General features: G+C 50.4%; 2 protein-coding genes across 2 annotated transcripts; one reads left to right on the top strand and one right to left on the bottom strand.

The window, feature by feature from the left end:
- Window positions 1–537: 537 nt before the first annotated feature.
- LOC127667339 (maestro heat-like repeat family member 5) lies at window positions 538–62470 on the bottom strand. Its single transcript, XM_052160346.1, has 30 exons — window positions 62463–62470; window positions 62222–62397; window positions 61279–61424; window positions 60327–60455; window positions 42276–42435; window positions 41145–41197; window positions 35270–35377; window positions 34870–34986; window positions 33790–33909; window positions 32920–33066; window positions 32186–32308; window positions 31419–31498; window positions 30283–30449; window positions 28400–28560; window positions 27304–27408; window positions 26578–26713; window positions 26139–26311; window positions 23776–23925; window positions 22701–22855; window positions 13708–13867; window positions 12608–12789; window positions 5583–5744; window positions 5067–5181; window positions 4176–4319; window positions 2604–2780; window positions 1961–2116; window positions 1390–1512; window positions 1184–1286; window positions 982–1056; window positions 538–736 (listed from the first exon to the last, which is right to left on the bottom strand). The coding sequence occupies exons 1-30, from the start codon at window positions 62468–62470 to the stop codon at window positions 636–638; spliced, it is 3912 nt and encodes a 1303-aa protein (XP_052016306.1). The 3' UTR covers window positions 538–635.
- Window positions 62471–81443: 18973 nt separating this feature from the next.
- Window positions 81444–82317, top strand: C17H8orf90 (chromosome 17 C8orf90 homolog). The gene has a single exon (XM_052160797.1). The coding sequence runs from the start codon at window positions 81623–81625 to the stop codon at window positions 82244–82246; it is 624 nt and encodes a 207-aa protein (XP_052016757.1). The 5' UTR covers window positions 81444–81622; the 3' UTR covers window positions 82247–82317.
- The last annotated feature ends 60860 nt before the right edge of the window (window positions 82318–143177 follow it).

A 143177-nucleotide genomic window follows, 5' to 3' on the forward strand; every position in this document is an offset into this window, starting at 1 on the left:
GGTCTCTAAGCTCTGGGCCCATAGGGTCTGTCTGCCATTTCTCAAATAGGGACTGAGGCTGAGGAGGAGGGTCTGTCTGAGAAGGGATGGGGGGGGGACTCTCAGGGAGTTAGGTACCCTTTTTTGGACTCTTACAAATTTAAGAGGCCTACCACTGGGCTTTGTCTGGGCCCTGTGGAGGAAGCCGCTGCCCTGGGTAGAGAGGCCTGCTGTGATGGCGTTCATTTCCACAGGCTCACAGCCCCATGTAGCCGGCTCTCACCTCCGGACTCTGGAGACCTTCCTTTCAGACCCGGCTCCCACTGGATGGCCTGCTCAGCCGTGGGTACGACGGCCTGGGCTCTGGTCATCAGCAGAGTCTACCACAGAGCTTCCAGGTTGTCTCTGCCCAGCCTCTCCTCGTCTGTCACTGACTGTGTCCTGGAGTCATGATGTCAGTATCTTCTAAGGGCTTGGCTTGGCCACAGCAGAGGGCTCGCGGGTGCTAGGCAGGAAGCTGGCAGTGATTACAGTTTTGTTTTGTTTAATTTTGAATCTAGATTTTTCTTTCAAGTGAAAAAATGGTATACAACCAAGCTCTCTCAGGGTAGGGGCAGGGCTGTTCTGGGGGCGGAGGCAGGGAGAATGGCTCAAAGTCACTTCTTGGGTTTGGCTGACACCATCCGAAAGAACGAGAGTTGTCTGGTGGCAAATTCCCGGATGCCGGGTTCTGGGTCCCTTTTGAGGTCCTTAAAGGCTTCAGGAGAGAAAGGACAAGTCAGAGGTGACCCTGGCTTGGGAGTAACCCTCCACCCCCCAACTGCAGTTCCATCTGGGTAGGAGGCTAAGAGGGCTCTTTCCACCCATTGACCAGCATGGGGTGCCTTGGTGGGGTGTGGTCTGTTCAGGAGGTCCGGGTCCCTGTCTGTGCCACCATCTGAGACGGCCATGCGGCAGGAAGCTGGGAGCTATGGAGACAGGTCCAAGGTGTGGGCCACTTACTGGAGAATAACAGCCTGATGTCCTTGTCATTTAGCATCTGTGACACAGCCTGGGGTTGGTTGCAAGTGGTGTACCCTGTGCAAGATGGAGGGAGAGACCTGGCTGTTGTATGGTGGCTGCTCAGTCCCACACCCTCCTTCCCACCCCTGTGGGGGGTGGGCTGGGCGAACCGAGAACTTCAGGCCTGGCCCATGCTGCCCACCTATAAAAAGAGCTGCCCAGGTCTTGATGTGGCGGTGACAGCTGTGCAGGTAGTTGATGGCCTGTGACAGGTGGATGCTGAACTCCTCCTGGCTGTGGGTCATCTGGCCAGAGGAGAGCTCGCCTGTCACTTCCCTGGGACAGGGAGTCCGTGGGGGTGCAGCTATCTCAGGCCCCCACTACTGACCCTGCACCCTGGCCCCTCACCAGGCAGGTCCAGAGGAAGTGGCGGGCACTGAGGCCGGTCTCCCAGGCTAGCGTGCAGAACAGGGTGTACCGTGGTTGCCAACGGAGCAGCACAGCACAGCGGTAGAATGCGAACTTGGCCTGCTGCGGAGACAGCCATAGGAGGGGTCACCCACTACCCATGTGTGACTGAGCTCCGGGGTTTCCCGCTCCTGAGACCGCAGCCGCAATAAGCAGGTCAGCAGCCTGCTGTGCTGGTGTCTGGGAAGCTGCTCCCACCCTAGGGTCACAGTGCCCTGTGGAAGACCCGGCTCCATCTGAGCTTGCCAGGGAGCTGGCTGCTGATGTCCCCTCCCTGATGTCAGGGACTCCAGAGAGTGGCGCATGGTAGGGCGGGCTGTATCCATGCATCAGCAGGTACACTCTTTGCCCAGATCCCACCACACTCTGCTGTTGCTGGCAGACCCACAGATCTGGCGGGCTGAATATGGCAGTGTGTGGAGGGGTCGGTGATCCGGGGAGCCCTGAGGGTGGTCTGACCTGGCTGCCCTGTCCCTTTGCCAAGGCGAAAGGCTTGCAGGTTGGCACTGACCGTGACGACAGCTGGACACTGGTCTTTCAGGTGCAGGAGCAAAGGCACCATGCTCTGGCATACTTGAGTCCTCAGGTTGCTCTGCTCCCTGTCTGCCACCGTTGCCACCAGATCCCCAAATAGTGCCATAGCTGCTGCTCGAACTTTGTCCTGTTCCTAGGACGCGGGAACTTAGATAGGTTCTACTGCTTTCTAGGTCGAGAGTCCTTATTTCTTCGGACTCTGTCAGGCTCAGGGACCCAGGGTAAGGTCGGTTCTCCTCCCCTGGACTCAGGCTTTCTTTCAGACAAAGCCTCAGGCCATCCTCACACGGAATTACCTTGTCCTTTGGTGCCCACTGTCACCCTGACCATGAAGGTGACTTATTCCCCATATCCTAGTTGGAGGAGGCAGTCATTTTGGACCTGTCTGAGTGGTCTGTAGTAGGCCAGGACCCAGAGCAGTTGTACAAGTGTGACGGGCACTCTCTCAGCTCTGAAGAGCACTACCTGGTGGACACCTGGCTAGTGGGCTCACAGCTTGGCAGCTGCCTTGGGTTCAGTGTCCAGATGCAGTGAGAAGGCAGAAGGGGTCCTGGGGCCCAAGGGAGGTGTGGGAAGGGTCCAGGAAAATACACCCCAGCCATGCCTGGCTCTATTCTCACGTCATCAAAGAAGTGGCGGGCGTTGATGGCGATGCTGAGACTCTGTGCCCCTGCGCCCTGTGTGCCCAGGCGGTGCAGCACATCCGAGACCATGCCCATGATGCCAACCACCACTGCCTCGTTCTTTTGGAAGAAGCCATTGAGGAAGGCTGGCAGCTGACCCTGGAGCAGGCTTTCCTATGGGAAAGGTAGCGGGTGCTGGGTGGAAGGCTCAGGTCTGCCCCCTTCACCTGGCCTCATCTGGGGAACCTGACCTGAGCCTCTGCCCCTGTCTTGCCCTTGAGTCTGGGGTCTAGTCTGGTTGGATGGGGTTAGTGAAGAGATGGACTAGTGGAAGGATAGAGGGTTGGGTAAGTCTGTCAAGAGATGGACTAGTGGAAGGATGGAGGGTTGGGTAAGTCTATGGGCAGATGGATGACTCCATACATGTATGTATGTATGTATGTATGTATGTATGTATGTATGTATGTATGAATGAGCAGGTGGATAGGTGGGTGGGTTAACAGTTGAGGAGAGAGTGCCACATTGCCTTTACCCACCCCATTATTAAGCACCCTCTGTGCTACATGTAGTACAAAGGGCTTTGCTGACCATGGTCACTCTAATGGTTGGACTTGCCTTAACCATGTGCAGACCTCTAAGTCTAATTGGCATTGGAGTGAAACAGGCTGATAGTCCAGGATATTTTGGAGCCTCATTAGAATTTTATTTCTGTGGCATCTCCGCAATCACATTTTTCTCTGTGTGCCTGTCACTCCCTAGGGTAGATGAGTGGACACTTCTCTACTAGGAAGAACACATCCACCTTTCTCAGTCTCTCTATCAGATGGAGTTCACTGGCTAGCTCAGAGGGGCCTGGCCTTGAGAGGGTGCTGCTACTGTTTGTGATGGCTGACGGCAGTGGCTTGAAGGCTGACCGTGCCCAGCATAATGACCGTGACCACCACTGGTCTTATCAGCCCTGCCTGTCACACAAAGCAGGTTCAATTTCCATCCCATTTCACAGATGAGAATGCTGAGTACTAAACAGGCCTTGTCACTAGAGTCTGGCAAGGGGTTTATCCAGGGCCTCAGGTCTTGCTCATTACAGAGTTCTCTGTAGTGAGGGAGGTGTCAGGAATCCTAGGCTCTGAACAGGTGTGGGGGGGGTGCAGAATGAGGGAAGGGCAGGTCCCCCAAAGGCATCATCGCAGTCTTTCTTGCCCCAAGCTGTCCATGTGGAGTATGGTTTGCTATGGTGAGAATGTAGGGCTCTTAGTCGGGAATAGAAAATTGAAGGGTAAGGACACATGACTCTCAAGGGGAACTGTCTCTGTGCAGGGTGAAAGGTACTTTTTCCATTGGGCCTCTGGAGTTGTGAAGGAGAGTTTGTCCCTTCCCATGGTAAGGAGACTTGTTTCTGGAAGACAGGAGAGTCCTCTCCTAAATGTCCGCTTCTGAAGAGTAGGAAGCTGAGACTCCGAGAGGGAAGGTCAGTGTCCCAAGTGACAGCTAGTGACAGAGCTAGGGTCCCGACCCACTGGGCCTTGCCCACCCTTGATGCGTGGGGCTACACGTCCCTCTGGCTCTCACCTTCTCCGGGTGGAAGAGTATGTTCCCAAGGCCCTGCAGGCTGGCCACGCGGATCTCAGAGCTGGGGTCCTGGAGGCTTTGAGCCAGTACAGTCAGGGCAGCCTGTTTAGAAAGCACCTCCAACAGGGCAGGGCTATAGAGGAACTGGGGGCCCCGGAGAGCAAGGTGGCCTCAGGCTCGGCCTTCTCTTGGTTAGCCTACATCTTTGTTGGGGGCTCTGAGCCCGTGCAGGGCTTGGGGGGAGGATGGTTGGCTAGTATCCTCAAGGTAACGGGGTTGAGAAGCATCTGAACCTTTTCAATGGTCAAACCCTTCTAGGTATGGCTGGCAGAGCTGAGGCCCAAAGAGGTTGTTGAGCTAGTCTGAAGCCAGCTTACACTCTCAGTAGGCTCACGAAACATATGAAAACAGGGCCCCAGGAAGAACAGCTCACAAATCCTTCTGGTGGAGGGGGAGGGGGAGGGGGCACAAGACCCTTTGTTTGGCTTAGTCCCTTCAAAGCTCTGCCTTTGCCAGAGCCTTTGGTGGTGAAGTGGCCACATCCAAGCTCTTGTTGAACTATAATCCTTGCAGCTCAAGGCTCTGTCAAGGGTGGGGGTAGGTGGGGCCTGAGTTAGATGTGAGCAGGACAATGCCACACCTGAATATGATCTGACGAGTCCTTACCCAGGGCACGTTACCTCTGCTTGGGTCACTGTGGGCAGGGAAGGGTGGAGAGAGAGGCCCTCAGCTATAGGCTGAGAGGCTTCAGAAGTCTCTGCAGACCTGGAAGGGGTGAGTCTGGGCAGCTGTCCCCACAGGGTGTGTCAGGTGGGCCATCTTGTCTGGGGTTGGGGTGGGTGGAGGCGGGGACACAGGCTACATGGGACCCTTGCCCCGTCCCTGCCCTACCTCAACGAGGAGCAGGATGGCTGTCTTCCTTTCTCGCTCCTGCGGGCTCTGCAGGTTGGGTAGCAAGTAGCCAAGGACTGCCTTGATCTGTGTGCAGTGGTTCTGCACCATGGCCCTGGGGGCAGGGCCTGGTTTGTGGTTACCGCCCACGAGTATATACCTTCTACCACCTCCCAGGCTGGCCAGGCTGGCCAGGCAGGTCCATCCCAATATGATGGAGTAGGCATGAGTCTGTGGTCTCCTCTCCCAGGTGCCAGGCCTGGGCTACGCATGGGGAAGGCAGAGGAGGAACAGCTAGCCCTTGTTCCTGAGGTCCCAGGACAGGGTGGATCTCGGGGAAGAGTCAGCACCAGGTGTGTGGTGTGTGCCTCTTGTGTTCTAGAGTGTTATAAGCACACACGGACGTCCAAGGGACTTTAGGCTGCCCTCAGTGGCCTCAAATGATCCAGAAGGCTCAATGGTATGGCTCGCTGTGGTCCATATGTCCAGCCTCCCCTTCCCTCGCCCCACTAGTACCTGGCAAGGAGTCCCACGGCCTGTGGATAGGTGTGGACGGAGGTGAAGTATTCCCACGCACTCTGCAGTTCCAGGTGAGCGAAGTCGTGCCAGTGTCCTGTGGTGGACAGCAGGCTCTTCAGGGCCTCCAGTGATATGCTGCAGCCAAGCAGAGAGGCCAGGCTCTACCCAGAGCTGCAAAGGCCACCTGAGCCGTCTCCTGCTCTTGGGATGGGATGGGTGTGTGTGTGTGTGTGTGTGGTGTTGGACTCTCTCAGCTCTGGAGAGAGGGTGGGCCAGGGTGAGGAGGGCTGTGCTGAGATTATGAAACCTCAAAACCCACCCCGGGTGACACACCTCCTCCAACAAGGCCACTCCTCCTAAATGTTCCCAAACAATTCTACCAAATGTCTGACTGCTATGGAGGCCATTTTCAGGCAACCCATCACAGTGGGAAGCCAATCATTGCTTCTGGAGCAGGTAGAGTCCGAGGCTCCTCCAGTGTCTACTGAACACAGGCAGAAAGCTGGGGAATGCAGGTCCGTCCACGAAGCCCAGGGTGGCCTGGCTCCTTGACTGTCATTCCCTCTCCTCTCCCTTAATGGCACGATCTCCCGTGACCACAATCAGCAGACCCAGAGAGAGACACGAGGGGAGAACTGGGAGCTGTTCATTTATTTGGGGGAGGGGCATGTAAACAAAGACTTTTGAAGCCTTTGGAGGGTGAGTAGGGGCTGTTGGGGTGGAGGGAGGTACAGCATTGGGCGGGGTCAGGGTGCCGAGGATGCATCATTTGCATAAGGAGGAATTAGCGCTTGCTGGGTCTGACCTTAAAAGAAGAGGGGAAGTTTAACCAGGATGCAACCATGTGACTTCCTAGGTGTGGGAAATGTGTGTGTGTGTGTGGGCTCATTCCACTTCCTATCACTCTCGAGACAAGACTGCAACGAGACACAACTTGACCCCACTCCTGCTCCAGACCGGCTCCTCCTGGTTCCTCCCGGTTCCATGGTACCACGGCCTCACACTTGACCGTCCCCACGTCCCCACCGTGTCCTGGTTGCTGGGAATGCAGGAGCCTGATGCAGGGGTGCTGTGCCTCAGGGCTGTCTACTAGATCAGCACCATTTCAGGGCAGCTTTGCAAACCCCAGTGTCAGAGGCTAGAATTCCATTCGGAAAGACCTGATGGTGCCAACTTACAGGCCCCCTGGCCGAACTCTTATCTCCAGCTGGCATTAAAACGCAATATCTTCTATATCACTGGTCACACCTACAGAGGGATGGCGAATTTCAGAAGAGGGTGGGAGGGTATCAGATTCATTTTGTGACCCTCTCGAATCTTCTAGTCTTGGGGCATCTCGGGTCCATATGACAGTTTATTCTTTTTGGGTGATTTGTCCTCGTGGCCACAGCATGGCTTCAGAAAGATGACCATCAAACACTGTTGGGAATCCCAGCCTGATTCCAGGAGAAAATGACCGATCTCCAGAGATCTACAGCTCTTTCTCCCCTGTCCACAACTCCCCAATGGCCATCTCAAGTTTTTGCGTCCTTGAAAGCAGTGGAGAAGAGTCGTCGAGAAGATACCTGCACCATAGGGCAGTCAGTCCCCTGACCATCCAGGCCACATTATCTCTTCTTCAGACTTTCCACATTCCAACATCCCAGTGATGGCCAGACATAGTGAGACTCTATTCACCTGCTGTGGTCCTTAAGGGACAGAGGCTTCTCTGAAAGAAGAAGGCCTGTGTGCCTCCAGAGGGCTGGCCAGACACCAGCATACACAGCCAATGCCCTGAATGCCTCTTTTTTCTTTTTGATAAATAGATGATGTATATGGTGTGTGCGCATGAGCACGTGTGTATGTGCGTCCATGCATGTGCCTGTGTTTGCATCTGTGTGAACGTAGTTATGATCATGCTACACTATATATGTGGTCAGAGACAACCACAGGGTGCCAGTCCTTATCTTCCACCTCGAGACAGGTTCACTGCTGTGTATGTCAGGCTAGCTGGCTCACAGGAATTCTCCTGTTTCCGTCTCTCTTCTCATTGTAGGATTTACAGATCTGTGCTTGTGTGTCCAGTAGCAGGATTCAAACTGAGGTCCTTAGGTTTGTTAAGCCAGTGCTTTACCCAGTGAGCCATTTTTCCTAGCCCCTTATTTCTTAATTGAGGTAAAGTGCAGTTCCAGTTGCAGTTTGCCATTATAGTTAATTTTAATTAAGTATGAGTCAGTGGCGGTAAGCTGTACTGCAACCGTAGCATAGCCGTAATAACCTTTACTATCTCCCAACTTCTCAGATGCAAACTTTCCCATTAAACCTTGACTCCTGCCCCAACCTTAGCCCTAGCCCCAGCCCCGCCCCAACTCTAGCCTCAGCCTCAGCCCCGCCCCAATCCTAGCCCCAGCCCCGCCCCAACCCTAGCCTCAGCCCCACCCAAATTCTAGCCCTAGCCCCGCCCCAACCCTAGCCCAGCCCCAACTTTAGCCCCAGCCCCGCCCCAACTCTAGCCTCAGCCCCACCCAAATTCTAGCCCTAGCCCCACTCCATCTCTAGCCCCAGCCCCGCCCCACCTCTAGCCCCAGCCCCACCCCATCTCTAGCCCCAGCCCCGCTCCATTTCTAGCCCCAGGCCCAACCCTGCCCCAACTCTAGTCCCAGCCCCGCCCCATCTCTAGCCCCAACCCCGCTACAATCCCAGGCCTGCCCCAACCCTAGACCCAACCCCGCCCCAACCCTGGCCCCAGCCCCTTTATGCCTTTGACTCCACAGTGGTAGAATCCTTTAATTCTTGTTAGGATCTCACGCATCCCAGGTTCGCTTTGAGTTTGCTCTGTAGCTGCTGGGATCACAGCGCTGTACCACCTCGTTCAGCTGTTTTCTGTGTGATGACTGGCTCGTGTCACTCAGGGGAATGTCCTCCAGGCTCATCCACGATTTTCCATGTGTCAGAATTTCCCTTTAATTTGGAGTATTGTCTCTGATGGGCCGTCTTGGTTGGATTTATAAGCATCTTAGAAAATTAGCACATGCCTCTAGGTGCTGTGGTTCCTTCTGGCATACCACCCCTCTCTGCTTCTTGTCTTGGGGCTGAGGCCCATTAACTAAACCCTGCAAAGCCATGGGCCAAAGAGAATTCCTTCTTTAAGTTGCTTTCTGGGTATTCGAACAAAGCAGTGAGAAAGTAACTAATATAATATCTCATTGTCTGGATGGGTCACATTCTGTCCATCTGTCAGTCTGTCTGTCCCCGACTTGGCACATTTCCAGTTCGGGCCACTGTGAATAGTGTCTGTCAGTAAGTTTCTCTGTATGCCCCAGGCTGGCCTGGTACCCACGAGCCTTCTGACATGACAAGCAGATGCCATCACACCTCATGTTACAGTTGGCTTCTCTGAGGTCCATACAGCTGCTCCATCTCGCTATGTTCCTTCACACTGCTACCAAGCACCCTGGGATTTCTTCCTCCTCCATTTTCCTTTTTTCCCCTTCCATTTAAAGATAAGATCTTGCTATGTAGCTCAGGCTAGCCTCAAGCTCTTTCTATGAGGCTAGCCTCGAACTCAGGACCTTCCTGGTTCAGGTGTGGAGCTGAGTGCTGAGTTACGTGTGCCCGCACACTCGCTTCTGTATCACTAATCTTTGTCTCTTGGTTCAGCAGGGCGAAGGCCAACAGCAAGGCCAGGATGAGAGAGAGTTGGAAATAGAGAAACGACATGTGTCATGAGTAGGGGAGTAAGTAAGCAAGAAGTCCTCTGAGAGGCAGGGAATGGGCATAGCTGAAAAACAGCCTGGGTGGGGGAAGTTTCCAGAGCATGAGTATTTGTGAGTCAGAGTAGTCCCACACCTGGTAAAGGCATGCTCTGCCCAAAGCCACTCCTGAGTATGGGGCCCAGCTGAGCTGAACAGAACATCAGGAGCCTCCCATGTCAAGGCTCGCCTGCCCTGCCACCCAGTGTTCTGGGCCATCCATCCCAAGGACAAGCCACAGCCACTCATACACTCACCAGTGCGGTGGTTCACACATCTTCAGCACCCCCTTTTGCTCTCCACAGTACCAGTCAACCTGGCACAAGGTGTCAGGTTCTAGACTGTGCTATACCTCACCGATGCCACCTACCCTTTGAGACTGAAAGAATGCCAACCAGCTTCCCCGAATTCCCACTGTCACCCTGTTCATGTGGCTGCTGGGTAGCCTGCCTATGACTGGGCCCCTTTGGTTGGTCCCAGTCAGGCTGCTTTCCTCTGGGGTGAGAGGCCCAAGTCTCGTTCAGCTTGCGGTAGATATGGGAACCATACCCTAGTCAGTCAGGGTCTTAAATGTTTCCATAGGTTCAGGGATGGATATGTGTAAATCTGGACAAATCAGAGCTCATGGACTCTACCCAGGGTATGTTTCAGGGCCTTTGGGGGCTTGGACTACCCCTAGGTCCTACGTGCAGAGTGGCCAGTGAAAACAGGGAGCTGAGGTAGAGAAGGATGCACCTTGGGCTTTCCACACACAGGGAAAGTCACCCATGAGCCGAGGTGGGACCTTCCTGGGGTGTGGAAACGGACATTCCTGCCTTCTAGAACCTTCCATCCACAGGGCAGAGACAACAAGCCAGCAAAGGAGCAGAGATATCTGTTGGTAGATGTTGAGGGCAGGGTCATGTGGGGTAGGGGCTGAGGCAGGCGCTGCTGTTCATAGGGGTGACTGTGGAGGCCTTGACAGGACTGCCTCTTGCCTAGAGGGGCGTCAGGGCCTCTGCTGGTCTGTGTGTATGCTGAGGGGAGGGATTGCATGTCCTGGACCCATCGCAAGCAGCACATGGATCAAGAACAGGCTGAGGAGTGGGCCACTACTGTCCATGACATTACACAGAGATAAACCATAGACCCTGATAGGTGACTCTCAGGTGAGCAGAGTTCTGAAGGCCGCAGGTGTTGGGGAAAGAGAAGGAGGGAGAAACAGAAGGGAGGAAGCCGCCATCTTTGCAATTCTCCCCAGCTCGCTCGGGGAGGAGAATGTTTTCTTAGCTTATTAGGGAAGATTCATGTATTTTGCATGGTTGATGTGAATAAAAAAGAGATTTTGTGCATATTGGAATTCAGAGGCAATGTAAAAAGTGACATTTTTTTTCCTTCCATGACATGCCTCAGGGAGAGCTGTTAAAACTGACAAATTGCACGAAGCACATCGTCACAGAGACAAATGAAAAGAGTGAGCCCCAGTGGGTTTTAAAGACTTGCATATTGGATTTTGGGTAATAGGACCAGGCACCAAGGGAAGCCCAGGGGAAGTCTACTGTGGCAGGATGGAATGTCCTTGAAATCCTGCTCAGGTGGGTTGAGGAGTGGGCCATTACTGTCCATGACATTACACAGAGACAAACCACAATCCACTCAGGTAGCCACAGCATTAACTAGGTGAGTGAGGGATGGATGCTCATCTGTGCTCCAGATCACTGCCTCTTGGCTAGAGAGGTGTCAGGGCCACCCTGAGCCTCTGCTGGTCCATGTGTATCTGTGGGGAGGGAGGGCTATGTCCTGGACCCATTGCAAGGAACACACGGATCAAGAACAGGTGCCCTGATGGGCAGTGGTGGTGCACATTTTAAATCCCAGCACTCAGGAGGCAGAGGCAGGTGGATCTCTGAGTTCAAGGCCAGCTTGGTCTATAGAGCAAGCTCTAGAATAGTCAGAGTTACACAGAGAAACCCTGTTTTGAAAAAAAAAAAGCAAAAAAGAAAGAAAAAAGGAAAAGAATGTTCTCTGTGTCATAACTGAGTAGCTGTGTCCAGGGACCCTTGTTTGATACGTGTCTATGTGGTCTGGTACCCTCCTAGGGGGGCAAAGAAAGCAGATGCAACACCTGTCTTTGGGACAGTTTGTGCTGGCTGCTATCCTGGCCCTGGAGGGAATTTGGGATCCTGACTATTATGAGATAATTGTCTGTACTGGCTGGTTTTGTGTGTCAACAGGCCAGGGAGTCATCAGAGAGAAAGGAGCCTTCCTTGAGGAAATGCCTCCATGAGATCCAGCTGTAAGGCATTTTATCAATTAGTGATCAATGGGGGAGGGACCCTTGTGGGTGGTGCCATCCCTGGGCTGGTGGTCCTAGGTTCTATAAGAGAGCAAGCTGAGCAAGTTAGGGGAACAAGCCAGCAGGCAGCACCTTGCATGGCCTCTGCATCAGCTCCGGGCTCTAGGTTTCAGCCCTGCTTGAGTTCTGGTCTTGACTTCCTCCAGTCATGGACCATGGGTCTGAAAGTGTAAGCCAAATTAACCCTGTCTTTCCCAACTTGCTTTTTGGTCAGTGTTTTTGTCGTAGCAATAGAGACTCTAAGACATTTCCCTTTTAAAACAGATGTGCTAGAGATACTTCCTCTGCCCCCAACCATACGGTGGAGATTAAGTTATTAATGTGGCCTGAACTCAGTGATTGGTGTCCTTATAAGAAGTGGACATTAGCCTAGAAGTGGTGGCACATGCCTTTAATTCCAGCACTCAGGAGGCAGAGGCAGAGGCAGAGGCAGAGGCAGAGGCAGAGGCAGAGGCAGAGGCAGAGGCAGAGGCAGAGGCAGAGGCAGAGGCAGAGGCAGAGGCAGAGGCAGAGGCAGAGGCAGAGGCAGAGGCAGAGGCAGAGGCAGAGGCAGAGGCAGAGACAGGTGGATCTCTATGAGTTTGAGACCAGACTGATCTAAAGATTGAGTTCCAGGACAGCCAGGGCTATACAGAAAAATCTTGTCTTGAAAAAAAAATAGGCATTTAGACATAGGCAGAGGACAGTTTATGGGATGGTGGAAACAGATTCAAGCTACAGTCTACCGACACATCCAGGGGACAGCACAGCTAATCAAGCAACGAAGAGCAAACCTGCAGGCCCTCTGGTTTTTGACTTCTGACTCCTGAACTGAATCGTGATATTCTGCTATCTCAGTGCCTCTGTGTGTGGGTGCACACACTTGTTTCTTGGGCAGAAAGATAACTTTGTCCTGAGCATTCTTGCTGGTGTGTGTAAGGCCGGGCAGTCAGTTGCCTATGCAGCCTTGGGCTTACCTTTGTGGGCTTGGCATGGCTGCCTCCTGGGCTTTCTGCCCCGGCTCAGGCTCTGTAGGTTGGTTCAGCTCCAGAATGTAGTGCATTTGGGCCAGATGGGCCAGGAACAGCTGGGGAAAGACATCCCTTACGGCTTTCTTGAACTCTCGTGCAAACTGTAGCTCGTGGATCGTATTCATGGCCTGTGGGAGGTGGGCGAGTACAGATCTGAAGTGCTGGGATTCAGGCCCAGGATGCTTAGTCAAAACCCACACTCTATCACATCCCTCCCCTCCCCTTCCGATGGCTCAAGGACCGCATCTAAGTGTTCAGGCAGCCTGCTTATGCCACCTGTGCAGTTTCCACTAGCGGCTCTGGACCTGCTGCTCTGGTGCTCCCCAAATGGTGCTCCCTGGCCCGTGCTCTTTAGCTGATGTTCTGTAGCCAGATGTGCTTCTTTCAACCCATGATTTTCCAACCTGTATATCAGCCTAAGTATCACCCGCATTCTCAGTCTGTGGGTCGATGTCTGTCTAGGGGGAATTTGGGTGTGGGGAGACAGCTGTGTGCTCTGAGCTACCACTTTGGACTCTGAGAAAATTCTACATGGAGTTCGGCTATTGTGTGGCAAGCGTCTAGCCAAAGAAGACAGGTGTAGATATGACCACCTTAGCAGGTGTCCTGTCTAGGGTGGGAAATAAGGTGTGGGCCAATGGAGAAAACTGGAGAGAGGCTCCTGCAGTGTTGCTGTCAACAGCATGGCTCCTCCAGAGTCTCTGACGCCAATATGGGGCATGGCTTTGAGCCCCAAACTCCAGGCTTCTGTTTGTGCATTGTCAAAGGCCCCTCCCCTCCAAGGCTATCTCATTCAGTCTCCTTAGCAGTCCTATGGGAAGACCCTCCCGACTTCCTTGCTGAGGGCTCAGAGTCCCGAGCCAGGTCATTGGGAACTGAACCTGGAGACAAGGACTGTGAGTGAGGTCAATCTATGAGCTGGGTTGCCCCATGCCCTTCTCCTCCAGATCGGGAGTAGACTGGGTATCAGTCTGCTTCCCTGAAGCCTGGCACACTGATCTGTGTGCTCACACAGTTGTCTGCCAGGGATGGGGTCAGAAACTCACAGCCAGTGAACGCAAGTAGGGCTTCTCGTCGGGACAGGAGCTGCTGTCCTCGACACTCGGGGGAGGAGGCCTCTTCTGCAGCCAAGCCAGCAGCACAGTCAGAATCAGGTAGCTTGCAGGCTGTTCAGCGCCCAGGGCCCTCCACAGGCGAAAGGCGTTGCTGTGGATAGAGGGACACAGTAAGTGCCATGCTGTAGTCCGAGTCTGCTTGACTGGGTCAGTAGGCTCTTTGCCTAGGGCCCCAGTGGAAGGCAGAGTGACCCCATGTTTTCTTTGCAGGGAGGAGGGTACTGAAGTTTACAGAGAAAGGCTTGCTCAGATCATGGCCCTGTCAGTATGCAGGCGCTGATCCTGTAGCCACCTGAGGCTCAGGGCAGGGAGGGCAGATAAGGGCTGTCCCGAGAGGGAACTAGGACGTTTTCTGCCTTGCCCTGATATTCTTTGGGCTAGAATGCTGGTTGGGCTTTATGGGGCAAGACCAGGAAGATGAGTGGTCTCATAAACGTCAAGGCAGACCCAAGGTGGCCACCCTTAAGGTCCTGCGAAAACCACTCCAGTCCCAGATGACACTTGCTAGGTATGCCCAGAGATTCCAGGAGTCTTCTACAGCGTGGCCACAGGATGGCGGCATCAAGAGGCCAGAGTGAGTGAGTTTTCCCTGAGACCCTGGAGGGCTCACCGGGGCTTCTGTCTCCTCCTGCCCCTGACACCTTTATGTTAGGCAGCAGCCTTTGAAGGCAACATCTTTCAGGGGAGCAAGACATGTAGAACTACCAAAAATTCTTGATGTCTTAGAAGTGACAAGCCTGGTAGGTAACAGGCATATGTCGGATGCTAGGTGCGGAGGGCAAGGATGAAGTGGAGGTGGAGAAACCTAGGAGCTGATGGGGACAAGCACAGGCGGAGAGCCTGAAGGCCGATGGAAATCCAAGATGGGGGTAGTCCCAGCATGTGACATCGTTGCTATGAACAGTTTTACCTCAGCTTCAGTGGGAGAGCTACGTGAGGGCGGGCTTGGGAGCGATGGGACCAGAAAGTAAAGGAGACAGCCAGAGGCCACAAACCGACAGACTCGACAGACACTTCTCAAATGGGAGCAGTGCATGACCATGGAAGAAGACCATAGAAGATGTGGACTCTAGCAGGACGTAGTACCTGCTACCCACTGGGACAGCGTGGTCCAAGGCGTGGGCAGCATAAGCCTTGAGAAGGATGTGTAGAAACTGGGATCCACATGCCACTTTTGATGGAGTGGAAAGAGACAGAACTGCTTTGGGAAGTTGAGGTTGTTCCTGGCAGGGTTAGGTGTGATGTCATGGGAAGTCTTGGCTATTCTTCCAGGGGTTAGGTGGGGTGTGGCCACGTGGTCTTGCATTTTCACTAAGTGCACCCCCCCACACCTCCCCCAAACCAGAGAATCAAACATATGTAGTCGCCCCATGGTATCAGCAAGGGGTTGGTTTCAGAATTACCCTTGGATAAGAAAACCTGTGGGTGCCCTATCTGGGCCTGGTGACTTATGTCTGTCATTCCAGAACTTGGGAGACTGTTACAAGAGGATTGCAAGGGTTTGAGTATAGCCTGGGATACTGTAAGTTCTAGACCAGTCTAGGCTACAGTGAGACCTTGTCTCAAAAATCCAATCGAGGGCTGGTGAGATGGCTCAGCGGGTAAGAGAACTGTCTGCTCTCCCGAAGGTCCTGACTTCAAATCCCAGCAACCACATGGTGGCTCACAACCATCTGTAATGAGATCTGATGCCCTCTTCTGGTGTGTCTAAAGACAGCTACAGTGAACTTACATATAACAATAATAAATACATCATTAGGCCGGAGCAAGCAGGGACTGAGCGAGCAAGGTTAACTGGAGTGAGCAGGGCTGACCAGAGTGAGCAGAGGTCTTAAATTCAATCCCCAGCAACCACATGAAGGCTCACAATCATCTGTACAGCTACAGTGTACACCTATACATAAAATCAATCAATCCATCCATCAATCAATCAAACCAAAACCAACCCTGCCCAAACCCCTTGTGCAATGTGGTGCACTCTTTGCATATGCCCTACCCACACCCATTTCCAGGTGTCCTTTAATCCCATCCTCATGACATGGACTCCCTAATAGAAGGCAGATCCCATGCAAGCAGTCATTGAGCTGCATCACCAAGCTGCTTGGCTTAGGCAGTAATGATAATCCTGGGCAGGCTCAGCATGCACATGGTGGTTCTGGACGACTATTCCAACTCCATGGGTGTGGAAGCTATGGATGGTAGAGCTACGGTGGTAGAATTCATATATGCCAATGCTGACATCAGATTATGCATCCAGAGAAAAGGTGTACAGCATCTAGATATCTGTCAGCAGGTAAGCTGATGTGAAGAATGTGGCACAGACACAATGAGACACACACATACACACACACACACACACACACACACACACACACACCCCAACCCCCAGAGTACACGCAGCAGAACACTGCCCAACCAGAACAAAGTTATGACACATGTTTTAGTACAGAGGAACTTGGAAGGTGCAGTACTGAGGGGAGAGTCTAGGAATTAACACGGCCATGTCAGTTCACACGAGGAGGACTTTGAAGTTTCTTTTCTTGTCGGGAGTTAAGATAGTAAAGTCAATCCCGAACACGTTAATAGTTACAGTACATGCAAATAGAACATGTACTCCAACCAAAGACAATGATTGGCTATAACAAGCTTGATACAACTCTGTCTACACTACACAGGTCTGGGTCCACGGTTAGAAGCCCTTGCTTTCTCAGAGAACCTGGGTTGTGTTCCTAGCACCTACATGGGGCTGTTCACAACCACCCAGTAACTCCAGTTTCAGTGATGAAATGCTCTCTGCTGGACTCTCAGGCAACAGGCACACACACACACACACACACACACACACACACACACACAAATTAATAAGTAAATACATATAACATTTAAACAAAGACGTGGAAACACTAAAAGTTAAAGCTGCAATACCAACAAAGGGAACTGGCCTGTCTAGATTAGGGCTAGAACAGTCTCAATACCGGGCAGTGTGGACTCAAGTTCTGCACCCGTGGGCACATGTGTGAGCGTACGTATCTGTGTCTGTGTGCGTGCATGCCATTGAATGTCCAAGGAGGACCACAGGAAGGTGTCAGCTCTCTTGGAGTTGGGGGTTTTAGGTGGTTGTGAGCCACCCAGTACTGGTACTAGGAGTCAACTGGTCCTCCAGAAGAACAGTAAGTGCCCAGCACTGAGGCATCCCTGGGGCCGCTCAAGCAGTGCTTCAGAGAGCTCAAGTAAAAGTGGCAGAAGAGGGGAAAGGCAGCATGTGCACTTCAGTCGAAGTGTTTTATGATAATGCAAAAGGCCTAGAGTAGAGAAGACATTGTTGGAAAGCCAGAGGGGAGGCTTCTCTGTATAGGCGAGGTCAACTGCTACCGAGCAGCCAGGACGGAGACATAGAAGTACTATGTCTAAGGGAAGTACTTCGTTTGTGAGAAAGCTGAGCATGGAGAGGGGTGAGTTAGGGATTCTGGGACCCTACTGCATCATATAGGAATCATTCCAGATGTGCTGGAGAGAGCAGCTTTGACAGCCAACAAGAGATCCTTGGAAGACAGTGCACGGAGTGTGAATTGGTGTCTGCTCACAAAGCGATGTGGCAGGTACAGGAAAGTAGCTGTTTTGGGCTAGAGAGATGGCTCAGCGGTTAAGAGCAATGACTGCTCTTCTGAAGTTCAAATCCCATCAGCCACATAGTGGCTCACAGCCATCAGTAACAAGATCTGACTCCCTTTTCTGGAGTGTCTGAAGACAACTACAGTGTACTTATATATAATAAATAAATCTTTTAAAAAAAAGAAAGTATCTGTTTCAAGGGAGAAAATATTCCTAACATTGTAGGGACAGCCAACGGAAAGGCAGGTAAGGTATTTGGATAGTCTCACTGGCAAATGGAAAGGGCAGGTGGCTCAGTGGTTAAGAACTTGTCGGGCAAGTATGAGGACCAGAATTTTGATCCCCAGAAACCACAGAGATGACAGTGGGTGTGGCGATCCATCCATAATTCCAACCCTGAGGTGGAGCATCCCCAGCATAAGTTGCTAATGAGATTAGCTGTGTCAGTGAGTGCCTGGCTTGACTGAGAGACTCTGTGTCAATGAATAAGGTGGAAGATCAATTGAAGGTGATCCCTGACGTCAACCTCGGTGCTAGAATTTATACACACACACACACACACACACACACACACACACACACGCACACCAGCCCATGCACACACAAACATGCGTACACACATCTGCACACACATACACATGGAAAAATGAGGGGGATGGGACAATATTAACTCAAGCTCAGCCACGGACTTAACAGTAAACATTGTACGATGACCAGCGCCCACCAAATCAGCTAAAACTTGGATGACTGACTACATCTTGGGTTCTGAGCATCAGCCAGGCTGCGGAGCAGGAGGGGTGCTGGGAGGACAGCATTCTATTCTTGGAGTGTGACTTGGCAAGGGCATGCTGGGAAATGCCCTGCACCCTCCATGGAGGTGGGACCCAGGACAACTTTCTCTTCCAGGCACACTGTCTTCACACTCATACACACACACACACACACACAGAGAGAGAGAGAGAGAGAGAGAGAGAGAGAGAGAGAGAGAAGAAATCCAGTTCTCTCAAATCCAGTTCAAATCGAGTATGTTAGGATACCAACAAGCAAGTTCACAGATGCACTGTTCGTCAAGGTCTCTAGCTGAAATAATTAAACGTTCACCAACAGTGGAGAGGACCCTTGGCATTCACATCAGTGCCACAGAACAACAAACACGAGGGGGCTGCGGCGAGACACCACAAACTTGGAGCATGAAGCCGAGGGAAGCAAAGCCAGGCAAGAAGACAGACACTGAAGAGCCCAGATTGCACGGCTCTGTTTACACTTTCAGCACAGACTGCATTGTTGGGATGTGCGTGCTTTTTGAGACCAGGCCTTTCCTGTCTCCCTGGCTGTCATTGGACGTGAAAGAGGAAACTCCCGTCTTTCCCCTGGGATCCCCAACCTCAGGCAAGGTGGCAATTTGTTTTTGTTTGTTTCTGAGAATTTCTGTGCATAGAGTCTCCTTAAAGTTACAATCTGCCTATCTCAGCCTCTTGAGTGTTGGGAGTCTAGGTGTCTGTCAGCATAGCTAGCTAGAATGTGCAGGTTTTGTTGCTTTTTGTTTTTGTTTTCTATGGGAAGATTGTCCATGATAGGCATCTAATAGGTGATCTCTCCATAGGGTTATGTGCATAGTTTAGGGAAGAGAAAGCTGAAGCAATAAGTAAACAAATCTCTGCCCTTTAAAAATTAGAGTAAGGGTCCCCTTCTGCTTCATTCTCCTAGTTGGGAGGAGGGTGCGGTTCTGGGAATCTGAACCATAAAGCCTATTTTGATGTCCAAATTTCCACCACCAGTGCAGCCCCCAAAGTGCCCAGCAGTTCCGACAGCAACTTTTATGTGCAAAACCATCACAAATGACTATGCCCAAGTGACTGGAAGGAGCTGATATAAATATAGATAAATTTAGTTATGAGACTCCGTTGGTGCGCGACACACAGACTCTGTGTTATCATGGGGACAATGCCTGGAACTGAGGAAGAAAAACATGAATTTCAGCAGTGACTGGAACCATAAATTGCTAGGCATTGGGAAAGAGGCTGCTTGCCGAGATTAGCCCTTTCCTAGATTCCTTGAAAGACAGCACAGAGCCTGGTGGGAAGAGTGCAACTGTAGCCTCTTCACTGGGAGTACAGAGAAAAAACCCCACCAGCCCTAGTGGGTGTAAGCTCCACTCCCCTACCTCAAGGCTCTGCGACAGACAGAGGCAGCTAAGAGAAACTTCTGGAGAGTGAACAAAGGGCAAGCGAAAGCTCTGTCTGGATCAAAGCTACCTTCAGCAAGATGAATCCACCCGAAATCTTAAAATACAGCAGAGGAGAGAGAACTCTGGGAGGTCAGCGCACTGGCCACTGGGAAGGGAGTTAAACAGTACAGCTATCTTCAAATAGCATTGGGAATAAAAAGGGAAAAGGAGAAGACATTGGAGGAGGAAGAAAGATGGAAGATAAAGAAAGAAAAAGGAGGAAGGATGAAAGGGAGGAGGAGGAAGAGGGGATGAGACTTAGTGGAGAAAGGGAAGAAAGAAAGGAGACACTCCTATTAAAACAGAGAAAAGACGCCAAAAGAGTTAGAGCACATATGGTGCTGGTGCCTACCACAAGCCCAGTCTTGCAGATGGCTTGGCCTTTCCCATATCGACAGAAGGTGGAGCAATTTAACTCGAAATCCCATGAAACACTCCAACAGCGCCAGCAATAGGAACAAACTGAACAGGGCGGTGGTTTGCAAAAGAATGGCCTTCATAGGCTCATAGATTTGAATGCTTAGTCATCAGGGAGTGGAACTACTTGAGAAGGATTGGGAGGCGTGGCCTTGTTGGAGGAGGCGTGTCACTGGGGGTGGGCTTTGAGCAAGCCGGGCCCAGCATCAATCTCTCTTGACCTATGGATGTAGCTTTCATTCTAGCACCGCAGTTGCGTGTCACTGTGCTCCCTTTCATGATGACAACCAACTAACTCCCTGTAACTGTAGGTAAGCACCCACTTAAGTGCCTTCTTTTATAAGAATTGCCTTCGTCGTTGTGGTGCCTCTTCACAGTGAACAGAACAGTAACTAAGACAGACAGCTCTAGAGTTATTGTAAAAACTAGAAGAGAGGAGCCAAGGAAGTGAAGATGTCCCAAGGGTGCCAGTACCACAGAAGAATCCTGGACTCACCCACGCCACAGTGAGCAAGTGCTTAGAGACTTGACTACTTGAATATGCTCAAGAAAGGATAGATTGTCAGTATGATCTGTAAAGAACTGACTGAACTCGGGAAGAAATGGCAGGAATAAAACATTGAGTTCAAAGTTAACCTAGCAAGGCCTGTCTCAAGACAGACAGACAGACAGATCTTCAAGCTTGGGAAATGGATCAGTAGTTTAAAGAGCCTATTTTGCAACTGTATAGACCAGAGTTCAGATACTCAGAACCTACAGGAATGCCAGGTGGTTATGGCAGCCCACCAGTGATTCCAGCACTTGGAAGGCAGGGTTGGGATACCCAGAGCCAGCTAGCCAGACTAATCATGTATTATCAGTGAGCCCTGGTTTCAACTGTGAGACTCTGCTTCTGTGTAAGGTGGAGAGAGACTAAGGAAGACTGTGTGTCAACTTCTGGCTTCCACGTGTACACGTACGTCCTAAACATGTGTGTGAGTTACACACATAAAGAGGCTGGAAATGGGAACACAATTAAAGGGTGTCCAAGTGAGGTAAGCTTCAAATGGACATTTAATAAGGGGGATGAGGGTGAGGCAGGAGAGTGAGGGGAAGGGGACAGTGGGTCTGGGGAAAAGCCAGGAGCACCAGAGGGTGTGCAACAGAAGCAGAGATGACCATGAAGGGAGAAAAACAGCATGCAAACCGAGACTATGATCTGGGCCAAACAGTAAACATAGCAGAGCAAACATCTCAGAAATAAGAACGAAAAGACAAGAACATAATTCAAGATGCACCCGGTCCTTGGGAAAATTACCTCACCTAGCAAAGGACCTAGATTTCAAAAGACAGAGAGAAAACAATGTCATCCAGGCAGCAAGAGCAAGTAACTTACAAAGTTACAACCTGGGCCACCTATATGGCTCAGCAGGTAAAGGTGCTTGCCCACAAGAGTGAGTTCTTGCTGAGTGAGTTCTTGGTCCAGGACTCATAGGTAAAGGAGAGAAAGTTGTCCTCTGTCCAAGTGGTCCTTTTTGTCCAAAAATTAAAATGTAAGCTTTTTTTTTTTTTTAAAAAAAATGAGGTGAACTTGATGGATATATTAAACTCCACATTGAGATGATAGAATGTACTTTTTTTCTTGAAGACCCAGGCCTCATTCACATAAGCCAGCATAAAGGATCAGGGAAACCCAGAGACCAGAGAACCACATTTGAATCTGAACACCATGGAAGTACAACTTGTTAATGGACACCTCCCTGCTGAGGTGAGATTTCTTCCTGGAGAAGAGTCTAGCTAGGCTCTGGGAGAGCTCGCTCATGGGTTCCCAGAGCATTATGGAGTGAAGTTAGCATCCAGGGCAAGGACCTGTGTATGTAAGCTGTGACTGATTGGTAGAACCTGACCCGGGAAAGAGGAACTGGGTAAGGACAACGAGGAGGAGAAGGTAGGCAGGACAGTAGCATGCTGGTCCCACCAGGTAGAATCTTTCTGGATCCTGGAGGGAGTAAGAGATCCAAGGAGAAGTTTGGGTGAGGGACAGAGGGGGAATTCTAGTCTAGAAAGGGAGAAAGCACTCTTATCTTTAAGCAGGTGCTATGCTATCAAGAAGCGAGGAGTGATAGCGTAACACCTGCTCAAAGATAAGTAGTGATAGGAGTAGTTGGAGTAGTGATAGGAGGTGTTGTGGATGAATCCTGGGTGGCATGGACTGAGGATGTGGGATTCAGAGGTGGGATATTAGGGAGGAGGGGGATCAGGAGGAGTAAGGAGAACCCTGGTCTATCTCCACGGGTCCAGTGGCATGGGAGAAAAGCCAGGCTCCCTTGAGAGGGCTGAAGTGGCTGCAGAAGGCTTGTAGAAGAGTAGAAAGAAGAGAATGAAGAACAGGGCAAGGCAGAGAGGGCCACACTGATGGATGCTGAGGCTCTGTGGTTATTGGGGTCCTGCAAGGAGCACCCTGGAATTAGGGAGCACTTAGGTTGGGTTGTGGAGGCTGGGGCAGATGGTTCATGTGGAATGCTGACAGGGGGTATGCCTAAGTGAACAGAGGTGCTGACTCCCTCCCACAAGCATTCTGGGCTTCCCATGGGCTGTGATGGACAGCCAGGAGGCAGAAGCTGTGGCCCTGGCCTGGGGAGGATGGAGGGTAAGTAATGGGGTCAGAGAGGAGGATACAGCTAGGTACCTGTCCAGGGGCGAGGAAAAGTCTAGGAAGGCAGCCACCAGCTCTGGGATGTGGTTCCGGGCCAGGAGGGTGATGACACGCAGGGCACTGTCCTTGGCTTGGGGCATTTGGATGGTACAGAGATGGTGGTGGATGGCCTGGCCCATTTTACCAACCTGCTCAGGGGTAGGGAGTAGTGGGAGGTGTCTGATGGGGATCCCACCTACTCTGCACACCTGCCTGAAGCAGACTGAGGCATCTGGAAAAGTTGGCACCACTTGTCTCCCGCTGTGGTACCCTTCTCATCCCAAAGGGCTCATGACTCTCTCTCTCTACACCTATTGCACCATTCACCTCTGTATCCTGTTACCCCATCAGACCACAAGCTCTAGAAGCTCTGGTCTGTTGTTCCCTGGCACCTCATTTCTCTATGGTCCAAAGCTGCACTGAACTAGTATACAGTTACCCCATGCTCCTGCTAATGTCATCAGGGCCACCAAAGCTCTATGAGTTACCCCTGTATCTACTTGTCTATCCACTTATCCATCCACCTATCCATCCACCCATCTATCCATTCATCCATTCATCCATCATCCATCCATCCATCCATCCATCTATCCACCCATCCATCCATCTATCCATCCATCCATCAATCCACCCACCCACCCACTCACCCATCCATCTATCCACCCACCCACCCACTCACCCACCCATCCATCAATCAACCACCCACCCACCTATCCATCCAACCATCCATCCATCAGTCCACCCACCCACCTATCCATCCAACCATCCATCCATCCATCTACCCACACACCTATCCACCCATCCATCCATTCATCCACCCACCTATCCATCCATCCATCCATCCATCCATCCATCCACCAACCCACCAACCCACCTATCTATCCATCCATTCGCCCACCTACCTACCCACCCATCCATCCATCTATGCACCAATGGGATTGTCTGCTGCCTGCAATGGGATCCCAGTCTTCATTATGGTCCAGAGAAAAGTCCCTAGATGCTGCCTACTGCCTAGTTCCCAACTCCACCCCTCTCCTCCCTGGCCCTGGGTGGGGCCCCAACCCCTCACAGTCGCCAGGCTGTCTCCATGCTCCTGGATGACAAAGAGAAGTAAATCAGCAGACGCCTGCACCCAGGAATTGCTGGAAGAGCCCAAGCCATCAATGGCTGTCCAGATGACATCAGTCAGCTCTGCCATTTCCAGATGATTTGTGATCACCTGTGAGAGCAGGGAGCCTGTCACCTTATTACTTCAAATCCATGTGCCTGCCCCCACTTCCTTTACCCCTTTCCTTTGCCAGATTCCCTAAATCTCTGCGCATCCACTCCTCTAAACTCTCTATGTGGGCCTAGTACACAATCTCTTCCACCCTCCCTGCTCCAGCAAATGCCTAGGGACAGGAAGAGAGATTATGAAGGCCAGCACTGGACAGGCACAGGACTCTTTCCCCAGTAAGCGCTGGCTTGTTCTTGGATGCTTTGTTTCATCCCTTCCTCTTCTCATCTTGGCCCCAGTCATCCACAGGTTATCCTGACTTCAGAGGAGTGCTGCCCATGGCAAGGCCCCACTCTTCCTTACTAGGGTTTTAATCAGTGAGAATTGAACTTCAGAGCTGCGAAGGATCCTCCTCGTCACCCCGTTTGACTTCTAGCCTTAGGGTGGGGCCATGGAATCGGGTGGGAATATGCAGGCCAGGGTGTGTGGAACTCAGGACTACTGTCCCATGTAGGGCCTTTGAGCCTCCAGCTTGGCTTGGCAGTCACGTTCTCCAGGGTCAGTCTAATGGTGAGTCTCATGTCTGAATGTAGCCCACGAGCCACTCAGGAAGATGGGAAGGACACTTGAGGACATAAATGCAAGGTGGTTGATAGGGTCAAGTCCTCCTCCCTAGTGCCCTGGAGAATAGAAGTGGGCTGGATCGATACACAGACCGAACCTTCTAGAAAGAATTAGACTATGGCCGTTCAATATACTAGTCTTGCCACTCACAGAGGTTTAGACCTATGACAGACTTCAATCTATTAACATTTATGTTGTTCTTTGGGAGCTCCAGATCCAGTTCAGGAGCTCAGGAGCTCCCCGAGGCCAGTGGCTTCTCTTATGAGTACAGATGCAGACCACATTCCACAGGAAGTTCAAGTTGGAACGGTGGTGAGATATGCAGAATTTAGTCAGGGCCATGTGTGACTGTGAGCTGGTGTGGTGGTGACTGCGGTGATGGCAAAGGTGATGTTTAAGGGCGATTGTGATTATGACAGTTGGGGTGGTGATGGGGGAAGGCAATGGTAATACAGTGGTAGGGGTGATGGTGATGATGATTGACAGCTGGGATACTGATGACGGTGATGGTTGAGGTGATGTGAATGGCAGTGGAAGTGATGGCGACCATAGCGGTATTAGTGGTAACAATGGTAGTGGTGATAGTGAATGTCAGTGGTTATGGTGGAGGTACTGGTGATGATGGTGATGGTAATGATGGTGGTAGTGTTGGTGGTCACAGTAAGGATAGAGATGATAATGTTAGCCATGTTGGTAATAGAGGTATTAGTGATGCCAGTGGTGGTCATGATGTTGTTGATGATGACAGTGGTAGCAAAGATGATGATGATGATGATGATGATGATGATAATGATGGTGATGACGACCATGACTTCATCGTGTGACTAGCAGATCCTCTCATTCATGCCGCACTGCCTGCTCTCATGCACTCTATCTCTGTCTTTCTCCCAGGGATAGACAGGGCAGGCTGCCCTTTTCCAGTCCCTGACCACTATGCTTCCTAGTCAGTGCCTCATCTTCCCTCTGCCACTTGCTGGACTGGCAGCCAGTGGAACCCGTCTCCCCTTGCCTTGCCTCTGCCTCCAGCCCAGGTTCTCTGGTGTAAACTTTGATTAAGTGTGATTTTCTTTATGACAGGCAGACCCACTGAGGTGCTGTCCTTGGAGGCTCAGAGTTTCTGTGCTAAACTTTTAAGGAGCCCCAGGACTCGGACAGTACGTTGCAGCTGCTGAGTTCCAGAGTTCACAGGATCAGATCAAGTCTTGCCTGGGAACCTCACAGGCTTCCTGAACTCACAAGTCTTATGCCGCTTTAGCATGGGTCATCCAGCCATGGTCAGTATCTAGATCATAGCCTGAGGTTGTGGCTTCTGAGGAGAACACAATTCAAACTCTGGTGTGAAAGAGGTGGGAAAACTGTAAACGAGAAAGTACTCTAGAGAAGAAGGCTGGGAAAACTTGAGAAAGGGATTCGAGGAAACCCACCAAGGGATACACTACAAGGTATACGCTGTCCAGTGTGTGCTGGTGTCCCTACCACTTGCCTGGCTTACCCTCAACAGCTTAGAAAATGATGTTTATCACCGCCCACAGATGTGGCACTCTGCTCTGGCTATGGGCCCACCCAGCTGAAAAGACGTTAAAGGCTTTGACCTTGAGGGCTTGGTTGCTGCTCATGTGGAAGATGCTGTCATCACTGAATGCCATCCCCTGGGGGATTGGAGGAGACCCCTTCTGGTCTCCACTGCTCCATAAGGTAGCTTCATCTGCATCAGGCCTGAACAGTTCCCGAGGGCTTTCCCTCTCCTCTTCTGGAGTTTCTTGGGCTGGTCAGGGCAGGCAGGGATGTGAACAGGAAAGAGTGGGCTGGAGTTATGGGACAGGTTAGGAGTCCATCTGGGTCGCTTACTATCTGGCATCTGGCCTGGGTATTTTTGGATTTGGGGGTTGTGTTGGGCGAAGGTAATGGCTGGGGTCAAGGCTGGGCTGAGGTTGGACTTGGGGAAAGCTGGAGTTTGGGGGTGCTGGTATGGGTTCACCCTGGCTGAGGTGGGGATGGGGTCAGGTGTGCTGTGCTGCTGAGAATGCTCACCTTTCTGGTGCATCAGAAGCTGATAGAGATGGCCCAAAGCTTCCAGACTGAAGCACTGGATGGTTCTGTCAGAATCCTGGCACAGGATGCCCAGCGTGGCTACCAGCTGCCCAATCCTTACGAAGTTCTCCTTGGTCTATGTAGAGAGCATGGCATTGACGTGGGCTTACCTCCAGCATCCCGCTGGCTACCCACACATCCCAGAATGGCCTCCACCAGAGGGTCTCTTGCATTGCATGGTAGGGGTTGGGATTATGCAAAACACAAGGACTTGAGTCCAAAACTTAGTAATCAAAAGAAAAGAATGGGGCAGTGTAATATAAAACAAAAACAAAACCTTGGACCAAATGCAGAAAACTTCCAGATGAACGAATGGAATGGACTTAGGGCCCAAGTGTCTTAGGACAATGAACTTGTAGGAAACTATCTAAATTGTCATTCAATTGTCATTCTGATCTCAGCTTTGGACCTAATAAAACTTTCCAGCACTCGGGAGGCAGGGGCAGGCAGATCTCTTGAGTTTGAGTCTGATCTACAGAGTGAGATGAGGCCAGGAGGCAAGGAGCTGGAGAGGGGTGGAGCTGGAAAGGGGTGGAGCTAGAGAGAGGTGGAGGTGGGGAGGGGTGAGCAGGGGAGGGGTGTGGCTGGGGAAGGGTGGAACTAGAGAGGGGTGGAGCTGGGGAGGGGTGAGCAGGGGAGGGGTGGAGCTGGAGAGGTGGTGCTTACACTTAGGCAGCGTTTCTGGTTCAGGAATTTGAAGAGTGTTGTGCATCTGTGCACTGCCCGTTGGCGCTCATGAGTCTTCTCTGACGTCAGCCAGACATACAGGTGCTGCAGGGTGGATGTGGTCAAGTGCTTTTCCAGACCCCCAGAAATGGCCATCCCTGGCCACCCCTCAGAGCAAGGCCCTTTGGTTTTTACCACGTCCAGATTCAGCTTCTCCTGCTCCCTGGTCAGTCTCTGTCCCTTAGAACCACCCTTTAGGACTACCTTCTTCCTGTGCAGCAGGAAGCGCTGAGCCTGCTGGGTGCCAAGCCCTTTCTAGAACCTTCTGCCCTGCACATAAACAGGGACGCACTTGCCTCTGGTAGAGGGTGGGCATTGATTTAGACAACTGCATGTTGAGAGGCTGGGCGGCCAGCTGATCTAGACACAGAGTATTCGGAGATAGAGTGGCCCAGGAATGGGTGCAGAAACCATTGTGACTTGCACTGGTAAAAGCCATCGCCTCCTGGGCACATTCCTAAAGTGGCACACTACCTTGTCGCTTTAGAGTGCCCTTGCCTGGGTTCCCTTCCCTGACTTCCGCCTGTGCACACCAGGACTGGGAGCTCCTGCTTCTCTGGGGTTCTTGATGAGGCTCTGCCCCTGCTGTGCTGAGCCACACCATCATCCCTTACTCTCCAGGCACCGAGGGCCCAGTTACCTCTCCTCTGACCTGCTGAGTTCACTCTCGCCTCTCCCTGCCTGGGGCTACTCTGTGGGTCCTCTTCTCAGGGACGGCTATGGCCTTCATTCAGGGCTCTTTAGTGAGCTTGCATTGGTCCTGACAGAGCTGGCCCGTCTTCTGGGCCTCCTCCTCCTCCTAGGCTTCTACTATCTGCTGAGTGATCTCCCTCCCATGGACACCTCAACGGGCAGATGGGATGGTTTGTGGAATCGATTTCCTCACCAGATCTCTTTCTGGCCAGGCTGACTGACACTTCCCTGTCCCCTCCAGACCTACTGGCCAGGTCTTGATTCCTGTGGAATGTCCTTTTTGGGACTCTCGGGCCAGAACTGTGTACCCCTGTCCTGTCCCCCAGCTCCCTGAAGCCCTCACCAACAGCAGGAAGTGTAGCTCGTTGGCCGTGGGGTTCTGCACCATGAAGCACTGTAGCATGTGGTCCAGTGCCTCCATGGTCTGTCTGTACAGTCCCTGCAGAAGAGAGGAGGTCAGCCAGGTCCTGTGGGGATGAGTCCCCAAAGCTGCCACAGCACCCCCTTTCTGCATGTGTTCAGACTGGGCTCTCATAACTGACAGAGCCCCTTACTGTGTTTGCAAAGGAGGCTTGCCACACAGGTATGGATACTGCTAGAAAGGCCTTGGGAACCCACCCATGGCTGCAGGACAATTCAGTCCCAACAGGGTTGGCTTCTTAGACATGTAGACATGTGACCAGGGCTGTCTTACCCCAGGATCCCAGGGTAAAAGGTATGTTATTATTGACAGTAATTTTTCATCCTGGGACTTCTCAGCAAACTTTAATTTCATTATTTATTTAGCAAGTGTGCAAGCATGTGTGTGCATACATGCATGCAGCAGCATGTGTGTGGAAACCAGAGGGCAACGTTCAGCAGTTTGTCCTTTCTTACTATGGATTCTGGGATCAATCTCAGGTCCTGGGGCTTGAGAGGCAAGTACTTCTACATAGTAGCCATCCCCCTGGTCCTCTTAAAAGTTTTTTTTAAAAAGGACCTGGATAAACACCTTTCCATGGTCCTCAAAAGATACAACTGATGTGATTTCTGGGGTTTGTGTAAGGACCTTCAACAGTGTTTACTACTGGCATGTTTACGGAAGGGCGGGGGCGGTCACAGAAATGCCCAGACTCATGAGGCCATTAGGAACTCTGGCCGTTTGCTATCTGGTGACCTGGAGAGATGGTGCCATTTCTTAGGCCAATGTTCCTCCACAGGGGTGACAGGCAGCCAGTCCCAAGTGATGGGACAGGGGCATGATGAGTGGTACCAAACAAACAGGAGACTGGATCAATGCTACCAGTTCCCAGTGTTGACACCCAGTCCTTGGTTGTGTTTTCTGCAGAGTCAAGGAGCCTTCCAGGCACCAGTTGCTTTGTAAGATGTAGAGACAGAAACGGCTCCCTCTATCCCCACCTGTCCCCAAAGGGCCCACCTGTCCAGACACAGTCTGGACACAGCTTCATGAATATATAATACAAGTAAGGCCCTTGGGTAAGGTTCAGATCTCGACATCCTCACTATTGATTTTTTTCTTCTGAGCTGTGTACCTCTTGCCCCCAAGTCACTGTGGGAAGGCAGGAAGGGTACACAGACAGCCTGGTGCCTTTGCTCCACAAAGAGGAACTCACATCACAAAACTGTCACAAAGCTGTCTTGCCCTTTGCTACTGACACACTGGGCTGGGACTATGCCTGGCAAGCTCTCATGCGCCCTCTGGTGGTAGCCATGAGACATGGCAGGTATCTTTTCTGCAAGGCCTGCAGAAAAGAGGATGGACCAGGTTGAGATCTGAAAAATAGTGACCCAGGCAGGTAGGTAGAGTCCATCTTCAGGAAAGGTGACTCCCTAAGCCACCTTAGTGTGGCAGGACGAGTTTCTGCAGCATTAGGGAATGATTCCCTTTAAGAAAGCCATCTTCCCTCTTCTGTGAATTCCTTGGGTTAGCATGTGGCTTGGAGAGAGGGAAACACAGTGGTGACTTCGCCTATTCTACATGGATCTTGGGTCAGCAAGGAGACTGTGCATACCATTACATACAGAGCTCCTGAGCAGGCACACACCAGGTAAGCCACCTGCCTCTGTAATCATGGCCCAAATAATGATCACAGACCATGTACCAGGTAGGCAAATGGAGACCTGGAGCCTTTAGGCAACTCCCCAGGGCTTCTGCCCTGCCTGTGGAGTGGCCAACCCTGGCTCTCCATCCATCCACACACAGCAGACTGAGCCTGATGCCCTGACAGGGTCCCCTGGGCTTAAGTACAGGCTGCACCTGGATGTTGGGTGGTTCCTGGAGGAGGCAGGTCTGCTTCTCCAGGGCATCCAGCTGCGGCAGGGCAAAGATGCTGCGGAAGCAGATGGAGAGGAGGCGGGATTTCCTGTCCACATCCATGGGTGGCCTCAGTGCACTGTTGGGAGGGTAAAGGATCCTGAGGGCCTGGGACTGTGAAGGCAGAGGTCAGGGTTCAGGAGTCCCCTATCATCTGTTTCCGACAATGCAGCCTTTTGCTCCTTCTACTTCTGCTTTATAAAATTATCTATTTTTGTTTTATATGTCCATGGGTGTGTTGACTGCATGTATATACATGTGAGGGTGTCAGATCCCCAGAACAGGAGATACAGACAATTGTGAGCAGTCATGTGGGTGCTGGAGATAGAACCTGGGTCCTCTGGGAGAGCAGCACATGCTCTTAACTGCTGAGTCATCTCTCCAGCCCCAGTCTTTTGCTTCTTACAGGGATTTGTGCACACAGCACACATTGGTCTCCTGAGTCTCCTACTATCAACTCAACGATCTATTGACTCAAGCACATGCTAGCTAAGGGCCCACCGAGGTGCTGTCCCTGTAGCTATGTGCCTGCGGGGCTCATTGACTCATCTGTGCAGGACTTTGCTTAACAGTGCCATCAGTCAGCCTCAGGCCATGCCCTGGACTCTAGCAGAGCACCAAGCTTATAGTCTACGAAGCAATACTCTACCAACTATCAGCCAGCTTCCTTGACCCAGTGCTGGAGCTCCCTACCATGAAGATGTTACATTCTCCCTCCTCCCTGATCTGTGGATGGAGAGATAAACTGGGTCCTGCATCCCTGGCTCTCTATACCCAGCTTCACCCCTTTCCTGGGACTTGGCTGGATCTAGATGCTTGGCTTCCTTGACTCTTTCCTATATGAGTATCTGGGAGAAGGAGTCAACTCTTTGTGGAGTGGCTGTGCTCAGATTAAATGTTCCAGACCCCTCAGTGCCCGCCTCCCTGTGACCTGCATCGATCGGCTTAGCTGCTCTGCCTTGCAGGGCCTTGATGTCTGGCTTCCTCCCATCTTGTCCTGCTAGCAGCCTGGGCAGAGAGTTGGCAGTCATCACAGACTGTAACCTACCAGAGGCTGGAGACAATGTGGATGGCCTGCTGGCGGATGCTGGTGGACAGGGTATCTTGTGGCTCTTTCTCCAGCAGTGTCTGTAAGTTCACGGGAGAAGGTGCAGAGGCTAGCGGACCACGCCTTTGACACCAAGTCTTATTCCCACCCCATGCAACCTGGGCAATGCTGCTGCTTGTCTTTAATCTACTTTGTTGGGAGATCTGGTCTACCCTTATAGAGTCAGCATGGTCTCTGGCGTGAGACAGGCCAGATCTGAGTCCTGTATACTGAGTCCTAGCTGCTCGCCCCTGGACTAGCACCAGGCTGCTCTGCCTCTTGCTTCCTTAGAAATCATCCCACTTTTCTCTTGGGTCTCAGGCAGGGGACAGGAGCCACCCTGTTTTGATCAATGGCCCTTTGCTCCCCGCACTACTGCCCAGCTTCCTGTGCATTTCTCACTATTCTAAAGAATCTATCTGGGAACCCAAAATCCGAAGTGATTGGTCTGGGATCCAAGCCAAGAAATTATGCAGAATAGAGTGTGTTGGCCTTTCTGGGTCTCAGTGGCATCGCCTCTACTGTGGACGTACCTGGTATACTCGGGGTCCCAGCAAGACCCAACTAACTCAGGGTATATGGAGTATTTCCAGATGGGGCTGGGACTATGTTTGCTCTTTCCCAGGTCTGAGGGAGGAGGCTTCCCGTACCTAGGAGAGCTGCTGGTCTGAGAGAGGAAGCTCTGCCTAGGAGGGCTGCTCTGAAGGGAAGGCTTCCTGTGCACATACCATCAGACACTCGAGGAGCTCACTAGTCTGGGAGAACTCGTAGCTGTGAGCACCTTCGCTCCGGCTGATGGCCCCCACCAGCATCGTGACAGCCGTAAGGAAGCTTTGTTTCAGGGTCTCATCCTGTGTAGGTCAGGCCCCAGGGCACAGGTCAGGCTGAGAGCCCAGGAGCTTGTGGGAGAGAGCAAGAAGCGAGGCCAAGGCCACCATCCGCAGGCACACTTGAGTCAGGGTGAGAGGGGTTATAGTGGGGACCACTGGGCTGGGAGCAGGTGGGTAGGGTTTTCTTTAGGAAGGCGCACATGCTCTTGGTTTAAACGTGTGAATTCTGTGAGCCTGGTCAAAACACGGGAGGGGCCTGCGAGGGTTTCTGGGGTGTGGTGACCATAGCCTTGATGGATAGACTTATTGCTGGCCATTATGACAACCCAGGCTATGGTGCTCCTTAGAGAAAGCATCACTCTGGCCACTTAGCATCCAGCCCTCCCCCAAGTGAAAGCCCAGTATTTGCTTTGTAAGAAGTGGGGGGATGAGGTCCTCATCAGACCAGAGAAGTTTTCAGGGATAATAAAGGCACCAGGGCAATGCATAGCACAGGAGGTTTGGTGGGAGAGCAGGGGCCTTGGGCACAGGCCAAAGACGGCCCTGGGCTTCTCTGACTCTGCAATGGGGGCAGGGCAGAGCTGGAGTCTTGGTTCTGTCCTGGGGAAGATGATGAGTAAGGTAACCTGTACCCAGGAGCTAAAGCGGAAGTAGAAGATCATCCTGGATAAGATGTTGTCCACCCACGGTAGGATGTGGTTCTTGGCCCAGGCTGCCATCTGGCCGTAGGAGAGGAGGAGGGTGCTGCTGGCCCACTTCCACCGAAGGTCCTCGAGGTTCTGGCCATGGGGCTGGGTAGGAGTGGATTTGTTGTCGGGCCTTGCCCACAGTCTACTTGGGGAGGAGTGGTGAGAGGGGGGTACCCTAATTCCAGCAAGGTGGGGGAGGGGAGTGGCTGGAGGGTCTTCGTTCACAAAGCAAGAACCACAGAAGTGGAATTAAATTTTCAGGGAGTGGGCTGATTATGCCGGGATATCAAAGGCGATGTACTAGGCTCCATTGGAACCGGAAGAGTTGGGACCTCTCCTGTGATAGCCTTTCCCTACAGTCCAGCATCCTGATAGGCACACCATTCACTTGTGGGCTGCCAGGGCCTGGAAAGATGCTTCTATCCAGACAGACAATAATGGGCAAAGTGGAATTTCCTGCTTGGGTGTGGCCCAGAGTCATCTCTCCTCTCAGATGTCACCACAGTACTAGCATGGTGACATTGCGTAACAGTGACAGGCACCCATGGAGAGTGTGAGGCATGCACTTCAATCCTGCCACTTGCCAGCAGTGAAGACCCCGAAGAACCTTCTCTAGGTTGCAGGGTTAACCACGAACCATGAGAGAGCATGGAGAGCCTCCCCAACCCAGGAATCTCCATGGGGAGGCTCCCAGGCACTGTCTTCCAGGGGGAGTCACACAGGGTGCAGTAGGGTGGCACAGGATGGAGCCCCCTCCAATGTTTACCCCCCAGCCCCACCCTGTAACCCCAGGAGCCCTCTGTTGATAGATACCTTCAGGGAAAAGTTCTGTAGGCTCCACTTGAAGGGTGTGCTCCGGCCAAACTGTTCTAGGATGGCCCAGGTATCAGCCAAGTGGCGTACTGCAACCAGCCCCACCGTGAGAGCAATGCCCTGTGGGCAGAGTCCCCTGAGTCTGTGACCCGGAGCCACGAATTCCCCAGTCCACCAGCAGGGGGCAGGAACTCACACACAATTTAGGACCTGCAGCTCAGAGCCCAGACACCCAGGAGGTGTCTCTTGTGAAGTCTGGTGGGTGGAGTCGGGGAGGGAAAGAGGCAGAGGAGGAGCTTTCCGGTTAGCTGTCTCTCTTGCCAGCTCAGCTCTGGGCAGACGTGCTCAGGAGTAGCAGTGAAGATAGGTGTGAGATGCAGGAGATGTGATTAGGGCTTAGTTTGTGACTGAGTCAGAGTTCAGGTGTGGTCAGCCTTCAGGACATGACCAGGATCAGGGCTTAGTGTAAGGCAAGGATCAGGCCTCAGTGTGTATACATGGTCAGGTCTCAGATTGTGAGCAACGCAATCCACTCAGTGGGTGACCAGGATGAGAGCTCAGATTCTGACTGGGGAACCACTGTGTGAGAGTTATAAGGACTCAGTATGTGAACAGACTCAGGAGGCCTCAGTGTCAGGAGCAAGGTTCAGTGTGTGATGAGGATAGGGACTCAGCGTGTGACCTTTAGGGCTCACTATGGGAGCTGGATTAACAGTCGGGTGTGTGTGTGTGTGTGTGTGTGTGTGTGTGTGTGGTGATCAGGGTTCATTGGAAAACCAGGCAGGGGGCTCATTCCGTGACTAGGGGCGAGGCTGAGTATGAACAGGGTTAGGGCTCTGTGCGAGAGTGGACCACAGTTTGGCCTGTGATGAGGATCAGAGTTCTGTGTGATGGAAACCCGGGATCGGGACGTGACCAGCACAACTCAGTTTATGACCAGGGTCAGTGTGTGACCATGACCGAAGCTGTGGTTTGGGTTAGAGGATCAGGAGACTGGGCTCTTACCTCCCCAACCCCCTTGCTTTGGTCCTTACTTCCCCCTGCCTGGGGCCTCACTTCCCCATGTTTGGGGGGTCTCACCTCCCTTTGCTTGGCCCACTGGTGAGATGTTTCCAAGAGGGTTTTGAGATGTGTCCTCACGGTGGTGCTGTTCTCCTCAGCTTGAAGGATTAGCCCGTAGTAGGTGAACAGGAAGGCCTGGTGGGATTCAACATCCTGTCCTGAGTAGGCCCCACTTGACCTGAGCTCCTATGACCAACTTCCCTGGGTTCCTTTACCCTGAGGCCACCCTTCCCATCTCGCCCCAGGAAGGTCTAAACCCTAGCCTGTGGTGAGGAAGGGAGGCATTTCTAGTCCAGCTGCCCAAGCCTAGTGCCTTCTCCCTTTAGACCCACCGATTTTGTTCAAGGGCCCTGTTTGTCCTGTGACAAAGCCCTTGAGCCTGTGTGGTGAACAGGTCAGGGCCCATGGGAGGTCTTACCTTGTCTGGGGCATGCTCTTGCTGTGTCCTGCCAGCCTTGGTGATGGCCCACAGCAACTCCTTGGACCACACATCTGTGTTCAGGAATGGCACCGACTTTCTGGCCATCTGTGAGCAGGTGAGGCGGGCAGGGCTGGAGGCACTTTCCCAGAGCCCGAAAGCCCTGGCTTCATTAGCCCCCGCTCCTCCCTCCGCTAAGTTTTTAGCACTTTTGTTTGCTGGATGGATCTCAGAGATGGGGAACACATTTCTCAAGGTACTTCCAGCTGTGTCCAGGATATCTGAAAGCCAGGAGGCTACAGCCGTGGTATTCAGCCACGTTCCCAGTGTGAGCTAAGGGGTTGTCTTCGTCATTGTTGTCATCAGTGAAAGTAGCCCCCAGGAGACAGGGTGGGCCCCGTAGGCAGGGTTCAGTGTGTTTCTCAGTGTGTTTCCAGTGCTTGGTATGGTGCCAGCCTGTGGTAGATGCTCGACTGTTTCTTAGTGAAATGAGAGATCAATGCAACGACCCTTCTAAATGCAGGATTCTGGAAAATTCCATCTTAGCTCAGTAGGATGGCTATAATGATGTCTAATAGACCTTCATTTCCAACGTTCCCAGATGCTGTAAGTCAAAAAACTTGAGCTTTTTGTTCCCAATATTCTTCTGGTGTTAGGAACACCCCTTAACACCCAACTCAGGAAATATTGATAAATGGTCAAAGAAGTTTGTATAAAACATATAAGCTAAGTTGAAAGCTCCAGTTGAGAGTGTGATGTCCCCGGCCTCTCCTTTTGGAATGGTAATGCAGATTCGGTGGCACCACATGGTTAGAAGGATGTCATTTTCTTTTTGATTTTACAAGTTATAATTATGGGATTACCTTGAGTCCCAAAAGAGACCGCACTTTGGACTTTTCAACTGTGTTGAGATTGTAGAAAGCTGTGAAGACTTCTAGAGTTGGATTAAATGCATTTTGTTCTGATATGGCCACATGCCCATGGGCACCAGGAATGGAATGTGGTGGCTTGAAGGACAGTGGCCCCCACAGGCTGATATATTTGAATGCTTGGTCCCTAGTTGGTGGAACTCTTTAGGAAGGGTTAGGAGGTGTTGGAGGAGGTGTGTCTCCAGGGATGGGCTTTGATGTTTCGGAAACCTACAACACTTCCGGTTCACTCTTCCTCTGTTCTCCTGCTTCTGGACTAAACGGGCGCTCCCACCCACTGCTCCGGCACCAGGCCTGCCTGTCTGCTACCATGTTCCTCACCGTGATAGTCGTGGACATTCCGATGCTGTGAATCAGCCCCTAATTTCATGCTTTTTTTTTTTTAAATAAGTTGCCTTGGTCATAGTGTCTTTTCAGAGCAATAGAAGAGTAACTATGACAATCCATTTGAAAATTATGAAAGGGAACCTATTGATGAAGGAGGTATAAGCTCAATCCAACTGATCCTGAAGAATTGGAAATTAGAGCCTGAGGAAGCGGCTCAGTGGCTAAGGGAGCTTACAGGGCAAGCCTGAGGAGCTGAGTCTGAATCCTCAGGACCCGTCTTACCCCTGTCACCCAACCCAACTCAACCCAACAACAACAAACAAATCAAGCACTGTTGCATGTGTCTGTGATCCTAGCAACATGGTTATCCTATAATGAATATTTCAAAAAGAAATGGAAATTAATACTTAACTTGGGCTAAGACTACGTAAAGACTAGATTCATAATATTATTTCCATCATCTGAGGATCACAGGCAATGTTCCATTAAGTTGAAATGGAGCTGGGAGACTTCTATTGCTACTGTCATAGGGTCTTTGCTCCTGTGTTTTTTTTGTGGCAATGTGGTGATGCTGGTGGGAACGGGCGTATGTGCCACCCGTCTTGTCAAACCTGACACACACAATTATGGTGTGGTGTGTACTCCTTGATCATGATAAATGGCTCTGTGGCTGGTTTATGCATTCACTCCTTTGATCATTACTTGAGTGTACTTTCTACACACACACACACACACACACACACACACACACACAAAACCCTCACTCTGCAACAGTGTCGGCAGGCAGCAGCCCCATACAGCTTGTGTTACAGTCTCTTACTTTCATCAAGGCCCTGTTTGCACAGCCCTGAAAATGCCCAACAGATCTGTAACAGAAAAAAAGTGCTCTTTGGTAGCAGGGTGATTGAACTGACAGCTTTTCTTATGTGTATGTGTGAGCATTCTGGCAGCACCAATTAAAAAAACAATATTGACACAAATTAAAACCCAAAATACATTGGTTTAAGCAACTGAACTTTTAGGGATTTATCCTAAAGTCCTAAATGAGAGAAACCTTGAACCCAAGGGGGAGTGTCCTGCAAGGCAGATGGACATCTTAGAGCGCCCCCTATAGGTACGATTGCTTATGTCATCCTCTAGTTTTATGTTTCCATCAAAGCTTGCTTGCCCTTGCTGGGCCCTGCTCTTGGTCTGTTCCCTGCTTTCTAGGATACAGAACAGATGCCATGCTGATCCCAAAGTACTGTGACTCCTGGGAAGCCTCCAGGTTATTCAGAAGCAGCAGGCTGTGTATGTGTGTGTGTGTGTGTGTGTGTGTGTGTGTGTGTGTGGTGGTCCCGTCTTCTCACCCAGTACCTTCTGTCTGCTCACTGTGATGAGTAAGTACCTGAGCCTCTTGTCTGCAATGCAGATGTCAAAACTCTGAAAATTAAACATTTTCCTCCTGATAGCTCTGCAATCTCCTCTGTGTGTGGCCCAGTCTGACCCAAGCGGATGTGGCATGGATTGCAGGACTTGTGCATACCTGCCTCTGCAGCATGGGCAGTGTCAGTGTTTCTGTCCATGCATGTTCTCTACACTGTTCAGAGCATCTGGGGACTATATAGTCCCACCATTTCACTTAGAAAAATCAGAATATTTGAAACTTTGAAGCCTATCTATTCCAAATTGATATATAAATTGTGTTATGTATGTTATATGTGTTATATAACACATACATGTATTTAACTCCTCTCTGTGTATGTAACACATATATGTAACATATATGTACATAACATATATACAACACACACACACACACACACACACACACACACACACACGCCACAGAAATGGCTTAGTGGTTAAGAGCACTGGCTACCCTTCTAGAGGAACTGAGTTTAGTTCCCAGCACCCACATAGTGGTTTACAACCACATATACCTCCAGTTCCAGGAGATCCGTTGCCCTTTTCTGTAGGTACTGCACACACATGATGCACACACATACATGGAGGCAGAACAGCCATCCTCAGCTTGAGGGAGTCAGTTCTTTCCTTCATGTGGGTCCTGGAGACTGAGCTCTGGTCATCAGGGCTGGTGTAAGCCCCTTTTCTTGTGGAGATTTGTCGCTGTTTAAAACATTCTATTCGTACCCGTGAAGTTCACAGCACAGAGTGCAAGAGACTTGAACACACAGTAGAAGTGCGAGCTTCATGTTCCTTCTAGCTTTGAGCACAGAGCACCCGCGACTCACCACCAGCATGGCCCTTTCCGATTATAAATTAGTGTCCACCTGGAGTTGCTTATATTTAGAGTCCTTCAGTGTGTGCTTTGTCTCACTAAGTGACTATTTCCGAGATCCATCCAACCTGCTGCCTGCATCAAACTTCACTTTATTTTTTTGGATTTGGAATTTGGTTGTTTTTAATTGGCTTGTGTTCAGGTGGCTTCCCCTTGTCTGGCTTCCTAAGGCGGATATCGGGTCGGGTTGTGGGTTCAGATCTCTAACTCTGACTCTAGTTTGAGGCTAGAGCCAAGGATGGTTGCTGTAGGATGTACTTTCTGTAGGTGTGTGCAGAGTCCACAGAACCTCAGGGTCACAGAACTCCATCGGATTCCTCCAGGTAGAACTCAGGTAGAACTGGGCATTTTCTTTGCTGGAAGCAAATCTCAGGAAAACCCCAAGTTTAAGATTTACTTATTTATTTATTTTTAACTAAGGACAACCTTGAACTTTTTTAAATTAATTAATATTGTATGTAAGTACTTATTATACTTATTACACTTTATATGTAACTTACACCTATGTAAGTATTTATTATACTTGTTATATGTAAGTATTTATTATATGTAGGATTTATTTATTATATGTAAGTACACTGTAAGTGGCTGTCTTCAGACACTCCAGGGAGTCAGGTCTTGTTACGAATGGTTGTGAGCCACCATGTGGTTGCTGGGATTTGAACTCAGGACCTTCACAGTCAGTGCTCTTAACCACTGAACCATCTCTCCAGCCCTGCTGCCCAGGCCAGACCTCCTCTCCTCTTAGTCACTGTCAGCTGACTGGCGACACCTATTGGCCTTAAGATGAAGTGCGATCCAGTCGCCTCTCCCCAGGTTTGGAGGTGGATTTCAGACCTGCTTTCTTGTGTCCATTTACTAGGCCGCTAATGGATAAACCCTTTACTCTTGCAAGGGAGTCGTTCAGTGACCGGGCTGTTTGCTGCGCAGCTGGCAAAACGGGCTTGGCTTGGAACGGGAAGCCATCTTCAAGGACTACTGAGACTTTCTACTGTTTCTTGTTTCAGTGCCGAAAGTCTGCGTTTTTGCAGGGAATCCTTTAATACCGAGAGTGTCTGTGCGATTGTTAGTTACTCTGAGCTGAAAGAGACATTTTCCCCTCTTAAGCAGTGTGGTGATCCTTTGTGACGAACTTGCTTTCCTTTCTTTGTATTTGCTGTGTAGACCAGGCTAGCCTCATACTTAGGGCAATTCTCCTGCCTCTGCACTGAGCGCATTTTTCCTTCTTTCTATTTATTTTGCTCTCTCTCGGTAGCTTCTGACAATTAAGTTTTACGTCCTTACTAATATAAAAAAAAAAGATTTTTGTATCTCAGGATGTCCAAACATGTTTTCATGAACACTCACTTAAAATATTTTTCCAACTTTTCTTCAGATGTTTTTATTCCCTACATTTTACTGAGAAGTGAGTTGTTTAATCTCCAAGCACTTGGAATGTTTTCAGATATATTTTTAACACTGACCTCTAGTTTAACTTTTGATCATAGCAGCCTTCTGTTTGGTTTTAGTCCTTCTAAGTTGATTGGATGTTGACACACAGCCAACGTGGAGCAGAGAGAGAGGCCAGTCCTATTCATCGTAGCGAGGACCGCCAATCAGAGGAATGTGGCTGGTGCTGCGTCTGGTCCTCCAGTCCTCAGTGACATAGTTCTTTCCATTCTGTTTCATCTCTCCACCCCACTCCTGCTTCTCTGCCTCCTCCTGCCACAGTGCTTACACCCAGCAGTGATCAGGGCCCCTTGGGTTCCACACTGGACAAGACCTTCACAACCACCTCTAACCCATTTCACAGATGAGCAAAGTAAGCAACAGAGAGGCAAAGAAAGATAGCCCAGGCCACAGTTATATGTAGTTAACCTTGGACTGCAAACCAGCACAACCTCTCACTTGGGAGAGGGTCTGAGATGGGCTTGCCATGAGACTGCTTCTGGGGTTGTCACCCAACCTGTCCACCCAAGCCTGTCTCCCTTCTTCCCAAGTCTTAACTCTGGCCCCTGTGTCATTTCTAGTCCCCCATGGTGAGTGGGTACATTTCCTGTCTGTGTTGAGCATCTACTCTATGCCAAGTGTCTAGAGACAAAGATCAAATCCTGGCTCCCCCTGGTGACCTTGGTCAAGCCACCTCCTGCCCTTAAGCTGTGTGCTTATCTGTAAGTGCAGACTCTCTGTCTACCTTCCTGTCATCCATATTCCCCCTCTTCCCTCCAGTCCTTCCTTCTCTCTACCTTTCCTGTTTCCCTTTTCCTGAAAGGCCACCACAGGGGCTCCGGTGTAAGCTTGCTGTCTCTCGCTTGCTGAGATCCCTCAGAAATTTTGGTGTGACAGGCTCCCTCTGTACCTGGGAAAGCAGACCTTTCCAGTTCTCTCTGTCTTCTTTCTTGAGAAGCTCCTCTGTGGGAAAAGAGGGTAGGCTACAGGTCAGGCCTTGCACATCCCCCAGACACCATCTGCTCCTGCCCGGTGGGATCCACAGGGATATGGCAGGGTAGCCTCCAGTAGGAAGAACATGAGCTGGAATGGGGGGCAGGGTCTAGAGAGCTGGGCTGGAATCCTGGGGGGTCCTTGGAAGCCTGGCCTTTGGGGGTATGCTGCGGTCCCTCCAGGTATGGAAAAGTCAGGCTGGGAAGGGACACTTGGTGGGCCCGAAGGCCTTTTAGGAAGATTAGGAATTCTACCATGTAGGGAGGGCTTGCTTTGGGGATCCCTCTGATTGGAAGGGCCCCCCCCATCCAGCCTGTCAAATTGGAAAGAGCAGGGGGAGGATGAGCTAAGCCAGGTCCTGCCTGATCTCAGGCTTGAGCATGAACTTTCCAGAATACCTTTGGAGCTCCCCTTCTTCTTCTTCCTGCCTGACCTTGTTGGCTGCTGACCAAGGCCTGACTAGATGTGGCTCATACTGCCTGTCTCCTATTGGAAGCCCTTTATAGTGGCCTTTTGGGCAGCTGACCCTGTCACAGCTAGCGCCTTCTCGATTGGGCATTTTGAAAGGATAGCACATGCGTGTGGAAAGAATGAATGAATGAAGTGAATGAATGAAGCAGGCAGAAAGCTCAGGGTCTGAGTTAAGGCAACCTCCGTGACTCTGGCCATCAAAGCTACTTCTTTGAGTTGGGATTCTCATCTGCCTTGAAAGCCAGTACAGGGAGGTGGGTGTCAGGGCAGAGTGACACTCTCATCTCACAGGTCTGTGTCAACTCCCGGACCAACAACAGTGTGACTCTATCAGACAGTAGCACACAGGTCCTCTCCACTTCCATGGGAAGGACCGTAGAATGGCCAGAGCTACTGAGGGCTTGTGGGCATGGAGCTCAGAGCTGCTGAGAGGCCTGGTTGGACTGTGGGGGCTTAGAGCTTCCGCGTGCATGACCCGTGTGTAACTACTATAGCCATGGGTAGAAGGTGGTCACAGAGGCCCTTCGCGGCCATCTTCTCTTGCCTGTCTCTTGATCCCTCCTATGACAGTGCGTACCTTGAGAGAACAGGATGCCCATCACATACAACAGGCTGCGGTGTGGGAAGACGCCTGTCAGGAACTCCGTCTCCAAGTGCTTGGCCACTGCCGGCCATGAATGCTGACAGAGAGCCAGTAACACATTGCTGGCTGCATCTTGATATAGATCATCCAGTTCCTGGGCAGGGGAGGAAGGGTGGTGGTCAAGGCAGGGGGTGGGGACAGAGGGAACAGGGCGAGAGTGATATGTACCAAACTGGGCAACTCCACATGTACTGCTCTTACCAAGCCATCTTTTGGATAGAATCCAGGCTAAGGGACCCTGAGATGGGCTGCCTCCTGATGCTGGGCTTTCTAGAGCCCAGAACACAAGTGCTGTCTTTGCTTCCCCAGCCTTAGCTACCGCTCTGTCCCTCCCGTGCCAATCCCTCTTGTTCCGGTCAAATCCATGTAAGCCCCCTCCCAAGCCTGCCTTCAGGACACCCATTCATAGGGCCTTCTGGCTAATGTCACCTTTCCCATGGAGCCCAGGCAGCTCAGGACATCAATCGCCACTACCTGCCCCTACCCCCAATTCTTTGTCACCGTGAGTTTTGAACAGAGGCCATATTTCCACCTTAAGATCTCAGCCTGGACAGCCAATGTGTGTAAAGCACCACTGCAGAGTCCAGCCAAGCAGCTCCCTGTCTGCCTGCCGGAGGGTCCTTCCCAGACAGCTAGGAGCCCAGTGCCTGCAGTTCAGCTGGGTGCCACACAATGAGCTTCCCAGCAAGTGGGCTATGTTTTGCCAAATCTGCTCCCGCCCACTCAGGGTGCCGTTCGGTGGGGTTGGAGAGAGGTGGATCCAGCAGGGTACAGCTGCCTGCTTGAATCTGATGGTTTGGCAGCATCAGTAGGGATAGATGTCTGAGCTCCTCCCCCTCCTACTCTCCCCCTGTGTTGCAGGAAATTATCCTATGAAATTCATATACCACTTATAGCCTATTATAGGCACGGTTTGTTAGGGCCTCTCGTTAACACACTGGATTGAATCTGATTTTGCAATTAAAAACAAACAAACAAAAGTCCCCCAAACCCCCCTAAAACATTACAGAAGTCCTTCGCCTAAAACTATATTTAGGAGATTAAAAAGAGGGAGTGACAGTAGTCATGTTCTGAAAGCCAGGAATTGAAGGACAAGGGAACTGAAAACCTAGGGCTGTGCCAGCAGCAGGGAACACTGAGATCTGCCCCCTCACTCAGCACCATCCCTGCATCTGGAGGATGCACCATCTAGGTTCCCTAACCTTTGGAACTACTGTGGCAGTGAGGGGTGGGAGGACAAGCCACACAGGGCATGACGGTGACGAAAGCACACAGCCTACTACCCAGTACAAGCCAGAAACAACTGACTGGAGAAGGCTAGAGGCTGAACACAGACCAGCACATCAGGTAAAATCTCTTTAAGGGCAAAGGGGTCCGCTCAGTTGATACAGTACTCACTGTGCACGGACCCGAGTTCAACTCACAGGACCCATATAAAAAGCAGGGCACAGCGATGTATGCTTGCAAGCCTCGTGCTGGGGAGACAGGGAAGGGTGGGTCTCCAGGACTGGCTGGCCTGTCAAAATCAGTGATCTCCATGTCCCTGTGAGGGACAATGTCTCCAGAGACACTATCCTCCTGAGGAATGTCACAAGAGGGACTTGTGGCCCTCGTGTGCATGGGAGCATGTGTGCACACACACGTGGCCACCATGACCCTGTACTCACGCTAAAAAGTGAAAGCTGACTGATGTCACCGTAACGAGAAGAGGAGGTGACCTCCCTGGATGCAACAAGCCACGCATGCTACGGCAACATACACCCTTTGTTTTTACCCATGGTTCCTCACTCACAGGCCCCTCTTCACACATGGCAGAGCACAAGACCTAGAATTATCTCACGCATCCTAGCCGGCTTTCTGTTGCTATGATAAATGCTGTGACCAAAGCACTTGGGGAGGGAAAGGTTTATTTTACCTTGTAGGTTACAACACATCACGTAGGAAAGCCAAAGCAGGAACTCAAGACCGGAGCTTGAAGCAGAAACTGGAAGAATACTGCTTATTGGCTCTCTCCTAGGTTCGCAGTCCGCTACCTTATTTATCTAGCCCAGGTCCAGCTGCCTAGGGGTGGTACTGCCCCAAGTGGGCTAGGCCCTCCTCCAAAAATTTAGCAGTCCTGAAAACGCCCCACAGACAAGCACAAAGCCCAGACTGATAGAAGCAGCTCCTCAGTTGAGGTTCCCTGTTCCCAGGTGTGCCAGATTAACAGCAGGGATGAACCAACCACATTCCCCAAGGCAGGCAGGCTGCAGACACCCCTGTCTTTCTCTGCTTGTTTGTCTTGGAGCAGGTCAGAGACCTTTAGACCTGCCCTGGTCCCATGGTGGGTCATATGACCTCCTTATTCCAGGGAGTTCCTGCCCTAGGCCCTGTAGGGAAGAATGTTACTCACAGCAGCAGGAAGTGCCTGAGCAGAAAGTCCTTGATGGCTCTCCCGGCCAGGCCACTTACAGGAATTAAGAGTCTGCACAGGAACCAGAAAGGTCAGGGTTCACAGATTCCTTGATAGCTCAACCCAGAGAAGGTTCTGGAGATTGGGAATACCTGAAGAGGGCAGGTATTCGCCACACATCTTCCAAGCACATTTTCCTCTGTATGCTTTGCAGTTTCTCTTGCAACACATGAATATGCTGAGAGAGTCTTCCCCTGAGTTCCCTTAGCTGCGTGAGATAATTAAGTGAAGACGGGGTGGTGGTTGTGGGCGTCCTGGTCTGTGGTTGCCGGTCAGCGGAAAGGGGATGACAGCTGTCGAGGTGACAGTGTCTAAAGGTGGGCAGGCAGCCTGGGGACTGAGTCCAGCCTGCAGAGATGGAGGCCACCAAGAGGTAGAGTGTGTCAGAGCCTCCTTGGTTTGGGGGATGCCTTGCTGGTGCCTACAGCCTCAGAGCTGCTGGGCGTTGGAGCCACCTACACACCTCCAAGGTCGCAGGCTCCTGCAGCACCTGAGGTGGGAAGGTGAGGACCAGAGGCTGGTTTCCCCTAACACCCAGACAGGGAATGAAGGAGGGAGACTTTGTGAACAGAATCGAGATCTCTTGAAAATTAGACTTCTGAAAAGGTGACGTGTAGCGTGTGACTGTGAATGAGAAGTGTCACAGTAATGGAGAGAGGGGGCGGATTTTTATTCCTAAGAGGAAGAGCGAGGAGCAGCAGGACTCTCGGAAGAGGTGACAGAGAAAGACAAGCTGTACAGGGAACAGAAATAAACTAAGCCCCAGCCTGGCTCCTCCCCGTCCCCCCTCCCCCCGCCACCCACACCCCTAGATTGGGGTGGGATGAGGTGAGGGCAAAGTCTCGTTTGTGTGTGTTATAAAATTAGAGAAATAAAGATCAGGAGGGGTCCTGGAGGCTGGGGAGATGGCTCAACAGTTAAGACACATACTGTTGAACCCAAGTTCGGTTCCCAGCATTCATGATGGGCAGCTCACAGCCATCTATAACTCTAGTAGGGAGCCAAGCCTCTTTAGGCGCTTGGACACACACACACACACACACACATGCACACACTTGCAAGCGCGCATGCATGTACACACTCGCGCACTCGAGCACATGCACATGCGCGCGCACACACACATGGGCGCACATATACATGCATGCATACACACAATTAAAAAATGAAAACAAATCTTTTAAAAAAAAATCTTAGTTTGTATATGTGTACAGTGTGTGGGCACGCGTGCCACAGGTATGCATGTGGGGGTCAGAGGACAGTTTTGGGGAGCTGACTTTCTGTTTCAGCTCTATGTGGGTTCCAAGAATACAACTCAGATCTCTAGATTGGCATCAAGCCAGCTCACCAGTCCAGGTTTGGTTATTCTATTTTACTTGTAAAAAAAGCGTTAGTATTTCACACCCCTCTTTGTTTACTATTATTTACAAATTGTTCTTTCCGGTTTAGATTTTCATCTTTTGCCCCCTCCCTCTTTCTCACCTTCTTCAGTCTCCCCTTTCCTGTCCTCTTATTTCATTTTATGTATGTGAGTACACTGTTGCTGTTTTCAGACACACCAGAAGAGGGCATCAGATCCCCCTACAGATGGTTGTGAGCCACCATGTGGTTGATTGCTGGGAGTTGAACTCAGGGCCTCTGGAAGAGCAATCAGAGCTTTGACTGCAGAGCCTTTTCTCCAGCCCAATTTCATTTATTATTATTATTATTGACATATTATTGCTTACCTTGACTAGTGTACCTTGACAGCTTACTCTACCTATATCATTTTTTGCCATTTTCTTTTCTAAAGTTATTGGTGGCATAGTAGTTAGCTTTAATTGATTTCAATTATGTTTCTTTATCTGCTTTGGTTTGGTGTTGTTGCTGTTATAGTAATTTGTTTTCTCTTCTCCTAGTGGTGCTTGGGAATTAACCCTCAAAGAGAAAGGCTAGGAAGACTCCAGAATAAAGTCGGAAGGAGCGAATGCCCCAATAGATGAGCAAACCGCACAGCACAGGAACACAAGAATCATGGGAAAGCAAGGCAGTGTCACTCTTGCAAAAGACCATGACTCTTCAGCTACTAAATCAAAGATGTGGAGAGGGTTCACGTGCAATGTATTAATAAAAAGATATGAAGCAGCAGTCAAGTGGTCTGAAATGAACAGATAAAGAAGTTGAAAGACACTGCAGAACCCGGGCAGGAGAGTCAGGAACACCGAGGAGATCAGTAAGAAAACAATGTTTGAAAACAACCAGCAGAACAAGAGTTGAACAGAAATGCTGGAAACGAAACAGAGAACCCTGGAAACGAAGAATCACCAATACAGGAGGCCAAGCCAGGAAAAAAAAAAGGAATTTAACACAAGGTTGAAGAGATATGTTTTCTTTTGAGACAGGGTTTCTCTGTGTAAAAGAGATCTGGCTGTCCTGGAATGAACTCTATAGACCAGGTTGGCCTTGAACTCACAAAGATCTGGCAGCCTCTGCCTCCAAGTGCTGGAATTAAAGGTGTGTGCCCGCCGAAGCAATCTTATATTCAGAGACCAATAAAAGAACAAATAAGCATTGTCTTAAGTTGTGGGAATTCTGAGGGATAACTACAAAACCAAATATGAGAACCAATGGGTAGAACCAATTGTAGAACCAATGAGAACCAAAAGGGGCTAGAATACAAATGGAAGAAGGCCCAGGAAAACCTATTTAGTGAGTAGTATAGTGGAAAACCCCCAAAGGAAAGGAAAGAGAGGGCATCCTAGAGCAAGAGTAATTTAGAACCCCAAACAGACATGCCTAAGGAAGAATCACCCAGTGATTAAAAAAGCCAGGACTACGGAAGAAAAAAAGACACAGGTCTGGATATTCAAGAAGAAAATGCCATCTCAAAGCCCAGCTGATCAGACCTCACCAGACTTCTCAGGGCCTCTTTGGCTTCTTGAAAGCCTCTTTGAGCACCAGGAGGAAAGAGTTGACAACCCAGATACCACACTCACCAGCCTTCCCTCAAAAATTAACGGATAAATAAAGACAACAGAGAAATGGAGAAAGAGCACTACAGAGTTTTCTCCAAAACAAATTCCACTGAGAGTTTATAGGACAAGTCAGTATGTACATGAAAACCTGAAATAAATGCATAGCACCTTATCAGATCATAATAGAACAAAACGAGAAAAGAAATCTCAAGAGACACTACAGAAACCATACAAACATATGTTAGCTAAATGGTACACTCTAGATGTGAGTTGCTGAATTTTTTTCCCTCTGAGTCAGGGTTTCTCTGAGTACCCCTGGCTGTCCTAGGACTCATTCTGTAGACCAGGCTGGCCTTGAACTCAGAAATCTGCTTGCCTTTGCCTCCCAAGTGTTGGAAACAGATTAAAGGTGTGTGCCACCATCGCCTGGCTGCTGAAGAAATTTTTAAAAATTCATAAAAATCAAATGAAAATGAAAACATAGCTTCCCAGGAATACAGCAAAGGTGTTTCTAAAATGTAAGTTCATGGGCAAGTGCTTACATTAAAAAACAACCACCACCACCACTACCACCTCCACCCCATCACCACCACCACCACCACCACCACCACCACCACTAGAACGAGAAAAAACTCAAATAAAAAGCTCAACAATGTATCTCAAGCTCTTAGAGAACAAGAGTAAGCTACTAGAAGGGATGGGACTGAGAAGTAAAGATGGGGAGGAAGTAAGTAACACAGGGACTCTAGACACCAGAAAGACCCCGTGATTCGGAATGAGCTGGTTTTCTGACAAGATACAGTGTTGCAAACTCTTATGTGGGGGCACTTGGAATAATGTTAAACACTCAGTGATGTTTCAAGAGAAAGCATGGAAACGGTCAGCCCAGCAGTCCCGGGTAGATATGCTTTCTAGCCTGGTGACCTTAGCACAGTCTGTGAGGCAGCAGGCTTTCTGCCACCAGACCCTCCTCTAGACCCATTCCATTGCCTTGCATTTGTTAGTTAATCTATAGACCCTATCTTTACGAGGATGCCAAGGTACTTTAACAGAGTTTCAATGCAGCCAGAGCTGATTTGGATTTAATCAACTTTGTTCCTCTCAAAGAGATTTTAGGTAAGTTGTGTTGTTCATGTGGAATTTAGCTGGTCATCACAAAAAACAATCTGTTTTTTTTTAAAAAAAAAACAGATCATGCTGTGCTTTAATAACCCTAAAACAAACCACTTGGGGGGTCAGACCCCTGAAGTTTGAAAGAAGGCAGCTACTGAGTCCTGTTGAGCTGAACTGTCTTCTTGGCCTCCCCCACCACGCATCCCCCGCCCCCAGTTCATGACTCTGCTGCTATGAAGGCTGCAGAGACACCTGCAACTCTTAGCAAAACTAACCAAAAGAAGGAGAGAAGAAACAATGGAAAAGGTAGAGATGAGGTGGGGGCAGGGAGACATTATAACCGACGCCAGTGAAATTCAGAGGATCATCAGGGACGACTTGAGAAGATATGGATAAATTCCCAGAAACGCATGGACCTGACAAAATTAAATCAAGTTGCCAGAAACAACCCGAACAGATGTAGAATAAGCAGTAGAGAAGAGACAGTAGGGAGGAGCCTCCTGACCAGGGAATCCCAGATCTGGCCACCCACCTGTGGGCCTTTAAAGAATTAACATCAGGACTCCTCAGATGGTCCCATTCCACGGAGAGGGGGGATACCAAGCTCATTCTACAAAGCCACCTGATGTCCGAGATAGTTACTTTTTACATCGCTGTAACACAGTATCTACAAAGAGAACTCAGTGGAAGATTAGCTCAGGTTCAGTTTGAGAGGGTTGGTCCTCATGGTGGGGAAAACATGATGCAACTTGGGGGTGGATTCTGTACGTCTTGGTGTGTTAGAAAGCAGAGAGAACATGAGACAGTGTAGGTCAAGCCTATAATTTCAAGGCCTGCTTTCTGGTGGCCCCCTTTCTATAACAAAGCCCCGCATGGTTAAGGTCTTACAACTTCTAAAACAGAACCACCATCAAGGGGCCAAATGTTCAAAGACATGAACCAGTGAGGGACACATCACACTTAAGCCTAATCACCTAATCAATTGTTTTAATCAAACCTTAAAACAATACCTAAAATCATATAAAGGTATGACCACACACACACACACACACACACACACACACACACACACACACACACAGAAAGAGAAACAGAGTCAGAGAGACAATGTTCCCAAATGAACATAGAAAAACTTTCAATAAAATACTATCAGACCAAATTCAAGAACACATTAATATTGTGGCGGTTTGAATGAGAACGGCTTCCATATTTTTATATATTTAAATGCTTGGTTCCAAGTTAGTACACTGTTGGTGTACTCGCTGGTTTTGTGTGCCAACTTGACACATGGAGTTATCGCAGAGAAAGGAGCCTCAGTTGAGGAAATGCCTCCATGAGATCCAGCATTTTCTCAATGAGTGATCAAGGGGGAAGGCCCATTGTGGGTGGTGCCACACCACACCGGGGCTGGTGGTCTTGGGTTCTATAAGAAAGCAAGCTGAACAAGCTGTGAGAAACAAGCCAGTAAGCAGCACCCCTCCACAGCCTCTGTATCAGCTCCTGCATCCAAGTTCGTGCCCTGTGTGATGTCTTGTCCTGACTTCCTTTGGTGATGAATAGCAATGTTGAAGTGTAAACTGAATAAACTCTTTCTTCTCCAACTTGCTTCTTGGTCATGATGTTTGTGCAGGAATAGAAACCCTGACTAAGACAGATGGGAAGGATTAGAAGTGTGCCTTTGTTGGAGGAGGTGTGTCCTTGTTGGAAGAGGTGTTTTGTCAGAGATGAGTTTTGACGTTTCAAAAGTTAACAGCAGATTTCTCCCTCCCTCCCTCCCTCCCTCCCTCTCTCCCCCCCTCTTTCTCTCTCTGCCTGATGAAGAGGTGTAGGGAATTTGCCTCTGCACTTTCCCACCACTTGTGGGTACGCAGTTAGAGCTCCCCTCCCCCTCTTTGCCAGCATAGATGTCTCCAGCCTTTTGGAGAAGGCAAACAGAGAGGGCCCAGCCTGGCACCATAATATTGCAATTCTCCTTTTCATGGTGGCACTCCCTTCCCCCTAACGACCCCCCAGAGGGGGGCAGATGCCAGCCTTGGGAACAGACAAAAAGCAACATACCCTAGCCTCTGTGTCACCGAGGCTGACACTCTCCTTGATAGATAACCAACATTTCTCCAGTGCAGATGGCTCCTGCCCTTGAAGGGACCAAGGACCAAGCATCCTTAAACTGATAAGAGGCCCACTCTTAGACCAAAAGGGAAGGACAATTAAGTGTTCCCAGACAGCTGTGACCAGTTTGTAAAATACACTAAGCTCCCGATAGCACCATAAAGTTACTTCCCAGGCCAGAAAGGTCCCCCTCCCAGCTGCATGGTTCCGCCTCGCTGTCTGACTGTTATCAGTTTTGAAGAATGGCTTTCCCTTATCACCTCCCTAGTCATGTAGCCCTAAAGTTTGAGGATCCCTGCCTATGCATATGTGTGTATATATGCTCTGAGCCCCTGGACACAGACATCACATCCCTAACCTGAGCAGTGGGATAGGCTTGTGATCCCGGTCTGACTCAAGAAATAAAAGCTCTTTGTTTTTACATCGGATTCGCAATTCCTGGCGTTCTTCTAAGGGTCCCGAGAACTGGGCATAACACAGCTACCTGTGGATCAGGATATGGAATTCTCAGCTACGTCTCCAGCACTATGTCTGTCTTCCTACCACAATGCTCCCCTCCATGATGACAATGAACTAACCCTCCAAAACTGTAAGCAAGCCTCTCAATTAAAAGCTTTCTTTTGTAAAGATTTTCTTGGCCATGGTGTTTCTTCATAGCAACAGTGACTAAGGCGAGAAGTTGGGACCAGGGAGTAGAGTATTACTGACAGTCCTGACCATGCTGTTGTCTGGAGGAATAGGGAAGATTTGGGGACTTTGAACTGGAAAAGTGGATGACCGTGTTAATGCACGTACAGAACTATAGTAGGAATATGGAAGACAGTGGTGCTGAGGGTGATGTGCAGTACTGGGGCCCAAGCCCAGGAGGTTTTAGAGAAGAATATTACAGACCATTCATTCTTGTGATATTTTGGCAAAGAATGTGGCTGAATTTTGCCCTTGTCCTCAAAATCTTCCAGAGGCTAAATTGAAGAGTTTTGGGTTAATGCTACTAGTAGAGGAGATGTCAAGACTTTAGTATTGACTGTATCCTGTGCACCCTGTGGTTATTAGTGCCCACTGGTAAGCAGATCTACAATGAAAAAGAGCAAACAGGGTAATGAGAAATAGAGAAAGCACAGTTTGAGGAGAAAAGGGGCAAAAGGAAATGCAGTGAGGTCCTGGGCTGAAGGAGATAAAAAGTCTGATGCTAAATGGAATAAAAAGAGTGCTAACCTCAGGGCAAGATCCCAGCTAGCTAAACTTTCAGTTTGTGAGAAGGAATTAAAGGACTGCTAAAGTAGCAAATGAAACCACGGACACAGGAAAGCTGATACAAGTGTAACCCAGGGTTCCAGCCCCAGCAATCAGGAGAACTCCTAAACTTTGGCCACGTAGCTCTGGTTTTTGAGTAAAGCTTATGGGAAAGGGATGTGGAATTTTCCTCTCCAGTTAAGGAAAGCTGCTACAGGCAAGCGTGGGTCAGGGAAGTCCTTGTGTGGACACCTGGAGAGGCCATCGTGTGAAGCTTTGAAGATGAAGCCAGGGTTGTGTTGGAGACCTCAAGATGTCGGAGATGGGATACCTGCCAAGGAGAGCTGCTGACTGGGCCTGGAATGGCGCCAAGAGGGAGAACTGTGTTGCAGTCAACAAAGCTGGAGCTGTTGGAGTTCCAAAGAACCTTTTGACGTTGGGCAGGAGATGCGGAGTGTGTCATTTGCCAGCTGGGCTTTGGATTTGCTTTGACCCAGGATCTCCTCACCGTGCTCCCTTCCCTCCCTTTTTGGAATTTAATGTATATACTGTGACATTGTATGTTTGAAGTGTGCGATCTGCTTTACACAGAGTTCCAGTTAAGAGATTCCTCTGAGTCTCAGAGGAGACTTTGGACTTTAAACAGTGCTGAGACTGTAGACAATGGGGACTTCTGAAGCTGGTCTGAATGCATTTTGCATTATGATAAGGCTACAAGCCTGTGGGGGCCAGGGAACGGAGTGTGGTGGCTTGAACGAGATTAGCTCCCATAGGTTCATATATTTGCACGCTTGGTTCCCAGTTGGTGGACTGCTGGGAAGGATTAGGAGGTGTGTCCTTGGTGGAAGAGGCGTGTTGCAGGGAGTGACCTCTGCAGGTTCAAAAGCCCATCCCAGGGTCTCCTCTCCTCTCCTCTCCTCTCCTTTCCTGTCTCCCTCCTCCTCCTTCTTCTTCTTCTTCTTCTTCTTCTTCTTCTTCTCTCTCTCTCTCTCTCTCTCTCTCTCTCTCTCTCTCTCTCTCTCTTTCTCTCTCTCTCTGGCAGGATGCAAAGCACTCAGCTACTTCTCCAGAAACATGCCATCCTGTTCTGTCACAATATTAACAAACTAACCCTCTGATCCTGTAAGTAGTCCCCCGCCCCCAATTAAATGCTTTTTTTTTTTTTTTTAAATAAGTTACCTTGGTCATGATATCTCTTCACAGCAATAGATACAAACAGTAACCATGAAAAATCATACACCATCACCAAGTTGGTTTCACTTCAGGGATAGTCTAATATATGGAAATCAATAAAGTGTCTACAGGATGTAAATAAAATCAGGGATGGAAATCACGCGATCAAAGATGCAGAAAAGGCAACTGATAACATTCACATCCCTCCATAATAAAAGCTCTGAAGAAGGTAGGACTCAACATAATAGAGGCCGGACACTCAAATCTACAGTGAACATTCTAATAAATGAAACCGGCTCAGGGCATTTCCCCTAACATCAAGAACAAGATAAACACATCTGCTGTTTACACTTGTATCGAGCATAGAGCTTGAATCACTTGTGAGGGTACAAAGTTATGATGTAGAAACAAGTGACATGAGGAAGAGATTAAGAACTCAAATGGCAGCCGGGTGGTGGTGGCGCACGCCTGTAATCCTAGCACTTGGGAGGCAGAGGCAGGCGGATTTCTGAGTTAGAGGCCAGCCTGGTCTGCAGAGTGAGCTCTAGGACAGCCAGGGTGACACAGAGAAACCCTGTCTCGAAAAAACCAAATCAAAAAAAGAACTCAAAATTGACAAATGGGACCTCATAAAATTACAAAGTTTCTGTAAGGCAAAGGATACCATCAAGAGGACAAATCGGCAACCAACAAATTGGGAAAAGATCTTCACCAATCCTACATCAGATAGAGGGCTAATATCCAATATATATAAAGAACTCAAGAAGTTAGACTCCAGAAAACCGAACAACCCTATTAAAAAATGGGGTACAGAGTTAAACAAAGAATTCTCACCTGAAGAACTTCGGATGGCGGAGAAGCATCTTAAAAAATGCTCAACTTTATTAGTCATTAGGGAAATGCAAATCAAAACAACCCTAAGATTTCATCTTACACCAGTCAGAATGGCTAAGATTAAAAATTCAGGAGACAGCAGGTGTTGGAGAGGGTGTGGAGAAAGAGGAACACTCCTCCACTGCTGGTGGGGTTGCAAATTGGTACAACCACTCTGGAAATCAGTCTGGCGGTTCCTCCGAAAACTGGGCACCTCACTTCCAGAAGATCCTGCTATACCACTCCTGGGCATATACCCAGAGGATTCCCCACCATGTAATAAGGATACATGCTCTACTATGTTCATAGCAGCCCTATTTATAATTGCCAGATGCTGGAAAGAACCCAGGTATCCCTCAACAGAAGAGTGGATGCAAAAAATGTGGTATATCTACACAATGGAGTACTATTCAGCCATTAGAAACAATTAATTCATGAAATTCTTAGGTAAATGGATGGAGCTAGAGAATATCATACTAAGTGAGGTAACCCAGACTCAAAAGGTGAATCATGGTATGCACTCACTAATAAGTGGTTATTAACCTAGAAAACTGGAATACCCAAAACATAATCCACACATCAAATGAGGTACAAGAAGAAAGGAGGAGTGGCCCCTGGTTCTGGAAAGACTCAGTGAAACAGTATTCAGCAAAACCAGAACGGAGAAGTGGGAAGGGGTGGGTGGGAGGACAGGGGATGAGAAGGGGGCTTACGGGACTTTCGGGGAGTGGGGGGGCTAGAAGAGGGGAAATCATTTGAAATGTAAATAAATTATATCGAATAAAAAAAATTAAAAAAAAAAGAACTCAAATGGCCTTCATCTTATTTGCAGATGACACGATTCTCTACACCAGGGGTTCTCAACCCTCCTGATGCTGCGACCCTTTAATACAGTTCCTCAAGCTGCGGTGACCTCCAACCATAAAATTGTTTCACTGCTGCTTCATAACTGTAATTTTGCTACTGTTAGGAATTGTAATGTAAATATCTGATATGGGACCTCTGTGAGAAACTGTTGTTTGACCCCCAACAGGGCTGTGACTCACAGGTGGAGAACCACTGCTCTACGCTAAAAACCCTAAAGATACCAGTAGAAAACTCTTCAATCTGGCAAATACTTAGCAAAGTAGCAGATATAAAAATCAACATATAAAAATCAGCGGTTTTCATTATCTCAATAATGTCCTTATACTGATGATGCATGCACATGCTAAGAAAAAAAGCAAGAAAACAAATCTTATTTAAATAGCCTCAAAAACAGTAATGAAAACCAAGCATAAACCTAACAAAGGAAGAGAGAGACTTATAGCATCAAAACTTTGAAATACTGCCTAAGGAATTTCAAGAAGGCACCAAAAAGACAGACCTTTCACCGTTAATGGATGGATGGGATTAATAATATGAAAATGGCTACCTTACCAAAAGCAGCCCACAGATTCAGTACAGCCCCATCAAAGATTAATGATGTTCACCACTGAAAGAGAAAACATCCTTAAATATGGAATCACAGAATATGCTGAATGCCAAAAGAACCCTAAGCAGCGACGGCAATGGCAGAGGTATTCAAATTATACCACAGGGCCACAGAAACAGAACCAGCATGGTCCTGATACAAAACCAGACAAATCAACCAATGGAATAGAGTAGAGACTCCCAAAATAAACCCACTACAGCCACTTGGTTTATAACAAATATGCCAAAAATATATGTGGAGAAGAGAACAGCTTTCAACCAATGATGTTGGAAAATACTGGCTATCTCCACGAGGAAGTCTTAAACTAGATCATCTCTCAACCTGAATAAAATTCAATTTATGATCAAAAGCCTTCACAGAAGACCTGACCATTTGAAATTGCTAGAAAAAGAAAAAATAGGGGAAATACTTCAAGACAGAGGCGTTGACACACAAACACAGCCCTCATCTCAAAGGGGATAAAGGGTAGTTTATTTTGGAGTCGAGTATGAGTGACCAGAGTTCCAGAACACAGATTTAGCCTTCTTGAAATTTCCATGTCTTAGGCAGGTCGCATTTCTTACGAACTTTTTATAGTGACAAAACAAAAGAATAGCAATAGGGGGGCTATTTTCCAAATAGGGTGGTGGGTAGGGCAGGAAGAATGGGCTACAGCAGGATGGAACTCTGCTGTAGGCCTTAGCTGCTGCTGCTAACATCTCATTTCTTGGTTGGTGGAAGTCTAGGGTTTTGATAAATTAATACATTCTAAAGGGTTTTCTTTCTTTCTTTCTTTTTTTTTAATCTGCTAGACTATTAGGTCTGGCTTTATCTCTTAGTGATGAGGTATTTGTTCTAATGCAGAAGGAGGGCAAGAAATAGCTGTTTAGCAGGCTAAAGATAGCCCACAATAAACTGCAACCAGGCTCTGGGTTTGCACCACTCGGTCCCCTCCACAAGGCTGTAGTCAGTTAATCAGTCTCTGCAGACACAGCTTCTTTCCAGGAACTCCTGTTCACATAAGCACAGGCAAGGGCTTTTTGAAAGGGACTCTAAGAGCTCGGGGAAACAACTGTAAGAATTGACAAATGGGATTGCATGAAATTAAAAAGCTTTGGCACAGCAAAAGAAACAATTACCAGGGTGAAAGGTCTGCGTGCAGGATGGGGGGGAAATCACTGGTAGCTATTCATCTGACTGGGGATTAATATTGGGAGCATTTAAGGAGCTAAGAAAATTAAACACCAAAAGACAAATCATCCAATAATGAATTGAGCAGGCAGTTTTCAAAAGAAGTAGTTACAAATGGTCGATAAGCGTCTGAAAGAAAAAAGTTCAACATCCTTAGCCCTCTGGGAAATCCAAGTCAGAACCACACTGAGATTCCCTATCATCCTACAGAGAATGGTTGTGGTATAGTTTGCTTATATGCTGCTGTGATGAAGCACTCATCGACTGAAATCAACTTAGAGTAGAAATGGGTTTCTTTGGCTTGTGGGGGAAGTCAGGGCAGGAACTCAAGCAGGAAGTGAAGGCAAAACCATGCAGGGACACTGCTTGCTGTCCCAGTCACTTGGCTTTTGCTTAGCTATCTTTTCTGCCTAGGGATGGTACTGCACACAGTGGGCTGGAGCTTCCTCCATCCTAGCAGTCCAGCCAATGCCCCAAAGAAACATACTCAGGCCAATTGGAAGGAATTTTCTTTTCCCAGTTGATTCTAGCCTCTGCCAAGTTGACAATAAAACCTATATAACACAGGGCACCATCAAGATCAACAAGTCCTGGTGAGGATGCTGGTAGGGGTGGGGCTTATGCAGTTAGTTGGTGAAATTATACTTGAGCAGCATCTGTGGACATAAGTATGGCCGTTCTTTGAAGAACTAAAAGGAGATGTGCCACGTGATCCAACTTTATCACTCCTGGGCCAACCTACCACAGAGGCATGTGACATGTTTACATGGTACTGTTTGCAACGGCCAAGGTATGAACTTGTTGGCTTTGTTCTCCATCGGAAGATGAATGGATAAAGGAAACGCACCCTTAACACACAGTGGGCTTTTATTCAGACACACAAAGGATGTCTGCCTGATTCCATTTCTGCAGGAAAATAGATGTAACAGGAGATCACGTGAAATAAGCCAGAAAGGGAGAAATGAATGTCACTTGTCTTGCCTTGTACCTGGAATCTAGATTAAACAATACATTAAAAACAACAACAACAACAACAACAACAACATGAAAATGGACAGGAAACTGCTTTCGAGAGGAAGATGATTAGTGGTAGCTGTGCAAGAAGGAAGAACGAGGCTAGATAAAAGCAGCCTGCACGAGGCACGTGTTTCTATGTGTCACAGCTAAACCTGGTTTTTAAATTTTTTTATTTTTTATTTTTTGTACAGAGTCAATCCTAAGAAATAGAACTGTTTGCTCCCAAAAGTTCTAGAGGCAGCACCACAGTGATTGGTGGGAGATTTGGAATGTTGCGAACTTTCAGCCCAGAGAGATGGGATGGGGGGGAGAGGAGGCAAGAAGCGTGGAGAGGGAGTTCTGTGTATCAGCATTGACACAGAGCAGAGGGACGCTGTCACCAGTACAGGACGCTCAGCAGTTTTCTGGAATCAGATACTGCTGCCAGACTGAGGACACATGGCCGTGGCCATGGCTCTGTGGTTAGACTCAGTGTAGAAGTCTGGAGCATGCAAGGCAAAGCCATGCTGGGTTTTTGGAGAGAAAACAGGACATATGAATGACCTGGGCTCAGCCGGCTCGGAATTTTAAGAGCCACACGGAGGGCACAAAGACCAGAGGGACAGTGAGCTTATTTCAGTCCATGCTACAAGAGAATGGAAAGAGTCCTAGAAACTGAGCACTCAAAATTGGACCTTTCAAATGTTCCTGCTGAAGAAACTGCCAGAGAATGTGTGCGTCCTGGGCTTCGGACTGGCTGAAGACTATCTCTGCTTGGACAGTATGAGCCACTGCGGCAAGCCCTGTGGTGCAGAGGTGGGGGGGCACATCTCGATATGTTCAGAGGCAGAAAATGTTGAGTGGCCCTGGCCCCCTCACCAAGCCCACACTCAGCTTGCCAACCCCCAGCTCTGTGTCAGAAAGCCTCAGGAGCGTCCTTGTCTACTCCAGGGAGAAGATGTCCCAGGCTGACCTGTAGCCCTCACCTCTGGCTGCGGTTCCTGCTCTAGGGCGTTACTGCAGAAAGCCTGCAGCTGCACCTGTGTGTGTAACGGTTTTGTTGGCTTGTTTGTTTTCTTTCAGTTTCTCGAGACAGGGCCTTACTCTGCAGCTCAGGCTGGCCTGGAGCAGTGTGGTCCAGGTTGGCCTCAGATTCATGGTGATCCTCCTGCCTCAGCTTCTCATGTGCTGGTATCACAGACACTCACTGTTAAGAGTTGGCTTCTGTTGTGCAGTTCCTCGATGAATCCAATATACTTCACAATGATGAAAAAAAAAACTTGAATAAAGGAATTAAGTGGACACAGTCTTTGCTCTTTTTCCTCTGCAGTCCACACCAAGGCTGTTCAACCAGGCAGCTCATCAAGTAGTTCTCTACAACCTAGACTGACAATTCCCCCCAACTCTGTGAGCCCCCATCATTCTTTCTGTTAAATTGCACATAAGAACCTCTTGGTAGGCTGGACACACCTCTTTCTGTAATAATAACCACCTAGTAAGCTGGCTGATCTCTGGGCTGTGCGAAACACCCAGCGAGCCAAGGTTCTTTCCATCCTGATGGGTGTGTTAGCATTGTATAGCCATTAGATTATAACTCTGCATCCATGGGCCCTGTCCAACCTGTGCCTTATTACCGGTAACCTGGGGGCAATTTCTATCTAGTTACTTACCATACTCCGATTCTCTCAGAACCTCTCTTTGTCTGCCTCCTGCCTCCTGCCCTTGTGTTAGGATGGCTTCCACTGGATGACATTGTGCCAGGCCACAGTTTGGATGTTGCAGCAAGTATGTTATTACAAACCTTCTCCTTATGACGTGAACCTTCTGAGCTATTCAGTGTGATATGGACAGAGAAATAAGCCTGGGCTCCCTTGTAGAAGGTTGTAGCTTGGAGTGTGGTACACCTTGGTGACAGTCACTGTTCCCTGAACACCATTTGTGCTGTGTGTATAAAGTAGCTCACCATGGACTCCCCAGGGTCAGCGGATCTGGAGAAATCCACCTGTCTCAGGCCCCTGGAAGCCATTAAGGCCTTTAGAACAGTACGAGGCCATTGATATTTCTGGTTCACACCTGGTTTGGTGGGCTGGGGCAGCTGAATCCCAAGCTTGTATGTTTCCATCAAGCAGAGGCACCCAAGAGGCAGGAGCTCAAGGGGTGGGTGAAGCTGGCGATAGTTCTTCCAGATGCTGGGGTATGGGCATTGGGGAAGGAAGAGACATTCTGAGAGGGATGGTTGGTTTTTGTGTATGGGTCTAGCAGGGTCCTGCATGAGACGGTTCTGCTGAAGAGGCCATTTTAAGGACAAGAATAAACAGAAAACACGTGGACGGGAGAGCTTGGAACCATGCAGCTACATGCTTTGGACCCCAGGCACCTGACTAAAGGGCTTTTGGAAGCCCTTGGGGAACCAGCGTGTGTGCCATGAGTGGGCGGCCTACCGTGGACTTGGCCATGTGCTCCAGGGCCAGCTGCATGAAGCACTTTTGCCAGGTCTCCTCCAAGACCTCGAGGGCTCCAATGACTGCCACCAGGACCTGGAACAGCCGGAATCTGTGTCGGCAGGACATCTGTGGAGGACAGAGGCTAGATTGAGGCCATGGCGTCTGACAGTGACAGCGGATGCCAAGGAGAACACTGTTTGAGAGGATATGAAAGGAGGCTGGAGGGAGGGAGCACACGTGGACACAGCCATTTGGCAATTCTTAGGAGACACCTGTCATGTGCTAACCTTGAGCCTGGCCTACAGACTTGAGGAAGAAGAAGAGCTCGCCTGTCCTCAGGGAACTGCTGTGGATTTAAAAACTCCACCTTCAAAGTGAGGTCATCTCTTCATCAACGTGTAGGCAGATTTTCCTCATCCATGCATTAAATGCATTTATGCATTCAGGCATTCATAAATGAATGCTTCCATCTCCATGTTTACTCTCTACCTATACTTCCCTTCTTCCCTCCCTATATCAACCCACCTCTCCATCAGTCACTATAGCTATCTACCCACCAATCTAGCTACCCAACCCTATATCCATTATATCCAGCCATCCGCCCATCAATCCATCATCCGTGCATTTGCCCACCTCCCATCCACCCACATATTCTCCCACCAGTTTCTACCATTTACTGGTTCTGTGACCTTAGGCAAATCCTCCTCTTCCCAAAGTCATAGTTCTTCATCTGCGGCAGTCATGATCTCTGCCTCCTGAGTCTGCTCTGAGGTAAAGGGAAGTGGGTACCTTTCCCTCCCTCCCTCCTTAGCCTACTGGCATGCAAGGAGATTGAGATTTTGCCAGAAGGATGTAACTTTCCCACTTAAATTCAGGGGCTGAGTCTCGCTTGGGATCCAGTACTCCCCCATGGTCCCCGTGCTTGCCCCAGGGGCCTAAGCAACACCACCTCTGGGTTGTCTTTGAAGAAGTCGTAGATGGTTTCCATCACCAGGTTGGGGGACCTCTGAGCCATCTTCTTTATCTTCTTGGTGATGTACTTGATTTGGAGAAGGTCTGCGGTGCCTATGTCTCGGAGCATCTTGAAGCAGATGGCTAAAGATGACAAGAAGCATAGGGTTGGGTGGCTAAGGAGGGACAAGCATGCAATGAAAGTTAGAGCCCGACACATTGGGAAGTCACCTGAGAGTCTTGCCTCCATGTGGTCCTTCATGGGGTTTAAGGTGGGACAGAGCAGGAATACATTCTCATCTGCATATTCTCATTCTCTCATTCATATTTCCCTCTATTCACTCATCCAGCTATCTACCCACCAATACTCATCAATTCATCCTGATTTCTATATATCCAGTGATCTAGCTCTTCATCCCATGTCTGTTCATTTCATATTTGTTTAACCAGCCATCTACTTGGGTATTCTGAAATCCACCCATTCCTACACCTAGCTAACTACTATCTATTAATACATATTTGATCCATTTAGCAATACATCCACCCATATAATCACAAATCCACTCAAAAAGTAATCTCTTTATCCTTCCATACAAAAATTCTTTGTTTTTTTTTCCAACTGTCTATTTGGTCACTTGATACCCTTTGGCACTGGAACGAAGAGAAAAACATTCCAGAAAGAGAAGTTCATGTCTAAACTGAACTTCTGAGGTATAAATGGTGTGGGTGGAGAGGAGGTGTGGCTCAGAGGAGGAAAGGGCATTTTATTTATTTTGTTGGTGTTTCAGGAGGCAAGAACAAGTGAGGGGCACACAGAGAGCTGGGCATGTCCACAGCCTTTGTGATACCCAAAGTCTTAGAGAGGAGCTCCATCTACCCCTCATCCTCAGGGCCACTTCTGGGAGGGCCTGGGTGCGGCCTGTTGTCTGGGCTACCCTCACCTGAGTTGTAGGCCTCCTCCATAAATAACTGGTGCTCCAGGGAAGTCTGGCTGCCCTTGGATCTGCACAAGAGGATGGTGGTAGCGTGGGGATCTCTGTCCCTGGAGGTATAGTCTGGTGATTCCCTGGTGCATGTTGATGACTCCTTCGTAGAAACAGAAACGTGGGAGGGGATTCTGAAATGGAGCAAGTTCCATGTATAAGCATCATGTGCATTTATGTGTGGTTACGTGCTGGGCACATTGGCATGCTTTACACTGGATAAGGCTCTGCAGTGTCCTTCCAGGTGTCTGTCCTTCTGTTTAGTGGTCTGGTGAGCCTGAAGAGTGTGTGTGTGTGTGTGTGTGTGTGTGTGTGTGTGTGTGTGTATGTGTATGTGTGTGTTTACCTTGAGGCTCTAGGACACTGTTGAATAAGCCAAATCTTCTTAGACTAGGGTCTGACCCCACGGTGGGGTATCATATAACTGCATGTTGGAGCCTCAAAAATTTGATGACAGTGAAAGATTTCTGAACATGCAACACCAAAAACAAATTCAAACCCAAACATACTGTCAATTGGAGATATTTCTGAAAGTGTTTGCCTGCGCTGCACTGTGTGAACAGGTCCTGAACACAACGCCGCCCATGCATTCTGCACTACACACAGTGTCATGGAAAACTAACTTTAAATAGTTCCCTGCCAGCATTGCTCAGCATGTAAGTATCAAATTAGTGCAACTTTGGATTGTATTGTGTTAGACACGCACACCCCCTCATTAGTAAGTACTTTGCTTTCATCTTTAATAAATGGTAAGATCCTACATACCAAATAATTGATTAAGAGAAATTGCTTTGTGGTTTTATGATCAGCCCGTGTTTGACTTGCATGCCTGTTGTTTATACCTGACTTTGGGGATGTTTGGCTTGTATGCCTATTGTATACATCTGTATCCCTGGGGTCTTGTAAAAGTTTCTTATGAATGGAGAAATTTAAGGTCTGGAGTAGATGGCTTGGCCCAGCAGGAAGACAGACAGACACATTAAGAGTCCAGAAGGCCTCAGAGTGGCTCATGCCTCCTGATCTCTCTCTCTCTCCTCTCTCTCTCTCTCTCTCTCTCTCTCTCTCTCTCTCTCTCTCTCTCTCTCTCCCCTCTCTCTCTTTCTCCTCTCTCCTCTCTCTCTCTCTCTCTCTCTCTCTCTCTCTCTCTCTCTCTCTCTCATGTTGACTGGGATACATGTTGACTGGGATTCAGAGCAGCAGATGTAATATCCTGCCTACTCAGATATCCCTTGAGGGATCTCCACGTATGTGGGCAGCTCTGCAGAAGCAGTAGCAGCAACACAGATGATGCAGGTCTTTATGCTTTGTAAAAGGGTACAAAGTATCCTGAAGAAAAGGCCCTCTGACTTTGGATGTTGCCCAAGTCTAGTTCCTCCCTGCTTCCATATTGGCTTCTGTTCCCTGCTTCACAAATGCCATCTGCTAGTTCATATGTAATTCTCAGTTTCACATATTTCCTACGGGGAAGGCCTCTTCTAGAATAGGTGATGGGGATAACCATGCCTGCAGACTGAACAAGATCACGAGGCATATTATTAAGCAGCTATCATGAGTGTATAAGCCATCATGAGACAGCCATCATGGTTATACCAGAAGGTAGCAGTCTCTAAATGTTTTATTTGTTCATTGTTTCACATGTGACACCTGCCACCTGTGCATCCATGATGGAGCCACCAGGACCTTATGAAACCAGAAACTGGCAGAAGATATAGAAGATCGTGGTCACCAGTAGACACCACCAGTATAGGACAATGATCCCCGAGAAATGGAAGTCTACAGAGTGAGCTTCAGGCTATGAAAACTGGTTGCTGAGACACAACCTAGTTCCCAGTGGAGACCAGGAAAACCTGTGACATTTGTGAGCTGCTGACCTGGAGGTGGCAGTGTAGGGAGACCTCAGAGGTCAGTGTTTGAGGGTGGGAGGCCCACAGGGAACTCGGAAGGTCTCCAGAGTCTTTTCCAACCCCCTCTTCATCTGACCTTGTTGCGTGAAGAGGTAGGAGCAGGGGAAAGAAACCCTGGAGCTGATGCAGGGCTAGAAAGCATTCCTTTCCCTTCTGTACAATGATGCCTTTAAGGAGTCACATCAATTACAGGGAATAAAATCTACCCAAGCAAGGGTGCTCTTGCTCTCCTTGTCAAAGCTCTAAAAAGCAAGGCTCGAAGAGACCAGCTGTTTCCACAGGCCATATTCCAGACAGAACTGAAGAAGCTTTATGTGTGCAGGAACAGCATCATACTAAACACAGTCTAGTTCATGGTTACTGACAGTCACTTGAAATCTACCAGAAATGCAACATAGCAAGAAACGATCCACAAAGAGAAGAAAATGAACAGACCATAATCAATATGGAAGGTCAAGTATGAGGTACACCCAACGTTAGGGAGGCTGAGTGAGGTAGGAGGACATCTCTGCAAGACTGGTCTATATAGCAAGTTCTGGACTAGCCAGGGCTACAGTGTGAAATCCTATGACAAACAAGCAGATGCAGATCAATGCAGTAGACACGGTCACTGAAACGGCTGTATTCAACTTGCTAGGACGAGACTTAAGGATGCTAAGGAAAGAAAGGGGAGAAATAAAAAGGATGAGAATCATGTTTCAGAGGAAGACTCCAGTGGGCGACTCCAACGGCAGACTGTACACCTAGGAAGGAGAAACTGGCAAACAGCAAAGATCTGAAAATGAAAACACAAGCAGACTAGACAAGATGAAGCAGAGTTCTCGAGCTGTGGGGCCAACTTAGAATCTCTTATTACTTTCTGGGTTTGATAAAGACTTCAGATCCACTCATCTAGGACTTTGCCACGAGCAAAGAGACACAAAGGACACACCAAATGACATTGGGAAAATGCCACCTGAATCCAGAGGCAAGGAAAAGAAAACAGGGTTTCCTTCTGTGCCCAGAGCTGATCCTGTGCCACAGCGTTCCATACCCAAATACCTCTGGGAGGGAGCTGGTCTCCCATGAGTGTGGACAAGCCTGTGAACACAGGTAAGACCACCACTTCTGCTCAAATTCCTGGCCCAATAGGGACCTGCCCAGAGTCATCAGGACACAGGAACTAAGGAACAGCCGTGGACAGGATCCTTCTGGTTTCTATCTGCACCCCAGAGCTGACCCTGTGCCACAGCTCTCCATACTCAAATTCATCCCAGAGAGAACTGGTCTCTCAGGAATACTGACACACAGGCTTGTAGGAGGGACAAGCCACAGTCAGAGACAGCAAGACCGGCTAACACCAGACACAACCAGATGGCGAGAGGCAAGGGCAAGAACATAAGCAACAGAAACTAAGGCTACTTGGCATCATTAGAACCCAGTTCTCACACCACAGAGAGACCTAGATATCCCCACACACCATAAAAGCAAGACTCTGATTTAAAATCACATCTCTATGATGATGATGGAGGAATTTAAGAAGCATGTAAATAACCCTCTTAAAGAAACACAGGAGAACACAGGTAAAAAGGTAGAAACCCTCATAGAGGAAACACAAAAATCCCTTAAAGAATTACAGGAGCTGGGCAGTGGTGGTGCACACCTGTAATCCCAGCACTCTGGGAGGCAGAGGCAGGCGGATTTCTGAGTTTGAAGTCAGCCTGGTCTACAGAGTGAGTTCCAGGACAGGGCTATACAGAGAAACCCTGTCTTGAAAAAACCAAATCCAAAAGTCCAAAAAACAAAACAACAACAAAAAGAATGACAGGAAAACACAACCAAGCAGGTGAAGGAATTGAACAAAACCATCCAGGATCTAAAAATGAAAACAGAAACAATAAAGAAGTCACAAAGGGAGCCTGGAGATAGAAAACCTAATAAAGAGATCAGGAGTCATCGATGCAAGCATCACCAACAGAATACAAGAGATAGAAGAGAGAATCTCAGGTGCAGAAGATACCATAGAAAACATTGACACAACAGTCAAAGAAAATGTAAAATGCAAAAAGCTCCTAACCCAAACCATCCAGGAAATCCAGGACACAATAAGAAGTCCAAACCTAAGGATTATAGGTATAGAAGAGAGTGAAGACTCCCAACTTAAAGGGCCAGTAATATCTTCAATAAAATTATAGAAGAAAACTTCCCTAACCTAAAGAAAGAGATGCCCATAAACATACAAGAGGCCTACAGAACTCCAAATAGACTGGACCAGAAAAGAAATTCCTCCCATTACATAATAGTCAAAACACCAAATGCACAAAACAAAGAAAGAATATTAAAAGCAGTAAGGGGAAAAGGTCAAGTAACATATAAAGGCAGACCTGTCAGAATTACTCCAGACTTCTCACCAGAGGCTATGAAAGCTAGAAGATCCTGGGCAGATGTCATACAGACCCTAACTACTATACCCAGCAAAACTCACAATTACCATAGATGGAGAAACAAAGATATTCTATGACAAAACCAAATTTACACAGTATCTTTCCACAGATCCAACCCTACAAAGGATAATAGATGGAAAATGCCAACACAAGGAGGATAACTGCACCCTAGAAAAAGCAAGAAAGTAATCTTTCAACAAACCCAAAAGAAGATATCCACACAAACATAAAAATAACATAAAAAATAACAGGAAGCAACAATCACTATTCCTTAATATCTCTTAACATCAATGGATTTAATTCCCCAATAAAAAGACATAGACTAACAGACTAGATCCGTAAACAGGACCCAGCATTTTGCTGCATACAGGAAACACACTTCAGTGTCAAAGACAGACACCACCTCAGAATAAAGGGCTGGAAAACAAATTTCCAAGCAAATGGTCCCAAGAAACAAGCTGAAGTAGCCATTCTAATATCGAAAAATCTACCAAGAAGAACTCTAAATTCTGAACATCTGTGCTCCAAATGCAAGGGCGCCCACATTCATAAAAGAAACTTTACTAAAACTCAAAGAACAGTAACTAATACAGCTTTTGTCTATTTCTAAGGCTGTTTCCCACTAGTGACAGATAAGTGTTTAAAAAATATGGTTAGATGAAAACACATTATGTTCAATATATATTAAATTTCATGTAAAAAGCTGGACTACTGGAGTGAAAGACATGTGTAAAGAACCTAGAACATGTTATGAAACTTCAGAGTTTAAATTTATTGTTTAATGTTAATGTATTCTAGTGATTTCTAGAACACAGAATTTTAACAATGGATGAAAAACCATGAACTCTTATCAAGATAATATGCACGTTCATTTATATTACTGTTAATTTCATTCCTATGTCTAAAACAAATTACTAAATATTCAAAGACAGTATATAGAGGCTGGTGAGATGGCTCAGTGGGTAAGAGCTCTGACTGCTCTCCTGAAGGTCCTGAGTTCAAATACCAGCAACCACATGGTAGCTCACAACCATCTGCAATGAGATCTGACACCCTCTCCTGGTGTGTCTGAAGACAGTGACAGTGTACTTACATGTAATAGTAACTACATCTTTGGGCTGGAGCAAACAGAGAATGAGCTAGCAGGGTTAACCAGAGCGAGCAGAGGTCCTAAGTTCAATCCCCAGCAACCACATGAAGGCTCACAACCATTTCACAGCTACAGTGTACTCATATACATAAAATAAATAAATAAAATCTTAAAACACCCCCCAAAAACCCAAAGACAATATGTTAAAATACATGAAGTTTATTCTGTTTAATAAAGTAAAACATCAAGTTAATAAGATAAAAGTTGAGAGATTAAAATAAAAAACAATAAAAGAAAACCAAAACAAAACCAAAAACTCCACGAAGGGCAACAAGGATATATGAAAGGAAACAAGAGTAGCAGTGTCCCTGTTAGACCCACGCAAAACAGAAGAGCAGGAAGAGTGCTGGGGGGTGGGGGTGGGGGACCTCAGCTGTCTAGACGACTGTATCCAAGAAAATACCTTTGAAACTTCCAGGTGAGATGTGGCACCTTTCATACATGTGTACACGTGCCCCTCCCCCATGAATTCATCCTCAGAGACCCAGATCACAGACAGTGTTAGGGGAGCTCCCCTCCCCCAGGCGGGAGACTGACAGATCCATCTGTGGAAATAGCAGAATAAAGGCTGGAGAGGCTTACATATGCAGAAGAAAAGGTCTCTGCCCGTTTAAAATATTTACTGTGAAATAATGCATCGTGGGCTTGTTAACCCAAGTAGAATTAAAATACATAACATCAGTGTACGATCAGGGGAGAGCTGTAATGATGTGTTGACAGCTCTAGCACGGTAAGTGATGTGACACGACTCAAAAGGCTATACCGCGTACTATAAATACCTAAGCGATGACAAAGAAGGACATCAACCCAAAGTCAGAACTGCAAAAAGACAATGAAGGACACAGGTCAAGAATACCGAGTCACATCGGCGGTCACGTGGAGCGCAGGTGATGTGAACACTGCCATTTAGCAGCAAAGACTGTCAAGACGAAGGAAGAAAGATCAGGTCTGCGGCTCCTGCATGAACTGTACTCCGCTGAGAGTGGCAGGGCTCAGCTGTAATCTACACTCATGTGGCTGAGGCAGGGGGATGATGAGTTCCTGGTTAGCCTGGGCTACATAGTGAGATCCTGTCTTAAAACTAAAAAACAACAAAAGACATCAAGAGCACAGTGCACAAACAAAACACTCATACACATAAAAATAAATGAATCTCCAGGGACTAGGATTCAATCTGTAAAAATAAAACAGAACATATTGAACCTAAGGAAAGAAACAGCAAGAACTAGAGGGCTGGTGAGGTGTCTTAGCGGTGAGGACATTTTAATCAGGGCAGGTGACCTGAGATCAATCCCCAAGACCCACAGGATGGAAGCAGAGGACTGGCCACAATAAGTAATCAGAAACAAAGAAATAGTAACAAACCAAGGTGGGGAGGATCTGGAAGGAGTTAGGGGAGGGGGAAATATTATCAAAATATGCTGTATGAACAAAATTTTCAAAATAAAAATGAACCCCTTCTTCCCAAACAGAGAGAAAACCACCAAAGCCTGATACTGTTTCTTTGAAAAGCCAAGTCATTGACAAACCCCTTGTGGGTTTATTGGAGAAAAAAAAATAAAAGAAGCAAAAAGGAGAAGATACACATGATTAATTTAAAATAGAGTGATGCCTAACTATGCATCTTATAGGTGTTTGTAGGGTGATAAAGGAATAGAATGCACAACTTTACTCAAGCTAGGATGACAACATAAACAGATTGGACAGACACTTAAGGTCATAAAATGCTAACACTCATTCTAGAGGCAAATACCAAAGTTCATATGTGATAAAAATTATTTTATATTGAAATGTTCTATGGTGAACACTTCAGGTCTACCAGCCCCTTTCTTTATACAGAACATTTGGGGGAGAAATAATACTGACATTTATCTAGAAAACAGAAGATATAACAGTCCAACTCATCCTGTAAGACACTCAAGCCCACTCTTCCCATCTCTTCTTCCTGACAGGGTCTCACTGTGCAGGCCTGGGACATGAACTCACAAAATCCACCTGCCTCTGCTTCCTTGAGTGCTGGGATTAAAGTGCGTCATCACCCCTGACCATCAGTGAACTTGCAAAAAAGGAAAAGCACAGGCTCATACACTTCCTCTAAGGACACAGCTTTCTTAAAAATATAGGGAACTCCTCACCTGCCGTCTCCAGGTGGGGCTCCTCTTGAGAATACAAGGAAATCAATGTAACTGCCCATATCAACAGACTTAAGAATGAAGCCTCAATCAACAGAGGCAGAGAACGTGTTTGAAAAATGCAACAACGAAATCACAATAGAAACAGGAATTAGAGGAACCCTCTCAAATGAACCTCAAGAACATAACCTCGCCCCCAGCTTCTAACCCCACCCCTAACTCCTATCACATTTAACCATGAAAGACAGACTTTTCCTTCCCAATTAAGAATGAGGCAAGGGCATCTTCATGACATCCACTAAACATTGTGCTGTGGGGATGGTACCCGCCCCCCCCCCACAGTCGGCAGGGTCGATTAACAAGATAATTTCTCAACAAAGACAGGAGCCTATAATTCTTTGGAGGCTGGAATTATAGGCAGGCTGCCCTGACCATCCAGCATACCGGGGTTCTGAAGATCCAAATTCTATTTCTCATACTTGCTAGACAAGTGCTCCAACCACTGAGCAACTTCCCCAGATTAGGACAACTGATTTTTGACAAATATGCAAAAGCAATTCCAACAGGAAAGGCAGGCCAGATTTGCCAGCATTTCACAATGAAACACTCAGACATACACTCACAAAGCAACCCCTATCTATATTTTAAACACATGCATAAAAATAACCCATGACACCATGAAGTTAAAAGAAAGATTGAATTCTTGAAAGTTCTAGAAAAAAAACAGGAAAAATTGCTTCCGTGAACTTGAGTGATAAAGACTTCTTAAATGTGACAAAAGCATTACCCAACCACCAAAGAAAAATATAGATACTTGATTTAGTGAAGGGTATCCAGAAGGAAAGGGGGAGGAGCCGCAGGGCCTGGGAACAATCCTTGCAGATTACACCGGTAACAGGGTGGGTCCCAGATAGATCAAGAACTCCGAGTCAAACCCACACATGGACAACTGAACAAAACGTAGGCAAAACAGTCGATGGAACAGCCACCTATGGAGAGCAGCGGATGGCAGAGCAGTGGATGGAAGGAGCCATACTGTCCGTCTGAAGGACAGAAAAAAAATACACCCCAAAACCAAAGCCATGGCAGGAGAAGCTCTGTGTATCCCTAAGATAATAACACCAGGAAAAAACAAATATATTAAAAGCTGTGGGCGTGTGGCGGCAGGAACTCTGGGTGGGGATGTTACAATCTCAATACGTTGGGTGAAGTTGAACATACAGTGGGCATGTGACTTAGGCACCCCAGCTGTGTGTGTTTGCGCGTGTGTTAGAGTCACACACAAATCCCTGCATGAATGTTTAACAGTGCCTGACTTACAACAGCTAAAACTGCCAAGCACGCAAATGTGTTTTCCAAAAAAACCGCAGCGCCCCTCCCCCCAATCCGGTTAAAACAGATCACTAACGATGCGGGACATCAGAAACACAGTGTGACACCTGAAAGAAGCCAGACCCCAAAGGCTACATTCCGTGTTATTTTTCTGACATCATGGAAAAGGTAACATTGGTCGGCGGTTCCTAGGCTGAGTGTGGCTGGGAGCTCTTTCACTACCAGGCTGTGTGGAAAAAAATGTTTGGAGACTGAGCTGTTCCTTGTTTTATTTGTGGTCTAGGTGAATTCTATCATATATAAGTCTAACTCTGTACAGGAAATGGAGAAAAACAAAACCCAGAGAGCAGAAGGGAGCCCACCCTGCTGGATCTCAATGCATCCTGCTTCCTACTCATTCCAGTGAGCTCTGGCTGTTTCTAAACCACAAGGACACCTGCACTAGCTGCTCCTTTCTATCTGCAGGTCACCCTACTCTCTATCACGGCTCTTCTGGTCCCTTGTTTTTTAATTTAAATGACCACACACACACACACACACACACACCTACACACACACACCTACACACACACACCTACACCTACACACACACACACACACACACACACACACACACACACACACACACACACACACACAATGTACCTGCGGACGCCAGAAAAAGGCATCAGATTCCCAGGAAACTAGAGTTACAGAACATACGAGTCCCTTGATGTGGGTGCTTGAGAGCCAGACTTTGCAAGAGCAGTGTACTCTTAAATGCTGAACCATCTCTCTAGCTCCTAGCTGTGCACTTCTTTCAAGGCTTACTTAGGTGTCATCTTGACAAACTTGGCTGAGACTTCAGTCTGACCCTCACTCTACATAATCTTCTACCACTTCTCAGCTTGTAAGGTGTAACTGACAGTATCCTACCAATTCTCATCTCCAAGGCAACCTCAGCCCCTCTGAATCTTTGGATGGAGCCCTGTGATGTAATATAGCCTTCAGAATACTAACCCAGCTAGCATGCACGATGTGAGCACTCCAGCAGATGCCTCCCGCCTCCCCCTCTGGATCTAGTAGGATGCCCTCGGATGGGGGGCTGTTTCCCTGGTTCTGGGGACAAACTTGGAGAGAAACTGTTCGAAAGTTGGGCAGAGAGTGGGCAGCAGGCACCTGGCTGTGGAGTGGACTGCTGCCCGGCTATGTACAGACTTCTCTCCTTGCTCCAAGGCTCAGGTGAAAGCCTCACTACACCACGTACCCTTGGAGGTTGGAGCTTCCAAATGACTGGGGTTAAGATGGGTCCTGAGGATGGCCCAAGTACAGGAGGATGCGCCACGTGAATGTTAAGCAGGAGGGTGGCTGCCAGTGAGCTAATCTCAGAAGCCATCACATTTGAAAAGTCTGCTCTGAAACTGCAGGGGACAAGCATGGTGAAGCCCAGTCCTTGGTGCTCTGTCACTGTACAGAGTGCACTGTGCCCTCATAAAGCTGCCACATGCCCTATGCCCTGGGCCCTGTGCACAAAGCAAAGTTTGTCACAGCTATTACTCTCAACTTCCCTTCATGGGGATCACCTTGCAGTGAGGTGGGACACAGTAGGAAGTGACCACACAAGGGAGCTGCGGACATTGCAGGCAGGAGCAAGATATGGAGGACCATGGGACAGAGGAGGAAGTTAACCTAAACAGCAGACCTGGCAGTCTAGGCTGAGGCTGTGACCTGTGGGCAAAGCTGCCCTGTGGGTACCTCATTGGTGTGCATATGCATATGTACTTATGTGTGTATACATGTACATGTGTGTATGTGTATACACCCATGTACGTACATATACACGTGTCCTTGCACATCTGTGCATACATACATGTGTATGTATACATGTGTATATGTGTATGTATATATGAATGTACACATATTTATATGTATATATGTGGGTATGCATGTATGTGTGTGTATATGTGCAAGATGAGTGAACAGCAGTATCTCCTCTTCTTGGGGTCAAATCTGTAAAAACACAAGCTATTGTGTCCTTCCCAGTCTGCCCTGAACAAGCTGACAGAGAAGTAGGCAGCAGCCCATCTGTCTGTCCAGCTGTCCATTTGCTGGCTCACTCCGTGTTGTGACCCTTGCCCACCATCATCTCTGGTCCTCATAAGCAGTTTCTGCCCTCTCCTCTCCTCTCCTCTCCTCTCCTCTCCTCTCCTCTCCTCTCCTCTCCTCTCCTCTCCTCTCCTCTCCTGGTAAGGGTAGAGTTTGTAGTCCAGCTCTACCCTCCTCCTATCACACTGAGGGTGGCGCCAGCCCAGGACCCACCCTACACCCCACGTCCCTCTTAGCCTGCCTTAGGGGAGATGATACCCCCAGACACTGTGCCAGCATGGCCATCCCAGGATGGTACCCTCCGATGGTGTGTTGCTGCCCTGGAAGGTGAGAAAGCCAGGTGCCTGTGGGCTGGGGTGGCCTCTGGCTTGTCCATGTCTTCCGGGGCTGAACTGACCTGGGGTTGTGGGACATGGCTGTTGAGGGCCTATCCACTGAGCTGCGGCTGTGTGACCTGTTGGAATGCTGCCCATCCATGATGCGATTCAGAGCAGGACACCCACAGGTCCCAGTTGCCAGTTCTATCCTCACCAGCCGGCTAGTGCTGTCCTGGGTACTGTCCCTTCTCTGGTGCCCAGACTAGCCCTGACCTCACCTTGAGGTCATAATGGCTCCAGTGTCCACAGCACCCTTCTAGAGACAGTGTTGTGGTGCAAGCACTGTCTGAGGAGTGTAGGCTTGTGTCTACACATGCATTGAGGACATGTGTCCCAGTAAGGCTGCTTCATGTCTGTCTCTTGGTTCCTCAAACCTCCGTCATTCTCTGTGACTTGTGGATGAGTGGGCCATCTGTAATAGGAGTCCAGGACCTAGGAGGGCCTAGGCTGGAGCTGTGACTGCTCTTGAGGGCTCTAGCTGAACATATGAAATGCTATGTTTTCCTGTCTGGGTGCTGTGGCACAGACATGCCTAGAAAACATCCTCTCACAGACACAGCTCCTGGATTGAGGCCAGCTGAGGTTCTAAGCAGAGGGTGGGGCAAGGTGCCCCACACCAAATTCAGCCTTCCCACTTACTGATCTCATGGCTCAGTGTCAATCAACCTCTCTGTGCCTCAGTCTCCCCTCCTATGAAATGGGAGCACATCTACCAAGCTCCTGAGCTGCTCTGATAACTTGATGAGAGGAGAGAGTACTCCAATACAGTGTCTGGGCAGGCTAGGGGCATCTTGGTTCTGGTGCCAAATGGTGGCCACCACCCTAGTCTAATAATCTGTGATAGATGGTGACAATGCCAGTCCCGGCTGATGAGGCGGAGTGTCATAGTGCTTAGTCTTGGGCATTCCTAGGACTCCACCTCACCCACAAAATGTGGGAGGCAAAGCAGGAAGCTAGGCCTCAAGGCGGGGCAGTATAGCTGTCCTGTAAGCTGGGGATGTTAGGCTGAGGACCTGGGAAATACTGAGGGACAGTGTGTATAGACACCATGAGGGTTTGAGGTCTGCTCTTGTGGAACTGTGAAGAGAAGTCTTCGGGCTGGGGCACCTGAGGAAGATGGAGGGACAAGCCAGACGTGACCCATCATGTGTCTGGGTCACCGCAGGGCTGAATCCAACCCTGACATATGAGACTGTGTGGACGACATCTGCAAAGGCCACTAGTCTGGGGGAAAGCTGGAGGCTGTGGGTCTGGCTCTTCACAGCTGAGGCCCTGGAGAGTGAGGCCTGATCACCTCGGCTCCAGAGTCTGCTATAAGCAGCGGTGACCTTGATTTGCAGTACCCTTCCCCCACGCTGCTCTAGCTCAGTTTCCCTGCCTAGGAGGAAAGGCAGGAACTGATAACTAAGCGAATGAAACCCAAGGGCCCTTACCATGTAAGGACACTCTAAGAAGGTACTGTCTGCAGCCAGAAAGAGTCCCTTAGCTGACTTAAAGAGCTGGTTCACACCTTAATCTTGTCAGTCCAGACTTCCTGATACCCATGAACACTCAGGCCTTGTGTTCTGAGGGGCAGAAAAACCCTAGGTTCATTTAGGGAGACCAGCACCTCCTTACCTATTCATTCATGAGGCAGGTCAGAGTATAGCTGGTTCTGTCGTTTCTGTGAGTGTATGGTGGCTCCTAGGGCCCTGGTAACCATTTTTGCCTAGAGCCCTTGACCAAGGGTGTGTGGGAGCCAGCCCAGCAGGCTCTGAGTGAATCCTGAATTTTTAGGAATTCTGTGTGTCGGTTGCTAACTACAGCCACAGAAACTTAAACAGACTGTCTCGAGTCTCCATACATATCCCTTCCTGGGTTTGTAGCTATGTCGTTCCTTATGCTAAGACCATGTCTTTGCTGTACACTATACCCGCGTGGGCGGGAAATTGTAATGGTGACTTTGTATGAGTCACAAGCACCCGTGGTATTCATGAGAACCTGAATTCAGCAGTGAGCCTGGCTATGCTGTGCTTGTGTGTTGGTCTGCCTGTGAGCACCACCAAACCTCTGCCAGACATAGGTGCCCTGTCAAGTGGGGGACCACTCCTTCCAGATGTCAGCTGTGCCCACTGTCCTGGTCTGGGATGAAATCCAGAGGGGGCCATATACTGGCAGAAGCAGGATGCAAACTCAGGCTGCTAAACAAGTCCAGTGTGGGGACGAGGCCTCCTGGCCATCTGGGACCCTCTTTCCAGGGCACTAGACTCTCAATCTTGCCTCAATGTCACCTGCCTGGCTCCCCCATGCAGCCAGTAGGTGGCGCTGTGGTCACAGACAGGATGTGATCAGAGGGCTGCGGTGGGGAGAATGAGGCAGGGCTGTGAAGGCTGGACTCCAGGGAGCCTGTCACCCTGTCCTGAGGCCTCTGTAGTGAGCTGCTCCCCTCTAGCACCTTCCCCCATCCTAGAACCAGCAGTGGGGTGGTGCACACAGTGCACCTTCTTAGCATTTCCTGGCCTCTGGGAAGCCAGGCTTGGTTTTTGAACTCTAGGGCTATGGATCCTTGAACTGCGCTGGGCCCGGTGGGTGACGGATGGAGGAGCTGCACTGCTGACGGAGTGGCCAGGCATGGGTCTGCTCCCCTCTTCTCAGCATCACAGTGCAGTCCCTTTGACCAACTCCCACCCTCTGGAGACCACAACCTCAGCCCGGGAATTAACTGCAAGACCTTTATAAGAAAACCTAAGGGACAAGGAGCCTTGACATTGGTCTCCCTGCCTATGAAACCAAAAGCCCAGGGAAAGAAGACAGAGACAGATGGAGAAGACAGTGTCTAAGCAAAAAACTTCAGCAAAGCACAGGAAACAGTAAATAAAACGAAAGGCAGTCCCTGCTTCCCCCCCCCCCCCCCGCCCCTGTGCACACCCCAGCCAGGGGAGGAAGATACTGGCATCATCTCTCTAATGTATGCATAAGATCTTTCAGCCAAATAATAAAAGAAAACGCTCAAATCATCAACAGAGAAACCCCAATGAAAGCAGGGCAGGAGCAGGGTGACATTCTGCAGAGTGGACAGACACCTGACCAACAGGTTCACGGACAGGCGACTCCATCACTAGAAACCCGTCAGAGCCACCCATGGGCAAGCTGTCAGTTCTTACCTGTCAGGACTGACTACTGAAAGGCAAGACTGAGGGACGTGGGGGAGGGGAATGGTCCTGCCCAGTAGATGAAGTGAGACAGGGTGCAGCCAGTAAAGAAAAAAACAGTATGGAGGTTCCTCAGAAAATTAAAAATAGCACACTGCCATATGATGGAGTAATCGCCCTTCTGGGCACACATCCAAAACCATCAAGATTAGGATCTCAGGATGTGTCTGTCACTCCTTATTTGCGGCCGCCACCACAAGGCCAGGGTGTGGGAGCAGCCTGTGTCCATCTACGATTGAATGGATGGAAGCACGTGACGAGGCACCCAGGGGATACCATCCAGCCTTTAACAAGAAGGAAAGCCAATGTCTTGCTCATGTGTGGCTCCCCCCCCCCCCCCCAAGACACTGTCTTAAGTGAAAAGAGCTACGGCAGCAGGTAATATAGCTGAACTCATTCCCACCACACCGTTGACTCCCAGCCATGGGGAGCAGTAGCGGCAGGGCTGGGGAAGGATGAGGGCTACTGGTCCAAGACTTGGGAGATGGTCAGGGTGTTACACTGATATAGCATTGAGGGTGTAAGCTGATGCGCATGGAACACAGAACCAAAGCTCCGTGGGGGTGGAGAGTCATGGATAGCCAGGAACCAGCATTCCCTAAGAGTAGGGGAAGTCAGGGGACCCACTGCTTGGCTGTGGCTGTTTGGGGACTGGGAGGGACTAGGACTGAATGGAATTGGAAGGGAGTGGTCTTAGTATGGGTTGCTTAGAGCAAGACACACGCCTTACCAGGATGCATGAAACCACAGAAGTCAAGGGAGGGACTGATTCAGACAGATGGCTTCCCTTGAAGGCTCTGTGGGCTCAGAGGTATGGAGAGGACCCTTTAAGGAAGGGCTCCTTAAAAGGAGACAGAGAGTGGCACCTGAAGGACAAGCTGGTGCTTGCACTGCAGAGGATACCAAGGCAGGAGATAGCGGGAGATGTGAAATGCAGATGTGTGTGGGGTGGAGATGATGGATAGGCTATTCTTCCATGAAGCTGCCCCCATTCTCCCACTGCAGCCCTGCTGTATTAGTCAGTGTGGCTGAGTAACAAATAGCCCCTGACAGTGAGCTTGCTCACTTAATGGCTGGAAGGTGGGCCTTCTCTCTTCCAGACTCCAGACCCAACTACAAGCATGGACATTCATTCTGAGGTTGTCTTGGTTCCCAGGCCTCCTTACAGCCTGCGGGCATGTATGGAGAGGAGTGATACCTCCCAGCCTCTCTCAAGGATTAAGGCTAGTTCCTGGACCAGGGGGGCACCACAGGGATGCTATGCTACAGTGGTCAGTGCTGCTGACTTGAAGGAGCCCTGCTACCCGCAGCAATTCCTGCTGGAGAGTCTTACCTTGTCAGCCCTACATCCTTGATCCCGCTATGGGTGCTGTGTCCACAGCAGGTAGGGAAGGGCACAAGTCCACAGAGCCATCCTGAAGCAGGAGCCTTAGTCTGGCTCAAATCTGGACTCTACTAGAGTTGCTGAAGCGAGGAGCTAATGATGGGGCTTCCGGGCTCTGGAAACATTCCTGCAGTGCCCATAGCAGGGTAGTGTGGCTGAGGGGGTGGTGGTGGTCAAGTTCTCAGCAGCCCTGTGGGCACAGGCTGGCATGTGAATACCAGATTGATCTGAGATAAGACAGGATACAGAAGGTCCCTTCTGACTCTCACGAACCCTGCCCATCCCCCTTCCAGATGGTGGGGGGAATGCCCCTTTAAACGCAAGGTTCTGTCTTCCAGAAGGACCCTCCCAGTTTCCTGGGCAGCCAAGTAAACAGAAGTGGGACCCTAGCTTCTGACATGGCTTCCCCTTGTTCTGGGGACCTCAGCCCCACTGGTCTGGCCCCGCCCCCTGTCGCCACTCCAGGTGAGACACGTGGGGAAGATGACTGATGAGAAGTAGAGGGGGTGTGTGGGAGGGGGGAAGGGCGGTTCTGAGAATGTGGGAATAGGAAGCAGCACTCCAGTTATCTTCCAGAAAGTGGGGGTGGGGCCCAGGCAGTGGAGGACACCGGTCTTTTCCTCTGAGTTCCTTCCTGCCCTCCCTTCTTCTTTGTCCTCCTGGGGGAGAGCAGACAGGGCCTTCTTGGTTCTGGCCACACCTCCTTAAGATGCTCTAGGACCCCGCCCTCCACCCCAGTGGGGCACCTCCCTCTCTGTTCACTGTTTCTCTATCACCCTGCTGACTTCTTCTCTTCCTGTGGCTCAGGCCTCTGGATTCATCTAGTTCAAGCCTGGTCGCGGCCTGGTCAGCATGGTGACTAAGGCTACATCCATCTTCGGATTCTTCTCTGGTCTGTGCCCTTGAGGACGCTCCTGTCCTTCTTGGGGGAAACACGCCCTCTGCTTCTAGCCACCTCCCCCCAGTCCCACCCGGCTAGCCTTCTCTTTCTCTTGTCCTTGATTAGCACCCGTCCCCCCAACGGTACAACCCCCATTGTGTCCTGTCTGCTGGAAGAACCAGGTCTTCACCCCCTTTTCTTAACAGCTTCCTGAAGGGTGCCTCCACCAGGCCAGGCCCCTGACTATTTTCTTGGTTGCCTGGTCTCTCTCCTAGCAACAGCTGGGTGCCTTCTCTCTGGGCCCCTGCTGCCTATGAAGCTCTCTCCCCATGACACGAAGCCATCGGAGGACTCAGTACTTGCCCCCACGCACTGATGTCTGACTCTGCCCACCTTATCCACTCCCAGCCAAGGCCAGCTGCCCCACACCCTTCTCTCTGATGCAGCCCCACCCAAGCCACCCTCTGCTTCAGGCAGGAGCAATCGCTTCCCTCAGCCATTACCACAGAGGTAGGAGGCTCTCTGTTCTCCCTCTCAACCTCACTTCCCCGGTAGCCACTGCCCGGTTGGTTCTTCTGCTCCTCATTTGTAACAAATCCTCTCCGCCTCCAAAGCTCTCTCTCCCATTTGCCCTTGAACCTGCTCTAATCGGGCTTAATTTCCGCACTTCTCTGAAGCAACTCAGGTCAAGGTCACTGATGTCCTCCAGGACCCTAAGTCTGAGGCCAGCTCTCAGGCCTCATTTGATGTGACCCGCTGACTCAGACCCATCTGCTTCCAGAATCTCCCACACTGCTCCTACATCACTGTCTTCTCTTTGGTCTCCTTACTGGCTTCTCTCTCTGTCCTGGCAAGGACAGATAGCCCCAAGCTTGGCTCTGAATCTCCTCTCCTCTCCTCTTCCCTCCCCTCCCTTCTCTTCTTCCCTCCCCTCCCCTCTCCTCTTTCCTCCCCTCTCCTCTGCTGTCTTCTCCCTCCTTCCCTTCTTCCTTCCCTTCCTCCCCTCCTCCCTCCCTTCCCCTCCCCCCCAGCCCCCACAGGTGATTTCATCCACTCTGTTGGCTCTAAACACCATTGCCCAGGTCTGTCTCCAGCCGGCTGTGCTGTGCTCTCCACGGGCCCATCTGAAGGCTTCAACCCAACCTGTCCCAAATCAAACTCTCCATCCTCTGGCCTCAGTTGCTTCTCTTTCAGCTTTGCCCCTCTCTCCAGCACGTGGTAGGCCGCGTTTTCCCTCCTCCTCCACGGTGCTCCCACTCCATGTCTCCACTCTAACAAGCTTTAAGACATCTTCAGAAGCAGGGCTCTTCTCACCGCTGTCCTGGTCCCAGCAGCTGCGCCTGGACCAGAGGCAGCTGCCACCGCCCTCCCCACCGTACCTCTATAACTATACTCACCTGGAAAAACCAGCAGGCTGATAAAGCCACCCCGTCCATGCCCTGGGCTGTGATGGAGTCACTGTCTTCTCTCCCAAGACCCACTGCAGCCCTCTCTTCTCCAAAGCTTGTCTCTACCAGCACCTCAGAGGAATTCCCACGGCCCCTTTTGTGGCCGCACCCCGTCCTGGTACTGAGTAGTAAGACAGGGAATTCTAAGGCAGCCGGGGAGACAGGATAGGCTGCAGGAATAGGGGCAGGGACTTCATTGGTCCTCTGAGTTGTAGACTAAGGGTGTGGCCCTGCAGATCCTGCCTGCGCATTTCAAACCATCTGCAGGCCTGGCTCTCCTCACTGGGCTAGGTGGGTCACCTCCAGTTCATCTCTCTTCCTGGCATAACACCCCTTGTCCTGCCCAAGGTTCTGACTCAAGAAGGCATTTGTTTATCTACGAAGGTGGAAGAACGGGGCTTTGCTGTCTGGCTCATGGCTACAGACAGTACCTAGCCCAGAGCCTGACTGCACGCAGCAGGTGCTCAGTAAGTGCACTATGTAAGAAAAATAACAAGAGGCCCCAAGGCATGGGTGTGGCACTGTGGGGGTTTATTGCAGCCCCACGGCACGATTTTCTTCTCCTTAGACCTTTGCCGGTATCAAAAATGGAATGTTGACCCCATTGTATTGTGGGAGCCCACATATTTTCCAGCCCGAAACTGGGACTGGTCCCCATCGTGGGGACCAGCATCTGCTGTCATGCCAGGTTCCTGCACCCCTGAGAGCTTCACGCCCCTTACCCTTATTTCCTCCTCGTGGGAACCAAGCTGAAGACCCCAGGCCAGGCCCAGAGTCTGCTGTATTCACAGCAGTCAGCGCGTTTTGGTTGCTTGACTCAGATCCCTCCTGCCCCAAGTGCTGCTTGCCGCCACCTGCTGGGTGAATCCCACAATCCCAAGCTTCCTGGCTAACTAGCCTCCTCCCCATCTTGAACTTCCTGCCCAGCGATCAGACTTGTTCATACTCTCAGGATCTCGCAGGCCTCCACAGTCTGCTGATGCTGTCTCTCAGGAAAGTGGACAACTTCCCCTTTGGAGGGAGAGGTGACAGGAGGCAGGAGAGAGGTCAGGGATGGAGGCAGGTCCCCCTTCGGTGTTGAGAGGGGGCCCAGTTCTCACTCCCCAGTGGCCCTCACCTGTTTCTTCCGGCCCAGTGGCCTCTCCTTTCATGTCCCCCAGCCTCCCCGCGCCGGGAACAAGCGTGGGGTCCCCCCCGCTGACTGTCGCGCCCGCCGCAGGTCCGGCTGCGCCCCCCGCGCCGCGCTTCCCGGACATCTACGGCGGCGACGCGCAGCTCTGGGAGGCGCATTTCCGCGGCATCGGGCGCGCCTACCGCGCTTTGGGCAAAGAGGACGACTTCGCTATCCGCGTGCTCACCGAGGACTTCACGCTGCCTTTCCCGTTCGCCTGGCCGCCAGGCCCGGACCCGGCCACCGGGCCTCTCTTCTACGACCCGCGGGACCGCGCCGGCTTCGACTTCCTGCTGCGCGGCCCCGGCGCGCCGCCCCCCGCGCTGCTGCGACCCCTGCACGCCACGGCGCAGGCGGCCGAGCGCAAGCGGCGCCTGGAGCGCCTGGCACTGAGCTACGCCGGCGCCGGCAGGCCACCCGGCTTGGTGCTGCTGGCGCCCGCCGCCGCCTTCCCTCCCGAAGCCGGCCGTCCCGCTTGGCGCGCCCTCCCCCGCGACAGCGAATAAAAGCTTCTGCCTCTCCGGTCCCGGCTTCTGGCCTCGCCCTGCACCGTGCGCGCCAGGGAAGCCGGGGAGGGGCAGCGGGACACGATGCCTGCACGATCTCAACCGCCTAGTGAGTCTGAGAGTTAGGTGGAAAAGATGACCCCGGCAGGCTGTGAGAATGAAATAAATGATCATGGGGAAGATGGGAGGTCAAGTCTCCACTCCCCCCCTCCCCCCCCCCCCCCCCCAGTTGTCTTTCTTGCTCAGTGACAGGATGGGAAGTTACAGGACCTCACCTGGTGTGGACTGCTTGGCTTCCAAAGAGTAGACTGCCTTCGTGCCTCACATCAAGGGCCACAGCGTCTCTGGTTTCTATGACAGCCGCTAGGGCTGCACAGGGGTAGAGTGTAAGCATGGAAAATATGGGAGAGGCAGTGTCAGGAAGTTCTGACAAGTCTTCAGCCTGCATTCCTCTCTGTCCCCTCCCAGAAGGGTGCTGTCTACCTGTCCCTTGAAAATCGGAGAGGATTTCCTGAAATGTGGCACATATGACCTGGGCTTCCAGCTTGTCCCTGTCTAGGTTGCAAATTTTAGGTAGAAGTCTATGTCAACAGTAGGTGGGCAGCAAGGAAGGACTGTCTAGCCCTGGTGACGTCTCTAAATCCTGTGATATCAAACAGTTAAGGCCAAGTGGCCTTTAGTGAAAGGACCAGGCTCCATCCTGCCTGGGGGCTTTGGTTTCCTGGTGTAGAGAAGCTGTGGGCTGGAGGCCTGTTCCCACACAGGAGCATCTGGACTCAGAGATTTTGCTTCTGTTTTTGTTTGTTTCTTCTAATACGGGAGTTATTTATAATTTCCCAGTGCTGGGAGAAAAAAAAAAATCCCAAGTCTTGGCAGAACAACTTAGATGGAATGTTCACTTTAGGGGATGTGGTGGAGAAGTGGGGACAGGAGGAGGAAAGAAAGAAGGGGAAGGGGGGAGGAGCAGGAGGAGGAAGAAGAGGAGGAAGAGAAAGAGGCGGACACAGCATAGCGCAGCACCAAAGACAGATTAGTGCTACAGAGGAGGGATCTCTTCCTCCCTCGCCTCCACTGCACTGGCCTGAACTCCAACTTCCGCTTTAAGCTCTTTCTCACCTTGGGCATCTCCTCAGCTGTACTGAGATGTCCAACAGTGTCATGGTAACACTATCCAGCATTTGATTCCTAACGAGGAGGCATCCACCTTGACTGTGTGCCACTGTTTGTCTGTCCATGCGGTATATTAGCTGTTTAGGCTCTTTAAAAGCAGCCCTTGACGTGGATGGAGGTTATCCTCCAAACCCAGGCATGGTATCAAGGAAGCCAAGTGGGCAAGAAGTGGGATGGTGGTAAGGTAGATCACACTGGGCAACTGGAGGCCAGCCTCCTCAGGCCCCTACAAAAACCAAAACAACCACTCCTCCCGGAGCCATTAAGGGGCATTCCTCGAAGCCTTGCTCCCAGGGACAGGAGGCTCCCTGCTTCTTTATCGTGAGGAGTTCTCCAAGCCAGGAATGATGGGGCCATTTCATGACTTCTGTATAATAATGAAAATTTGGGGGTTGGGCCTTTTGTGTTTTTAACTTCACCTTTCTAGAAATGTATTTTCAAAGTAGTTTTCAAAAGCATGTGGTTGGGAGCTCAGAGACAGACCCTTGGTCCAGTCTGGGACTATAGGGCACCGAGACTCCCGAATGAGTTATCAAATAGGAAATTAAACGTCATAAGACGGCAGGAGAAATAATGGTATAAAACCGATTTCCAGCAGGGTATGAAAGCCTCTTCGAGAGAGTGGCACTTAAGAAAGGGTAAGGAAGAGCCTGCCTTATAGGTCGGGAAGGAAGCTGAAGGCGGAGGGGACCATGTAGGCAAAGGCCAGGCAATCCCAGGGAGTGGCAGCAAGGGTCAGAGGTCCCAGCAGGAGTTCTGCCAGGCCAAAGAGACTGGGCTCAGGCGAGCTTCAACCACCGAAGGCATTGAATGATCAGGTAATTGGAATGGCCTGTGACACACGCTTCAGGGTGGTCAGGAAGCCCTGCCCCACAACCTGCTGGTCGGTCGTGCCCTCCAATTGGCCTTCCCACCAGGCTAGCTCAGCTGACCCTGTCTGCTCTCACCATCTCCCTGGCCTCAGGCCACTGGCTTCCAGGAGCTGTTTTAGAAAGGACAGGACCTCAAATGTGGCCCCATGGTGAATACATCCCCATGTTCCAGGCAGTGTCATATACCAGCTGACATTGGTGTGCGCCACCCAGGTGAGTTCCTTTGTCAGGAAGGTAGAGAAATACTGGGCAGGCCTCAGAGCCATGCACCCGGGGACAGGAAGCCAGGCACTTAATCGCTGCCTCTCTAGAGGCCTGTCTACAGTGGGAAAGGTCAGAAAGGGTGATGGGAGCTGAGACACAGCCAACAAGTTCAAGGGTGTGGCCCCATGGCTGGCTTCTGCTAAATCTCCACCTTCCCCTCCACTCCCAGAGAACATTCTGTCCCAAATAGCTCCAGACCAGGGTCTCTACCATCTGTGTAAAGGCCGGCCAGACATCTGCATACTCCAAGTGGTGTTGAGGCTATGAAGATAGATTCTGCCTCCAGGAGCTCTGAGAAGAGGTCATGGTGGTAGGAAGGCCTGCACAGCCCTTCCTGACCTCAGCTTCCCCTGTTCGCTTAGTTACATAGTCGGGGGTACTCACAGGGCTGTTTTTGCTATAATTCTCCTTGTGCTTCATCTGCTGGGACTCTTGGCCCCTCCTCTCTCTCACTGATGCTGCCCTCCAGCTGTCTGCCTTCCAAGTCTCATGATGTCTGGATCATAAATATATGAGGCATGTCCTAGTTTCATTTCTTCTGCTGCGATAAAATACCCTGGCCCCCTCCTTCCCCCAAAAAAGCAACAAGGGAGAAAGGGTTTATTTGGTAAACAATTCTAGGTTACAGTCCATCATTGTATGGAGTCAAGGCAGGAACTTAAAATAACTAGTCACATTATATCCATGATCAAGAACAGAAGCACTGATTGATTGTGCTCAACTCAGTTCTCCACTCTTATATAGTCAGGTCTCCTGCCTAGGGAATGGAGCTGCCTACAGTGGGCTGGGTTTTCCTAGGGAATGGAGCTGCCTACAGTGGGCTGGGTTTGCCTAGGGAATAGAGCTGCCTACAGTGGGCTGGGTTTTCCTAGGGAATGGAGCTGCCTACAGTGGGCTGGGTTTTCCTAGGGAATGGAGCTGCCTACAGTGGGCTGGGTTTGCCTAGGGAATGGAGCTGCCTACAGTGGGCTGGGTTTTCCTAGGGAATGGAGCTGCCTACAGTGGGCTGGGTTTGCCTAGGGAATAGAGCTGCCCACAGTGGGCTGGGTTTTCCTAGGGAATAGAGCTGCCCACAGTGGGCTGGGTTTTCCACATCAATGAACTTAACTCAGACAACCCTCCTGTGTGCCAGGCAAGTCACAGACTAATACAATGTAGACAACCTGTCATTGCCACCTTCTTCCCAGGTGGTTTCAGGCAGTGTCAAGATGGCAAAGCTAACCATCATAAGGCCTCAAACAAAGCCAGATATAGTAGCATATACCTTTAATTCCAGCACTTAGACAGAGGGGGCTGAGTTCGGTGAGTACAAGGTTAGTCCGGTTTACATAGTGAGTTCCAGGCTAGCTAGGGCTGCGTAGTGATACCCTGTCTCAAACAAACAAGCAAACACCCCAGACCCCAAATGAGCCCTCAAATTATCTTCAGAAGTTGGAATGAAAGCATTTCTTCTAGGGGGTGCCTTGGATGGTGGGACTTCACCCTCACCTTTCAAGATGCTGAGCCAAGATCCACTCTGGGGTTTGTAAGCTGCTCCTATATCTATCCTATCCGAAGGGCTAGCCAGTCCTCTGTCCCAAGTTTAGCGGTGTCTCCCAGGGAGCCTGATTCTCTTGGGAGCCCGAGCCCAGCATCAGGTTGCACCATCTAATGGGGGGGGGGCATCTGACACCTGGATGAAGCGCCCACCTTGCCATGGTAGGGCTTCTGTCTTGGTATACCCATGGCAGAACTGCATACAGCAGGTGCTCAACTTAGTCTCCAGAGCAGCCTTATGATCTGGGACGTCACCTTTCTGAGCCAAGGCAGGGGCATCCTGGGGTCTCACCATTCTGGGAATGGAAGAAAAGGGCCTGGTGAGTCCAGGATACAGATGCTGTGTTCCTTGAGTTGCCTTGCTGTATTCAAAGGAGACCAGGACTTGCTTTGAGTCTCAGGCTTCTTGGAAAAGAGGTAGGACCCATCTCCCCAGGTTTTCCTCAAGAACAGATTCCGAGGAGCAGTGAGGATGTTTAATTAATTGCAATTACAATCTTCAAAGGAAGCCCTGAGTTGGAAGTTGTTCCTAATTACTGTGTTATGATGTCGGCCGGCTCCCTGAATTGATTGTGTTAGACTTTCCGATGGAGGCGTAATTGAGTTGCTGTGAAGGACTTCCTTTACGTCCCTCCCCTGTAGATAAAGCCTGTGTTCAGCAAAGCAGGGAGTTGGGTTGGCAACGAGACTGGGGTAGGGGAAGACACTAACACCTGGATAAGGACCTCGCGGCCGAGATCGGGACTGATGGTTGTGGGGAGCTATTGTAAACAGTCAGTCAGGCTGTGGGGTCATCTCTGCAGGTTAGTGAGTGTCAATTCTGGGTGTGGCTGCTCCTCCCAGGCTGTAAGGAAGGTGGGGTTAGTAGGTGACCATTGACAGTCACTGAAATTCGGGCACCATGACCTTTCTACTAGTGGGCCAAAGCATCTTGGTCAGAGGAACACATGGAAACCCCTTTCTTGTCTGTCTTGGTGATTTAAAGTACTTGTATTTGGGTTGCCTATAGTCTGGGTCCTGGGGCTGACTAGCATTAAGACTCTGTGGAGAGAACAAGAACTTCACCTCTGAGATGTGAGGTTGTTTCCTGGCAGCAAAGATACTCTGGCTACAGGGCTCATCAAAGCAGCTTGGGTCTTGGGCTGGAGTTCTGCCTGACAGCAGAACCCTGCCACGCCCCCAGGATCATATGGGAAGTGGGTTGTTTTTTAACTTCCTTTCTCTGTGCCTCAGTTTCCTCATCTGTAAATCTGGAGATGGGAGGGGTCGAGCAGGCAAGTTTCAACCCTTTCTCCTTCTCAGGGAGAACCCAGGATTCTCCTAGAGGAGGCTATATCTCACTGCGGCCAGCCACAGGCCCAAGTGGGTGGGGGTCTGAGCAGAGGCGGAGGATGGTTACAGACAGGCCTGCTGTAGGGAAACTCAGGAAGGGATGGCGAAGTGATGGCGGCTGGCCAGTGGGATCTAGAGGTGGCGAGCAGAAGTAAGCAGTGTTCTTCCCAAGGTGTGAGGCACTCAGGCCTGAGGACTGGAGATCTGAGGGGATATCACACCAAAGGGAACACTGAGGCCAAGACATGCAACTCTGTGTACAGTGTACAACGTGCACGCATGCACACACGCATGCACACACACACAAGAGAGAGGTCAGTTTTTGAGGGGTAAAAAAGCCCTATCTAAGATGGCTTGTTAAGCAGGGAAGGTGACTGCAAGGTGGGCATCTGCAGATCTGGAAACTGGAAGGATGTCTCACGGCTGAGGGAAAGACCAGCCTCGGGGGAATAGGTGGGAGAGTGAGGGGAATTGGGTGAATCACATTACTGTGCTGGTGGGGCGGGGTCTGGTCTGCATTGTCACATCACATAGGGTAGAGCAGGGATTTGGGGCCAGCAGGGGTTACAGGTGAAGGCAAGGACAGTTGTCTCACAGGTGATGTCTTGGTGCCCACAGGTGGCTCTGTGGAGGTCATTACTACCTTGGGGTGGGGTTAGGGGTGGGGAGGCTAAGGCTAGAGATGCAGCTGAGGCTCAGCTTTGGAGGCCTTCTAGAACGGTATGCTGCGGGATCTGAGCCCTGTGATGGAGGAATGCACAGGTTGCTGAGTGCCGGGCCCGTCCTCGAATCCCTGCTCTCTGCAGGCTTCTCGCCATGGACACGAAGTGGCAAATCCTCGGCGCCTCTTTTCTTCAGGGCTGTTCCTTCTAGTTTGCCCAAATTCAAGTCCAAATAGTTGGGCTGTTGCTGGGGTGATGAGTGCTCCCTGGCCCCCTAATTACTGAGTACTAATGAGCCCTAAAATTCAATTAAGAAAAGCTGACAATCCTGCGTCCTTTCTCTCTGAGCTTTGGTAGAGGAGCATGAACCTCTGGAAGATGGGACAGATGAGATGGCTTACTAGGCATTTGGAGTTCAGGAGTGCACAGCTGTGGGCCCCAAGAGACAGGGATGAATGGATTATCCTGGAATGACAGTAGGGCCTGACGAGATAGCTAGCCCTAGCCCTCATAGTGGCTCCACAGTTCCGGTTGGGTAAACTGAGGCACACAGCAAAGACAAGAAGCAGTCTGGTATTGAAAGACCCTGAAGTTGGTGACCCTCAGCCTCGGGAAAAGGCAACGCCCCCAGAAATTCATGAGAGACCTTCTTGATGCAAACGCACGACGTTTATTGGGGAATCCAGTGCAGCACTAGGGCCGAACCTCATAACCCACATGAGGTCAGGAGAGTTCGACCATGAGCTGCTGTGGTCGGGGGTTTTTAAAGGAAAAAAATACAAAGAAACGGGGAAGTTTGACAATGAATTAGATATCCTGTCAATGATTCAAACCTCCATAAACCCAAGAAGAATGGGGAAGCCGGCTAACCTCCAGGGGTGATAACAGGTTATCTAGAGCCAACATTCTTGGGATATTGTGTGGCTAAACATTTAACAGAGCACCAAATGTGTCAGGGATGCCAAACATTTAACAGAGCACTAAATGCATTAGGGATGTGGTGGGGCTAGAGCAAACAGGCAACATTCTTGGGCCATTATGTGGTTGAAGATTTAGCAAGGCCCTCAGCTGTATAAAGAAGCTGGTGGCCAGATCCAGGAACAGGGATTGTTATGTTCTAGGGCAATCTCGAAGTCAAAGCTGGGGGCAGTAGGGCAAAAGAGCAAGTTTCTATGTATTAGGCTAGTTGCTAGAAGTCAATATCGAGTTGGGGCTCACTCACATTTTGAGTTAGGGTTTCACAGTATCACCTTTGGGGGTCCCAAAGCCCTGGGCACATGAGTCTCGGAGTCTTGTTCTCCATGGGAAGTGAAATGACCATCGTGTAGACCCAAGGACTCTGCCTGACTTATCCAAAGGACTAAAAGACTCCAGCCATGCAGGGCTTAGACATGTCTTCATGCTTGGTGTGTGTGTGTGTGTGTCGGTGACAGGAGGAGACAAGGTGGCCTCCTGACCCCAGCCCTGACATTCTGTCATGCCTTCTGTCCAGTTCCAGGCCCAGAGCACCTACAAGGGCCAGGGAGTCCCCACAGTGCCCCTGCTGGGGCTCAGCCCCTGTGCCAAGGCCCTGAATAGCCAGCACTGCCGCCCCTCCTGTAGAGCTTCCTCCAGGCTGCAGTGGACTTCCACATTAATCACTGCTAATTGCTGGTGGGAGTCCTTCTTGTCAAGAACCATTATTCATGGGAATAAAGGGAAATAAAAGATGCCTCCTTTCAGGAAGGCAGCTTGGCTTGAGGAGGAACAATGCCAGGCCTGAAGGAGGTCCCCTGGCCCAGCCCACTTCCAGGGGTTTCCAAAATGCATGTGACAAACTCAGGCTCCTGGCTTTGGCTGAATGCACAGAGAAACAGAACATTCATCTTGCTCTCACATTTTCTAAAGTTGTTGTGAGTTTCCTTGAAACCCTGAGGGCTTTTTTTTTCTTTTCTTTTTTTGGCAACAACAGCTGGGAATAAGTTGACACTTTCTGCTTATTGCTGGGGACTGGTGCTGGGAAAGGAGGCCTCTGCCTGCCAGCGCATGGTCCCAGATCCCCCTCCTCTAACCAGCATCTACTCTGTCTCTGGGGTCTCTAGAGCTGGTGCCAGGGTCATAGTCTAGGCCGTCAGTAGGGACAGTGCAGTGGCACAGGGCTGGTTTTACAAGTATTATCCTGTGGGCTTGCCCCCCTCAACGGTCCCAGAAAACAGATAGGGGATGGGAATTCTTCATGATGTCCTTTTAAAGACATTTCCTATACTTAAAGTTTCATTGGAATGTTTCTTAAATTAGTTTTTAAATGGAATTTTGGCTGATATTTCTTACAGAGTATCATGCCTGATGCCATTCAATACTGATATAGAAGCCATACACATGGGGAACATGAGACACGAGCTTCACACACACACACACACACACACACACACACACACACACACAGACACACACACACACACACACACACAGAGCTCCAGCACTCTGCATCCATGTGTACGCATAATGTTGCTCCCTGTGTGTCTGTGTTTGCCTGTGTTATACATGTGAAAACATGTGTGCACTTGTGTATGCATATAGGTATGCATGTGTTCTTGCCAGCATACATGTGCACTGCTGTCTGTGTGCTCATGCAATGAACATGTGTTCATATGCACGTGTGTGCAAGTATCTTTGCTGATGTACATATACTGGGCCATATCATTAACCTGCATGTGTGCATGTGTGTACCTAAAACACATGTTATTGCTTGTGTACACAGTGCACAAGAGTCAGTGCATGTATATGTGTGTGATACATGCATGTGTGCTTGTGTCTCTGGGCTTTCATGCATGCTATTTTCTGTGTGAGTAACAGGAAGGCCTTTGTGGTTCTGGATTCCCCATGCTGTCTCATACTGTCACAGTAGCTTTGTGAACTGTATATTGAGGAGAAACTGAGGCAATGTGCAGAGGACTGGCCTCATCTTTATATTAAGAACTGACCCAGAAGGATGCAGCCTGGGATTCCTGGCTTTCAGTCCTGACCTGCATTTCACAGGGACGCACAGAGTTGGCAGGTCACAGAGCAGTCAACAGTCAGGACATGCCACTCTGAGGCTCTCCTAGTCTTCAGAGCTCTCAGAACCTGCCAGATTTCTCTTCTCTTCTTGTAGGTCCACCTTGAGTGGTCTTACCTATTCCTCTCTCTGCTGAGGTCCAGCACTCGGTCACCAGCTGTGGCCAAATCCAACATCTCCTGACACCCAACTAGGTTATGGCTTTATTTCTAGGGACAGTTCCAGAGTCCCCATGGATCTATCTGGAATTCTTGTGTTCATTGTACACTTTGAAAAAAAAATTCCACGTGTGTCTGTTTGGCCCACAACTCCAAACCTTAACCATGGAGGTGAACATTCTGAGGAAACAGCGCCATCTTTATTTCTGGCTACATAGACTGATGAGGCTCCCATCTCCTTCCTCTTTGCTTCCTCAAATACTTGAGAGAACCTGGACCAAAGTCAGAAGGGTCCATGCTCAGATCTGCGTATCCTCTTCTAGTTGGTAACTGGGGCAAACATCTCCCAGCCTAGCCCTGTATCCCTACCTGTAAATCAGGATGCTGTGAGGATGAGGTGGGCAGGAGAGTGAGGTTGCAGATGAGAGCCCCAAACAGCTGGCTGGGGTCAGGAAAAAATAAAGCCAGGAGTCTCCGTGTCTCTAAGCATGCTGGGCCACCTCCACCAGCTTCAGAGTCTCAGTGAAGGACCAGATGGTGTTTTGAGCATTTTAATAAGAGCTATTTGCAGTGTTGCTGCTGTTAAAAAAAAAAAGCCTGCTTAATGAGCGAACGCACGTTGGTAGCGAGTTAAAGGCACTCGGATGTTTTAAATATTATGTACGTTGTGTCGTGTTAACAAACCTGATTTTTAATTACACCTTCTCCTGCTGCCTGGCTGGGCTGGGCTGGGGAAAGGGAGAGACAACCAGACAACGGTGTGGTTGGCCATTAGAAGTGATAGTCTGTTCTTTTGGGTCTCCTCGGATGTTGCCTTGATGGTGCTGAGGTGGGGTGAGTTAGCTCCCTCTTATTAAGACTCATTTCCTAGCTATTACCTGAGTTCTGATCCTGGCTGCATGTTAAACCCAATCTTGGCCATGGCTGAGCCCAAATCCCGCTTATGGGCTGAGCTTTGATCCCATAACCTGCTGAGCACTGACCCTGGCCTTAGGCTGAGCTGTGACGTCAACCATAGGCTGAGAGCTGCTATTGGGCACTATCTGAACCTTAGTCTGGGTTATAAACAGTCCAGTCACTGGTCATGGTCTGAGCTCTGACCTCAGTGGAATGGAACTTTGGTCACATCAGATATGTACCAAGGCCTCAGTGTTCTCTAATAGTGTCTCTCATGAAGGTAATCATGGTAGGTGGGACATTCAGGGAAGACCTACGCGCTCGGGAATGATGTGGAGAAAGCAGGCTGGGCAGGGCTGGGTTGGGACCCCTGGTAGGTGTCATTCAAGCCATTATGTGAGCTGTGTCGATGACCCTTCCTCTGCTCAGTCCACAGCTGCTCACAGCTCCCATGGATTGTAGCTTTACCTGGTGGGTTACCTGCCAGGGAGACATTTAGGACAAGTTGTCACCTGGTCACCTGGAGGCAAGGCATCACTGCAGGGATGCTGTCTGGCAGGGCCCTGGGAGATGCAGATGGTGTTTGGCTTGGTGCTGGTGGATGGTCACTGAAGGTCACAGCCCGGGCCTAGCAGGGGGTCTCCATTGTTGGGATCTGTCACTTTTATTTTATGGCAATAATGAGCACACTGAATTCATGAAAACGTTATGCAAATGACATATTTTAGTGTCGTATTTATGAGCTTTTGCCCAAAGAAAAGCTGCTTTAATTGGTGCAATTGACTCTTTTTTTAACAAGTCCCCTTTTCACATTTTTAAAAAAGTGACACCTTTCCGAGTAGGGACTCAGCTGGAATCCCAAGGGTTTTCCTGAGCTCGCTCCCAGAGGCACCTGAATCAACAGGGCATGACGAAGCAGATTCCCAGGTGGCCTGCCTAGCCACGCCCCTCATGGTGCTGACCTTCCAGCAACCTCCTGACCTCACAGTCAAAAGATGCTATTGCACAAGGGCGGAGCTGCAGCACTTCTCCCTTGCTGATGAACCTTCCGTGGTTCACAAGGTTCCGAGTTCTTCCTCCAAGTCTCCTTCCTCCATGGCGTCTCATTCTGATAGGGTGCTCGGTAACTGTGTGAGTGTGTGAGTGAATGGTGGTCTCCTTGGCCATTCCCCTGGTAGGCTGAGATTAGATTCTGGCAGCCTGAAGGTTCCCAGATATCCTCCGGGGTTTATGCAATCACATTATTGGAGAAGGCTCACTGCATCTCCCATGATTCCTCCCCTTTTCCTGTGGGGGGCTTGGGAGATTTCACCTCATCCCACCCTTTCCTACTTTGGGGGGGTTTCAGTTTATTCTCCCCCACCCCTTACCGGGGGCACACTCCTCTTCTGTCTTTACCTGAAGGTTCCTGGTGACCTTCAGGTTCCTTTGGGTTCCTTTGGGTCTCAGGTCAGACACAGTACCAGGGCCATTCTATCTTTATGTCTTGGGAACAGCTTCCTCTTCTACATAGTATCCATGGGAACAGCATCACTGAAGTCTCCCTGCCCCAAGTTCTGGTTAGCTCTGGCATGTCATGCTCTCATACTGTGCAGCCCAGGACCCTTGTGAGGTCATTTCTCTCTGGCTAGGGTGGGCACCCACGACTGGTTTGAGAGCGCCAGCCCTGTGGTCCTCGAAGCTTCTGTGCACATGCGCTGGGCTCCTCAGGACCTGCCTTTCTCTGAGTCCATGCTGGGTGCCACTTGCCCCATAGTCTATGCAGGAGCAAGGCGAAGTTGCCAAGGCAGGAAGGAGATCAAAGTGGTGGCCTGAAGTGGTGCCTCAGGCAGGCAGCAAATGGTCAGCCACTCACCTTTGCAAACATCCAACACACCAAAAGCAGTAAAGTGGGGGGGGGGAGGAGGGATATTATTTTACAAAATCTTGACCTTGAGCCTGGATCTGGGGGGCAGTTTCCTATCCCAAAGTAGGGTCCGGCCATTCCACTCCCTGAGGCCCTCCTCCTCTATAGGCTCAAGCCAGGCAGGTGGACACAATTCAGCCCCCTGTCCCAGCTTCCTGAGGCACAGGAACATTGCTGTACCCCACTTGGGAGGAGGTCGTCAGAGATCTCTTGTATCTTTGATTGACAAAGCATCAGTAGTGATCTCTCCTGGGAGGAATGGGGATTGTCTTGCATACTGCTGCTTCCACACCTCTGCCACTACCGTGGGCTCTCCTGGGTCCAAAACAATGAATCAGAACCTGGAAATACTGTGTCCAAGAGACACCATGCCCACAGCTACTCCATATGTGGGGCCGGGGCTCTAATGCCAGACTGCTGGAAAGTTTTCTCTGGGCCTAGGTGTATGCAGAGTGCTGGGTACCAGTGCCTGCTGGAAGGAACAGTTTCCCTGTGAACCTCAAGAAAGAGGTTCCTTTTTGGTTTTGCAGGGGAATCTGAGGCTATGGAGTCTCCTCTAGGGTCACATAGTAAGCACCTGGCTCCCTTTCTTGCAGCTTAGGCCTCTACTGAGACACATGATGAGTGGTGCTCATCTGGGGCTGGCAGCCTGGGCATTATCATGTGCCCTGCTTTCTCACTGCTGCCTGATGCTGGAGGGAGAACTGGCGTGGATACGAAGAGCCGGGTCTCCGGGTAGCCTGGTAGAATTTGGTGCTCTCTGGGTTCTTGTCCCAGCTCTTCCTGTGACCCGCGGAGAGAGTTTATAACCTTGCTTCCTTCTGCCTGCCTGGCTATTCCAGATGGCTCTGGAGCTGAAATCTGGCTTTAAAGATGCCTCTCTCTTCCTGCCAGGATGGGACAGGGCAGGACAGGGCTCACTCACCCTGTGTGTCTGGAGCTGTCTAGACAAAGCTCTCAGACTCCCAATGTGCACAAAAATAGCAGCTGGGTGCTAGCTCCATCCCTGCTGGGAACAGATGCTGCCTCAAGGGGGCGGCAGGCAGCCAGCAGCGGGAGGGGCTGGGCTGGTCGCCGGGGAGTTCTCTAGCTGCAGGCCTGAGCTTTGTGGACCTGGGTACTGCTGGCCTTGTCACTGACTCAGGCAGTAGAAGGAAGGACAGGGGCTGAAACAGGGAGTCACTAACCTGTTCCAGGTGCTGCACTTCTGTCCGGAGGGCATTTCAAAGGACTTGCCTGGCAGGTCCCTTAGTAAGGAGACCTAGGATGTGAGATCAGGAGTCCACCAGGTTCCTTGGACAGAATGTGACTGGGCTGCCGGAAGTCACTCACAGTCAGGGGGAGGGCACACTACCCTTGGTTGGGTGGGGAGCAGGCACTTCATTTAATTTAATTTAATTTTGTTTTGTTTTGTTTTGTTTTTCGAGACAGGGTTTCTGTGTAGCCCTGGCTGTCCTGGAACTCACTCTGTAGACCAGGCTGGCCTCAAACTCAGAAATCCGCCTGCCTCTGCCTTCCAAGTGCTGGAATTAAAGGTGTGCGCCACCACCGCCCGGCACCAGACACTTCATTTATTTTTTCACTTGTTCACTGGTTACCTTGCTGGGCCTGGCTTCTCACTTGGACTTGGCCTGGCTTACTGGGTACTGAGGGCTATGCTGAGTCCATCTCAGGGACTCAATTTGGCCATGTGTGAAATAGATTGCAGTTAGTGGGCCTCTTCCTTTATGAGCTTAGCTGGCTCACACACGTGGCTGCCGAGCTCTTCAGCCTAGATGTTTGCTGCGTTGGTGCAGCTTGGAACGGAGTCCAATAAAGCTACCTCGCCTCTCTTGTTCCCTCCCATCCCTGCCTGTTCCCAACGTAGGCAGCCTGACATGGAGCCAGAAGGCTCAGACAGCTTCTTGACTCCATCAAGCTAGCCTCATTGTGACTCAGTTTCCCCATCTGTAAAGTAGGAGGCTGATAGGTCCCATATCTTAGGGTTATATGAAAGGAGACCATGGAGCCGAAGCTCTGGGGACAGGAGGGCCTGGCGCATGCAAGCCAGGGATGGGCTGTATAATCATGGTCGGAATCTTCTGGGTACCAGGTCAGACTGGAACCAGGGAGCCAGTGGTGAATCTTCACGTGAACCTTGGGTCTAGCGGTGTGAGGCCAGTGTCCTGGTTCAGGGTTGGATGGTTGATGACTGTGTGACCTGAGCTGGGTTTGAGGCACACCTTAGGATCTAATTAGTGCCCCCCCCTCCTGCTTCTGGGTGACTTCCTGGTACTCTGGGGACTGGGAAGTCCTTCTTCTCACTCATCCTGGTAACCACTTGTTGTATCTACCAGCCTCCTATCTAGAACCTGATTGGTTGAGAGGTCTGTGGGAGGGGCTTCCACTCAATGATCCACTTGGAGGGACATTGCTCCCACCAGGTGCAGTGCTGGGAGCCCTTACCCGACTCTCCTTCCTCCTCTAGAGTGAAGTAGGGGTGGTGGGCATCTCTCCCTTCACTGATGTCTTGCTACAGATCCATGAGAGGAAATTGGTTGCACACAGGTGTCTGAAGGCTCTTCTTTGTCCCCAGCTAGGGTGCTGGTCTGCAGTCCTACGTCTAAGCTGGCCCCAGATGCTTGGGTGGTTTCCTCTTAGCTCCCAAGGGCTTTCTGGGGGCTTTCCAGGCCATTTGAGAGTGGTAGGTTGGATTCTGGAAACGTTTGGAGCTTAGGAGTCATTGGAGGTAGGTAGGTTGGGAGACTGAAGTCAGAGCAACAACTGTGGTCCTGAAGGAGACCAGCACACGCCACACTGCTGGCGGTAGAAACACAGAGGCTCCAAAGTGCATTTTACAAACGGGGAAACTGAGGTCAGGAGTGGCGAGGCAGTGTATCTAGGTTATAGCCCAAACACTGGGTTGCTGTGGGTGGGGTGTGCCCAGGAACCTCGGAGACGTTCCTTGCAGGACTCAGTTCCTTGGTCAGATGGAATCTCCTTTGCCAGTGGCTTGGGATCCCATCATAGTCCCAGTCCCTGGGCTCATAACCCTCCCCCACCCCATGCCAGATTCTTAGGAAAGTCTTCTTGTTTGCATCACATCCTGGTACCTAGTGCGGGACAAGTGGTCCGTGGATGGCCATTGAGTGAGTGGCTTCCCATAGAGACTCATGAAGACTATGCTGTCAGCTCAGAATTTGGGGTTTCATTGGGCTGGTTAGTAAATGGTGTCTTACTCTGCATATGCAGCTAATTGAACACAGCACTGCCTCCCATAGCCAGATGCGGGGAGTCTCTTACTCCTACCCAATACCAGGTGTCCTCTCTGAAGCTATTCCACACATCTGTTGCCTCCTTGCTGGGGTGCTGAGGAGCCATGGAAGGTGTTAGATTAGGGTGTGATGTAGTCCTCTGGGAACCCTGGGTATGTTCTGGTCCTGGCCAGATTATGAGGTTCATGTGAAGTTGTAGGAGTTGAGAGGGGTCGTCAGGGAGAGCAAGCAGAGGGCAGCTCACCAAGTTGGCTTGTCTGGGATGGTACCCCACAGAAGTGGTCGAGGCTGTCCCTTTGTCTGAAGGAGCTGTGGATGTGAGAGCCGTGGACAAAGGGGCTGTGGTTGTCCCATTGCTTGGTTTCCTCCCACATGTTCTGACAAGGAAGGGGAGGGTCAAGGGCTCTGAGGCCTGTCCACACCACAGTCACCTAATTCTGGGTGGAGTGAAGAGAATGGTGTGAATTTAGGCAGTCAGGACCCCAAGCTTAAACACGCTACATGGACAACAACTCATGGAGATGCGAGTACGCACGTGCGCGCGCGCAGCGCGCCGCGCGCACGCTGCGCGCGTGCACACACACACACAGGCAGACAGAGTAATACATGTACAATGTGAACACACCAGCACATACAGACACACCTCTCACATTCATACCCACCCAGACACATGTGCACATACCTCACAAACATACACATGGATGTACATACCTATGTGAGTCTGTACTGGCTGGTTTTGTGTGTCAACTTGACACAGGCTGGGGTTATCACAGAGAAAGGAGCTTCAGTTAGGAAAGTGCCTCCATGAGATCCAGCTGTGGGTCATTTTCTCAATTAGTGATCAAGGGGGGAGGGCCCCTTGTGGGTGGTACCATCCGTGGGTTGGTGGTTCTGGGTTCTATAAGAGAGCAGGCTGAGCAAGCCAGGGGAAACAAGCCAGTAAGAACCATCCCTCCATGGCCTCTGCATCAGCTCCTGCTTCCTGACTTGCTTGAGTTCCAGTGCTGACTTTCTTTGGTGATGAACAGCTATGTGGAAGTGTAAGCTCAATAAACCCTTTCCTCCCCAACTTGCTTCTTAGTCATGATGTTTATGCAGGAATAGGAACCCTGAGTAAGACAGAGTCCTTGAGAGCCCAAGTGTGCCTGGCAATAGGCCCAGGAGGTCTTGTCCCTGGCTGCCCACTTTGTGACAGACAATGGTCAGAGGGTCTACCCAGGCTCAGGAGCTCACTAGAGTACTCATTGGCTCCATGTTCCCTGCACAAATTCATTGCTACAGATTTGAGTAGCAAGAGCTCCCGGACAGACGGAGCAGGAATGTCCTTGTGGACGCCTAGATCTTGGCATCCAGTCCTGTTCCAAGGCCTGCCCCCTTCTGCCACACAGCTTCTGTTCTGCACTGGGGTGGAGTGGCAAACCCACGCCGGGACCCACTTCCTGCCACATGGCACCTTAGTTTTCTTTGATCTGTGAATGGCAGATTCCCATCCCACTATAGTTGACGAGCTGTGACAAATGTCACAGATGGAAGTCCAATAGCCTCCTACTACTGCCTCTGTTGCCACCTCAAAGCTTAGCTTCAAAATCCAGTTCCAGCCCAAGGGACCAGCCATTCAGGGTTCATCACAGAAATCTGGACACACACTTCAGTTTGCACTTTCCTTCTCTAGGTATGGGAACCTCCTGCTTAACGTACCCCTAGAAGGTGGGGAGGAGAGAGGCATTCTCTATCTGACTGTCACTGTCCACTAGGTATGTCCTTTAACCTTCTGTATGACTGCAGACTCAGCAGAAACAAACCCTACCCTTCCCAGGCACCCAACACACTCCATTCCCATCACCCATGCCTGTCTCACCAAGCCCCAGTCCAGCACTCACACCAACAAGGTGCTGCAGACACAGGGCATGGAGGAATCCCTTGGTCTCTTCTTCATGTGAGCACAACACAAGGAGCACAGAGAGGTAGCCCTGATCCCATGCCCTCTAGGACAGGAGTTCTATGATGTTATCCCTTCAATTATAGCCAGTCTCACCCCTGCCCCACCTTCCTGCGTGGGGTGCATTAGAAGCAAATGTCACCCCTCATGGTTGGTACCCCCCTTGTGACTCCTTCATCATAGCATCACAGGGCTGGCTATACCTCAGCCCTCTGAGAATCCTGGGACCACTGCTGCAGATAGAATGGTGTAGGCTGACTGGTTGAGGAGCTGCCCCTGCACAGGCCCTGTGGTCCCTCTGACTAGACTGCCTGGCCCCTCCCACTAGACTGCCTGGCCCCTCCCACTAGACTGCCTTCATCCTGTCCCTTCCTTTGTTATTAGCCAGCTCCATGCTGGCAAGGGTTGTCATTTGGAAGCAAATGTCCCCGAGTGTCCTTTAGGAAGTCACCACATTTGGAAGGAACCAGAGTTTGTACCCGGACATGGACGCTGTTCTGTGCCAGAGGCCAAGCTGCCAAAAACATACATTTCTAATTAAAATAGGAATTAATCCTCTCCCCAACTACCTGCTATCTGCAGTTGGGTGAGCACAAGTCTTATTCTTCTAATTAATGTTATCACTGGTAGCATTATTTACATAAGCAGATAGGATTTACGCAGGCGTGTGGGAGCTGATGGGAAACTTACGTGTTTTTGAAGTTAAAAACAATTAATTACCTTGACCATCCCTCTTTCAGGCTAATCACAGATGTACAGACCCTTTATCCACCCCCTCTCCCCGCCGCAGCCCACAGCCTTCTTTAATACACTGGATACTTGCTTTAAATGAGGGCCACGGAGCATAGAGACGGGAAGTGGCAGCCAGGGCCTGGAAGGCCCAACACTCGTGATCTACTTTTGCCTGGTGTTGGGTTGTTTTTTTTTTTTTTTTTTGTTGCCCAGTTAAATAGATTCTAAACACAACATTAAGATCTCAAAAAGCTCCTGTCAGATTAATAAATCATACTAAGTGCTCTGGCATTCAGCAGTGTGTCGGGAGGTCTGAGGCTCTGTGGGAGATGAGGTGTTGTGACTTCAGGAGCTGCCTTGAGTGGTTTTTGCCAAGGGGTTCCTGGCCGGTCTAGCCACTCTGGAGATCTTTCCCTGTTTTTGTGTCTGGGTCCTGTAGGTCCCTGTTCTGTGATGCCACCTCTTCCTGGGGTGTGGCTGAGATTTTTATTTCTTCCCCTGCCAGACTGTATATTTCTTTGAGAGTCTCAGTGACAGTGTGTCCTGTCTGTTCCCCACAAAGCATACCGAAGTGCCTGGTAACTGTTGGCCAGGTTTGTGAATATACAACCCGATCTCCTTTGTCCTGTGGTAAGCAGAGATCGCCCCAGGCTGGCTGAACACTGAACACTGCGTTCAAGCTTCAGTTCCCAACCCCTGTGGTAAGTTCCGGTGCCTCAGAGCTTGGTGGAACTGCTCTACCTGTGGTCTCTCTGACCCGATTCCCTTCATCTTCCGCCAGAGGAGATACCTCATCCCACCGGCTAGCCTGAAACGGCCACACCATACCACCTCTGGATTACACAGTTCTGGGGACCATAAGGATGCCTGGGTAGTAGACTGGAAGCCATGTGGAGAAGGCACAAGGACAGAGAGTAGAATTCTGAGGCACCACCCCCACCCTGCCACCCCCATGAAGGGAACAGATGCACCATCTCAAAGAGTTTCCTCCTCCGAAGAGACTCTAGTGTGCTCTTCCCCTTCTTGAATGAAAGAAAGAATGAGGCTGAGTGGAGAGTAATTACTGAAATTGAGGCGAAATCTGCTATGAAAGGGAGCAAAATGAGGACCAGGCAGGAAGTGCCCGTCTCGTGGCCCTGGCTGTTCTGGAGCTTTCCTGCCCAGCCAAGGGCACCATCTTTGGCACCCGGTGTTAGCCCCCGGATGGCTGGGTCTGAGGAGTGAAGCAATCAGGCCCGCTCAGGTGTACCCACATCCCTTGGCCCCTCTGTCCCAGGGCCTGTGGAAACCCAAGCCTCACAGCACAGCACACTCTGTGGAAATCCCTCAAAGCTGTGTGCTGTGTGTGTCCTTTCCTCTTTCAAAGCTACAGGGATTGGGAGTGGGCAGGTTGACTCCTCTGTGGGTGGAAGGGAGTTAGGCATGGGGCACCGGCAGCCTTCCTCCTAGGCCTCATGTGCTGCTTGTGCTTACAGGATGAGACTAGACACTAGCTCCGTCCTTTGGTTCTGTCCTGATGAAAAGCTGCCTCTCGGGTTAGAGAGTAAGGTTCTGCCATCCTCACACCACACCAAACCTAACCTACCTCAGTGCGCCAGAAGCATTTGGCAGAATTCCGCCCGAGAGATGGGAGGACAAGGGTCAACACCACATTATACAGAATCAATCTGTCTCAGGTCTTGTCAACTTGACACAAATCCAGACACACCTGGGAAGAGGGGATCTCTATTGAGAAACTTACTCCATCAGATTGGGGAACTCACTCCATCATCAGATTGGCTTGCACATGCCTGTGGGACGTTTTCCTGACTCCTGATTGGTGTGATAGGACCAACCACACTGTTGGCAGTACCATCCCTGGGCAGGTGGGTCTGGCTTGTACAAGCTGAACAAGCTTTGGGTACAAGTTGGTACTCCTGACGTCTCTGCTTCAGTTCCTGCCTCCAGATTTCTTTCTGGCTTGAGTTCCTGCTGTGGTTTCCCTCCAAGAGGGATTGTAACAGGTAAGATGAAGGAAGTAAAGCCTGTCCTCACTAAATTGATTTTGGTCGCTGTGTTTATCGCAGAAACAGAGAAAACAAGCTAAGACACCACCCTCCTCCCTCCCCGCCCCCCCCCCCCCGGTCCCCCCCCCCCCCCGGCCCATGGCCCACTGAAGCTGCCTTTCCATACAGCTCACTATGCCGTGGGAACCTGAGGGAGACCAGAGACCCAACCTCTAACTTCTAGTTCTTGAGCCTCGAGGGGGGGTGTCAAGGTAGCCTCAGGGTTTCTGTGTCCCGGGACCCCGCCCCTGCAGGTTTGCCTGTGCCTTGTGAAGGTGAGACCCATTCCTAAAGTCTCGTCTCCCCACTTGTGGACCAGACAGGATGATGGCATTGGTATTGTCCTTGTGTTGGCTGACCTGGCTTCTGTGTTCTAGATTCTAGAGCATCAGAGTTGTAGGATGGGGTATTTATTGATGGTGGAGAAGTCCCTCCCCACAGGGGGCAGATCATCTAGTAGGAACCGCCTTGTTTCCTCAAGCAACATGAATGTCTTCCTATCATCTTATATAAACACAATCCAGTGACCAAGCACCATACTTTGGCCCCGATGCCTAATTACTCAGGCCTCTTGCCTTACCCACCCCCTCAGTTCTTCTCTTTAAACCTAAACCTCATGCCAGCACCCTGAAGACAGGCTCATATTCCCTGGACCCCTCTGTTCCTCTTCTGTAGTGGCTATTCCTGGCTGTCAACTTGACTATATCTGGAATGAACTACAGTCTAGAATTGGAAGGCTCACCTATGATCCTAATTTGGAGGCTCAGAGATATAAGTTTCTGACCTGGATCTTGGCATGGAGACCTTGAAGCATAGTGGCTAAGACAAGGAGATCTCTGAGTTCAAGATCATTTGGGATTAAAGGCATGGATGCACACACCTTCAATCTGGGCCACACCCTCTGCTGGAGATATATAAGGACAGTTGAAGAAGGAAGATTCTCACTCTTCCTTGCCTGCTTGCCTCGTGGGACTGAGAAACTGCTAGATCCTTGGACTTCCATCCACAGCTGCTGCTGATCATTGTTGGGGAGTTGGACTATAGACTGTAAGTCATTGACAAATTCCCTAACTATATAAAGACTATCCATACGTTCTGTGACTCTAGAGAACCCAAACTAATACATCTTCCTAACATTCGACTTCTTGCCTTTCACTGTCTCTCATATCTTCCATTGACATCCTTTGCACGGGTGGTCAGGCTTAGCCTTTGGGGCAGCCAGAGCTGGGCTTTTGCCCTAAAGTTAGGCTCTTACTCAGATATCAGCGGGCCTGAAGGTCATTGAGGACAAACCCCTTCCCTCCTAATCTGAAGCATCTAAGACCAGGAGCTGCAGGTCTTTGATTACAGGGATCTAAGTTGAATCTCTGGCCTTTCGAGGAGATAGGATATTTTAAACTGTCCAAAAGATCGTAAGATTGCCAACCAGCAGAGGCTTTCAGATAAAGACCAGTGTCCCCCTCCCTTCAGAGTTAATCCAAATGGACTTGTCAATCACCTGGGTGGGAAAATGCCCCTCCGGCAGCTGCCTCAAGGTCTAGAGACTTCAAGAAAATAGTATAAAGTCTTTGAAAACACATAAGCTGGCACCAGTGGTCCTAGTACTGTCCACTCTGTCTTTGAGTGTGTTTCTCTCTGTAGTGACCCCTGTGGGCACAGCCCACTCCCACCCTTGAGAAAGTCTGTCTTCTGAATCACATTCAGCAGTCTTATGATAGAGCTCACAAGGACTGGATGGGGGGAGGTGCGGGGGCTGAGGGGAGCCCAGAGCAAGGTCTTCATAATGTTAAAAATGTGCACAGTTCTTCTGTGTGGAGCAGGGCTGCTAACAGCAGCCCTGGGTCACATGGCAATAAACTAGTCTTGGTCCTGCAGTAGAACTGTGTCCTACAAGGGAGCAGGTTGCTGATAGGAAAACCAGGGCTTAGCCGCTGAGGGAACCTAGGGCTCATGAACAGAGATCTTACTGTGCAGCCCAGGCTGGCCTTGAATTTGAAGCCCTTCCATCTCTACCTCTCTGCTGCTGTGATTTCAGGGCATATTCTGGGCTGGAGTAAGTGTGTCTGCTTGTAGGCATGGGATCTGGGTTTACCTGTGTGTTACATAGCATCGGCGGCTAACACAGGCTCCAGAGCCCTGTCCCCTTCCCATTCCCACCCTGGCTGTGTTTTTTTTTTTTTTTTTTTTTTTTTTTTTTTTGTGGCGAGCAAAGGAAAGGATGTGTTCATAGATTGTCTCTTCAGCTGTAGACTAAGCAGGCTGTGGCGGTGAGGCCGTCCTTGCAATGGGACACTAGGTTAAGCAGGGGAGGGTCAGGAGGCTGCCTGACCTTCCAAAGTGTTCTGTGTCCCACCTCTGGCTCCAGCTGGGCCCTCCTCAATATCTTCCTGAAGAAGACCTCCACTTTCATCTGCCTCTCAAATCCAGAAAGGCAAGAAGGCGTTTAATGGCTATAGAGCTCCCTCCTCACAAACCCAACTATCTATGTAACAGGCATGAAAGGGAAAACGCTGGGTTTATGGAGTTTGTGGGTAGAGGCCTGCCAAGGAGAAATCTTTAAGGATGTGACTCACCATGGTTTTATGTTGAGGCCTTCCACCTTTTGGTCCACACCTGTGTGTTCATTTAGGACAGGGCCTGGACCAGCCAACATTTGTTTGACAATGACTAGTGGGCCAGGTGCCTGTCTCTGAACCTAAAGAAAACCTCTTCTTTTGTGTGAAAGTTTTGGGGCTGTGGAAATAAGTACTAAGTAGCTTTGGGGCATGGATGAGGTTGGGCCCCAGTGTCTGATCCTTCGGATGTGGCTCTGGGCCACAGGTGAGGCTTCTCTACAAAATGGGGAAAGTGAGAGCCAGGGGAAGTCTCCAGTGTCCTGCCTCTCCCCTAGGCTCCTAGACGAGCCCGTTTTGGCTGCAGCTCCATACCCAGCCTGAGGAACAGGCCGCAGTGACAACCATGCACACCCCTAGGGATAACACAAGTCTCTTGCTAAGATTCAAGCTGGTGTTTTGGTCCACTTGGCATTTTGACAAAACACCACAGATCAAGAGCCCCAGAAGCGTCAGGCATTTGCTCCCCAGTTCTGGAGGCTGGAAGTCCTGGGTTGGCTGATGGGTGTTTTCTGACTGTTGGATGTTGCCATGGCTTGTGAAAGGCCTTGTGGTTTCTTCATTCCAGACATGGCATTTAAGGTGACAAAAATACCTCACAGGGGGGTGTTCAGCTTCGGAACAGGCTTTCTGTTCCATCTTGTGTCGGGCAGTCCACCACGGGACCATGTGTGGCTGAGGAGAGAGGAGCAGGAGAGTGACAAGAAATGGATCTGGCGGTCCTGCTCCTTCCCCTTGGACCGCACGGATCAGCTGCGGCTTCAGAGCCTGTTCTGACCCAGCCGCAACCAATCAGTCTGTAGAGGGTAGCTCAGTGCGAGGCCAGCCCTCACTTGAGTTTAGCATCTGCTTCTTGCTCATGCTGGATGCTACAGGGTGGGGACCTGGGGACATAGGAACTCTGCTTTGCAGAATCACTTGGCTAGGGAAACAATAAACAGTAGCGATTCTAATTCTGGATGCTGCTGTGTCTTAGAAAACAAAGACGGATGGCAGACTCAGCTACCCGAGCTTTGGGGTCTCCGTGGCCTCAACTGAATGCATCGGGAGAATGAGGGGGGCATGTCCTGTGGCCTGCCAGTGTCCCAGGGTAGGGAATGTGAGGATGGGGGTGGGTGGGGCCCCACAGTAGAGCCACCATCATCTTTAGAAAGTGACATCTGAAGGAGGCAGCCTGGAGCTCACTTAGCATTTGACTGTCACTCTGAGTGTCCCCAGGGGCAGTAGTAGCTGCATTTGCAGTGACATGCCACCTGGCACAGGTTGGTACGGGACATGCAGGCAGGATTTCAGAGCTGAACACAACTGCTGAGTTAACAGTGATAAGGCTCTGTCCTCTCTTCCTAAGCAGAGGCCCCACAGGGGATGCAAGGGAATGAGAGATGAGGCAGAGTACACAGGGTGGGGTGGGGGTGGGGAGTTTGACCCTTCCTCCCTCACAGAGCCCTGAAGCAGTCTACAGATTCTGGCTCAGGGTTGATGCCCCCAACTCTTTACCCTGGCAGTGTCCCCCACCAGTCTTCCAATGTGACTCTAACTGACTCTTCCTCATGCTGATCACAGTACTCATACCCTGCTCCGTACCCAGGATGCCCCTTTGGAGGCCACAGGAGTGGTCCGTACTGCATCTCCATAGGAGTAGAGATCTAGACAGAAATCCCATACCTTCCTTTGCTCCCCACATTCCACAGCTCTGTGGGGGTTAGTGCTATCTTTTGTGGGGGACAGTTGGTACCCATAGATATTGGAAATTATTCCTGAGAGACTTGTGCCTCTCTGACAGGAAGTCCAGGATGCTTGGCTCCTTCTGTTGCTAGTTACAGTGTGGTGAATGGCACTCCACCCCACAGGGCCCTCAGAGCTGCTCTTGCAGTTATCACCGGGCAGAGTGAGACACTCTCCAGGCCCACTGCATCCGGCACACTCTATGTCCTTACAACACAAAGTAAATCGGGAGTGGAATATGGGGAAGTTAGTTTCATGCAGCAACAGCTTCAATTCTGGTCGAAATAACTTACATCATATCCGTCCCTCCCCACACTGGGCCTCTGTATTAGTCAGATTTCCATCATGAGGACCAAATACCCAACAGAGACAGATTAAGGATTTAGTTTGGTTAATGGTTTCAGTTATGGACCTCAGCAAGAAGAGCATGGTGGTGGGAGAGTATGCTTACTCACCGCAGGCAGGGAGCAGAGAGAAACAAGATGTGGCCAGGGCCAAGTAATGCCCTCAAAGAATCATCCTGCTGACCCATCCTGCCCAGGCCACACCGTTTACCTTCTCTTATCTCCCAAAGGGTCCATGCCTACTTGAACCTACCAACAGAATAAACCAGAGCCTTCTCAAGCACTCAGAGATGCCCAGAGGCATGCCTCCTAACCTTCTATCTTTTCTCATTTCAGTCAAGACCCAAACTTAGCATCACACTAAGCAATGGCAAAGGCTTACACATGACCATGTGGAGTGGTGTGCTGTTGACCTTGGGACTCCTTTCTACTGGAGCTATATGTGGAGGAAATCAAGAATCTGTGTGGTAAGATTTAGCTCTTCCTTGGCCGTAGTTAGAGAACCCTGTAGGTTGTCCTCAGAGGTGTAGGCTGAGGAATGGACCAGGCCTTACCTGCTCTACCTACCTCTTTCTTCCTGGTGGAGGCAGATGGGAATGAGGACAGGCATGGGGCAGAGACTTCTGTCACTCTCCCTGTACCAGCCCTTGGAGTCAGAATTATCCATGCTCCCTTTCTCCCTGGACTGAGTCCCTGCAAGCTGGGAACAGATCCCACCTTTCCTGGGCATGACACCTCCTATATGTCTTTCTGAGGTAGGGCCAGGATATGGTTGCCTGCAAAGCCTTATTGTTTGGGTCCTAGGCTGACTTCTGGTCTGTTCTGGTTACTACAGCCTCATCCATAGAGTGCAGGTCACAGAACCAGGGACTCTATGAAGGTACCTTCTTCTGTAGGTCCAGAGGTCTAGACGGCCTGTGGTCCCTTCATTATGGCTTCTCATAATGGCTCATTTAGATACACAAAGCCTAGATTCTGCAATCTAGGGTACCCAAGTGTGTGTGTGTGTGTGTGTGTGTGTGATTGTGTTGCAGGGGGATGGGGACAGGCTTTATGGAGTCTGCCCTTTGTTCAAGCACTGAGTAGTGTCATGAAACTGGGCATTCTGTCCTTCCTGTTACTCCATGGGGATTAGCCTTCTTATGGAAGTCTGCATGGCTTAGCTCTGGGTTCTGTAGGGAACGCCCTAGTCAGCAGGATGCGCTGGATGAATCAGTGGGGGGCAAATGGTAGACAAGCCTGGAGCAGGACACACCTGGCCAGGAATATCTCCACTGGTGCGGGGAGCGACAGCAAGGGTGAGGACAAGCATTCTGAGCTGGGACATTGCACAGCAGGTGCTGGGAACTCTGGGACTTTTGGCCTCTGGATAGGCCTGAGTAAGCCCACATGCAGTAGGCGTGCAGCACATGTACCTGAGAGCATGCCCTCTCTGTGTGCTGGGCACAGGCAGTCCAATGGGACTTCTGAATGACACCCATTCCATACTCTTTCTGCCAGGACCCAGCCCCTCCACCATGACAGACTCCTGCTTCTCCTCCGGAATCAGCAGCCCCCACACTGGCTGGATTCTCCCAGGCTCTGTTTCCACACCCATTCCTTCTCAGTGCCGAAGTGAACTAAGTGGGTTGCCGAGTTGAATTTCCCATGGACTTGGTCCCCTACTTAACCTCATCTCATTTTGATCAGGACACAGAATTGCTTCATGTGTTTGCTTTGCTCCAGGCCAACCCTGCACACAATTACTCAGAACAAATGGACGGCGGAGGCAAAGAGCATGGCTAACAAGGCTTCCTCTACTCCCACGTCCTCCTCCCTGCTGCATTTCCCGAGTCTGCAGCTCTCCTCCTTGACCACTGATCCCGTCACAAGTGTGCTCAGGGACAGACCACAATGCCCCAGAACTACCCACATGGAGAGATCCTTCAGAAGGTCCTTGGGACTTGGAGGTTTGCACAGCGGGTGGAGTGGCAGCTCTGGAGGAGACTTAGTCACTCCTGCCATTCAGTACACACTTCCTGTCCTCTGAGGTACTGTGTCCTTTCTGTGACTTCAACTTCCTGTGCTTGAACTTGCTCAGTCTGGCCTGGCCTGACATGGGTTCACAGACCCAGGTTCTTAGTATCATTGTTCAAAATTGAAGAAGAAGAGGAGGAGTAGGAGGAGGAGGAAAAGGAGGAAGAGGAGGAAGAGGAAGAATTTACTGTTTCCAGAAGCAACCACACCAATAAGGCCACAGTTCTGTGACCTCTTCACCTTGTCCTGGCTTATGTGGGTAACTAAGAAGGAAGGAAATTTATCCAAGGAGCTGGGAAGGTCAAAACCTGTCAGTTACATCATGGTGGTGTGGGGAGGGAGCATCAGGGTCTGGTGCAGCTGCACGTTAGAGCAGAGAAGTGGGCAAGCCTGGGGAGAAGACTGGCTTGCTTCTACTCCTGCTGCTTCCAGAGCAAAGTCTGTCTCCAGGCTTGCTTCCCCAGTCCTGCATACAGAGAAACCGAGGTTCCAATGCCTGAGCTCCTGGGGTTCACACATTAAGCCCAGCCCCTCCAAATAGTAGATGGCATGCGTGTGAATGTGGACGTGAGAGTTGGCACACACCATGCAGAGCCATGAGCATGGAAGGGCTCCAGGTAAGCACATGGTGCATCTCAGCGGGATGGGAAGCCCTGTGGGAGCCGCAGCCAGGTAAGAGAGAGCAGGTGAGTGGGCTGAGCATTAGATCATCCCCGAAAGCAACATCTATACCTATCCTCCTGCCCCTGGAGTCCTCTAGGGAGGGATCGGGTGTCACTGGACCATGGTTGGCCCCCTTTGCCTCCTCCAGCCCTGCAAATCCTTTGCCTCTGGCATGTGATGCTTCTTCCAACTTTGGCTCTCCTCTCCTGGCCCTCTTCCCTTCATGTCTGTGTCCAGATTTCGGTTCCTTTGAGGACTCTCATCTCATTGCTCCAGCCTTGTTCAGCAGGAGAGCTGGTCAGAGCATCTGGAGGTCTACGTCTAAAGTCAGGTCCCACTCAGACTCTGACCAACATGTCTTTCAGCCTGGTGCAGGGTGGCCCACAAAGGGCGAGTTAGCAGATGCCATGCACGGAAGCAGGGCTTAAGCCTCCTGGTTCTCTGAGGCCAATGAAACCAAGAACAGTGTCCACGGGTTGCTCTGCTGCTGAAGCAGCCACTCCTGGCACTTCCTTCTGCATATGGATTGGAGGGGCATGGCAGGCAAGTTATGGGCAGAGGGAGGGTCCCCAACCCGCCCCCCCCCCCCCACTTTGCTATTAATCGCCTTCTTGCCTTTGAGGGACTCCTTATCTCATCCTTGGGATCCTGTCATGCTAGAAGGGAGGGTTCCTGGCTGAGAACTGCCCTCTGCAGTCCCTGTTCCTCCTGGATCCTCCATGGGACTGCCTAAGGAGCTCAGCTCTCTTGCTGTTTTAGGAAATATTTTTTTATACATCGTTCATGTTGGCGTTTATTGTTGGCATTCCAAGAACAGTCAAACAAGATAAATGTCCTAGCCCCATGCACGACCCACAGGCTGCTAGCTTCTCTTTGCTGCAGCGTCAGTCCAAACTCTCAGCCAGCATCTCTAGTGGGTCTGGGGTGGTGTAAAATTCAGCCTATACAGGAACAAGAGCCTTAGCTGCAGGAGGCAGATAAAACCCTGAAGCCAGATGTGACTGAGCCTTGCCAATGAGTTCTGAGCCCTAGGAGGCTGGGCTTGGCACTGTATGTCCGTGGTGCTCTGACTGACTGCCACACATGACTGTGACACTCTGGACAGATGATGCACTTAGCCTCAGACTGGAGCATAGCTCACGCCATGAACACATAGCTAGTGGTTCAATGTGTTCTCCATGTCCCTGTTAGTTCTGTTTTAATGTGTTGACTGTTGATCTTGGAACCTCTTCTTGCCAGTGGGTTGTGAATTTTTCAGAGTTTCCAGAGACCAACAAGATGAATAGGTAAATGGATGTCAAGATAGACAGAGAGACAGATGACAGATAGATGGATGGGTAGAAATAGGAGGTGATAGATGGACCGATAGGCGGCTAAGGATGATAAGGAGGAAGATGACAGATGGTTGGATAGAGAAATTGATGTTGGATACACGCTTAGGGAGATGATAGATGGATAAAGAGATAAAAAACAGTTGGCAAATGGATGGAGAGACACAAGAGAAAGAGACAGATAGATGGATAGATAGAGGGCTAGATGACAAGCTAGCAGACAGAGGGATAGATGGCAGGTGGACAGACAGGGGGATGCATGTCAGGCAGACAGACAGAGGGATGGATGACAGGACCACAGAGGGATGGCCTGTAGGGAGGCAGAGGGATGAACAGCAAGGTGACAGGGATGGAACAAAGGCACTGGTTTCTGCTCTGCCTGCAGCTCCTGTACGCAGTCAACAGGAAAGATAACAAGGAAGGCAGTCAGGGAGGGAGTTATGGGAGTGGCTGCCTCTGAACTGAGTCTCAAAAAGGGTTGGCTAGGCTGAGAGAGGCAGAGAGGACATGGGACACGCGCACATGCCCCCAGCCACAGCCCCAGCCAGCAGGTTCCCTTAGCTATCCTTCTGCATCCATTACCACACAGAGGAATTCCAGGCTCAAATACTGATCTTCATCAGGGTTATTTAGTATGAGGGAAGGTGGCTAGGACTCATCCTCAGGATTCTAGTCCCAAAGTGCTGGTCCTTTGTCCTTTAAGCTTTGGCTCTCTTCCATGACCAATTTCTTGCCTGGTGCTGCCCATCAGGTCATAATAAATCCAATGGGTACTTGGAGACCTGGGCCTCCCAGTGGCAGGAGATCCTAGGACACGTCTCTAGTCTCAGGGACCCGAGACTGCTATCTGTGGAGCTGTTTCTCCTGGTCTGCCTGTGGGATGCCAGCCCTACTGGGGATGCCAGATCAGCTCAACTCCCGCTGGGTCCCTGTTAGTCACTTTCTGTCACTGAGATAAACATCTTAAAGGAGGCTGTTTGGTTGGGCTCAGGAGGGCTGACTCTGTGCATGTGTACGTGGCTCTGTTGCTTTGGACCCAGGGGGAGGCATGGCATCATGGGGTAAGATCATGGAGGAGTTGTTCACCTCATGGTGCCCAAGAGACAGAGAGAAACAGGTCCCACCCAATACCTCATTTAAGTGCATGCCTCCAGCAACCACTTTCTCCCATCAGGCCCTCCTTTGAATGCTTCTACCCCCTTCTATTGTCTCGGCAGCTGGGGACCAAGCCTTCAACACAGGTTGCACAAGCCAATCCCCAGCAGCCCTGTTGTTCTCCAGTGGCAGTGTTGACCACTGTGTGAACAGGCTGCAAAGGCCCAACTGCTTGGTGACTGGCCACTGCTGCCTTGCCCTTTATGACCTTCCACTGGGTTCTCTTTAGAAATGTTAGCAGAGGAGTTTGATGGGAGGTGAGGGTGTTATGAGGCGCTGGTCTGTAGGAAGGACAGGAATCTTCCAGTTGAGAACCTTGAACCAGAACAGGCTGCCTGGAGTGGACACAGAAGCCTGTGTCCTTTCCATGCTCTGAGCATACATCGCTCCCAGGTCTGGTTGATGAGACCGGCATGCTCCTGCCTCAGGAGGGAGTGTGTATGGGGGTGGGGTGGGTAAGGGAGATGGGGAGTAGGTCCCTTGTGAGCCACCCATGATGATGACAGTTGTATCCTCAAAGTCTGTGTCCATGCCCAGCTCTGACCAGAGCCTGATAGACGTCCATGCATTGCCTTTCCAAGGAGGATCACCTACCTACTCTACAGCTCATTTTCCAGTGAGGAAATCGAGTTCAGAGAGGTGAGTGACTGGCTTGTGGTCACAGCCGCATCCAAAGATGGTGGGTCTGGAACTGGCACGGCCTCGAAAAGATTCTTCCTTGCCCCATTCCCATCAAGCGGAGTGCTGTCCCCTACCCCATGGGAAGCAGGGTGGCTCAAAGATTGTACTCATCTAAAGAATAACATGGAGTTGGTTCTGGAGGATGGGACAGATTATGCTCATGCTTGATCATGTACACATATGTGGGCATGTAAGTATAACTCGGATCCCTAGCTTCCTCTGTGGACCATTCCCAACTAGGGAGGAGTCACTTTCTGGTCTGAATGGCAGATTCCAAGGAGGGAGAGATTACTTGCTTGCCTTCATCCTGGGCGAGAATACTCAAATTCACAGGTGCCTCACTGTCTCCCATACATAGCAGTATGCGAGGCAACCAACCTCTTTGGATTAAGCCATGCCATCCTGTAGCTGACAGCAGCTCCTTGATGGTTGCCTAGCTGCCCTGTTCCCTCCCTCTCATGAGGAATCCAACTTACTGGTCTCAGTCTGGTCACTTTCATCCAGACATGATTGGCTCGGCTCCCGTTGTCACCAGCACCTCCCTCTGCCCACTTATGAAGGTCTGGATGCATGTGCACAGATATGCACATTACACCCATGCATGGATGCAATGCACGTGCAGAATACCCAAATGGATGCAAGGTATGTGTCCACACAACACACTAATCACACACACAGACCCCAGAACACACATAAACATAGGTGCACAATGCATGCACATGCAACACACAGAGGAGATACATCCACACACATAGGAGCATATATGCACAAACGTGACACACATATGTGTATGTATGCATGGGAGCATATGTGCACACACAGCACACAGACAAGATTACATACATGGACCCAGCCACATGCATAGGTACATACATATACAACACTGAAACTCTGGTACACACATGCAGGTGCATGCAGACACACATACAAACAAAGACATGCACATCTCTGTATGGCCCATGGCCAATGGGTCTGGAATGGCTAGATATTACTGGTCACTCATGTGTGGCCAGTACTGTTCCTCTCTGTGAGGCAGGGAGGCCTTTACAAGGTTTTTTTGGTACCTTTGGCATTTTCCCACACCCTTGCTTAAACATTAAACATGTCCCTTGGCAAAGACAAGTTGCCTTGCCTCATTGGTTGTGAAGAACTTGTGGGGCAGGTCCTCCTGCCTCTGCCTGGGTGCCCTTCCCATAGCCCTGGACGCTGGGCCCTCTCCAAGCCCCGGCTAGTGCAGGCTGGCAGCTGATGTGTTTATTTGCCTGGCGGCATGGTGGGCGGGAAGGCGCGAAGGTAATTGGTACATTTTGTAAGCAATCATCTCCTGGCACCTTCTGCCGTAGCGTGTGGGTCGCCTGATCCCGTTAATCACGCCTGGAGGCCTGGGGCCCCCACCAACTGACAGCCTCATTTCTCTCTCTTGGAAGGATGGGCTGCTCCACTTCCTAATGGCACTATCTGTTATCCCCGGACAGTCCTTCCTGCCGTACCATACAGGAGCCAGGCTTGTGGAGAAGGTGGCAAGCAGAGTTGGTGTCTGTCCAGATCCTGTGTCATGCCAGGCCTGGCAGGGTGCCAAGGGTCTGCGGCTAACCCTCCACAATGTGCTGTGCATATTTCTCCTGTGAAGAAAGGGCAGGAGATGCTGGTACCCCATGAGGTCATGGTGCAGAGCTGGTGGGCTCTATCTGGGTCCCCTGAATGTAGCTCTCATGGTCAGGGCCAGCTGTGGAATCTGGAAGCCCACAGTAAAACATGAGTGATTTCAAGAGGGTATTAATCCAACCATGGAGCATGAGAATTTTACCTCACAACAGGACAGACCACACACATATGAAGCTGCCTGCCTGGGTGTTCTGACACGTGTCTACCTACAGACACATGTAGCATCAGACAGTGACTCAGACTCAGATATTTCTTACCCAGAAGCCATGGCAACGCCTCTCTCTGCCCTCACTGTCCTTAATTCTGTGAGGAGATCCAGGATATGGTTCAATACCAGGACTGCAATGAGGCCCAGTGGGAGATCTGGCTGCTGCTGACAGGGAGACATGTCTATCGCTGTTACTGATGCTGTTGTTAAGTATGGAAATGATGGCTATGTATGGGAAACACAGGAACAAATTAGTCTGCAGATGATGCACATGGGGCCCAAACTGTGACTAATTGCTGAATCACCCACTGCAAAAAGAAAAAAAAAGATACACAAATATATAGCAGATAATATACACCATGGTGTGTCAAGTACCAACTCTACCTACCTGCTCATCTGATGATTGATTCACACATTGGTCCAATCAGATTCTTTATTCTAAGCATCCATCCATCCATCCACCCACCCACCCACCCATCCACCCATCCACCCATCCATCCATCTACCCATCCATCCATCCATCCACCCATCCACCCATCCACCCATCCATCCACCCATCCACCCATCCACCCATCCATCCATCCACCCATCCATCCATCCACCCATCCATCCATCTACCCATCCATCCACCCATCCACCCATCCACCCATCCATCCACCCATCCATCCACCCATCCACCCATCCATCCATCCACCCATCCATCCACCCATCCATCCATCCATCCACCCATCCATCCACCCATCCATCCATCTACCCATCCATCCATCCATCCACCCATCCATCCATCCACCCATCCATCCACCCATCCATCCATCCATCCACCCATCCATCCACCCATCCATCCATCCACCCATCCATCCACCCATCCACCCATCCATCCATCCACCCATCCATCCACCCATCCATCCATCCATCCACCCATCCATCCATCCATCCACCCATCCATCCACCCATCCATCCACCCATCCACCCATCCATCCACCCATCCATTCATCCACCCATCCACCCATCCATCCATCCACCCATTCACCCATCCATCCATCCATCCATCCACCCTTTCACTCATCCACCCATCCACCCATCCATCCACCCATCCATCCACCCATCCATCCATCCACCCATTCACCCATCCATCCATCCATCCACCCTTTCACCCATCCACCCATCCACCCATCCATCCACCCATCCATCCACCCATCCATTCATCCACCCATCCACCCATCCATCCACCCATCCATTCATCCACCCATCCACCCATCCATCCATCCACCCATTCACCCATCCATCCATCCATCCATCCACCCTTTCACCCATCCACCCATCCACCCATCCATCCACCCATCCATCCACCCATCCATTCATCCACCCATCCACCCATCCATCCATCCACCCATCCATCCATCCACCCTTTCACCCATCCATCCACCCATCCATCCACCCATCCATCCACCCATCCATTCACCCGTCCATCATCCATCCATCCATCCATCCACCCATCCATCCATCCATCCATCCACCCATCCATCCATCCACCCATCCATTCACCTGTCCATCATCCATCCATCCACCCATCCACCCATCCATCCATCCACCCATCCATTCACCTGTCCATCATCCATCCATCCATCCACCCATCCATCCATCCACCCATCCATTCACCTGTCCATCATCCATCCATCCATCCATCCACCCATCCATCCATCCATCCATCCACCCATCCATCCATCCACCCATCCATTCACCTGTCCATCATCCATCCACCCATCCATCCACCCATCCATTCACCTGTCCATCATCCATCCATCCATCCATCCACCCATCCATCCATCCATCCATCCACCCATCCATCCATCCACCCATCCATTCACCTGTCCATCATCCATCCACCCATCCATCCACCCATCCATTCACCTGTCCATCATCCATCCACCCATCCATCCACCCATCCATTCACCTGTCCATCATCCATCCATCCCATTTATTCATCAATTCGTCCATTTATCCATTGAAGCTCCATTTATTTAACCCTATACATTCCTACCCATTCATCCACTTACTTCATCCATCTGTCCATCCACTAAGAAGCTTACCCAGTCACTAAACACTCATCCCTTCAGTAAGTATTCACCATGGAAGCCCTTTGTGTTGACTCTGAGGTCAGGAATAAGCAGTTCCCAAGGCCCTATCCTGCAGCCGATGCAGCTAGGTAAACCATGCTCTCTCCCATTCCATGGCTCTGTGCTGCAGACAGCTGAGGCACATGGGGGCTGAAAGAGAGGGGACTAGGTTAGCGAGATGACCATTGTCTGGGAAGAGGGAGGAAATCTACTGACTTCTTGGGCAAACCACCACTCTCTGTGCAATTTAGCTTCCTCAATTATAAGGTAGTCATGATACCTTCTGCCTTAGGATTGCAGTGCGGACATTGAAAGAGTTAACTAAATCAAGTATCTAAAATGGGCATATTGTGAGAGCATGCTATGTTAGCATGAGACACACATGTAACTCCTAAATTTATCTTTTACATTTAAAAATATTTTAGCTTGATTGGAGGGTCTGTCTCACCCCAGGCAACAATCTAGTTAAGGAAACAAGGTTGGGGACATTCGCCATAAAGGATTCACTCAGAGATCTTCTGAGGACAGACAATGGGCCAAACTCTCCTAATCACTGATTGAAAAACATGTAGCCTACTATAGTTTCTAGATGGTTCTTTTGAACATCGGGTTTGGAATACGTCCTTCTCTTCTTCATGGGCCAACTGGGCTAAATATAAATCCCTAAAACCTAACCCTGATGGAGTAGTGGTGGGGTGCAGGAGACAGTCCCTGGGGAGCTGGAGCAGAAACTGTTCAGGGAGGCCGACTGGGGAGCAAGGAGCCTACTCCTGAAGAGGAAACAGCATGAACAGGAGGTCAAGGTTACCATTGTCAGGGAGGAAAACGGGCAGCGTTGTAGCTACAATACCGCTGTGATAGAATGCCTGACAGAAGCAATTCAAGGGAGGAAATACTCACTTGGCGCAGGATCTCAGAGGCATCATGGAAGTGCAAACATGTGGCAGAGGCTGCTTGTATCATGAAGACCAGGAATGAGAAAGGCCAGAACCAGGGCCTAGATATAGCTTTCTAATACTTGCCACTGGTGAACTACCTCTCTCTGCTAGGCTCTATCTCCTAAAATAGCATCACTAGATGGGTACCAAATCCCCCATCTGGTACCCATCAGATGGTGGGAGTCTCTTCAGGTTCAAATTATAATGGCTTGGTTTGGATCTGAGGTGGGTAGAAGTACAGGGAGGAGAAAGGCACTGGTCATGGGCGTGTCTGCCCTCCCTAAGACACGGTGAGCAAATGTATGCTCCACACTCTAGGAAGCTAGGCCTGGCACCAGAGTTCTCTGTCTGAAGGAAAACAAGTTTCTGAACCAAGATTTCTTATAGCACCATGGGGGTCTTGGGACCTCACTGTCCTCAGTTATGGAGTGCTTCGGGACCTTGAAGGCTAGTGAGGTATCTTTTGGTTTGAGATACCTGGTGCACTAAGGACTCCTGGTGTCTCAGCCTGGAGGCTATCCTTGAGGAAGCACAAGTGTCTTTTGTGTCACTGACATGGCTGGGTCCTGCTGCTGAGCTTGGATTCGTTGCTGGCGTTCGGTCTCAGCATACAACAAGAACATACAGTCTGGGGCCTGAGCTGAAGTGCTGACTCCTTCACTCATGGCTGTGTGACTTCTGGAGAGTTCTTCCGGAGCCTCAACTTCCTTTTTGTGCACTGGGGAATCTCTGTGTCTGATGGGAGTTGACCCACCACTCACACATTAGGAATATGGCATCCACTGAGTTCTGACATCTACCCGGTGGAACCAGTGGAGGATCTAGCACCATCTTTCTGAGCGTGCTCTGCCTGAGCACTGAGGCCAGGCCTGGGGTCTGCCTTGTTCTTTTCCTAATAGCTGGGGTCCTGGACTCCTCTTTGGGAATCTGAAAGTAAATGTAACCTGCCTGTCTCTGTGCAGAAGAACAAGGCTTTGCGAGATCAAACAGTGAAACTCTGACACCATCTCAAAAGGATATTGATTTCAGAGATGCAGACAGGCTTGGGGAGGCTCTCCTCAACCCACACCCCTGGGAGATAAAAGCTGGCCCGGTCAGCACTGTTGTGTTCCGGCTTGTCCCTTTCATCCCTATGAAGGGACCAGACTCTGGTGAGAGGTCCAGTTATCATGAGAACAGCTGCTCCAAGCCTTGAGTTCAAGGAGTGAAGTGGGGCAGGCCTCTTCCTCGAGATAGCTGCTGGGTAAGAGGGGGGTCTTTATTATTCAGTACCACTACCAGATGAGCCCCTGTCCCCAGCCACACTCCCTGAAGAATTGGGAGAGGACAGGGTAGCAGAGGTGAAGGGCAGGGGTGGCCTGAAGATGCCACAGGGAAGGCAGAGAGGGACACAACACCCTGAGGCTTCTCAAAGGTATTCCCTGAACCTATCCACCCAGCTCCTTGGCCATCATGTACATGGGTCTGGCTGTCACACTTCCATGGTCTCTGTCTAGTGTCGAGGAAGTGATGGAGGATTCATAGTGGCATGCCTAGTAGAGGGGTAGATGGAGGCTTCCCTTGGTTTCTATGGAGACACACCTGGTTTGGTCCCAGGTATACCTCACAAACAAGAGACCCAGGCTCTGTATCCTGGTGCACCCCATCAGTTCCATTCCTCCTCCAGGCAAGTCAATTGGACTCAGAGTCTAGGCAGCCATGTCAGAGGCCTTGCAGACCCTTTGCCTCTCTAAGTCCCAGGTTTGCCTCTGTGTAGTCCGGAAACCCCGAATCTTGAGCTCTGCTCAGTACCAAGCAAGTTCAGTAAGAGTGAAAATCAGACTCGGTGTGGGCAAGGTTGAGCATGAGTCCCAGACATTGTTTTGCTCAGTGTGTGCTGGGTATCCAGCTGGGTACCTGGCTTCCCCAACAACATCAGGAGCGTCTGCTGCCCTCTGCTGGGTGGCTTGGGCCAGGGACACCCTGACCCATGGCTTTCCCCTCTAGTTAGTGGCATGGATACATTCCTCAAATGTGTTCCTATCACTACAAAATGCCCTGCAGCAGACTGCTTTTGCAAGCATTGAGAGTGGCTATCAGTGGTTGGATCTGGGACAGGAGGGGTCACATAGACCTTGCCTTTTCGTGGTCCTGTACTTGCTGGAGGCTGGCTGTGTAGAACTTGGTTTCCCGCAGGCCTGTATGGAGGAGGTAGCTTGGAGGGCAGGTCGGCTGGATGACTTGGCAGCTTTGGCAAGAATGAGACCCACGGGAAGTCAGAGAAATATGGTCCTTCCTCTTAACAACCATGTGGCGGGAGCTGGGGGGCATCAAACACACAGGACGTTTATACCCACTAATAAAGCAGAGGCTGTAATTCTCTCCCCCATTCCCTGCAGAACCTGGGGACCAGCGTGCCCTCCGAATCACCTCTGGAAGGAATGATTCTTCTGTGTTCCTGAGGCCTGTGGGCACAGTGGTGGTGACCGTGGTGATCAGTGACCTCAAGGCTGGGTGCTGATATAGGGCAGGACTATAGGAGGCACTAAGAGGACAAGCAACCTGCCTGATGTGTATGGGGCAAGCGTTAAGATAGGAAAGTAACTCTTCCTCTACCTAGATGGATCCTAGAAGAGAACGGCCAGTGTTCTGGAAGCCCCAGGTGTAAATGGCCCTACCCTGCAGCTGTGTCCTGCTCTGAGCCTTTCTCTGCCTTGAGCCTGCACGTAGACCTTTCCATAGTCCCCTGGAACCTTCCTGGAGGGAGTTGTAGGGGTCCTACTGCACAGGTGTCCCAGACACTGATGCTACCTGCTGTATGGGGAACCTGGGAGTCTGCAGCTGCAGTGGAGTAGCAACTGTTATCACGTGGTTATCACACAAGAATGTACTATGTTTGCTCCAAGAGGAGCTATGGCTGCCAAGGCCATCCCCGTGATCTCTATTAACTAGCCTTGTCTCAGAAACATCTAGGGGTAATTCTACTTTCTAGGAGACTGGAGTTGAATCATCTGGCTTCCCCAAGGCCCTGTCCTCTGTCCAGTGTGATTACCTGTGACATCTATGGAGTCCATGGAACTCTGCCAGGTGTTTTGGTTACCTGGTGGGTCCAGGAGGACCTCAGGAAGAGCCAGTGCAGGTGGGCATAAAGCCTCGAACCTAGATTAAGCCACTGAAATGGCCAGGCAGAGGACTACAAGATCTGGATCTCCTGAGGGACGAAAGAGGGCCTCAAGTAGAATACTCTAAACTTTGCTGGTCAAGTGGAGGGAGAGATGAGTCAGATATTTAGATCCTGACCTGCTAGAATTGTTGGATCAGGAACCCAGGAGAAAGAGGTCTGTCCAGACCCCACCATAAGTCAGTCCTTGGGGACCTCAGTCCACTTTGCAGGGAGTAGAGGCAGAGTCTGGCTACTCCTAGGTTATCGCCTCTGGGGACATCTTCAGGGCTCCTGTCCTGCTGGGTAGGATGCTCCTTGGAGCTCAACCTCTAGAAAAGATGCAGCTCTGTAGAGGTGTCTGGCTACTTGCAATTCTTTCTCAAGCTTGGGCTGGCTTTCCCGACTTAGTCTGTTCCCAAGAGTGTTCAAACTAGGGGTGGGGTGGGCTGGGGTGGAGAGGTGCTGCCCTTGAGGATTTCTTGCTCAGGGACAGAGGGCTACCGACTTCCTGTTGGTGTGGAAACTGGCACCAGGCCAAGATACTGCTAAGGCTTCCAGGTCAAGTCCCAGCAGTGACCCTCAGCCAACCATGCTTCTTTATACCTGTAGAAAGACTCAGTGGCTGACAAGACCATGAACCTTAGAAAATATGCAGGGTTGTAGAGGAAGAGGAGAGATGAGGTAGTTGGGGAAATCTGGAGCCCATCCAGGACCTTCTGAAGTAGCTGTTTATCAACCCTACACTCAAGATTCAGGCCAAGTATCAGGAGGGTGGAGACCCAAAAGCAAAATAATACTGTACCCCAGACCTTGTAGGAGTTGGGGAGCTGGGATTGGGGCAGGAATTTGCTCCTTAATATAGTGTGGTCTAAATTAGAAATCACAGCACAGGCCTGGTTATAAATATCAATTAAATCCTGTTCTTATGAGTGCTGATAGCCACTCCACAAAAGGCAGGTGTACAGCTTCCCTTGTATTCTAGGCCTTACACTCTGAGAGAGGTTGGGGCTGGGGATAAGAGTGTCTGGTTGAAGGCCTACTGTGTGCTGTGATGCCCAGAGTTCCATGGACTGCACAGATGTCATGTTTAGAAGACTGAGGGTTGATAGGTGCTTCCTGCTGGCTGTGGTTCAGTGTTGGGGTGCTGTGGGACCCTGTTCCAGGGTCAGGATGGGAATGCCTGACATAGATAGCTACACAACACTGAGAAGATCTGGGAGTGATGTAGCCAGGGACCTATCTGCAGTTCTTAAATCTGGGAAAGCAGGGGATACCAGGTGGTTTTCTCTCTACTGTCTTGATGTCTAAATCTGCTATGTCAACTGACCTGGGAGTCACTCAGGCATCTGACAGGCCTGCCTTCAGGGACCTGTCTCAGGCCTGGTTCAGTTAGTACATGGCTGGGGGCCCAGGCCCCTCTCCTCAGAGGGAGTGGCTTCACTGCCAGAGGGAATAGATTGCTTAGGACTGCCCTGCTTCAAGAGCTTAGCCTTCCTGACAGGGTCCAGACTTCCTGTTCATGTGCTTAGGAAGTGGTTGGTGGGGGGGACATAGAGTCTCTTGGGGACAGTGTTTGAGATCTGCATCAATTTCTGGGCTTGGCTCCTGGAAATTTCCAGAGATTCTTTGGCATTTGGTAGGGGTGGGGCAGGAGGTGGGAATGGGGGAAGGCTGGGGCCCAGAAGCCTTGTGGCTATGGAGCCTGCACTGATCATAAATTTTAATCAGCTGAGAACGTGTTTTTAGTATTAAGTTTTACTAACCGTTTAATACCCCAGGACATACTCTGAGCATGGGAACAGTTATCTGTTAGCCGTCCCCTCAGCCTGAGGCTGGCCAGGGCCCCTCAGGACTATCCTGGGGTCAGGGTGGGCTGGCAGAGGTGGGCTGAGCTCTGACCTAAATCTGAATGGGCAGCTTGTTCTGAGCTCCCACTGATTTGAGCAAGGGAAGAGAGATGGGGCTCCAGAGAACCCCTACCAGCTGTGGTGATCGAAGCCTGCAGCCTCAGATGAGAAGACCACAGGCATACTGGGCATGCTGCACCCCACCAGTGACTCATCTGAGCCTCAGAGGAGCCGTACCTTCTCTCATTTACAGATGGGGAAACTGAGGTCCCACAAACTTACATAGTGACTAACAGTCACATAATCGTAAGCATCAGAGACTAGGTCCTCAGAAGGACACATAGTAGGTGGTCACGGTGTTATCCCAGGCTCCCCTCTCTTCTTAGTTACTAGCTCCCAGTCCCCTGCCTCAGCTGTTTCTTGTGACCTTGTTCCTCTGTAGACCAGGGCTCTTCTACTGCAAACACAACTGCTAGAGTCAGAGCTCAGCCCTGACCAGGGAACGGGAAGCACTGTGTTGAGAAATTTATGTCTCTTGCAGCAGGTTCTACACGTGGGAGCTGGCCAGGCTCAAGGAAGTAGAACATTGTGGGGAAAAAGGAAACAAGGGTGCAATGACCAAGGAAGGTTCCGCATTTGAGAGGACTCTGGCAGGCAGAGCCTGAGGGGATAGGGAAACGGCAGGACCAAACACACCAGGCTGCAATAAGGAGTGTGGGCCCTGAAGGCCTATGGGGCCAGAGACTGCCCGATTTGCCCAGCAGGCAGGGCCGATACCTGTTATGTTGTGGAAGCTACTTGGCTCTGAGGTGGCTTGGATCCTTTCCCAGGGTGACTGGAGACACTGAGGCTTGCACCATGCTTTTATGCGGCGGGTTTAATAAAAGAGACAGTTCATAGTTTTATGCTTTATTATTAAAAGAGTAAAATGAGAAAAGGAGAAAGAGAAGAAAGGATAGAAAAAGAAGATAGAGAGAGATGAGGGATAGTCATGACCACGTGGAAGATGGAGAAAGAAGAGAGATGGGGAGAGATGAGAGAGAGAGAGAGAGAGAGACAGAGACACAGAGAGAGACAGAGATAGAGAGAGACAGAGAGACAGAGAGAGACAGAGAGAGAGAGGGAGAGAGAGGGAGAGAGACAGAGAGAGAGAGACAGAGAGACGGAGAGACAGAGACACAGAGAGAGAGACAGAGAGACAGAGAGAGACAGACAAACAGAGAGAGAGAGAGAGAGAGAGAGAGAGAAGGGAGCGGGATGAGAGAGAGCGAGGTGGGGCAGGAAGCCTCCATTTATAGTAAGCTGGGTTACCTGGCAACAGGTACTGAGGGGCAGAGAAAGCCTGGCTGTAGCCAGGTGGCTGCAGAGGTGGAGTCCAGCCAGGACACTAGGGCGTAGAGGCATGGCACACGTGACTGATGGCCATAGGATTATGGAGTTGAGTCTCCGGAGTGACTCTCCCCAACCAAGCTGTAGATTGTCTCACACCGAGGTCCCACAGAACATCACAGGTCCCACCCCTTCATCTGTACACATAGTGTCTATTTCTGCCTGCAAGGACTCAGAGAGAGCAGGAAGTAGGGGACACACCCTATCCTGTATAGAGAGGGGATGTGGTCTTAGCCCAGAGGAGGATGTCCTGTGATGGGGGATGCATCTCAGGAGCTTAGAGGGCAAGTTGTATGTGGAGCCAACCTGGCAGTGGGGTATTGAGAACTTTGTTGGGTACAAAAGGTCATAGCGAACAGCCTGTGGAACCATAGTGAGGTACCAACCAGTGCTACAGGCTGAACTAACCCAGGGGACATGCCAGAGGAAGGTGATCTCATCCATTGGAGGGCAGCAGGTGGCCTTGCAGTATAGGAAGCAGCTGGCTCTGCTGCTGTGTGATCATGCCCCAGTACCCCCAGCCTCTCTCTTCCCCAGGTGACAGCCATGGTGTTTTTCAGGCCACGCCTTTGTGTCTAGGCATAAGGTGACACTGGTGCGGTAGTACCAGAAGCCTCCTGGATCTGTCCTTGTCTCCTAGATCCTGAAATCTCCTTCCAATGCCTCAGTTCAGCTCATGGGCTCAGATCTGGGTCTGACTACGGGAGGTGCCTGCATCACAGGGACCTGGGTAGCACCCCTGTCTAGCTCTATACAGTATGCATCTGATGGCGTAACAGGTGGTGTCAGTGAGGCTCCCTATGTTCACAGCACTGGTACCTAGGCCCCGGGGAACCTGTTTTACCCAGCGGTCCTGCCTGTGGGGGATGTCCCCGTGGACTTCATGATCTAAAACAGTGACTCAACAGGATCATATGACTAAATGGAGACGCTGGCCTAGCTGAACAGTGTCATGGGGGACTTGAACCCGGGTCACTGACAGCAGATTCCGTGTTGTTTTGGGATAGGTGCTAAAGTCCTCATGCTGGGATACTGTGGGGGAAAAATAGGCGGGTCCGCGGAGGGTCTGTGCAGCCCAGAAAAACAGGCAGGCAGAGCCCGCATAGGGAAAACTGGCAGGCAGGGCCCACATAGGGAGAACTGGCTGGCAAAGCCCGCACCAGGGTAGAGACAGCGGGCGCCTAAGTACCTATATATAGAGAGGCTGCCTGGCTAACGGGGAGGGGAGATCCTTGCTCAGAAGGTGGTGCCATTCTGGTATGGGCCTCCTGGGTACCTGTAGAAGAAGCCTGGCTGAGAAGAGGCTGGGTCCTTTCCTGGTGGCTGGAAACGCTGAGGTCTGATCCATACTCCTGCGCAGAGGATTTTGATAAGAAGAGACAGTTCATAGTCTCAATGCTTTATTATAGAAAAGTAGGAAGAGAAAAGGAGATAGAGAAGTAAAGAGAGAAAGAGAAGATAGAGGGATGAGAGCTGGCCATGACCACATGGAAAGAGGGGAAAGAACGGGGACAGAAGGGGAACAGAGAGACAAGAGCAAGGACGAAAGAAAAAAAACTGAGAGGGAGGAGGGGCAAGAAACCTCCTTTTATAGTGGGCTGGGTTACCTGGCTGTTGCCAGGTAACTGTGGGGTGTGGAAAACCTGGCTGTAGCCAGGTGACCTTGGGGGTGGAGTCCAGCCAGAATGATGGCCACAGGGTTGTGGAGTTGAGGAGTCAGGAAGTCTGGGACCATGAATCACTGGTTCCGTCACTTGTAGAATGTTCTACTGGGTCTCTGGAGTAAGCCTTGCTCAGTCAGGCCACAGACTGCCTTACACGGTCCCACAGGGTACTGCAGACTCTTCCATGGGATCTAGAGCTTCACAGCCCCTGGTCTAAGTTTTCCTATTTCAAGTGACTGGCCAGTCAACTGAAGCGGCTTGAGGCCCGTTAGGTTAAGTGCCCTGGGGCCTGTGCCAAGCCGCACAAGTCTGCTTTTCCAGCCACGGGCAGCTGTGGCTCTTGGGTTTCATCTCTGCTCCTGCCAGCGTTGACCCCGAGTGCCTGCAGGAGCTGTGCTCCCCTTGGAGGAGAGCAGTGGTTCTGGGCTCCCTCCAGGAGGCAGCCCCACGAGAGGAGACTGGCTCATGCTGGCTTCCAAACCCGACACACTTGCCCGGAGTTGTGGGTGGCAGATGGAAGCTGACAAGCTGAATAAATTAGGGTGCGATTACTTTTTAGCAGACGTCATCCGAAACAGCTTGAGGCCCGTTAGTTAAGCACGCCAGACTGCATGTGCAGAGGGGAGGGTAGCCCGTTCACTTCATCTGCAGAAGGTTCTGGATGGTGCTGCAGGGCTCAGCCTGCAGGCCTAGGCCCTCCCATTTCTGGGGACCATGGTAAGGTGCCTGAAGCTTACTGTCCACACTCTATCTTCTGTGGGAGCCCTGGGTAGGGAGTGTCCCTTGCTCACAGCAGTAATCTGGCAGGCCCAGCCTGCTGTGATGATGGTTTGGATACTCCGGGATTCTGAGAGCCAGCGCTTGTCTGTTCATTCAGGAGTTATTTATGAGATCTTAGTAAGCCAGAGGCAATGGTGGGTCTGGATTTAACAGTGCACTAGAGCCAGAAATCTGCAGCTTCCATCACATCCAAGCTAAAGTGTGATTCATACCTCAGGTGACAGGGTTCAGTCACATGCTTCCCAGGTGCCCTCCCGAAGAAGACACCGCAAATGCAATCATGCTGGTGACCCCTCTCTGGGTGACTATGAGGGCCCTGGTTCGTAGACACAAAAGCTGGACATGGGGAGGGCACGTGGCTCACCTAGGGGCACTCAGGGTAGGCCTTTGCACAGTGGTGATTCGACTCCGTCTCCCTGATCCCCAGCCTAGGTGTGGGAAGCTGGTAAGACACACAATGCTTTGGCCCCCGGAACAATGGACACCCGATAGGCAGAGCCCTGTGACAGGCTGCAGCTGGCCTGGTTTGTGGCTGCCAGGATGATCATTTTGGAGGTGGTGGCAGTATAAGAAGAAGGTGTGGAGAGTCAAGGACCTGTCCAATAAGAAGAAGGGCCAAGGGGGCCCTGAACCCCAATCACCCATGGCAACATTGCCTGGATTCTTGGTGGACATAATACCAGTCAGTTTCAGAACTTCCAAATATCTCAGCACCCTGACTTCTTCTAGGTCTGTCTGGCCCACCCCTACAACCCTCCAGCGCCTCTGTGGAGATTTAATTTCTTCCTGTCCTGGTTCCCTGCTCACCCAGCCCACAGGCCCCTCCTCCAGGAACTTGAGGGGTGGTTCAAGGGTGTGGTTGGTATGTCTTTTTTTCTAACACCTCTCCTGGAAAGCCTTCTTTCACTGGAAGTGTCCTTTCAAAACTATACTGTTTGGGGCTGGAGAGATGGCTCAGTGATTAAGAGCACTGACTGCTCTTCCAGAGGTCCCCAGTTCAATTCCCAGCTAGCCACATGTTGGCTCACAACCATCTGTAATGGATCCAGTGCCCTCTTCTGGTGTGTGTCTGAAGACAGCTACAGTGTACTCATGTACCTTTAAAAAAACAAAACAAAACAAAAACAAAACAAAAACCCCAACTATAATGTCACTGAGGTGGTGGGAGTGGGAATTGACCCCTTTGAAGTTCCATGGGACAAAATGCCCTTGAGTAGGCTCTATGGCCCAATACAGGATCCAGCATGACCATTGGTCAGTGGAGTCACAGTTTTTAAAAGTCCACTGTGCATCCAGTGTTTCTCTGGACACTTCTTATGTGCCTCGCTAAGCACTCCCATTGTCCTCCTCTGTCTCCAAGGAAGTGAGCTCAGAAAGTCTATGAGGATCCTTAAGGTCACACAGAGAGAAAATTCAGGCTTTGAACCCAGGTACCTGCTCTGGGTCCATGCCTCTCCTCTCTTCCTCTCTTGTGACTGAGGCTGGCAGCAAGTCTGGCTAAGCTAGGTAGGTGGGTTTCAGTGTCTGGACCTTGGCAAAAAGGTCTGGGCTGAAGTTGAGAATCCCAGAGGTAGAGCTAACAGGTCAGTCCCCAAATCCTCAACGACAGTAGGAGGGGGAGGATATGCCCCTGTCCCTGGGTAATCTGCAGAGCCCTATACTGTCTCAAGGACAAGGACCACAGAGCAAGGAGTGAACGCCTTCTGGGATCCAGCTGGGTCCTCAGGCCAGGCCTCAGCATGCCGCCTGCATAGTTTGACAGCATGACTTGCCCCTCCTCTTTTGGTGGGACAGTGTGCTCTGGTGAAGGGTTGGGAGAACCATAATGGGTTGCTGGAGAGTCACAGTTATTTGAATTCATCAGGAGGGGAGGCTGTGGGTCAGCAGGGCTGGGAGCACATCCTCCTTCCCGGGGCCTCCGCAGATCCATGCAGGTCAAGTGTGAAGGAAGTGATGGGATCCTGATGCAGGGCGAGTTGAAGTTTGGCCCCTCAGAGGCATGGTACACAGAGGGTGTTGAGAGATCTTGTTGGGTTTTCCAGCTTTGCAGACATCTAGGAAGAGATGTAATGTTCTGGTAGTCATCATCCTTTGAGGCTCGTTCCTAGGCATAGACTGAGCTGAGATCCCCTTATACACTGAGCACCTATGCTAGTCACAGGCTGAGCCTTGAGCCTGGCTATGGGCTGAGGCATGATAGCGGTCACAGCTGATCAATTGCAGCTCCTGAAACCTTGCTGAGCCCTGATCCTGGTCATATATGGAGCCCTTATCTTGATCAGGCTGAGCCCTGATCATGGCCACTGATTGAACTCCAACACTAGCCATAGACAGAGTCTTGATCTTCTTTATGACCCCATGACCCTGAAGAGCTCACAGACATGAAACTACATTCCAAGCAGTTCTTTAACCCATGACTGGGCCATAAGTACTCAGGGTCTGACTCAGGGTAGGAAGTCAGGGCAAGCTATGACGGCTTCACAGTGATGAGACCCACTTGAGGGTCAACAGGAACTCATAGCTTCGTTGGAGGTGGCTGTGTGATTGTGGGTACCATGGGCCACAGGGTCAGAGGATGTCAGTATGAGAAGGCTCTGTGGGCCAACCTCCTCTACAGGGCATGTTTATACTGAGGCGCCACATTTCAGTCATTGATCAAGAAAGTGCCCCAAAGACTTGCCCACAGGCCATTCTTTAAGAACCAAAACTTCTGATTCTTTGTAAATTTCATGTACCTGGCACCCCAATCCCACTCACTTCCCCATTCTTCCATATCTGTCCTTTTCCGCGGCAACATCCCTGACAAAAGGAAACAAAAAATAAAAATAATATAAAAAAATAAGAAAAAAACTCATTATGGAAGCTATGGTGTGTCACACAGTATATTATTTTGCCCAACATCTTTCTTTGCAAATGTTCATTGCAGTGAGTCGTTGGTCTGGTTCAAGGCTTCTGGCTTCTGCTCTGCTATCAATCCTGGATCCTTTATATTGGGACTCCTGTGGTTGCTCTGTGCCATAGGAATCCTGCAGCTTTGGTTTTGCATGATGGCCCCTTTACGTGATCCGGCAATTCACAGATGGGGTAGATGCTGGGGTAGGCCAACTCAAGCCCTGGGTCTGGCCTGGATGGTCGCTGAGCTGGTCAGCCTTCTAGCTCTCCTGTGCCCATGCCACTGGGGCCACTTTCCAGCTTTGCACAGGCAAGGGGCAGGACCAGCTCTCCTGTCTGTAGTAGCTAGCAAGGGGCAGGAATGGCTGTCCCACGCTTATACCATGGGGCCAGCTCTCCAGCACTGCTCTGCCTTCCCAAGTGCTGCAGCCAGTGAGGGGGTAGGGCCTGCTCGCCCACTGTCTCACCATCAATTAAGATTCCCTATTTCCAGAATGTGTCTAGGTTTGTATTTAGCTGACAAAAATTATCTATTACAGTGTATGTGTGTGTGTGTGTGTGTGTGTGTGTGTGTGTGTGTATGTGTATTTTGCACAAATGTATGAGTTTGCAGGTTTGCATGCTGGTGCATACACACACACACACACACATACACACACACACAGAGTGTGGAGCAGGGTGTCTTCCTCTGTTGCTTTCCATCTTTGTAGTCAGATTCTTTCACAGAATGAGGAACTTTTAGGTCAGGCTAGGTTGGCTGACCAGTTGCTCTTCAGATCTGCCTGTCTCTGTTCTCTGCTGCTGAGGTTACAGACTGTGCCCAGGTTTTTTGCCACATTAAAAGAAAATTGTAAATTTTACCAGACATAGTTCTGGGGATATGGATGTATACAAGGAAGATGTGATGTATTCATAGTTTTCTTTTTCTTCTTCTGGTGACTTGATTATTTATTCAGCAAACTCTTGCTCCTGTTTGAGGCCTCATGATGTCTACTGAGGGCAGACTCTGGCTGTGTTGTTTCTCACTGCCCTAGCTATGGTCCTGTGTCCACAGGCTGACCCTCCTTCCCGTGAAGGCTTTGCAGAGCTTGTTTGTTGAGCTGAACTGAACAGGCTGGATCCACTCCTGGGGAGGCCCTAGAATTGTCCACACTATGAGATTGGGACTCTGTTTTCATTTTTTTCTTAAACTCAGAATCATGGCTGGAGGCTGGCTTGGTGGTTCCTGGATTTCCCCCACTCCCAACTACCCCCCATCCCCAGCCTTCTACGCTGTTGCAATGATGGCTTGTGACTCACCTCTGTGGTTAGACTTCAGTGCCACTGAGCTATTCTGGGTGGCTTGGATGGGTTTGACAGTGCTGCAATCTGCGATCCTGTTATTTTACTCTATGATCCTGGCACCTTATCCCGCTATTTATCCTTCATGAGTTGATGATGATTCTCAGGTTCTTTGGAGAAGGGCTGGGAAGCAGGGGCAGGGAGAGCAAGGGAAGCAGTTGGGGCAGTTCCTGAGGGCTGTGGCAGCCCTGCCTTGAAGGTCCCAGGAGAAGGTGGAGTTGGGATGCTGTCTCTCTTCCTCTGCTTCCTCTCCCTTCCCTTTCCCCATAGTCTTTCTCCTTTTTGGTGGGAACCCTTCAAACTTCTGTGCTAGGAAACTTAAGGGAAGGGGAGGTGCTCAGGCCTGGTGGGATAGGGAGGGAAACAGACTGAGTGTCCTGAGACAGTTATCCTGTGCTGGTTTTGCTGAACTATGAGGAGCCCAAGGCTTTTCTCCAGGGGTCTCTGGCTCCCTCTGCAGAGTTATCTTCAGTCATCTCCTCTCTGGTTTCTGAGAGCAGGGCCCAGGAAGCACTGGCTAGAGTTTCCAAAGTGGTTCAGACCCAGATCTTGTAAATGAGATATCTTGCCCCTCAGAGTAAGTTGTAGCCCTCCCAGCCCCATTCCCTCAAGGTGCATGGGCAAGTAACCCTGTCTGCTTCCCCTTCCTCCAGTGGCAGCCCACTTAGGAGGACATCCCCAGTTCACCAAGACACTTGTGATCTTGACTGCTGGCCTTGGTTGACCTCTGAGACCCACACCGGGCCTGATCCTGGCTCCTGTGGGCCAGGTAGCAGTGGAGCTGCAGGCCCATCCTTTGTCCTTACATGTCTTCTCCGCAAGCCCTCCCCAATCCTGGGTAGAAACAGTCATATTTTGGAAATGGACCTATGACGCCACAAATATTCCCAGAAATTGGAATGAAGGAAAGCCATGGTGGGAATCATATCTCTGTTGCTTTTCTAGGCCACTCCCTGGGTCACGTGGGGTGCTGACATAACAATTCTCCTACCTGGTAAGCCTGAGGTGACAGGGTGATGAGAGAGCTGGGGGGCGGGGGGAAGGGAGGGGAGCAGATGAGTGACATGGGGGTGTGGCAAGAGAGAGGGAAACAGGTGACTAACCAGAAGGCCAGGTAAGATGGGAAACGTGACTGGTGGTAGGAGACACTGGAGTTGATGTGAGTCTCTGCTTTTATGAGTCCGGGAGGCTTCATAGCCTGAAGCATGGTAATCAGGCGCTGCGGCTGCCGCTAAGAGCCATTGATACGTGGTGGAGAGAGAAAATGACAGGCTCAGGCCTATGAGTCATCATTTCAAGCACATCTCCAGGGATTGGACCCCTAGGGGCTCTGGGAGCGGAAACCTATTTTCTGCAGATGAGCAGACCTGAGCCAGAGTCTGCATTACCGGCAGGCGGGATTCTCAGGGAGCCGTCTGTCTGCATCAGGTGGGGCCCGCAGGGAAAGTGTGGGCCCTGCTACCTGAGGCCCGGAGAGCCGTAAGCTCTATTTCATATAATGGGACTCTACCACCAGCTAAGGCATCTTCCAGCTGCTCAGCAGAACCAGGACAGGCAGAGCTCAGATCAGGGGGCCTCGGCTCTACCTTCTGTGGAGGATGGGGAAGTGGCAACCAGCCTGGCAGGCAGCAACGCTGATGGACATCCGTGGGTGGAAAGCGCGGTGCACAGCCCAGTGGCAGAAGGCCCAGCGTGGGATAATGAGGTGTTGTCTACTTGGAGGTGCTGTCTCCTGGTGATGGAGGAAGTCTCATTCAGGAGCTGGCAGATTGAACTCCTGGATCCTGGGTTGGTTTCAGAAGCTTCTGGTACAATGTAGGGATGATGATGTAACACAGAAAACCCCAGAAGATGGGATCAAGAGGATGAGGAATGAGCTGGCCATGATGGTGCTGTTGACTAGGACCTGATACCCACCAGCTTTATTAGGGGTTAAGGGCTACCTGGAGGAGCCCCATGGTACAAAGGAACATGGCAGTTCTTTGGCACAGAGAAAACAAGAGTGATGTGTTCCAGGTTATAGGGTCCGGGATTCACATGTTTGTTGGAGTGAAGGGGAAATTCTTGCTACAGATGGCCAGGCAGGGTAGCGGCCGCACCCAGGGCACTTCATCCCCAGGGCAGGATAACTGAGCATCCAATTAGACATTCACCGATATTACCTAATGAAGTCAAGATGGAATGCCTGCCGCCAGACCCCATCAAATTCTTAGGCCCAAAGCCCATCTAGGTGCGATGTTGTTGGGTCCCCAGAGAATAGGACACTGACTCAAGGTCCTACCCTTTCTCTTGGGGACAGAAACTATTTAACCGGAGACCTCAGATCTAGTATGTATTGAATATAGAGTCAGACAGTGCAGATACTTGGCCCATCCTGGCTAATTGTAGTGTAGGCCTTACAGGCACCAGGTTCTAAGTGAGCTCTGGCCTATATCCATATGCCTGTAGGTGGTCTTTCTCTGTGTTCTGACTACACATGGTGATGGGCTTCTTGTGGAAGAGCTGGGGGTCAATTCTTGGGCTTCCCTGCCTTGGAGATGCTGCTGTTTGCCTCGATATTCCTACTACCAACCTTGCCTTGATGGTATCCACCTCACTGTGTGGTGTGTCCTAGTTCATCTCTCGATTTCTGGTCTTACTGAATCTTCAGAGTAGGACCTCAGAAGCCTGATAGCTACAGTGTGGTGCTCTGCGCAGTCCTGAGGGTCATAGATGTGCAGTAGATGCTGAGGAGCCTCTTCTCTCCTTCAGCCCTGTGATGGTTTGAATAAGAAGAGCCTCATAGGCTCATATACTGGAATAACTGGTCATGCTGGAGTGGCACTATCTGAGAAGGATTAGGAGGTGTGGTCTTGTTGGAATGGATGTGGCTTTGTTGGAGGAATTGTGCCACTAGGGGGAGGGGTGAACTTTGCGGTTTCAATAACCCAAGTCCGTCCCGGTCTCTCTGTCTGCTGCTGGTGGACCTAGATAGAGAACTCTCAGCTACTTCTCCAGAACCATATCTGCCTGTGTGCTGCTGTGCTCTCTACCATAATAATGAACTAAACCTCCAAAACTGTAGGCAAGCCCCAATTAAATATATATTTTTTGGGGGTGGGTGGGTGGGAAAGAATTGCCTTGGTCATGGTGTCTCTTCATAGCACTAGAGCACTAACTAAGAGAACTCCAAACTTCATGCTGATGTCCCCACCCCAACCCCGCACTCCCTTGTCAGGTCTTTCCTCTTTGTCCCGGGCAAGACAGCCTTAGGGTCAGAATGAGCACAAGAACCCAGTGGCCAGATACTAGTCTCACTTTTGGCCACCTGGTTGAACTGACTCAGAGCCTGGGCAAACCAGGTCTGTCTTTCTCACTCAGAATTATCACTGGTCTAATCCTTGTTTGGAGTCTTAATGTGAGACAAAGTATGGGGCTATGTGCGGGCACCTCAGGCTTCCCCTGTCCTGTGTTTCTCTGGTGCTGTCGTTTGAGCTGAGTAACTTTCATCATGGGAGCCAGCTGAGACTCTGGGACTCAGGCCTGGGCAGCTCTTGCTCCACTGTCTTCTTGCTGGTTTATAAATCCTGTTCTCCTCGCCATTCCACGGAAGTTCCTGCTCTTGCCCGTGGACAGCACCCTCAGGGTCCTAGGCAGTGACTGTGAAGTTAATCGCTTGACCAGGAGGGACTTTTGTTTGTCCATTGGGGATGGGGCAGCCTGACAGTGGCCATATTTGAAGGACAGATGCCCTGTGAATGGATGTGGAGCATGAGCGTTATAGCTCGTGCCTGTTCCCACAGGGTAGGCAGGATGCTGTTCCTTGCAGGCGTTGGCCCCAGGCCGTTGTTGGTCCAGCCTGGACCTCAAGGACCCCACAGGTAGCAGGCTAGCCAAAATTGATTCTAGAAAGACATTAAATGCTGAGGTTCTGGTGAGAAAGGGCAGTCCAGTGATGGACTGCATCCTGAAACAACTCCCTCGTCGCAGGTGGCCTAGCAGGGATTTGTGGGAATTCAGTACCATGGAAAAGGGTGCTGTGACCAATAGGCCACTGCCACATCAAGGGCTTCAGCTGCAAAGTACTGCCAGCAGTAGACATGGAGCCTATCAACTGCAGGACAAGACCCTGGAGGCATTAAGGACTAATCAGTGGGATGCCCTGCCCTGTGGAGCTCACATCCCGAGTGTGTGTGCAGTCATTACTTTTCTCCTGTTGGGATGAAACACCACAACTAAGGCAGTTTATAGAAGAAAGAGCTCATTTGAGCTTTGGGCTCCAACCTGGTAGAGAGTCAGCAGACATGTGGGAAGGCACACTGGCTGGAGTAGCAAGCTGAGAAATCACATCTGAGCCACAGGCATGAGCACAGAGAAGGAATTGGAAGATGGCAAAGACCCGAGGCTCTCAAAGCCCTCCCTCAGTGACATACTTCCCCGAGCAGGACCACACCCTCTAAGCATCCCCAAATAGCACCACCAACTGGAGACCATGCTCAAATATTCAAGAGTATGGGGATATCTTATTCAAATCCACCACAGTGCATGACTGTATACAGCACATTTCTTAACTATGTCCTTCTAGGGAAAGCCAGAGGTGGGAAAGACAGAAAGCGGATGATGGTGTGGAGAATACAGAACTGGGGGTTTGGCGCAAAATTCAGGAGGGGTCCAATGGGAGATCTGTACAGAAATAAGAATGAGGTGCAAGAGGAGACCATGTGGGGACTTGGGGTATCTCCAGTAGCCTGGCTATGTGTGGTTCATAGTGGGCTGCAGAGTAGAGTTACCTCAGCACACAGGTCCCTCTGGATTCCTCAAGTGGCAGATCGGGGTTTCTACATAGTTCTCTAGAGACCAGGGGAACCCAATATCTGATTCTAATATCAGCCCTTATACAGACTCATCCCCAAACCTTAATCTCTTGCCTCAGTTTCTCCACTTAAGCTCAGGGACCAGGCGCTTAGCACTTCAATCACTGTGGGACTCCTGTGGCTGACTGAGCCCGTGGGCAATCCCTCAGGGACACCAGCTCTCTCCTCTGGCTCCAATAATCTAGATTCATCATTCCTCCACTCTCTGGTGACATTTAATCCATGCAGGGCTGGCAGAAGCTTTATTTTTGGAGCTGCCTTTGATTGGTGGGGGGCACTACTCACGGGGTCTCCTGGGAGAGGATTTAAGAGTAAATGTCATTGTTTTTTGAGAAGGCCTGGGGTGGCCCGGCACAGATGCTCACCCTGTCCAGAAGAGTACTGGGTCTGTGTGCCTGGCTCTCTGCCAGGATTATAGCCTTTCTCCCTCTGTAAGGAGGCAGCTTGCTGGGCCATAGAGTTGAAACTGTGTTGGCCATGGAGTTTTCTGCCCATCTCTGGACATGGGAGGCTCATGGGCAAGTCCATTAGTCCATTTTCTCCTCCTGCCTCAGTTTCTTTACTTAGACATTGTACATGATCAGGTGACATGGGATCCCTGGCCCAGTGTCTTCATGGCTGTGTGGGTAGAGCTGACCCTGGAGAGGAAGGACAGGCAGTCGCCTTGCCTTCCTGCAGCTGATCTGGGGGAGGTGTTATTTGCATATGATTTGCATGAATATGTATGCAGATTTCACAAGACTCTAGCTCCAGGCATTTAAGAAAACTCAGACAGACAGATCTGGGCATTGTGCCCATGATTGTCCTGGACCTGAGGGGTTCTGCCAAGCACTGTCCTGCAAGCTATGTCCTCTGCAATTCTTCACCTGGGTCCCCTTGCAGCATAAGGAAGGTTAAGACAGTGCTTATGGGCCCTGGCTGGGCACAGTAGCTGTGTTTCCAAGGGGTGCCCAGTGTATCAGGAAGGGGGCTCCTGGGCCTCAGATCAAGATTCTTGGAGTTCCCTGTCTGGGCAAGCCTCTTCTGGGTCCCTAGGAGAATGAGAGATGGGCTTTCATTTAGGGTAAACCTGCCCACTGGTTCTGCATGTCCTTGAGGTTCCAATTAAGCCTGGATCCCTGGAACTAGCCACATGTACTGCCTCTACCATCTCTCCTCAGGACCTCCGAATAGCTCTCACATCTCCTATCGTTAAGCTGACCTCATTCTCCAGCTGCAGGCCCCAAGGGGCTTCTCCTGACCTTAGAGAAGACAAACCTTTCTCTTGGCAGTCCTAGAAACGTGGCTGTCTTGTACCCTGTTCTATCTGCAGCCTGGCTCCCCACTTTGCATGCACTGTTCTCCCTGGCTGCCACATTGTCCCATCTAGTTCTTCCCTACCGGTGGGTCAGACCCCTTAGAGACGTCAGCAAGGGGTTTCCTCACACTGTTCCTGTGCTGTGTGGTGACAGTGGCCAGAACCCAGATTCACTTGGTCCCCATCGCCCCCTAGGAGTGGGCACTTCTCAGGGCACACAGCACATGCTCATTGAGTGAATGAATGACAATGGACTTTCCTGAGCTTTTGTCCCTCGGCCTTCAGGGATCAGGCTGGTCCCTTTTCAGTGTGGTCCCTGTGGGCAGAGGATATAGAAGAGCCAGCCCAAAATTCCACACCGAGGCAAGAAATGACTGTAGTGGGGGTACTCTGCTTACTCAGCATGGAGCCTTTTGCTTTCATAGGTTGGGAGGAAGCAAAGGAAGAGGCACAGAGGGGTCCTGCATCCATCCTGAGACATCCTGAGTAGGGACGGGGCTCCGTGATGTCCCCCTGCAGGTGTCTGCTGAGCCCCACCCCACCCTGTTATCAATACAGGCTTCTTCCTCAGTGTTGGTACCTCCAAGCTGAATCTGAAGGAGAGCGCATAACTGAAGGGAGCCAGTGCTTCCCTGTCAAGGTGGTTGGGGAGACCTGGCTCCAGGGTCTTCTAAGCAGCTGGTCTTCAGATTAGGGTTTAGGAGAGACGGCTTCAGTTTGGGTAGGCACAGCTACTATTATGTGATTATTGGGAATGTTCATACTGCTCCTTCCCCTGGAAGAGGTCCTTGTCCCTGCTGTCATTGTCTCCTTGGAATTAGCATCCAAGGTCAGATATGCAGATCCTCCAGCAGGATATGGGGAACAGAAAGTGGTACATCAAGTCTCAGGACTCATGGCTGTGTGGCCCTGAGAGAGTCTCTCACCATCTCTGAGCCATAAGCTACACCAGCCAGTAGCAATAAAACATCCACCATAGGCTGGAATCCAGGACACAGGCAGGGTGGCAGGCTGTGGGATCCTATGGTCACCCTTCAGCTTTCACCTTGTGTTCAAGTTCAGTCAGTTGACAACTGCTCTCCAGCGCCCATAGGAACAGGGTGGCTATTTCAATAAAATTTTATTTATAAAACAAGCTGTGGCCCAGGTTCAACTCACATGCTGCGGGCTGCGGCTCCTCCCGAGAGACCCCTCTGTAGTGCTCCAGCATTGCAGAGATGAACCTCCTGCCCACCAGGTCACCTCTCCCAGTTAGAGCTAGTTTCTTTTCATGTGCAAACTCAACACTGGGCCAGGAAGGGTCAGGACTGCCTGGAGGAGGCAGCACCTCTGCAGAGCCTTGAAATTTGAGTGTTATCTATCTCGAGGTAGGCAGGCAGAGTTGGGACCAGTGGAGATTTCTATACTAGAGGCAGAGGGGAAGGGCTACCGTTTGTAAACTTCATAGCGAATGGCTGTCAAAGTCCCCAAACTGTGATGAATGCCCCCTGTGCTCCTGACTCAGGCCCATAAGCTTCTGAGTGATGGTGATTTATGATGGTTGAGATTTTCCTTAAGCAAGTGGTTTTCAGAGAGAAAGGAAAGGTCACAGCAAGTTAGGCCTAACATATCTTATCTTGTTCTGCGCCAGCTGGCAATTCCCTCTGAATGTGGTGGAGCCCGTGGAGGGGTTCAGCACTGGATTGAACATTAATATCAAATAAACAGATGCCGGTATAAAGGAGACACATACCTGGCTGGGAGGGCACGCTGTCGTTCTGAGGGTTTGTGAATAGAGGGTAGCCCAGAATGGTGTCGTGAAAAAGTGGGCTCCCCTGGAGGAAGGAGCTTGGGAAGGCAGAAGTGAGGAAGGAGGGGAGGATGGTGGGTCGTCTGCTTCCCTTTGTGTGTAGATGCTGGATGGTGGTCTCAGATACGCATGGCAAGAGTGATCAAGCCTGCCTCTGCAACCTAGGGCTGGCTGGGTGTCTCGAGCAGTTTGTCCTCCGTCTCTGGGCTTCGAATGCCTTAGCCACAACAGCTAAGGTACACTCTCCTTGGTCATCCAAGTACCTTCTGTATTGCTCCTTTTGTCTGTTATTGATTGATCTTCCCTAGCTAGATCCCAGAACATACTTGTGGGTTCTTTACATCTCTGTTAGATGGGATGTGTGTGTGTGTGTGTGTGTGTGTGTGTGTGTGTGTGTGTAAAGTGGACTGCAGTTATCTTCCCTACATCTTCTCCCCAGAACATAGGCTGCCTCCAGAAGCTGGCTCAGAATGCCAGTCAGGTGTACAGATGGAGGACTCTATGTCATGAACAGGTACTGTTGTTACACAGTCTAAGAGAGAAAGGGGGGCATGGTTAGGAGGAGGAAAGGGACTGTCCCTTGTCATTCACATAAGCCTCCTGAAAGTGCCCTGGGGGTGGGTGGGAGGCTTGACATCCCCTTGCAGGGAGCCCAGGGTACTCGTCGGAGCACCCAGAAGGACCACTGATTTATCTGGGAAGTACTTACTGGCCAGCCATGCTTGTCCAAGTAGCAATGGAAAGAGTGAGGCTTTGGGCATGCAGGACCCCTGGGGCTAACTTCTGCCTTGGGGTCCCCATTATATTTAGCCAGGTCCCTCAAGGCAACAGAGAGCCCTGACATGTCTGCCATGGTTCCTTGCAGTGCCTCCCCCAGGCCCAGAAAGCATGTCCAGTTGGACTTTATAGCATGAGCTTTTCCTAGAGTATGGCTTTATGTAGGTAAAATTATTGTGTGGATGCTGAGAATAGATAGACCTGGATTATGGTGGCACTAAGGCAAACAGCTGATGGCCTTCTAAGGAAGACGCACAGACACACACAGAGGAGAGGATGTCTGCAGATACAGCTGAAGTTAAAGGGATGTAAGAACCTATGAGGCGTGGGGACCTTTGACCTTTGATCTCTAAGTCCCAGGCTGGCACTGTGAAGAGCCAAGTGGGTTGCTGGGGAAGAGACTCTAAAAAGGTATTCCCCTCCTACCCCTCACTGAAGTAGAGACAGTTTAAACCCTGGCTATGGGCTGCCTCTCACCGTGGGCACCCCCAACCCTCATCATCGGAGAGGATCCCTTTAGTCTCTACCTGCAAAGTCTGGAGCCCAAGCCTTGGCTTGTGTCCCTCTGTCCCTTCCTCTCCCACAGTGGGGACAAGCTGCACATAGCCCTCCAGGTCTTGCAGTGAGTGGGTGTGGGTGTGGGTGTGCCTGTACAGCTCCAGTTCCCTTAAAGCACAGTGCGGAGGCCACCTCTGCCTCCTGGCCTCCCCTGGTTCTGACTTAGTTCCTGTTGCCTTCTTTCCTCCCCGCCATCCAGTCCATCCTCCCCGCTAGCACTGATGCCCACTGAGGGCTTGTCCTGGCCGTTTGCCCACGGGAAGCTGAGTGTGGTCTGATTCTCAGAGTCTGAGTAGAAGTGTTCAGAGGCGGCTGCTTCAAGTGAGGATGCAGAAAGTACTTCTTCCTGTGGGTGTCTCCAGACCATCCTGGTGCCTGCGGGTGGCTTTGGTTTGAAGTGAAAGGAACTGGAGATGATTCATGGGATCTCAGAGGGGGGCCAGGGCAGGGGCAGCCACACGGGATGCTGGGTGGTGTGGAATGATGGATGAGGGGGCAGGCTATGCCCATGAGCAGGAATGCCAAGTGAAGGGGCCCTACTCCAGCCTGTGGCACCATGGAGCAGGGTCACTGCTGGTTGGCATATATTGGCTACAGAGGGAGTAGAGACTCCTGGGAGTTGGGAGCTGAATCAAAACTGTTGGCTAACTCTTGGTACTTTGCTCTGCCTGATGCACAGATTGCCTGGGTGTTCACAGAATGGCCTATTGTGCACTGGTCTTGTTTTGGCAGGCACAGGCTGATTGACAGGTCTTGGATGCCATTTCCTCTTAACGGAGCTCACTTCCTGGAAGGGAGGGGTGTTGATTGTTGTAGGTGGCCACAGTTAACTAGCAGAGCAGAGCAGAATTGAGACCCTCAGGTTTTACCTGATGCCACAGACCACTGCATCCCACGGAGCTTTCTCTAGAGGAAGTACAGACTATTTTTTCCTACCTCTGGAGGCTCCAGACATTCTGTGGTTGTCAGTCTCTGTTTCTGTTTTCACATGGCCTCTCCTTTTCTCTCAAGTTTCCCTCTGTTTCTTATCTATGGATTGGGACATATGTCATTGGAACCAGCAAGGCCTCTGGTTAATAACATCTTTAATTAGGCCTTGTGCAAGTTCAGGGCCTCAGAATGTGCCATGGCCTGTCAGAGGTGCTGGCCAAACCTCAGGCCAGAGGGATGCAGGCTTTGGGTACATTTTCATTCCTTCATCTAGTGGTGAGCCGTGAGAAGCTTACGGGCCGGCACCTGGGTCCTGGGTAATCTGTGCTCTGAGGTTGTATGGAGACCCTGGTCTGGGCATGGGATGGAGGAGAAGCTGTGTGGGCTGCAGCCTAAGAGAGACACTGGGAAGAGTGGCTGGGGAAGGCAAGGGAAGGGAAGGGAAGGGAAGGGAAGGGAAGGGAAGGGAAGGGAAGGGAAGGGAAGGGAAGGGAAGGGAAGGGAAGGGAAGGGAAGGGAAGGGGAGGGAAGGAAAGGGCAGAGTGATTGGGTCTTTGAGCAGCTACCTCAGGCATGCACTGCCCAGCAATGCCTTATGTAAGAGCAGTTGAGGACAATGATGTCTACCACAGCTGACCATATCCAGTCCACTTTTTAAAAATTATTATTTCTATTATTTGTTCCTGTTTTATCACAGGAAGCTGAAGGTGAGTGGCCAAGCACAGAGGATGAGAGCTGTGGCCATCACCACTGTCACATCTACTGTGGGACTGACTGTGCAGAAAGTCCCATTCCTGCCCTGGTCCCTAGAGGAAGAGAGGCTATGACCTTGCTGCCACACATGCTGTCCCATGTGGGAACGGCCTGTAGAGTCCTGTTTGGGAGGGACAGACCTATGGAGACACTTGGCGTGGGGACCTTTGGGAGGATGTTTGGCTGTTGGGGAAAGAAGGGTCTCTTGAGCTATGCCTGGCTCATCTCACAAAGCAAGAAGTAGGCTCAGAAGACACAGGGATGCTGGGCCTTGATGGCCCCTTGTGAGCGTGGGGGTGCTCTGCTAACAGGGCAGACTGCCATTGCAGTGTGCAGACAGTGAAGGGCATGGGGTCAGTGGAGGATAAGGATGCTATATGGGAAGAGCCTCTGCCTCTGCCTCTGAAAGACCCAAAGAATGGAGAACAAACTCAGGGCCTCCAGGACCCAAGGACCCAAGGAGCTACCAGGAACCTTCTTTGGTAGTGAACATCTGTACCCTAAAAGCCTGGTGCTCCATACAAGCCCCCAGGCAGTTGGAGTCACAGACATGGGCCTCCTTGTGCCAAGACATATTGCCTCTGTATAGTGGGAGATTAGGTATCAAAGGAACTCGTACCCCCATACACTAGGTATCATGTCCCCTCAACATCCAGAACACTGTGGTAGAAAACCAGGACTCTGTGGCCAGGGAGTGTTAAGATAACTTTGGGGGTCAGGGAAGACACAGTAGCTCCGGGATCTTTGAGGCAAGTGTTAACCTGGAAGGGGAGCGTCTGGAGGCAAGCAAGAAGCTGTATCAGGCCGGCTTCTGTGGGGTGGAGGGTGGGGTGGCCTGTCCCACCCGTTTCTTCCTTTGCCTTGCAGCTGCTGAGCTGGAACCCACCTGGAACATGTGTCTGTCCATCTAGCTTTATTGCAGTGATTGTAGCTGATCCCAAGGTCAGAGATAGACCCTGCCAGCCTTGGGAGACACTGTGTCTTTGTCCCTTTGTCATGGCAACTGTAACAGGGTTCCAATCTGAGATAGATGACGGATTGGCGTCTATACCTGCCTTTCTGCATTACCCTGGCACCAGGTGAGCATGGCTAGAATGCCCAGGATTCTCCCATGATCCTCTCTCATCCCTGGTGGCTGCAACGCATCTGCTGCCTCCACTGCAAGATGATGGGGCTGAGCAAAGGGGCACTTGCTGGTTTTCTAGATGTTTCTTAACTTCAGTGTTCATTGACTTCCTGCTGGGAGGTCATCGGCATCATGGTAAGAACGGAGCAGAGATGACTTCACTGGAGACTCTAGAATCTTCCAGGATTGAGTTTGCTGATGCTTGTCTCCAAGAGATGTGATCACAACTGACCTCGAGTGCTTGGTCTTGGGCCCCTCTCATGTTGACTGTGACAGTCATGCTTCTGCTAGGAGAGCTCCTGGGCCCAACTCTGACTCTTCCTTCCTCCCTGTCTATGCTAAGCAGCTCAGAGGAAGGCTGAGGCATGGAGAGACGAGGCTGACTGACTGACAGATGCTGGTGCAGCACCTACACAGATCTCCAGTCTCCCAGCACCTGACCGAGTCCCAGAACTGAAGAGGGGCCTGGGAGATTATCTGGTCCAACTACCTTTCTGCCAAGGAGACATTTTGGTGCAGTGAGACTGGGGCTCA

Source organism: Apodemus sylvaticus, chromosome 17 (genome assembly GCF_947179515.1).
Source record: "Apodemus sylvaticus chromosome 17, mApoSyl1.1, whole genome shotgun sequence".
NCBI classification, from domain to species: domain Eukaryota; kingdom Metazoa; phylum Chordata; class Mammalia; order Rodentia; family Muridae; genus Apodemus; species Apodemus sylvaticus.

What these genes read in the sequence shown, in the direction of transcription:
- LOC127667339 (XM_052160346.1), bottom strand. An exon ending in ATGGAGACAGCCTGGCGACT is followed by an intron (nt 22,856 to 23,775) that starts GTGAGGGGTTGG and finishes ACCCCTGAGCAG; the next exon opens with GTTGGTAAAATGGGCCAGGC. An exon ending in AGTGTCCAGCTGTCGTCACG is followed by an intron (nt 1,513 to 1,960) that starts GTCAGTGCCAAC and finishes CTGTCTCCGCAG; the next exon opens with CAGGCCAAGTTCGCATTCTA.
- C17H8orf90 (XM_052160797.1), top strand. Translation starts at nt 81,623, where the DNA reads ATGGAGGCAGGTCCCCCTTCGGTGTTGAGAGGGGGCCCAGTTCTCACT.